The sequence below is a fragment of the Pelodiscus sinensis genome, chromosome 2 (genome assembly GCF_052426305.1).
Source record: "Pelodiscus sinensis isolate ZL-2025 chromosome 2, ASM5242630v1, whole genome shotgun sequence".
NCBI classification, from domain to species: domain Eukaryota; kingdom Metazoa; phylum Chordata; order Testudines; family Trionychidae; genus Pelodiscus; species Pelodiscus sinensis.
This window is the reverse complement of record NC_143053.1, coordinates 79718972-79835566: the sequence shown is the minus strand read 5'-3', so window position 1 is coordinate 79835566 and position 116595 is coordinate 79718972. Positions and strand designations below refer to the sequence as shown.

At 42.2% G+C, this 116595-nt stretch overlaps 2 protein-coding genes across 7 annotated transcripts; both read right to left on the bottom strand.

Moving 5' to 3' along the window:
• Positions 1-20809: 20809 nt before the first annotated feature.
• On the bottom strand, positions 20810-100736 carry SLC35D4 (solute carrier family 35 member D4). Of its 6 annotated transcripts, XM_014570526.4 has the most exons (16): positions 100539-100736; positions 95843-95889; positions 91881-91958; positions 85729-85810; positions 82366-82443; positions 80672-80697; positions 79052-79103; positions 77221-77269; positions 72925-72970; positions 70936-70971; positions 68253-68288; positions 61994-62028; positions 60143-60212; positions 54522-54615; positions 27520-27584; positions 20810-21509 (listed from the first exon to the last, which is right to left on the bottom strand). In XM_014570526.4, the coding sequence occupies exons 1-16, from the start codon at positions 100608-100610 to the stop codon at positions 21449-21451; spliced, it is 927 nt and encodes a 308-aa protein (XP_014426012.2). In that variant the 5' UTR covers positions 100611-100736; the 3' UTR covers positions 20810-21448. The 6 variants fall into 6 exon arrangements, with proteins under 6 accessions (XP_014426012.2, XP_006117260.1, XP_075776992.2 ...); XM_006117198.5 differs by lacking the exon at positions 68253-68288; XM_075920877.2 differs by lacking the exon at positions 82366-82443.
• A 5869-nt stretch (positions 100737-106605) lies between these two features.
• On the bottom strand, positions 106606-113424 carry LOC102444200 (uncharacterized). The gene is made up of 4 exons (XM_075920867.2): positions 113361-113424; positions 113152-113180; positions 112326-112444; positions 106606-107926 (listed from the first exon to the last, which is right to left on the bottom strand). The coding sequence occupies exons 3-4, from the start codon at positions 112425-112427 to the stop codon at positions 106682-106684; spliced, it is 1347 nt and encodes a 448-aa protein (XP_075776982.2). The 5' UTR covers positions 112428-112444; positions 113152-113180; positions 113361-113424; the 3' UTR covers positions 106606-106681.
• Positions 113425-116595: the final 3171 nt, after the last annotated feature.

Sequence of the window (116595 nt, the reverse complement as noted above, 5' to 3'; positions counted from 1 at the left end):
TTGGATTTACAGTCTCCTGAGATATAGAGACTTTTCATCTCTTTTCCTTTCATTGCACTGACTACAAAAGTTTCAACCACCACTTTTGTTTTTCCTTCCATCTCTTGATAGTCAAGACACTTTGCAGAATGGATCTTTGAAAATAAAGGTTCTTCTCTATCGATTAACCATTAGTTTGTTCTTAAAATGGTCATCTGTGCTTATTCAAGTGGTTTTTGGAAATAAATTTTATTTCCAGCTTCACAAGAAGATGCTAATGCTATTGATGGAGGTTTTAAATTGACCATTATGTAGCTGTCATGCCTCCTAAATCTGTAAATCTATTAGAGATTACGGACATACTGGGGGGTTTTGAAGCATGAATAGGAAGAGATCCCAACACTATGGTTATACTTGTTTACTTTAAGGCCAGAAGGACACATCATGAGCATTTAGTCTGATGTCCTATGCATCATAGGCAACAGAACCTCAACCACTCCTGTTATCAACCTATAACTTCTGGCTGAGTTATTGAAGTCCTTGAGTCATGATTTAAAGACTTCAACTTACAGAGAATCCACCATTTACTCTAATTCAAACCAGCAAGTGACTCATGCTTATGTTGCAGAGGAAGATGAAAAAACCACAGGGCCTCTGCCAGTCAAAGTGAAAATTCCTTTTAGACCCCAAATAATGTGTTTAGTTTGACCTTCAGCATATTAACAAGACCCACCAGTCAGACATCTGGGAAAGAATTCTTAGTTGTAACTCAGAGCCCTCCCTGTCTGATGTCCCATTTCTGGCCACTGAGGATATTTGCTACTGTCAGCTGCAGACTAATTTATTTTGAAAACAGACCAAAAGAGGAGCAGAAATACTGCCCCAATATATAATCGGGGTTACATCTAAAATTAGTCTGCAGTAGCTTAAGAGCTTCTCCATTGATTTCAGTGGAGTTACATTAGAATATAATTGGTGTGAGAAGATAATCAGTTCCATGGTTTACAGTGTGAAAGAAATTCCTCCTGTTTTGTAGTCCTTGTTCACACTTACACCACACCCCAAACTTGATCTGAAAATTATACAACTTACTGTAACCCTCAAGTGGTAGGCTTTCATCTTTTCTTGTTACTAAATCTGTCTCCAGTTTTGTGGGGAGATGCCCACAGCACTTGCTTATGCTAGGATTTTTCTTCTAAAAACTCTCCTTTGTTATCATTGGTGCAGCTCCACAAGTGGGAGTCCTACTATAAGCAAACCCCTGGGGCTGCCAGCATTTTAACCAGTGTTATGTGGATCTGCACTGATCCAGGTTTTAAATAGTGATGCCTTGGCTACACTGCGGCTCCAGTCATTGCTACCAGCCATGGGGCAGCATGAATGTTAGCAATAGTCAGAAAGTTAGACTCCATCTCAATCACTCTTATGGGAGAGCCCTATAGAATTTAGCAGAGGATAAAATAAACATTCTGTGGAAATTTACCAGAACTCACAAATTGTTCTAACTAGCTACAGAACTTGATAGGGAATGCTTAAGTTCCTCTCCCCTTCCCCCTTTAACAATTCTATTAAGTTCTATAGCATTTTCTGTTCTCTTCTGAGACTCTGTGACGGGGCGTCCCCGCCCCGTCCCTTCTCCGCTGCCGGCAAAGCGCTGGGCAGCTGCCGCGGTAGGTAGGCTCACCCGTGCGCAGCCTGCTCCCATGCCGCTCGGCTGTTGCCCCAGGCTGACGTCAGGAGGGGCGACATCAGGGATGCCCGGGGCGGGCGGAGGGAGCGAGGAAAGGCCCCACCTCCAAGGAAGGAGGCGGGGTGTGTGACGTCCCGGACCGGGAACGTCATGCGGGGACGCCGGCGTTAGGCGAGGCCGGGGCAAGCCGCTGGCATGGCCCCCACCGGGGATAGGACGAACGGGGCGGCAGCGGCCATTTCAAAAGGCCCGCCAGCCCAGCCAGGAGAAAAAGTCCAAGCCCGGGAGAAAGTGGCCAGCCGCGGTCAGGAACTGTCGCTGCTCTGCCAGCAATCCTGTCCACAAAGGGGAAGGTGAGCTCCGTGGTAGGGGGACTTTCGGGGGAAGGGAAGTAGCCCAGGGCGGAACACGGTGTGGTTGGCGGGTTGGTGCGTTTCGGCGGCACGCCCACTGACCGGACCGGATCCTTCACAGATCCAAGTCCTTAAGGCCCTGGGCTGAAGCCCATGAGCAAGGGCGGGTCCGGGCCCCCCTACCTCCTCCACAGTATCCCTTGTCGCCGTAACGAGGGTGTCGCGGTGGCGCTATAAGCGGGGAATAGAAGGTCGAGGCTGATTCAAGGGAGGGGTGATGGTGATGAGCACCTGAGACAGACTGTAGGCGGTCCAGCGATGGGCTGAGTGAAGACAGTCGGTTGGGGAACTGAGGCACGGTGGGGGAGGCGGTCACGGGGGCGCCTCATGGCAGACTGTTTAAAAAACAAATCTAGAAAAGCTACCTTTTCTATTAAATTCTATCAGGTTTTTTCCATGAGATCAGGACTCTAGTTTACAAAGAAATGTGTGCTCAAGTTATTCCATGATAGATAAAAAAAATGTTTGGAAGAAGACAGGCGTTCAAATCTATGGCTCTCTAAAAGAAAGCTCCCCTCTCCCTTTTCCATAAGCAGAGGTGGCAGGTACTTGCAAAACTTTTCAAAGGCTTCATTCCGTCACTGGTGAAATTATTGTGAAGGTGCAACACAGTTCCCTCTCTTAAAAGAGCATTCATTACTCTGTCTTGTCTAACTGAAATGGTAGTGAAAGATGTTTGTGTCAGTATTAACATCTCTTTGAGAGAGAGTTAATTGCTTTTTACAGCACTTTATCAAGGAGGTAACTTGAACAATGGAGTAGAGAGTAGGGATGTTAAAAGTCATGTAATGTAACTGGGTGGCCATTGAAAATCTCAGTGGTTACACCATTACCCACGTATAAATCTTACACTCAGCCTCACAGGGAAGTGTCTTCACTGTGGCTAACTGACACCATTACCCGATATGCATCTGCTTATCAGTTAAATGGTTAATTGTTTACACTGTTACATCACTAGTTGAAAATAGGCTTATAAAATTTGCAAACGACACCAAACGGGGAAAGGTTGCAAGCACTTTGGAGGACAGGATTGGAATTCAAAATTATCTTGAAAAATTAGACAATTGGTCTGAAATCAGATGAAATTTAATTTGACAAGCACAAAGTAATATTCCAGGGGTCAGTAACCTTTGGTTTGCAGCCCATCAAGATAATCCGCTGGTGGGTCACAAGATAGTTTGTTTATGTTAAGCATCCCCAGGCATTGGCCTCTGCAGCTGCCATTGGCCATGGTTCACCATTCCCAGCCTACATGAGATGCAGAAAATGGCACAAGCCACGGTGATGTGCAGCTTCCACTGACTGTGAATGGCAAACCATGGCCACTGGGAACTTCAAGGGTCTGTGTCTGCAGCTGCTCAGTGTAAACAAACTGTCTCATGACCAGCCAGTGGATTATCCTGGCAAGCCACATGCCAAACATTGCTGACCCCTCTATTATGCTCTGGAAATACAAAATGAGGAATAATTGCAAAACAGAGTCACAGAATCATAGAACTATAGGGCTGGAAAAGACCTTAGAAGTTCATCAAGTCCAGCCCCCTGCCCTAGGAAGGACCAATCCCAACTAAATCAAACCAGCCAGAGCTTTGTCAAGCTGAGACTTAAAAATCTCTAGGGATGGAGACTCTACTACTTCCCTAGGTAACCCATTCCAGTGCTTCACCACCCTCCTAGTGAAATAGTTTTTCCTAATATCCAACCTGGACCTCTCCCGCCACAACTTGAGACCATTGCTCCTTGTTCTGCCATCTGTCACTACTGAGAACAGCCTTTCTCCATCCTCTTTGGAATCTCCCTTCAGGAAGTTGAAGGCTGTTATCAAATCCACCCTTACTCTTCGCTTCTGCAGACTAAACAGACCCAACTCCCTCAGTTTCTCTTTGTAGGTCATATGCTCCAGCCCCCTAATCATTTTGGTTGCTCTCCACTGGACCCTCTCCAGTGCATTCACATCCTTTTTGTAGTGGGGGGCCCAGAACTGGACACAATACTCCAGATGTGGCCTCATCAGAGCCGAATAAAGGGGAATAATCACATCTCTGGATCTGCTGGAAATGCTTCTCTTAATGCAACCTAATATGCCATTAGCCTTCTTGGCTAGAGGTAGTTACTAAACTCTGAATCAGGAGGCAAGAGTCAAGCAGAATCAGCAAGCCAGGTGAGGTCTGGAATCACAGCAAGCCAGAAATCTGTGTGGGTGCCCAGACAACTTCCTGGGGCACACTAAAGGGTTAAATAGTGAGCATGGCCAATCAGAAGGCTATAAGGTGCTGTTACCCTGGAGCTTTTTGGTGGTACATCTCATGTTGCCTAATCTCCATGGTGCTCCCTTAGATGTATTTCTGTTGGCCTCCTGGTGGTGATGTGACACAGACAGCAGGGCTACATCTAGACTGGCCACAAATTCCGGAAAAGGGATGCAAATCAGGTAAGTCAGCATAGGGAAATCCGCGGGGGATTTAAATATCCCCCGCAGATTTAAATAAACATGTCCGCCGCTTTTTTCCGGCTTCGGGAAAAGCCGGAAAAAAAGCGTCTAGACTGGCGCGATCCTCCAGAAGAAAGCCCTTTTCCGGAGGATCTCTTATTCCTACTTTCAAGCAGCTTGCTTTGTCTCTCTTTCGTTACCATACGTTTTCATTCTCGATTCTAAGGTTAAAAGTAGCATTATGTTGCCACCTTGCAACAAGAGTATTCAATGTTTTTATCTAGCTTCTTTATGTGCCTGCTGTGAACATAACAATAGGAACTTTAAAAACGTGACTTCAGTAAAGGTTGAAAGAACAGGGCACATGGAGTCCTGAAAAGCAAATAAGTAAAAGGTTGTTACAAAGAGGAGAGTGATCAGTTTGTCTCCAGGCCCAACAAGGTAGCATATGGGCCTACCTGCAGCAAGGGAGATTTAGGTTAGATATTAGGAAAAACTTTTGAATTATAAAGATCGCTAAGCATTTGATCAAGGATGTACAATCCCTACCAGTGGAGGTTTTTACAAAATAGGTTGGACAGCTCCTGTCAGGAATGGCCTAGATAAACTAAATCCCCTCAACATGGGAATGGTCTATTTGAACTCTTGAGGTACCTTTCAGGCCTACATTTCTATGATTCTATAAATGTCGCCATTGCACAGATTACACTCATTGTATAAATTGGTAAACAGAGTCACAGAGAGGCTAAATGACTTGCACACCATCTCCAAGCACTTCAACAGAATCAAGGTCTCCAATTTTGCCCACTCTTGTGATTTTATCCTGAGGCTTAAGCTATTTGACGTCATGTAATAGCTTGTCTACAGGAGATTGGGTTTTATGTGAGCAAATCACAGCTTTTATTTGTTAAAAAGCTAGCGTTTAGCCCTGCTGGATATAGAGAAAAAGCTTGAAAGGGCAACCAAAGTGCCACCCTAAAGGCACAGCAACCAGGGGAGGGAAATTAAATGGGGCATGGGGTAGAAGAATTTAGGTTTTTTTAATCTCCTGATTTTTGGGGACTCAAGATTTATGAAAGTTTGACACTGGTAATACTGAGACACCTGGTCCAGTTTCCTTGCCACTGAACCACATACGCTCCCTCCAAGGGACTTTTGGATCAGGAAGGTTCTTTATCAGATAAGGAAGGGGAAAAAAACAACAAATAGAGTTAGCCTGTGATCAGCTGCATGGAGGCACTTTAAAGCTGGTAGCTGCAATCTGTGAACTAGCTATAAAACATGCCCTTTCAGAACAGAGCCCATTCAGCTCTCCACTTGTCAATTGTAATATTCCACTTGAAATGTAATTGAACTGTACCAAATCCTGTTGTATAAGGCTCCTTGCTCTCCCTTTGAAAGTAGAGAATTATTCTCTCTTGGTTACAGCTTGTCAAGTCTTGAGGCTACAGCCATCTGTGTTAATCTCTGAGCAGTCCATTCTTATTCATCATCAATAAGAAGTCCAAGGAGCAGCCATGCTGAAGAAGCCCTGTACTGACAAGCATAATAAAGAAACAAAAGCTGACTGGTTGAGATTTTTCGCTCCCATGTCTCTCCTACATCCTAACTCTTGGGATACAACTAATCAGAGTCTTTAAATGAAGAGGTCACAATAGGCTCACACTGAAAGATTTTTTTTTTTTAAGTTCAACCCCATTCTCTAATGGATCTGGGTAGGAATGACTTGCAGATCGGGCTGTCTGCCAGTCTGAAGCAAGAAGAATGTTGATGCTGTTTTTCCCATGCTTTAGTTTTTAGCTCTCACACTTGAAGCCACCCTTACATTTTCTGTTAATTGCACTGGCACACATGTACTTCTTGTAAAGTGGCTATAGATCAGACTGATCAACCAGTGGCAAAGCAGACCGAGGCAACACTTGCATATTCAAATGTATTTTTCCTTCTCTTGCCTGCTCTCTAGTGACAGAGATAGGCTTTAGATTCTAGAACAGGAAGCAAGTGACTGCCTTAAAACATCCACCGAGTTCCTTTTGTTGAGAGCCGATCACATGAAGTGCTGAGTGCCTTATGCATGTTGCTATCTTCAACAGACATTGAAACCTCCTTGTAAGGCTGTATCCTTACTGTAAAGAAGGGTAAATTCTTTGGATATACTTCTCAGAAGTTCTTCTGCTTACTGCTCTGAGCTGAATGAATTTGATAATTTCCTGTGACTTTAGGACAGCTGCATGAAACATCCTACATTTAAGAGGCAGAGGTGTGCACTTATGTCTTCAGGGAGTACTGGAACAAAGATAGACCTCCGTATGAGAAATGCTCCATGTCTTGTTTCAACTTGAGTCCAAAGTGACTGACCACTTGATAACAAATAAGTCACATGACAGAAACGCAACAGAATTCCTGCAGGTTTTCACCAGCTCCAAACCTGAAGTAACCTGTTATTCAAACATGCTTCAGCACGTCTCTTTTAAAATGAAAACACTAGTAGTGTATGTGTTTTATAAGATCTAGGACACTTACAAACAGACATTCATAGTACAGATTGCCCCTCCCAAAAGCGACACTTTCTGATCTGGCAGCATCCAGATGTGCCTGGACCAGAGAGCCATGGGAGCCTAGTGGTAGGAGGGTTGGCAGTGGGGGGACCAGGGCAGGAGCCCGTGGCAGCCCACAGCAGCAAGGGAGTGGAGCCAGTGCCCTCAGCAGCCTGCAGCAGCACCGAGCAAGAGCCCCTGGCACCTTGGCTGGGGCCAGAACCCGTGACCCAGCAGCCTCAGGGCCTCTGGCAGCCCAGCTGGGGCAGGAGGCGGAGGTGGAGGCAGAAGGTCCAGCAGCTCGACCAGAGCTGGGAGGTGGGGGGGGGGGGGGCACAACAGGTGGAGAGCCAGTAGCAGGGGGCCTCTCTTCATCTAGCAAATTCCCTCATTCAGGACCAGTTAGGTCCCAAGGATGCCGTACCAGGGAGGTCCAACCTGTACAGTTTTGGTTTTTTGCACAATGCAGTCAGAGCTTAGCGCAAAAGATTATCCTCAAGCTTTACAATGGGCAACTGTAAACCATTAAGACATTCCAAATTAGCAGCTCTGTACTGCTTTAACTACAATATTCTTCATAGAAAGCTTTAAGCCCATGGCTAATCTGCCTGGTATTAGTGATGTTATTCCTTTTCCATCTATATTTGATAGAAACTAGGAAAACAGTACTCCTCTCTCTTTCGGGTATGTTGTAACGTTTAAATCTTCCCCCTTTTTTCCTCTTCTTCCTTATACTGTAAATAGAAATAGCCAAACAAATGGTATTACTATCCACTATGGGTTTCCTAGGCGCTATATCAAGGCACAGTCTTGGGAACAGTTGTCTTCTTTTGCTGAGTTGGTGCAAAGGTTACTACATGCAATTCCAAACCAAACATGCTAGTCAACCCTTCTCTGAACAAACATTCATTAGCTAAAGAGAACAAAGCACTACATTTAAATATACAGCTCTGACATGAAGCTTTACATTTTATTAACACACTTACAGAATGGAAGTTTCTGTTTGCTGTAACGCTACCTTTGGAGTCCTGTACTGAGGCCAACTTGGAACAGGCAACAAGCTAATCCTCCCCAAGCAAACTTTTGAAAACACTTGCATCAGCCACCCAACACCTCAGTTACCTTATCTGTATAATGGGAATAAGTTTGCCTTTCTCCTAGGGGATGGTGTTTGGCTCCACTGAGTAAGAGTTATGAAGTACATCGAACTATCAGAAGCAGTCAGTAGAACGTAGAAAGAGAATTCCGGATATTCTTGGCTCCCAGCATTATGCACATTCTCTAGCAATGAGGCATGTTGATGGATAAGGTTACTACTCTTTTACCAACCTTTGCATTTCCCTGAAGTGTTTGGAAATAGGTAGAGCCCTATCAAATTCCTGGTCCATTTTGGTCATTTTCGTGCTCACAGTATTTAATAATTTCATTATTTCAGCTATTAAAATCTGAACTTTCATGGAGTTGAAATAGTAGGGATCTAATCCAAAAAGAAGTTGGAGGAGGCAAGATTATTATGGGATTACCACCGGCAGCACTGGCTTCAGGGATGAGCAGGTGAAAAGCAGCAGCTGTTGTCCAGATGTAGGATTACCAGGTGTCCAGTTTTGAACCAGACAGTCCGGTATTTGAGCTTTCTGTCCAGGAAACAAATTGAGAAAATACCAGATATATAAATGTCCAATATATAATTAAATAAGTTTTATCATCATCATGATCATGAGTATCAGAACGCAGTTGCATACTGCGTGGCTGGTAGACACACTCACGCAGGAGGGGGTGGGTGGGGCCAGCTCAGGATGGAATCCCCAGGGCTGGACTCGCCCATGTGCCCCACCGGGACCATGCACGGGACGGGCAGTGCCCCGGGATCTGCATGCACCTGGGCTAGCCCCGCTTCCCGCCAACCGGTTCCTCTTCCGCCCCCTGCTTCCTCCCGGCCAGCCCCACTCTCCCTAACTCCCTGCCAGCCAACCCCACTCCCCGCGACCGCCTCCCAGCCAATCCTGCTCCCTGCCGGCTGGTTCCACCTCCCTCCCCCCGATGTCCCCCAGCCAGCCCCGCTCCCCCTGACTCCCTCCCGACCAGCCCTGCTCCCCACCAACTGGTTCCCCCACTCTATCCCACCAACCCTGCTCCCCCACCACCTCTCCTGGCCAGCCCTGCTCCCCGTCAGCCAGTTCCTCCCGCCTTGATCTCCCCTGACCAGCCCCACTCCCTCCACTGGCCAGTTCCCCCCAATCTCCTCCGGCCAGTCCTGCTCCCTCCGACCCTCTCCCGACCAGCCCTGCTCCCCACGAGCCAGTTCCCACCAATTTCCCTCACCAGCCTCGCTCCCCACAACCTCCTCCCAGCCAGACCTGTTCCCCGCCAGCTGGTTCTCCTCCCCATGTCCCCCGGCTAGCCCCGCTCCTCCGACTCCCTCCCAACCAGCCCCATTCCCTCTGCAGCCAGTCCCTCCCCCCCAATCTGAGATCAAATGTGTCTGGTATTTTTGTTGAAACCATCTGGCAACCCTATCCAGATGTTGCCGGACCAGTGTCCCGGTTTAGAGAGCTTCAACCTGTACTTGAAGGTTGACCCAAACTTACTTCCAGTCCTTATATTCCTAAATACATGTGTTCTGCAGTGTCCTGGAGAGATCAGATGTTAAATGTTCTTTGCCCCTATAAAGGATCATTATTCAACAGTTTGCTGCTTTAACTGGAATTATCAAATAGTTCATTTTAAATACAGCACAGAATTGGTTTAGATTAAAAATAAAACAAGTTTATTAATAAAAGGAGACAGTGAATTCAAGTTAGCAGGTACCAAATAGTTAAAAGAGAAATAAAGATACATTTTAGCTACTAGAAATCATTTAACAAGCTAGACTTAGTTCGAGAGAAAATCCTTACATGTAGAGCCCTTCAAATCCATAGATATCCGCTTTCTATCCATAGGTATTCACATTTGCAGATGCAGGTACAGATTTCCACAGGTCATTTTTGCAGATATGGATGCAGATACAGATACAAATTTTGCAACCACTTACAGCTTCCCAGTAACATGGCTGACCAAATTCTCAAAGGGTATGTCTACACTACCCCGCTAGTTCAAACTAGCGGGGTAATGTAGGCATACCGCACTTGCAAATGAAGCCCGGGATTTGAATTTCCCGGGCTTCATTTGCATAAGCGGGGCCCCGCCATTTTTAAAACCCCGCTCGTTTGAACCCTCGTGGAATGAGGAGTAATGGTAGTTCGAACTAGGAAGCCTAGTTCGAACTACCTAGTTCGTGCCCCGTGTAGCCGCGCGGCACAGGGTTCGAACGAGCGGGGTTTTAAAAATGGCGGGGCCCCGCTTATGCAAATGAAGCCCGGGAAATTCAAATCCCGGGCTTCATTTGGAAGTGCGGTATGCCTACATTACCCTCCTAGTTCGAACTAGGAGGGTAGTGTAGACATACCCAAAGTCAAAAGGTGGTTCCTTTGTCTTGTGAGCTATGTATCTGAGACACACACACACAGGGAGATTCCTTTTCTTTTTATAGTCCACGTTTGAAGTGGATTCTTCTGACGATTACCCTTCAAAGCAAAGTTTATTCAAAAACTAATAAAGGTGACTTGGAACCTGGTGGTGAAGGAGCTCTCCTTTGCGTTTGCTGAGATGTTAATTGTCTCTTGCCATCTCCTCTCCATGCTATCTGAGGACCCTGTTTACTATTTACATGTAAAGTGAAGTAAATATTGTTTGTTCAGGATACTTCTGCCTGGGCAGGGCTGCATCGCTTTGAATGAACATTATGCTGGGGGATTTTATACCTTTAAATATAATGCAGCTACATACATTTCACCATAACATTATTGACTAGCAAGTTATTAGTTTTCAAATGATACCTCACAAGGCATCTTTTGTACAAAGACCATTACAGTAGTTTGTAGGGTGTAAATACTGGAGTTATTTTGGTCACCATGTGTTGCCATTTTAGCCACACATAACAGATATAACATGATCAAATTTAACTGCATATTATATAAATTTAGCAACAAAGCATGAGCAAAATATATTGAATGTGATTGTCAAATCAAAATTCAATATCAGTTAGCTAAGTGTATCAGTTCCATGGTGATTTAAACTTTTTGCCTCTAGCCATCTTAGCACTAAAATAAATTCATTCATTAAAGGGCATGACACATTGTTCTCCTCTAAATAATGGGGGAAAGTATATTTTTCTCCTTTTCACTCCCTCAAAAGCAACTAAGCAAAGATGGCTTAGATGTCTCACCTGCTCCCACCCTCCAAAAATCCACTTTCTTGCAGAAACCAGACCTGCACATTTTCAGCCCCAGAAGTGAAGTTATAAATTACTAAAGCCAGGAAACTGGCACAAAAGCAGTTACACAACTTTCACTCTAGTGGACTGTGACCAGTGCCTGGTATAATCCATCTTGAAAGGGACTGAAAGAGTCAAGTACTTGTGGTAAATGCTAATCAAACAGACCATGATCATGTATCACAGTTTTAGAAGCAAAATATCTTTCTTTTTGCACGACAAAAATCTTCCAATCTCAATTTTTCTTTTCACCATCACTCCTCGCTCCTGCCCCCTTTCCCCCCCACACACACCACTCTCTAAACAAAATCAGCTTGTCCATGTGCTGCCTGTCTGAAATGGGATTAAAATTTCACATTGATCTGTTGCCTGGCTTACAGCAACAGATGATCTGCTTGAAAGCTGCTCATTCAGCTTCTGCCATGGGCTAAACACGATTTGCTGTAACATTTTCTTCCACCTCCCCCTCCTCTTTGGTTTACAGACAAAACACAAAGTAGAAAGGATTGTTCTTCCACCAGCACTCAGCACAGCTCTTAGTCACTAGGCACTGTTCTGCAATACCACTCAAACAACCTTTATGACACTTCAGGGTTTCACCCAGTCCAGGAAAAGGTTGGATCAATTCACTGATTGCCCTGTAACCCTGGGTGCTTCTGTGCTGTGCAGCTTTGGCTGAGCCCAGACACCAGCACTGTTCTTGCAGCACATTGACCTCCTCCTGGCTGCCACGAGCCTGGTTATTCCTTATAAGGTGACAATAAAGGCCCGTCAAGTCCCATGTCTCCCTTGCAGTGACCTCTCACTGATAAATATGCTGCTTCCAAAGAGACACAGCACACACATTGCCAAAAAACTGGACAGTCTTTACGACAAAGGATTAATGGACACAAATCAGATATTCAAAATGATAACACAGAGAAACCTTTTGGGGAACATTTTAACCTGCCCAGGCACTCACTAATGGATCTAAAAGTGACTATACTATTACATAGCAATTTCAATAAACAGCTGGAAAAGAGGCTAAAGAAATTGCCTTTATCTGCAAATTTGACACCTTTAATAAAGGTCTGAACAAAGATCTGACCTGGATGGGTTGCTACACTCAACACCCTAATGACATCAAAAGTTAAGTATCGGGCACTTGCAGCCCACTCTTAGCCTCATTTAGTGTGAACACTCTAATTGACAAGTTTTTTCCCCCTTCTCTTTCCCTCCCCATCTTCCCTTTTTCTGCTATTTATTTATAACTCTGGAACCCTTGCTCCATTCATCTGAAGAAGTGGGTTGTGCCCACAAAAGCTCATGAGACCATCTACATTTTTTGTTAGTCTCTGGTGCTGCAGGTCCATTAATTGTTTTTTAATTCTTTTCACGCACCAGCCTGTTAGTTTACCTGAAGATTCCACTCTTCCGTGTAATACATAGCACTGAGATAGTTTTGTAATAAAATGAACCAATATTTAAATGATAAGCAGGAATAGGAGAGACAGATGTGGGTGCTTTCTATGACTAAAACTTAGGTTCAGCATTATAATCTTTATCTGAGCACTAGAGTCAGTTCCAGCTACTCTTGATTTTTAGGCCAAGAAGGTCCACTTTTCATGAGCTCATAGGACACTGCTCTTTGCTCCTTAGGTAAGAGATGCAAAAATGGCTCTCTCTTTCTGCTTATATTTCCCAAAATCTATTGTCTCTGGTTGAAGAGCCACGAAGGCTTCATAGGGGAGCAGGCTCCATCCCCTGTCATGAGCATTAAGTGGTCTAGCTTCCCAGCCGGGCTCATTTGGCTTGATGGCTTTGTTTATCTCAGACGTAGATGTCCATTACATTGTCCTCTAAAGTATTACCTGCCTCAGTTTACATTGGTGACACAGGAAAACAGGCAAGACAACATTCTTTGTATAACACAGGCCGATTTTACTGCTTGCTAAACACTCTTTAAAAATATATTCTCAGTGGACACTTACAATTTTATACATCTCCCATCCATACATCATGCAATAATATTCATGATCAGCATGTTACCAGTTTGCATATGGCTAGGTCTAGACTATGGGGCTTTATCGGAAAAAGCTACGCAAATTGTGCTCTGGAATTTGCGTAGCTTTTTCCAATAGCTTTTCTGCCATTTGGCCTAGTCTAGATGGGGCCAGATGGCAGAAAAGCCTCCTCTTTTGGCAGAGCCCTTATGCCTCGTGAAACAAAGTATACAGGGGCTTCCTGAAAGAGCACGTTTGCTCTTCTGCGAAAAAAAGTGGAAGAGCAAAAACATTCCTTGGACACAGCGGGGTATCCTGCAAAAACCCCGTAGTCTAGACGTAGCCTCTGATACATTACTTGATCCCAGTTAGGCCTGATGTGAATTATGATACTTTATGATGACTTATGGCAGTCGGCACTGAGGGACTCCCTGGGTCATAAACCTTGGAAAGTTTACTTCACATGTGTTACATACACTAACTTATTGTCAAAGTCCCCCTTTGTTTGTTTGTTTGTTTGTTTGTTTGTTTGTTGCAAATTAAGGGATTATTGATGTTTGGGGGGAAGAGGGAAAGTAGCTATATTCATCTATCGTGTTGTATCCTAGGTGAAGGTCTACAATATGACTCTCTACCTTTGAGTAAATATGTTCATAGGCTCCTTGTTTTTGCAAAATACTTTATTATCATTTTTGTTCAGGTTATTTGCCATGCAGAAGATTTCCAAGTTTGCTATAAACTCATCCTTGTGGAGATTAACACACCTCACTTCTTCCCCATCTCCAGTATCAAAGTGCAAAGATCACAGGGCCATGGGAAGCGATGACAGATTAAAAGAAAACAGAAGTGTTTCAACAGTAGAGATTATATTAATGTTGCAAGCACATCAGGATCCATAAAGCCTCCAGCTGCAAATTTTCATGGTAACAAAAACAAACTGATATAGAAAATCATTTACAATGAATGCCCCCATAGGCTATATCATAGTAATGTTATAACGAGCTTGCCCAAGCTCACAGGCAGAAAGTCTATAGCTGAGCAGGAAATTGAACATGGGTGTCCTGATCCAGGCTAGCACGCTTAATATGGGACCATCCTTCCTCTATGAAGCCTGCAACACAAGGCAATGACAGTACCACAACTTGCCTTCCTGAAGTGGTGATTCCTTGCCCAGCACAGCTGCCCCCACTGGTGGATAATGGAAAACAAATTGTACCACTGGCGCTGCAGGAGTGAATTAAGTTTTCAACCAGCCTTATTCTTTTAGCAACCACCTTTGAAGTTCACCTAAGATGTGAAACTTTGCAAGTTGCCTTGTGCAATTACAGTGTTATGAAAAAGTTACTAATGATCTCCTCTTCCTTTGGAGAGCCCTCTTGTACCCCTCAGATGCCCCCTGCACACTCTTCCATGCCAAGAACAAAACAGGATGCTTGTTAGACCCCAACAACACTAACTAGCTGATTATGAGAAACCAGAGGTTCTCCCACTGTTTTACTGACAAAGCCATCATGATGTATTTGGATTAAATTCAATGCCACAGTGCTTTTACAGTGAGCAAGTTCCCGGTGGCTTAGGTTGAGGTGGTTATTGTATGATGTCATTACAGGACAGAATTAGGGTTGTTTGGGTGCTTTTCTGACCTTATGTTTGGATTTCTTTTAGGTGTAACCCCAACTCTGAATTTCCAGGGATTAACTTGTGTGGTTGTGGAATAATTACAATATGCCTGTAGTAGTTTTTACCCATAAATTACTGACATTTACCGTCAGCCTTAAACTCCGTCTTACGCATAGCTTTTTGTCTAAGAATTTATATTAAAGAGATTAAATCTACGGGATGGCAGAAATTAAGACTCACTGTCAGTTTTACTATTGCTGAAGGGGTTTAATCCCCTCTACTCACATTAGAGGTTGAAAAATTAGAACTTTTTTTTTCCATGGAAAAAAAAATCACTCCTCTTCTGCTCCAAAGTTTGTGTGTCATAATTAAGAAATTTTTACTAGTTCTAGAGCTGGCTGGAAACAAAATGATTTTTTTTCTGGGGGTGGGGTGGGGAGAGACAAAGAGCTCATTCCACCCAACCATTCCATTGAAATTTCAAAATTTGGAAAGCTTCTACAGCTCTGATGCTTTCCCTGTAGCTTCTAGTGATGCTGACCAACTCTTGAGCTTGTATTAGCAGCTGAAAGGAACATTGTCACATGGCTTAGGCCTGAAACAGTGCAGGGGAGGACTCTGGAGTAATTTTTACTCAAAAGCTAATCACAGCGAACAAGAAGCTGGTTCCACAGATGAGCTCAGTTCTCCTCCCGAAAGCTCTTTGTAATGCTACATCTTAGATGTACAAGTGTGTGCATGCACGCACCAGAGACTGTCACCCCACAATTGTCTGCCTGGATCGTGCTTCCCTTTCCAGTGCTCTTAGTTCTACATCAGTGGTTCTCAACTCTCTTCAGTCCACGGACCATCAGGCCAATCACAAAATTTTCATGGATCACCTCCTTTTTGAGACATGGTAAAAAAGAGCAGACAACGAACATTTTGGTTTGAAATTTATTTCTCACTAACAGATTTTTGGTGCCTGCCCACGCCGTGTGACTTGGACAATGTTCCTGTGGACCACCGAAAAAGTAACCAGGGGACCACCAGTTGAGAACCACAGTTCTAGATGATACTCAGGCTCACTCTCCCTGACTGGGGCTGTCTTTTCCCTTCCCCAGCAGTACCTGCCTTCTTCCATAGAAGCCAGCAGTGGGTATTTCCTTTCTATCCCTTCTCAGAGAAAGATATCCTGCTTGTTCTGCAACCAGCAGACACAAAGCTCAAGTGTTCTTCCTTCTTGCTCCCTCCAGTGCTGTCTGCTTTTCAGCAGGTGCTCTGAATGTCCCTTAGCTGTGGTTAGACATTCCCCAGAAAAATGTGGCAGGGAGAACTGAAGCCACTGTGATAGCTACACGCACACAGCACTGCTGGGAACTGTTTCCAGTTCATTCTCTTCTTGCACCAGCTGGAAGATGGGAAGGAAAACACACTTTTGTCCCCCTCATCCTTAGTGTCAGGCCGGGGGGACATCTGCTGCAATTAGACCTGTTGTGGGTCTACTTTGAAGTTTTCCCATAAAATGCCATCTTAGGGTTTCATGTCTATTGAATCTAATTGGTCCCAGACTGAAATTTACCACTTTTAGGAAGTAAAAAGTTACTTGGTTTTGCTGCACATTTAACTCTGGGGTCTCTCCTCAGCAGCAGCCTGGAGAGTGCTGGCCAAATTAGCTCATTGGTCAGTGACACATGTGCAACACCCCTTTCCGCCAGCTGGCACAGGTGTAAGTGATTGGAACTTAGCAAACAATTCTATTGCTGCAGGAGAAGGGACTGAGTCCAGCTCTCCCTCTTGACCCTGCAGAGCAATTTTAATTAGTCACTAAAGTGAGCCAATGTGATTCTGAATACACAAAGGTTGACATTCAGCCCTGTGCAGCTCTGGAGTTCCACTTGAGCCTATTTTAATGACATATAAGGCCTTGTGCTGGCCATCGGCACAGAGGCCAGTTTCATCCAAAAGCAGCCGATCTGTGGAGTGTCCTGTTTACAGCTCCTTGGCACAGCAGAGCCAAACATTACTATGAAGTACCAGTTGGGGAGGGGGTGGGGGTGTTGGTTGCCATTCCCATGTGATATTGGAAATACAAACACAGCAGCATGGTGCTAGCAAAGGGAAAGGAAAGCGATTAAACCCAAGTGAAAATAACCAACCCAGCTTGTTAAATGTAAAGAACAAAAAATAAGAACCAAATGGGTTTCATACTGATGAAGACTCCAGTTCAATGGCCCTAAAGGCTGAAGCCTACCACACTGCCTGTGCGACCTGGGTCTCTGGCAAAGCAAGCTTCCTCCATCTGCCCAGCCCACAGGACTTCAAGGCAACCTCAGAGGACTAGGTTAGTCTCCATGCGGTCTCAACCCTTGGCTTCTGCCAACAAGGGTAGAGTTACATTGGGTGTTTCTTGGCAGATTCTTGTCAATTGAGAAGGCGACTGAGGTGAATAGCTCCTTTCAGACAAGGCACTTTTTATAGTGTGTAAAAACTAGAGTGATTAGGGGAAACACAGGAAAGGTCCAGACTATAGCTGGCCCTTGACATCTGGACAAGAGGAGATGTGCCTAAGAAGCCATGACTCATAGGAGGGTCCAGCCACAACTGCAATCCCTGTGCTCTCCCTGCCAACCAGCTGCAGCACCAGCCTTTGCACAAGGAGCAAGGAAGAGGCTTGGCACTGGCACCATTGTCCCCTTTCCCCTGGCTGGCAGAGCTGACCAGTCTTACAGCAGAGAACCAAACAGATGGGGCAGAATCTGCATTCTCCAGGAGCTCAGTGCCTCACGAAGCTGCTTCTGGGGGCTGGACAGTCTGCACTACCTCAAGATTCATTGATTCCCAAGGCCAGAAGGACCCATAGGATCCAGTCAGACCTCTTGAAAAGCACAGGCCAGTTTGCAATCCATTTCATGTTGATTTTGTATCGCTCCAGTTTCCTAACCAAAATGTCACACAGTAGCAAGTCAATATACCTTACATATAAGAACATAGGAACATAAGAACGGCCGTACTGGGTCAGACCAAAGGTCCTTCTAGCCCAGTATCCTGTCTGCCGACAGTGGCCGACAGTGGCCAGCATCAGGTGCCCCAGAGAGGGTGGACCGAAGACAATGATCAAGCAATTTGTCTCCTGCCATCTCTCTCCAGCCTCTGACAAACAGAGGCTAAGGACACCATTTTATCCCCTGGCTAATAGCCTTTTATGGTCCTAACCTCCATGAAATTATCTAGCTTCTCTTTAAACTCTGTTATAGTCCTAGCCTTCACAGCCTCCTCTGGCAAGGAGTTCCACAGGTTGACTACACGCTGTGTGAAGAAGAACTTTCTTTTATTCGTTTTTAACCTGCTACCCATTAATTTCATTTGGTGACCTCTAGTTCTTTTATTTAGGGAACTAATAAATAACTTTTCTTTATCGGCCCTCTCCAGACCACTCATGATTTTATAGACCTCTATCATATCCCCCCTCAGTCTCCTTTTTTCTAAACTGAAAAGTCCCAGTCGCTTTAACCTCTCCTCATATGGGACCCGTTCCAAACCCCTAATCATTTTAGTTGCCCTTTTCTGAACCCTTCCCAAGGCCAAAATATCTTTTTTGAGGTGAGGAGACCACATCTGTACACAGTTCTCAATCCAAGAAAGGACCTTTCCTCTTATCCCATGGCCATGTAATTTATACAAGAGCCTTTGGTGAGGGACCTCGTCAAAGGCTTTCTGAAAATCCAAGTATACTATATCTACTGAATCCCCCTTATCCGCATGCTTGTTAACCCCTTCAAAGAACTCTAATAGATTAGTAAGACAGGCTTTCCCTTTACAGAAACCATGTTGACTTTTGTCCAACAAATTATGTTCTTCTACATGCTTCACAATTTTATTCTTTACTATTGTTTCGACTAATTTGCCCGGTACTGAAGTTAGACTTACCAGTCTGTAATTGCCAGGATCGCCTCTAGAGCCCTTTTTAAATATTGGTGTAACGTTGGCTACCTTCCAGTCATTAGGTACGGAAGCCGATTTAAAGGATAGGTTACAAATTACAGATAATAGCTCAGCAATTTCCCATTTGAGTTCTTTTAGAACTCTTGGATGAATGCCATCCGGTCCCGGAGATTTGTTAACATTAAGTTTTTCTATTTGTTCCAAAACCTCCTCTAATGACACTTCAATCCGGGACAGTTCCTCAGATTCACCACCTTCTAAAAGTTTATTACAGGAACACCGTTACCTCTCTCAGCCACAGATAACTTCCTCCAAAAAACCCAAGTTTGTTTGGTAAGATTTATTTTCTGGAGGCCCCTGTTGCATGGCATAAATATGATGCACTTAATTCTTTATCAGTTTCTTCTCTTGGAGCTGTTCCACCTTGTATAAATAATTAAATCTGGGTCTCCTGCATCCCAGGAGCATGGCCAGGGGGACTAGCAGGAGGCCTGGCGCTGACAGCAGGGGTCAGACCCGCTCCTACACTCACCAGCAGCAGGAAGCAGAACAACCCATTCCCAGCCCATTCCATTCCCTCTGCTCTGCTGGTAAGTGTGGGGGCTGGCCCCACTCCTGCTGCTGGTGTCAGGCTCTCTGCTAGTCCCTGGGCCACATCATGTGGGGGAGGGAGTGGAGCAGGGGTGGGAAGAGGTGGGGCGGGGCCTGGAGTTGAGTGGAGAGTGTCCTGGGCACGACACTCCCCAAGGGATGGCACTTCCTGTATCCCAATGAATATTTATTCATTACAAAATAGAATGGCTTCAACAGGGGAACATACTACCTCAGAATGCCCCAGTACTCTGGTGGTTGGACACACAGGTGGGAGATCCAAGTTCAAGGCCCTGCTCCCAATCAGACAGAACAAGGATTCAAAGGCAGGCTTCTCACAATGCACATGAGTGTCCTCATTAGGGGGTATTTTGAGATGTATATCCTACCCCTCAATCCTGGAAAATTACCTCTCTGGTCACTTTTGGCTGCCTTTTGTGTGAGGTCCCATCTGGTAGGCGTACTCTAACACTCCTACCAGATTGGGCCTAGCAAACAAAATAGGCAGGGGAATGTGTAGTTTGGGAATCTCACTGACACTTAGGCCAACTCTCCACTGGCAGAGAAAATCAATGTAAGATACACAGTTCCAACTGTGATTTGCGTAGCTCAAGTCAACATACCTTGCATTGATTTTCTGAGGTGGCCCCACAGTGGAATGTTGACAGGAGAAACTGTCCCATCAACTTTCCTTACTCTTTGGAACAGCTAAGGGTACCATAGTCAATGCAGGTGCTCTCAGTAAACTTTTGACTGCTAAATCAAACCCCGAAAGATTGATTGTCAGAGCATCAATCCTCTGGTAAGTGGAGACAAGACCTTAGGTGTGAGCTAGAACTGCTAAGATACACTTTATACTCTCATGACTTGGGCTATTTTGCACATTCCCTCCAGCAGAAACTTAAGCACCTGGGAGACTTTGGCAGCAAAAATTAGGCACCTAGGAAATTTAGATGGCAATTAAGCAAGAGTTTGGAGGATCTCAGGGGTGCCTAAATGTTGGACTTAAGCTACTGAAATTACACATTAGATGCCTAAGTCCCTTTTGTGGATCTAATCTTTAGAGATGTTTAAAAATCTCATCCTACATTTACCATCTAGAGATGTGAAAATTTAAAGTAACAGGAATGAAATTATTTCAAGGCTTTTTGGAATTAATTTCTTCCCACTCCTCATGACATTATAAACCTTGAATCAATCTCTGCTTCCTCTCAAGATAACATAGACAATCTACTGCTAGCAAACAGTACCAAAACAAAGCCCTCCCTGAAAAAATGTACAATGATCAAGAGAAACCTTTGATAAGGAGAAAAAAATACACACAAATAGAGTCAGTACAATATATAGTAAGATTTATTTGTTGATTTCCCAGTCAGCAAGGAATTATCTCTAGATGCCCCATGATCTCACACACGGTGCCAATCCAAACAACGTGACCAGAGACTAACATATGGAAACTTGCCTTTTACAGGACAACTTAAAACAAAATCCATGCCCACTGATATCTGATTCATGGCAGTGCCTGGATTTTCACATTGTTTCTTGTAACCTACTCTCTGTTTCTAACAAAAGCTCTGGGGCATCTAATGAAGAACATTACTTTTCCTGTTTCTGCAGACAAGTTCAGTTCCTTGCGTGAGAAGGTGCTGCTGAAAAAGGTTCTCACACTAAGCCGTCTACAGACACAATACAGTTTTTTCCTTCACAGCGTCTGTCAGAAATAGCTCGTCCTGTACTTTTGAGGCAAACACTCGTAATCATCAGACCAACTATGCTTCTCCTTCACCAGTGCTATTAATAGCATGTTGTTCCCTTGGAAGAAAAAAGTAGACTGAAGGGACCTGGTGTTTGATCACATTTTTTTCCCATTCTTGCTGCTGTAGCTTCTTTTTTTTTCATTTTGAGCTTTTTGGGTGTCAGCTGTTTATTCTAATTGTGGGTGAGGGTTTGGAATCCTCACTGTTTTGAGTTATGTATCCATCCTTTCTGTATAAACAAGCAAGGCTTCTCCAAGTCCACCAAGCAGAAGGCTGCAAACAAAGCAAGGTGTACCTTTAGCAATGATCAAGTAGACACACTTCACAACAGCAAATGGCAGAGCATGAAAGGAAAGGAAGGAGTTTGTTTGTCTACATGCATGCACATTTGTTTCATGAGGGTGACATTACAGAACTCTCGCATTTTTCATGACAATACATTTTTTCACTGAGCCCTGGTCTATACAAGGGAGTTATTTCAAAATTATTTTTGAAATAATAAGTGGTGTGTCCACACTACTAAACCCGTTATTTTGAAATAATGGGTTGGTTATTTTGATATCAGTACTCCTGCTTTCCTCAGGGAATAATGCTTATTTTGAAATAGTTATTTTAAAATAGCAGTACTGTGGACCCTCCTCTGCTCCTATTTTGAAATAGAAGTCATCCAAAGTAACTACTCCCCAGTGCTTCCTGGGGCTCTAAGTCAAGGTAGCACATCCACAATAACAGAGCCTGCCTCGGACTAATTTTGAGGCTCCTCCATAGTGGGGACATGCTATTTCAATTTTGTTATTTCAGGAGTTATTATTTCAAATTTAGTTATTTCAAAATAATTTCCTAGTGTAGACATGCCCTGAAAGTACTAACAAATGGTTGAAACCAGAAAGGGCTCATTTCTTAGAATCTCATTGAGATATTTCCACTACCCCCTCCAACATTTTAGAGATGGGTACATATGTGTAACTACATAAATACAAATAGCTGCTCTATTTATTGATGTTAAAATAATTACACATGTATGTATACACTGGAGGGAGGGAGGGAGGGAGGGAGGGAGGGAGGGAGGGAGGGAGAGAAGGAGAAGGAAGGCCTTGAACTCCAACTAGTTATTGATATAAACTGCAGACTTCCTGTAGCAATTTTAATTTGTATTCTAACTTGAAAATGGACGAACTGCTTGACAGGAATGGGATGAGAGATAAACTCTCCTGCTTTGGGAAATGAACCAACATCTAACTTAGGATGCTAGAGGAAAAACTTCCATTCTGGGCAGATGATACTGGACCAGCTGCTCCCTAGAAATGTCTGCATAGTTATTGTGCGCTTACAGAAGAGCTGTACACTGTTCTAATTGGAGCGGCATGTGCACCAAGACATATTATTTACTCCTGCCTTGCCTGGCACAAGGACAACTCTATCATTCCCCCTTCTTATTCTCATCTAGGGAGCAGCAAATGTTGGAAGTAGGGTACCAAAGCTAGCCGAGTTCAGTGGCATTGTCATTGTTTATATAAATGTAAGTCATCAGCCTGTCCATCTTGTGTAAAAGCCAGTAATCTCCAAATCTTCCCTGAAATCACAGCCAAGAGGAATATGGCGGAATGCTGGCTCATCTCCACTTCCATTACAATAGTGAAAAGCTAAATGTAACTACTTTGCATTTTAGCCTCAGGGCTTAGTTAACTTATGAAACAGCAAAGCTCCTTATTATACTTCATAAATAAAACAAACTTTTGTACAGGTTAGTGGCAAGAAGGCACTAATTTATGTTATTCAAAAAGCATGTCAAGCTGATAAGGTTGTCTGGACACAAGGGCTATGTCTACACTATAGCCTCTTGCGCAAAAACATATGCAAACGAGGCGAAGTGTGGAATATTGCCGCTCATTTGCATAATTATTGAGGCTCTGTTTTTGCACAAGAGGCTTTTGCGCAAGAGCCATTCTTCCACATTTTTTTCAGGAAGACCAGCTTTTGCACTCTTAAGAGGGGGTTTTGCGCAAAAGCCTCTTGCACAAAAACAGAGCCTCGTTAATTATGCAAATGAGGAGCGGTGATATTCCATGCTTCGCCTCATTTGCATATGTTTTGCACAAGAGGCTATAGTGTAAACATAGCCTAATAGCATTATTTTGACTTAAATCTTAGCATCACTGAATTGTTTATAAACACCATATTTCCCATTGTTCCTGAAATATGCAAACTTTATATAACAATTATAGAGTATTATTATTATTACAATGATACTATAATGCAATATAAAGCCCTGGAAGGCTATCTGCTATGAAAATGGCAACTTTCATATTCAGAAACAGTCCACTTTTGACTATGGAACTATTATTAAGCAACACTGAACTATTACAAAGTGCAGGCTTTCTAAAGACTTTTAAAGCCAAAGAGCCTGGTAACTTGCAATCACTACAAATTCATAGTACTTTTCCTCATGAAACCATTAACCCAAGTCTCTCGCCTAAATTTCAGCTCCAGTTATTAACATTTATTGGCATTAATTCCTTTTCAAATTGCAATTGGAAAATATGGTCTTTATCCACATATGAAAGTCCTTCAGAGTTTAATTGGCATTTAGTCAACAGGGTTCCATAAAAATCAGAAAGTGTTCTCTCTCTCAGCATATTTTGTAAGGAGTTTTAAATAGGAGATTGTAATACACAATCAGATTTTTTCCATAGAAAGACAGGATTATATTATCACAAGACCCTTAACTTTGGATTTTTTCTGATTTTTGGAGTGTTCAAAACTTTTTTCAAAACTGTTGGGTCAGGCTTTACATTCTGCAACTAGATTCATTATCCACAGGTCCTTTTATATGCTGGATTTTATCCATATTTCCCCTTCCTCCCTCCTACTTCATCGTAATCCTCTGTCCAAAGTTAAACAAAATTTTCTCTGTAATTATTATCAATACATGGCTTTATGGATTATCCACGAGTTGAATAGTAAAACCAGGTTAGATCTGAAATCTGCTCCTTTGCCTAAGTGTACCAGTGTAGCATACAACCACTAGATTACTAGCTTTCATTTTAACTCCAAAACAGATCACTCTCAAGTAATGTAGCCTCAACCCTGGACTTATCTTGATTTAAAATACAGTGAATCTTCTGGATTGTATTAAAGGATGAGAGTTAAAAGTAGCACAGTGTCACGTAGAAAACAAGGGCTTGTCTACTTAGAAAATAAGGGCACATTCTGTCACAGGCACACACAAAAAGCAAGCAAGCAAGCCTTTTGGCAATAAAACAGTGAGGGTACATCTAGACTACACGTTTCTTTTGAAAGAGATTGTCTAGTCAGCTACAACTTTTTTCGAAAAAGTGATCTGCTTTGTTGAAAAAGAGCACCCAGTCAATCTGGATACTCTCTTTCGAAAAAGCCCTGTTTGTGGTCAAGAATGCAATTTTTCAGAAGAGCTCTTTCAAAAAAAGGAGTTCTTCCTCGTAAAATGAGGTTTACCACTGTCGAAAAAACCACCGCGTTCTTTCGATTTAATTTCGAAAGAACGCGGCGGCAGTCTAGACGCAGGTGAAGTTTTTTTGAAAAAAGGCCACTTTTTTTTAAAAAAATCCTGTAGTCTAGACATAGTCTGAGAGCATTTAGACTGAAATGTGACTTTTGTTCGGAAAAAACCCAGTTTTGGCAACAGAAACTTCCATCCTTGTGACAGACTTTTGTCTTTTCCCATCCCTTTATTGCTAACATAGAGCCAGTGCAGACTCTGCTGTTTGTTTTGTCTAGAGAACTGGCTTCCACCAGTTCCCACAATGCCTGGCCCTCATTGTGCTCAATGTTTTGTGATCTCTGCTGCCTTGCAGGTATGCGCCCTCTCCCCTTTCAAAGCTCAGGGAAGTATCGGACTGCTGAATTAGCTACTCTGTTTGGGGAACAAAGAAAGAACAAATAATTGGAATGCTCCTATTCTGCCCTGCACTAGGAACACAGCAGCAGATAGACTGCCACTATAAGGGGAATGCTGGAGAAATTGCTGTGCTGCTTTGACATTACTCAGCACAGAGAACTCATAGAATTATGAGGGAATCCCAAGAAGTACAGGAATCAGCTCTGCCTTCCCACAACACTGCACCGTGGGACGCTTGCTTTATCTGTCGACAGGGTGCTAGCAATATGGCCATGAAATAAGGACAATAGGAGGCAGAAAAACTGCCTTGACTGGCTTTCACTTTTGGTAACTTTTGCATGTCAACAGCACTTTAGTCATCAAACCTTCCCAGTGTAGACATAGCCTAACACACAAAATGATAGCAGCCACTCTTAATGTTGGACCTACACCAAACTGCTCAGTGCTTGTGTGATCTTATGCTTGCTTTGCAGCTACTGTAAACTAACAGACCTTATTCCAGGAGCTCTGCTGAAATCCCTGATGCTGCTGGTGCACGCACAATAATGAAAGACAAAAATAATTTAAAAAAATCACCTTTGAGTTCTCAACAATCTGAATATAACTCTTGGCTAGGGTCCCAAGCAAACTTTCTTTTAAAATAATAAATGTATCTGTTATTTGTGAACACATAAACTTACATATAAATGTACATAGGGTATACAGTGTACATATTAGGCATGCAATTATTCTATATCTATATGTACACACATTTGCATATAGATCAATGTATAAAATATATGCTAGTGTTTGCATGTATATCTATCATATATATGCTATATATATGCCCACAAGTAGTTTTTATTTATTTTGAGGCATACTTGCTAATTTCCTAGACTGGGTGTGCTGCTGTTTTCTGTTTTTGGCAACACTTCAGCAGGATATATTGAGTTACATGCACATGGCCACAGAAGTGACCTTCTGGAATTGGAGAAAAATACAAAAGATTTATTTTGGCATTTCTTATTTTAAAAAAAGGAGTCCAGTTTGAATTCAAAGTATGCTTTTTGCAACTTGTTTTAACCTATGAGCTGTAGCTGAAAAAAACAACATGAGAAATTGTTTGGGGGAAAGAAGGTAGAATATGAAATGTCAGTTTTGTATAAATAGATTTTATACACATTTCACTTTAGTTTTTCAAGGTCTGTTAGTGAAAAGCTTCAGGTACAGAAAGTTTCAGAAGCAATGGATGCATGTGGGTGGAGGAAGTATTTTAATACTTTAACTTCCCAATGTAGAGGTCACATTTCATAATGATGTTTTGCTGCCGCGTATTTAGGCATGAATATCTAAAGATAACTAAGAAAGAACCAAATACAGGAAGGAAATGAATGGTTTGTTGACTTGGAAATTCTTTAAAACAATGCAGGAAAGTTAAGTACAAGGCAACCAAGATTATTTGTGGAAGGAGGATGCAGTTGCAATGGACACATACGGCATGTCTACACAGCAAGGCTAAAGCCGAAATCAGCTATGCAACTTGAGCTATGTCAATTGCATAGCTTAAGACAAAATAGCTTATTTCAGCTTTTGGCGCTGTTGACGCAGCAGGAAATCCAAGAAAGAGCACTCTTCCTCCGACTTCCCTTACTCCTCATAAAATAAGGGTTACAGGAGTTGGAGTATCAGAGGGGTAGCTGTGTTAGTCTGGATCTGCAAAAGCGACAAGGAGTCCTGTAGCACCTTATAGACTAACAGATTTATTGGAGCATAAGCTTTCGTGGGCAAAGACCCACTTCATCAGATGCTTGTAGTGGAAAATTCCAGAGGCAGGTATAAATATGCAGGCAAGAATCAGGCTAGAGATAACAAGGTAAATTCAATCAGGGAGGATGAGGCCCACTCCTCCTTTCCTATCCTCCAGACTCTTCCTTTGACTTCCCTTACTCCTCATGAAGGCAGAGTTACCGGCATCTACCAGAGCGCACTTCTCACTTCGAATTAGCTGTCTTAATGAGACCACTAATTTGAACCCTGGAAGATTGACGGCAGCAGCTTCGCTCTCTGTACTGTAGACGTACCCTAACTCACTAAGTGACACTGGATGAGTCATTTAAGTGCCTTTGCCTCACTTTATCATGCTTGTAAAATGTGTTGGGTCGACTATATCTCACTGAGGTCTCATGACGTGTAACATCTGTAAAGAGTTCTGAGAGCCTCAAAAGAAATTCTGTTCTTTTCAGATATATTATTATATGGTGCCTATCACCAAGGTGTCTGAACACCTGGCTCACTCACTGCAAAATATTTTTGCTATTTGTCAGACTAACATTTCTTTAAAAGCATTTCTGGGCAAAATAACGAGTCTTGTGTGGAAATTCACTAGGAACTTCAAAATAACCATATACACTTCAGAAAATTACTTACCAACAAATCATTGGTATATTAGCTGTCATGCCAAAGATGAATGGTGATAAACCAGCTGTGGTAACCTGTAAAATTAACAAGAAGAAAGGATTTGCCTGATGTCATCAATGAAAGTTGAGCACATTATACAGGTGCACTTACACCAAATAGGCAATTACCCCCAGGTTAGTAATCCAGCCATTGGGGCAAAGAAATAGCTCATCAGGAAAACATCACTTCCATCAAACCCCTGGACAGTAGAAGGAAGGGGCAAAAACTATTAAAAGAACCTGGAAATGAACTAGCACTTACGAAAGCAGGGGCCACACGGGAAGCCAGGAGCAGCAAGCACACTGAATGCAGCAGAAACCACCAGGGAACTGTGTGCAGAGCAGGCTGCTGCTGCAGCCAGGGAATCACATGTGGAATGGGGCATTGCAGCTGGGTTCAGGATGGGAGTAAAGGTGGGCAAGGCTCGAGGACAATAGGAGATAATGTCGAATGCACTCATGTACACGGGGGGAAAAGGCCGGTGTACTCTTGGTCTGCAAACACCGGAGCATTATGCTACGGCTTTGTCTACACTTAAAAGTTTAAAACACAGCTACAGTGGCACTTTAAATAACAGAAAATGGAAGGAGTTCTGAGCATAGTGACAGATGTGATCAGGGAGAAGGAATTGATTTTCAGTGAAAGATTAGGATAAATAACATCTATGGAAAAGGATGACAAGGTGACAGTCTACAAATGCAAACATTGAGACATGAAAGGGATTGTTTTGGGGTAGTACAGCAGGGTATGACTAAGAGTAATAGGATGAAGCAAAATATTTAGCCAAACGATTACCAGGAAAGACTTCCTGACAGTAAGATTTATTAGCCTGTCTGTCTCTCAAGGGAATGTTGGAAACCCCAGCACTAGGCTTATTTAAAACTTGACAAAACACTAACGTGCAATAGGAACCACACAACCATTTCAGAGAAGTCTCTGCTTCACAGTAAGTTACAGCTCATATCAGTTACATAATTTTACCCTTGCCCTTTAAAAAAGGGGAGGGGACAGAGCTCAGATCCCTGCCTCTGTCTAAGCTGTGCTCAGCACAAGACCAACACCAAACAGAAAGGAGATTCCGAGCCATCTCTCCACTCCCAGTCCTGAGGCCAATCAAGTAACCCAAAGTACGTCAGCTAGAACTGTTTCATGGGAACTGCTATGCTGCTTGGGAACTGTCAAAGCACAGTGCACCTCAGCCAGGTCCTCTGCTGCCCTAGCCCACCAAGGAATGCTCCTTACACCTGCAAGAGGTGGGGAAAGGAGAAGAGATAGCTATGCTGGCTTTATGCCTCCTAAGAACTGATGTAAATAAGGGGAAACTCAAGAAATTCCCGTTTGTACCACTGGGGCAGTGCAGAGGGGCCAAAGCCAGGGACTAGCATCTAACCAACCATGTGTAGCATCGGGACTTTGGGTTTACTGCCTGGAATTATTGTCATTAATGTGGCCATATGCATCTCTAACATAATCTACCCGGCCATCTGTCTTAGGTGTTTCTAAAGTGCCTACCACTATTGTATATATTTTAATATGAAAAGATGTAAAGCATGAAACTAAGACTAATTAAGCCACCTCTTTATGAGAACATTTTACTAAAAACGCCTATGTAACGCATGTCAAAACTCACTACTTAGCTGCATTATTTTTTCCTTATATGCACGTGCCAATGAAAATGCAAAAAACAAAAACCAAACCAAACCAAACCAGGAAAAGGTCCTAAAAGTCCAAAATGCTGCAGTGTTAGTGAGATTAGTGGAGGGTGGGCCAGTTCTTGACTAAGTCACTGCTTGAGGCTATCTGCAGTCACAGCAAGGTAGAATGTGACAGTTTCCATGCCATTCACATTTGGAAGGTTATCTTTTGCAACTAGCAGGGTTAGAAACTTACTGGAAAAAAAAAGGAAAGTCCAGATATTAGAGAATCTGAGTAAATCACGCAGGTCATATAAATCCACTTGGCCTGGTTGCTGTATTTGGATGTTGCAAAATCTAAGAACCTGCACTTTACTGAATGGCTTGATTTTCACCATCCATATATTAATGTACCTCTACTAATTTTAGTGAAATTACTCCTGATTTACTTGAGTGGAAGAGAGAGTAGAGTCAAGAGGATTGAGCTTGCATTACACTAATGCTGAGGCACTAGACTGAGATGAGATTGAGAAGTATAATGCTCATTACCAAGCATGTAAATAGAAATCAATATAGGATGGATAGAAAACAATTACAGAACTACTTATCTTGTTAAATTGTTTGCTCCAAGATAAGGTTATGTCCATGTTGCAGAGCTGTGTTTACAGGTAACTTGACAGGAGATCAAAAAAGGGAAACAGGTATAGGACTGTAACAGGGCCTCCCTTGGTTCTGCTCCTGCTGCACCTACAACCAGCCAGAGAACTTTCCAGTGGCACAAATCACCTGTGCTCTTTACTTACACCATTGCTGCCCATCTTGGCTAATAGCTATAGATGGACCGATCCTCCATGAATTTATCTAGTTCTTTTTTGAACATTGTTATAGTTTTGGACTTCATAATATCCTCTGGCAAAGAGTTCCACAGGTTGACTGTGCATGGTGTGAAGAAATGCTTCCTTTTGTTTGTTTTAAACCTGCATCCATTTGTCAAGCAGGCCTAGGTTTACTCAGCCATCTCCAATTCCCAACTTCTTGAATTGGAAAAAAAAAGGAAACATTAAAAAATGAAAAACAAATTTCCAGGAAAGTCAAACAAATACGTTATTCAAGGTAAAATTGAGAATACATGGCTCCAGTCCAGAACTTAGTTTTTCATTTATTAAACTTGAAATTTGTTGTCTTGTTTTTAATTTACATATACATTTATTTATACTTATAAAATGACAGAAAAAGATACTATCCAGATGTTCTAGGTGCTCTTGACAGAACTTTAAAAATGCATCCTTAGTGTAGCAATCTAGGGTCATTCTTCATAATCTGCCTTCCCCTAAAATAATTATGGCACATCATGTAATAATTAAGAAAAAACTATTTCTAGCCATCAAAGCATTTGTCACTTGATGCTGTTGCATGTTTTAAGGCCATTAGTTTGCATCCTCCTACAGTCTCTTGCATTCTCAGATAAAATAGGGTCAATTTCACTTTGTACAGACAGTCCCCGGGTTATATGGATCCGACTTACATCGGATCCCTACTTACAAACGGGGTGAGGCAACCCCGCACTAGCTGCTTCCCCCCAGCAGACCAGGGAGATGCGAAGCTAGCGCCCTCCCTACCCCAGCAGACCAGGGAGACGCGGAGCGGCTTTTCTCAGCAGACACCTCAGCTTGAGAATAAAGGACTGAGGGAAGTGAGGTGTGGGAGAATAAAACTGAGCTCTGGAGAAATGTTTGGCTAGAGTTTCCCCTACAATATGTACCAGTTCCGACTTACATACAAATTCAACTTAAGAACAAACCTACAGTCCCTATCTTGTAAGTAACCCGGGGACTGCCTGTATTTGCAAATGTGCTTTTGGGAATTCATGACCCTTATTCATTTGCATCCTCATGTAACTCATCATTGGCCCCTGAGACCAATTAAAGTTCAGCCTGGACTGGTTTTAAAGAGAGCCCCCAACCAGTCATCGTCATCCAGAAAGATGGTATTCATGACATGGCAACTGAAGAGAGAAGATGTAATAACAGGAACAAATGTGTAGGGAGATCTTTAGAGATCTTGGTGGCATAGAGAACTCATGATAGCACCTAGGAAGTGCACTGCCCTTGCCAAAATTTTTATTGCTAAATGGGGTGCTCCCTCATGTCCCCTCCCTGTTCCTTTGTATGACCCTCCCTGCATCCCTTCCCCTCACAAGCACCAGGCTTGGGTATAAAGAAACATCCCTACCATTCATAAAAGGTTTTGCTTTTAATTAGATGTTCCTATGATGTCCATCCTATGGTCCCTAGTCACTTCATAAATGTTAATGAAGTAGGCCTCAAAACCCTTCCTGCCTCAGTGAATTAGGGAAGTATTAATATCCCATTTTACAACTAGAAAAACTGAAATACACATCTGTGTTACTGAGATTCTTTGGATCTTTATTTATTCCTTGGTTTGCTTCTGGGGCAGTGGAGCTAGGTACTGCCCTTTATGGTAGACTATAAGATGGCAAGCTAGCCCTAAATGATTTGCCCAAGGTTTCTCAGGCAATTTGTGGCACAGCCAGAAATTAAGTCAAAATCTCCTGACTCCTACGAATATATAAAAGCTAATGTACGGAGACTCCTCTTTCATCAGAGGTTCTCATCAGAGTATCAATTTTGTAAAAAAAAACAATGAATTTTGATGACACTTGTCAGCCTTCAATGTTTTTTACTGATATTCTCCCGAAAGCATATGAGAGGGAAGGCAAGTTATGTTGCTTGTCCCTTGTCATTTATTCAAAGACTTTCCTATAGGTTGTTTTGTGTTTTGAATGTTTCATGGTGGGTCAGAAGTTAATTGCAGTGAAAATAAAACAGGTTTATTTTATTTACTCTAAGATTGATGTCATAGCAGTGCAACGAAAGGGTTTGATTTCCAGCTCCTATGTAGATCATAGTTGCTGTCATTCTTGCCTTTGAGCCACTTTGCATGGATTTAGCTGTGCTTTCAGCAATCTGTTTGAATACACCATCTTTCTGTTAATTATTCATTATGTAGAGAGAATGAAAGAGCATACAGAAGTAATGCAGAAAGGGCATGAGAAGGGGAATAACATTTCCCTTTGGGGTTGAAGACACCTGAAAGGGAGGAGGCAAATGTGGAACAAAGGTGCTCAGAGCAAGTTTGTAGAGGCAGGTGAAGCTCATGCTGTATCTGACTCAGAACAAAGTATTCCATAACATTACCTGCTACTCCCTCCTCTGCCTGCCCCATCACAGGGTTGTCAGGCACCTCTTGGGGAGTATCTTGAAAGCAGCCCTGTTGCTCCCACCCAGGCAGCTCCTATGCAAACTGCACAGAGACATGGGCCAGAGACATACTCCTTCCTCCCTTCCCTTCTGCTGAGCAGCTGCATAAGGGGCTCAGGAGAATCTAGCCATATGCTGTCAGCACATATCTTGGTCTTCCTGGCTCAATGCTATGGGGCCTGTTTTGCCCCCTCCCCTCTCCAGCCAGTCAAAATACCTGAGAGTGAAACACTCTTACTGAAAATGCGTTAGTTGTTGTCTAAAGACCAGGCTATATTTGGTGTGGGGGCATCTGTGTGACTGAAAGCAAAGAACTCTGGGCTATTCCCAGTTCTCTAATATAGTGTTGAGCAACCTTTATGATACCAAGGACCAGTTTGCTGCCTTCCTGAACTGCGTCAGGGAGATCTCAGGGACCGGCGCTGGCCCATGGGAAGGTCATTAAGAAACATTGCTCCAATACATTTCACTTCAGATAACTTGCTTTCCTTGGTTGATCTGCTGATCTTTAAGAAGAGAGTCACAACTCTCGGAAGCAAAGGTTTCCAGTGCTTTCATATTACAGCATCGTTTGCACTGCTTCTGAAAGAGGTGGCTCTCTGACTGCACTCTCCCTTGTCAGAAGATTTAGGACAGGTTGAATCTTTCTGGTCCGGCAACATCCATGGTCTGGCAGAACCCTGGACCAGAGAGCCCCAGCAGCTGTCAGCTAGGAGTCCAGCAAGGGGCCGGCAGCAGAGCTCAGCTGGCAGTCGCTGGGGGTTGCCAGCCCAGCATTCTGGCCAGCCCCAGGGGCTGGGAGCGCAGCCTTGCCAGCCCTGCAGCCTGTGGGCTGGGAACACAGTCCACTAGGGGACAGGACGAGGGGAGCCAGGAGGGAGGCCAGTGGTCTCACCTCCCCTGGTTCAGCACCTCCCCTGGTTCAGCAAACTCCCTTGTCCAGACTCCATCAGGTCCCAAGGGGTGCTGGACCAAGAGATGTCCAAATTGTAGTGTCTTGATTCAAGAGGTTACTTCACTATCTGAAACAACTGGATTAAGAGTCATATTTTGTCCATGTATTTATCCTGGCAGACTCTTACAGTCCAGTAAAATCCTTTCCAGGGGCCCTTCCTGCCACCTTGCCATATTTGTTTAATTAATCTGTCTCAAAATCCAGGGGAAAGGAGACTTTAGAGGATAGTATGGCGGAGGCAAAGTGCTGCCCTCGCTTCCTTTCATCTTGTATCTGGAGAATGCCATTACCATTTTGCAATGCCAACTTTAGGGAACCAATGTGGGGTGTTTAGCTTCCAAAAGTTTTCCAAATTTGGCAAGAAATGCCCTGTCTTTGTGATTGTCAGTTTGTTTGGGAGTTTAATAGGGGGAATGCTAGGTTTCCCAGTACTTTATCCCCAAATTCTCCTTCTAACTCCAGTGGGAGCTATCTGTCCTAGAGTACTCCTTTGTCTTGGTGTTCCTGGAGAACACTTGTTATATATCTATGCAGGATTGGGGAGGACATACAGTGACATTTTCTGGGTTGAAATTTCCCTGTCCAAGAATTTGGTGTAATCAGGGCTGGTGGGTATAATAGATGAGGGCAAGGCAAATTCCTTCCCAAACTGCCAGCCTGGCACCGTCCATACTCCATTCACCTACTATAGGAGTACTGGGGCAGCCTTGCTGCCCCTGAGCATCTGCCCTCTCCATCCCTGGGGCCTGGGAAACTGAGGCTGCGTGTCACCCCATCTCCCCATGGTGCTCCAGGGAGAACCTTGGCTCCTGTGGGGAGCAGGGCTTGGACAGAACAGAAGGGGAAGGGCTGAGGTGGGGCTGGAGGCTTGCCTTCCCCAGCCCTACCTTCACCCACCACCCATGGGAGAAATCTTCTTTAGATAATGCCCACTCAGCACAAGTGTCCCTAGGTTATATTTTGATTGGTGATTATGAGGGCAGGGGAGTTTTTCTTCCTCTTTCCTTTGTCTCTAAGGAAGGTTATTTGTGTCATCTCCCTGGCCTGTTTGGAAGTGGTCTGGCCATATCTGACAGGCCTCTATTTTCCTTCTGTACTACCCTTTCTTGTGGAGAAGGATAAATGATGTATCTTATGTGGGACAGGTTCAGGAAGAAATTTGTGTGGGCCTTGGCCTGTGTGTGGGGGTATGTGGAACTCTCCCAGCATCCTTGCAGCCTATATATACACACCTCCCTCCACACCACACCCCCTGTTTTCTACACAGCGTGGGAGAGCAAGACTGGGGCTTTCTCCCAACTGCTGCACTTAGCTGAGTGGCAGCTTTGTTCTACTCCCCTACTCCACTCAGCTAACCAGCAGTTCTAGGCAGCCTATCAGTGGCTTTTCTCAGCCTTCCATCACCAGTCTGCTGAATGATGGCTATTAGATCAAAGGGTGCTTCCCTTAATGAAACTCTGAGAGGCTACCAAAGCCTTTCCCAGTCTTGTTTGTTTCAGAAGAGATTTTCAGTGTATCTGTTAGGCCACAGGGTTTGGACTAGGGAGATCCATCTTCTTGTGCTTGAGTGTTGCTCTCTGCCACTGAATTCTCTCTATAGCCTATGTCATCTCATTAGTTGCTGCTGTAACTGACTGATCATCGTGGTACTATTTATACCATTGTGATGTGTAACCAACACCTAGACAGCATTACCATTCTGCTGATTTATTATCTGCCAGTCTTTACTTCCCATCTTGGATATTATTTCTTCAATGTCCATCTCTTTGTTTGGTATGTTTCTTTTGTTATCATTACTATCTCTTTGCTCCGTGATTTGTTGAAATAACCTTGCAATATAAAACTAAGGCCCCAGTCCTACACTGATTCCAGAATCAGTGCTTTAGATAGTTAAGCCAACATTCCCAACATACTCAAATTCAATCAGCACCTTATATCTTAAGAATTATATTTTATTGACTGTGTTTGCTTCTTATTCTGGAAGAGCATTTGAATGCCAGAGAACTGCTCAACTATTTACAGAGTTCACAATTATGTTACATAAACTAGTTATTTCTGTCTTTATATTTGTTATGTTTTAAAATTGTATTATGATTTTTTATGCAGCCACTTTTGGAATAGAACACAGCACTTGTTTCATAGCACACAGTAACACTATAAAAAGTCAAAACAGAAAGTGAAGAGTATCTTTCGAATGTATATTGATTATTTGGAATTTGGGCAGGGTACCTCTTTTTTTTAACGAAAAGCACCCTTATATTTTTAAAGATCATATATGATTAAGGCCACTCTTTTCATGTGAGAGTCTACAATTTGTTCATGTATATAGTGTGTAATCTGTATGAACACATGTAATATGATCATAAGTAACCCATTAATTTGCAGGGTCAGATGACTAAAAAATTGCAAGTACATCATGACTCACTTTAATTACTTCCCCAAAAACAAAAGACATCTTGGGACTTCAACAAAAAACATTTTTTCTCTCAAAATGTGAGAGTCGGTTGAACTTGTGGTAGCTATTTCTTTTTGGACATCAAATATCCATCTCTCCCTACCTTCTCTCTTGTATACAAGCAAGAGAAGTCCTGTAATAATACAGAGAGAACCAAAACAAGAAGCATGCAGTATCTGCTACTGACAATTGCCAAAACACACATTCCCTCTTCCTGTGAATAATGTGATTGGTGGCACTATACCAGCTAGTTTCAGACTATAAAATGCAGAGCAGTTATAATACTCAACTCAGTTTTATCAGTTTTTATTTGTGTTGAAAGATTTCTCTGAAATGTGACTATTGCAAACCAGACAGTGATGTTTTTCCCCAGTTCAAAGAAGAAAAGAGAGACCTCCTATGCATATAAGTTTTCCATTAGGTCTGCTTTGTTGTATAAAACTGCTTTCAACCAAGATTCAAACAAGTGTATGAGCATATCCTTTACTAACAAAGCCTGTTTAGCAGAGCCCTTGGAGCACTGGAGAATCAAGGCAACAGCTGAAGTCCTGTCAAATAAGGATAAAGGGGAGCATTGATGGAGTGGAAATAATAAATTTCATTAGGCCCTCCTAACTTTGTCTTTCTTTGATTATATAAGGTTATTTTTCCATTATCACTGCTGTTGGCACATGTACAATAAACCACTGGATAGATATTCTTGAATTTTGGGACTGTAAAAAAAATCAAATAACATTGTCTTTTATCTGTTTGAAAATTACTGCCTTTTGATTTGTGGAGTGGCCAGTGGTTCTAATGCGTTGCTGCTGTGTGTTACGCAGTAAAATACACGCGATCCAAAGCTAAGCCCAGTATCACCTAGTGTGTTTGCATTCTGAGTGGCTCTGCACCTCAGCCTTCAGACTTTTACAAGGTTACAAAACAGGAAAGGATCAGCACAGGAGATGGTGGTAGCCTAGTAACATAAGAAGTAAACTAAATTTTAAGACATGCTCATCCCAAAAGAAGGTGGTCACTAGCACTATAGCTATGCAAACAACTTTACAGGTAGAGCAAAAAAAAAATTAGGGCCCAGATTCATATTTTCAATAAGTCACACCGTCAAAAAACACTCTAATTAAAGACTGATGTGTTGCTATTCCCTCCCTCCCCCCCCCCAGCTCAGTGAAGGATACCATATAAGATTTTTTTTCCTCCACTATCATTTCAGCACCCCAAATGTCTTCTTTTCCCCTCAATTTCTTCCCATTAACCAGATGCCTCAAACTGTTGGTGTCTCACTCTTTGTCCTATTATGAATTAAGTATTATTATTGTGGTTATTACATTTATATATAGTGCAATAGGTGTGCATGAAATGACAGCTACAAAAATAGTAATATGTTTTACATGTAAGAATAACAGGAATTGCTGTAATGGAACAGATCAATGGTTTTCTACTCAAGTATCCTGTCTCAAATGCTAGTCATTATAAGATGTTTCAGAAGAAGAATACAATCCTCGCGTCATGCATCGAGCTGTGCTATAGCTGTACCCACAACGGGAGGGAGATTTCTTCCTCACCCTAATTTGTATTCATCTTTTGCTCTGAAGCATGTGGTTTTCTAGCCCATGTGCATTTGTCCTAGAAAGAATGTCATACAGGATCTTTTTCTGCATCTATGGAAGTCAGCAAGAGTGCTGCCGCAGATTTTACTGAAACAGAACTGGTCTTGTAAAAGGTAGAATCCTCTCTTTTTAACCCTACTACTGTAAATTGATTGCTTCCACATTGTTGATTTTATGTCCTGAATTTCACAGGTTAAATGTGCAGTATATTGCATCAAATAACATTGTCTTTTATCTGTTTGAAAATTACTGCCTTTCGATTTGTGGAGTGGCCAGTGGTTCTAATGCGTTGCTGCTGTGTGTTACGCAGTAAAATACACGCGATCCAAAGCTAAGCCCAGTATCACCTACTGTGTTTGCATTCTGAGTGGCTCTGCACCTCAGCCTTCAGACTTTTACAAGGTTACAAAACAGGAAAGGATCAGCACAGGAGATGGTGGTAGCCTAGTAACATAAGAAGTAAACTAAATTTTAAGACATGCTCATCCCAAAAGAAGGTGGTCACTAGCACTATAGCTATGCAAACAACTTTACAGGTAGAGCAAAAAAAATCAACTGATGGCTGGCTTTTTGTCAGTTCCGTTTCAGCTTTATTGTCCTGTAGCAGTGGGACTGGTCCTTTAAGGGGCATTGGGTTAACTCCAGCTGTGCCTAAGTTATATGGCCCCTCCCAGGCAGAGGCTGAGGGAGGGGGCATGTGGCCTCACAGGTCTCCCAGATTTTCCACTCAGCTTGTACTGAGAATGCTCACATGGACTGAAGCTGGCTGCCCTCACTCCGTTCCTCTTCCCCTTTCCCTCACTATCAGCAAGCATAGGTCTCTGCTCATAGGTGATGGTTTGGCCTTGGGATGGTGATTGGGTCAGGTGACCAAGCATCACTTTATTTTAAGCCTAGGGTGGGGCTTCCTATAAGAGAGTGAGACCAAGGATAACAGGGGGAGGCCATAGAATGGAGCTAATAAAACACCTCTGCTGCGAGAAGCCTGGTCTGATCTCTTGCTACAAGGACATAGAAACAGAGGTCTGCTAGGGTCACGTTGGGTAGGGATCTCCTTGAATCTGCCAGAGGTAAAGGCCTGGCTAAAGCTACCTGCAGTACTGTACAGTACCATCAGATAGCAAATGTGAAAAACTGAGACACTTTGGGATATCTGGTCACCCTACTGCAGTAAGATGCAGGAACAAAACTCTTCAGAGAAACATAGGAGCCCTGCCAGAACATAATGGGTTGGTGAGCCTGGAGAAGGACTAGGAGATCCTGATTTTGAGTTAAATGTTTTTTTTATGTTAAACTAGCCTCTGAAGTGGGCTGGGGGGGGGGAGGAGAGGGTTAGCAGTCCAACATCAGTTGTGCTGGTTTGCCCTCCTGAAGAAGGGGGCAGGAGGGACCTGAGACAGTGTCAGGGTCTGACATTAGAGGAGATATGACCTTGATACATGCCTCCACATTTCGGCAAAGGCTAATACCAGTTTCATAAGTGAAGTGTGTTTTTTCTATGTCCTTCGCCCTCTTGCCTCCCCGTGACACTGGGCAATTAGACCTAAGAAACCCAGCCGCACATAACAACATAAACTTAACTGGGGATAGATGGGAGCCTTGCAGACTCCTGGATTTTACTTTGCCAGTTTTAGTCATAGCTGTACATTTTTCTTCTTTACCCATCCCCCCTGCTCCCCACTCACACATACTTTTCCTTTCAATGAATAGGGAGCCAACAGTTGTGTTTCTTCCAGGAACAGTTGTAAAGACTTAGGCTATGTCTACAGTACAGAGTTTTTCAGAAAAACGGACGTTTAAAATAAAAACCCTTCACTTATGTCCACACTTCACTTACGTCAACAACAAAAAAATCGAAAGAACAGAGGGGTTTTTCTGACATTGGTCCCTCCCCCCATCTCTCAGCAGGGAAGGTAGGCAGAGACCCCAGCTCAAGAATAAACAACAGGCAGGGAATAAAGTATGGATTCTGGAATAGCTGCTGCTCTTTACTGGAAAGGAAAAAGGAAAAACAGTACCTAAGATGGTATCCAGCACAGGTTGGCTGGTGATTTGCTCTGCCTTGAGCAGTACGTGCATTATACTTTATTCCTCTAGGCTAAGGCTAACCTAATGACTTCCGATGCTGTGTTCCAAATGACTCATAAACCCTACTGTTCTGAAAACACTCCATGGGTGTCACTAGTGCCTGAGGTGCATTAGTTCCCCGAAGGGTGTGCAAATCTATCAGTAGAAGAATCTGCCTCAGCTGGACTTAACAGACAGAGCCTGAGGCTGCAATGGGAAACAGGAGTACTGGAGTCCAGCTGCTCAGTCGAGGAGGCAATGAGGCTGCATGGCCCTCCCTTGAGGAAGCAATGGTCTTGGTGGTCTGTCATGCCATAGGCACTGACTCTGTGGGTGCTTCAGGGTTGGAGCACCCATGGGAAAAAAAATAGTGGGTGCCAAGCACCCACTGGCAGACTTCTCCTTCCCTGCCCCCGCTCCTCCTGCCTGGGACAGGTCCTGCCAAGCAGCTTGTCCCTGGCCCTTTCAGTGCCGACGGTATGCTGCCAAACAGCTGATGGCAGCACGCAGGAGGCACTGGGAAAGGGAAGGAGAGGGGAAAGAGCAGGAGACAGGTCTGGGCAACACATAGCCCAGATGTCAGGAGTGGAAGGGGCGGGACCAGCCCCTTCCAGCTGCTGGGACTCCACTCTGCAGCCTTGCCGGGCAGCTGTCTGAGCAAGGGTATGTCTACCCTACCCCCCTAGTTCGAACTAGGGGGGTAATGTAGTCATACGGAGTTGCAAATGAAGCCCGGGATTTGAATTTCCCGGGCTTCATTTGCATAAAGCCGGCCGGCGCCATTTTTAAATGCCGGCTAGTTCGGACACCGTGCCGCACGGCTACACCCGGCACGGACTAGCTAGTTCGGATTAGGCTTCCTAATCCAAACTAGCTGTACACCTCGTTCCACGAGGTCCGAACTAGTCGGCATTTAAAAATGGCGCCGGCCGGCTTTATGCAAATGAAGCCCGGGAAATTCAAATCCCGGGCTTCATTTGCAACTCTGTATGACTACATTACCCTCCCCCCCGAGTTCGAACTAGGGGGGTAGTGTAGACATACCCCAAGCCTGGCTGGGGAGGTGTCAGGTGAGTTTGATTCCCTGCCTGGACTCGGGTGCTGGGTTTCTCAACAGCCAAGCCCAGATCCGGAGCAGAAGCCACCTCCACCCCAGCCAGACTCTCCCAGGCATCTGGGGCTGCAGAACAACGAGCCAGGGCCGGCATGAAAAGCGGCTTTCTTCTGCTGGCTTCTTGGGTCCCTGCTGAGGAGGACAAGGGGATAGATGCAGTGGGTGGACAAAGAGCCCCCTGCAGGTACCAGGGGGCAGGGAGAGCATGGTTGCCCCAGGGTTGGGTGTGGAGGTGGGGAAACACATGACCCACCCTTTATATTGTGCTCCCTGACTTAGGGAGAGGCACCAGTTGAATATAGGACACCCTCGCAGGAGGGGGCAGAGCAGGGGCACAAGAGGTGGAGTGGGGCCGGAACACCAGGAAAAGGAGCAGGGTGGGGGCACGGCTTAGGACAGAGCAAGGGGTCAAGCATCCCCTGGGAAATCTGGCAATTGGCGCCTAACTGCCACACAACAGGAGTTTCTCCAAGAGAGGGTTTAAAAGCTGGGGCAGAGGAAAGATCCTGTGGGTCCAAGACAGATGTTAAGGAGGAGTGTGTTCTATGCACTAGGGCCTGTTGTGGCGCACATTCTAGCACCTGCAAATACATAAACACGCTCATATTAAAAAGGAAAGTTAAGAAGAAGAAAAAATACTCAGCTAATTCATTGGGTCGTACATATCTGTCCCATGTACACACGCATTCTTATTACTGCCTTCCTTCACCAGCCCTGCTTCCAAGTGAACACTTGCCAGGCCTGGAGCAAACCAATAGTTCGTTTAATGAGATATCCTCTCTCCCATAGAAAAAAATGCAAGATGCTTCAGAAGAATGCATCAGCCTCTCATAATACACCGCGTTGTGTTGCAATTAGAAACATTTTTGGACAGGGCATGTCTTCCAGTCTGCTTGTACCATACCTTCTACATGGAGACGGCTGAGCTTGATTGGAATATCAAGGTGCTACCTTGATATTGCTGGGAAGACAAAGCAGGATGCTTGCAGCAGATCTTTAACAAAGCAGGATGCTTGCAGCAGATCTTGAATAATTCATTCTAGTATCATTCATGCATAAGACTTGCACTTTTGCACTGCAGGTGGGATCCCTAGAAGATGGGACCATTAGAATACAAATATTCCTCCGTCTGAAGTTAAAGAATGGATCACAAACACAGCTATGGGTTTAGTGGAGGGTTATTAGCATAGCCATGGCCAGGGCAAAGCCATAACATGATAAAATTCCCTGGTAGGGTTGCCAGATGCCTGGTTTTCAACACTAGGGCTGTTTCTAGACTGGCCAGTTTTTCCGGAAAATCAGCCACTTTTCCGGAAAAACTTGCCAGCTGTCTACACTGGCCACTTGAATTTCTGCAAAAGCACTGATGATCTCATGTAAGATTGCCAGTGTTCTTGCGGAAATACTATGCTGCTCCCATTCGGGCAAAAGTCCTCTTGCGCAAAACTTTTGCACAAAAGGGCCAGTGTAGACAGCGCAGATTTGTTTTCCACAAAAAAGCCCTGATTGCAAAAATGGCGATCGGGGCTTTTTTGCGGAAAAGCGCGTCTAGATTGGCACGGATGCTTTTCCGCAAAAAGTGCTTTTGCGGAAAAGCATCTGTGCCAATCTAGACGCTCTGTTCCGAAAATGCTTTTAACAGAAAATGTTTCCGTTAAAAGCATTTCTGGAAAATCATGCCAGTCTAGACGTAGCCTAGAAGTCCATGTTATTGCAGGGTGGATCATCAACCCACACCAGCCCCTGTTCAGTTGGGGCTACATTCTACCTGCATCTCATGGGCAGACAGGCAGGTAAGTTCCATGTCAGACTGAAGCTCAGGAGCAGAGGGAGCCCAGGTGGGAGGTTGGGGTGGAGGGGAATAGAAAGTATCTAGCTATAGGGAAGGGGGAAAGCAGCAAGCAATTGGGGGGAGAGAGGGTATGGGAGAGGAGAAGAGGAACAAGCAGGGATGGGGCCTGGAAGAAAGAAGTGGAGTATGGGCAGGACCTTGGGGGAAAGGCAAAGAAGGGCAGAGCCTGGAGGGTAGAGGTGGGATAAGGATGCAACCTGGAGGAAAGATGCTGGCAGGGGCAGGGCAGGAGGGTTCAGTTGTCAGCAATTAGAAAGTTGTTATCCTTGGTTCCTGGTAACTATTAGTACTGCAACCTCACCAGACTGTTTAAACACTTTCATTGAAGCTGTGGAGCTTACTGCTGTTGAAACTACCATCTGATGTACGACAGTACTCCACTAAACACAGCACCATCTGGGAGAAGGCTGCATGACAGACTTCCAGCTACTCTGGAATTTCCAGAGTAAGCAGGCTATGGCAGTCAGCACTGAGAGGAGATCCTTTCTAGAAATGGTTTAAAATACAGGGCCCCTGTAGAGGCAAATTCTCTGCTGGTACAACTCCACTGAAGTTGAAGATGTAATGCTACTACCATAGTCAATAGAGTTATTCTAGACAAGCATGTAGCCTACACTTCGTTCAGTTCTGGATCTACCCAGCCCACACCTCATGTTAATTTGTCTGCGAAAGATAAATTAATTAAATTCTTCTTCTTGTGGAGAAGAAGAAATCCCAAGTACAAAATTTCACGAAAATATCCATTTTCATAAAATTCCGTGAATTCCATCTTTGGCTGAGCTCGAGTGTGAAAATTCCTTTTGAGAGTCCTTCATCTCTGTACATAATCCTAATCACCTGTCTAGTTAAATTTTAATTTTCCCCGAAAGGGAACACATATCTAATAGGTCAGGAACTTTGCAATTTATTGTTATGACACATACTTAGGTCAATGTCAACAGATATCTCTACACACACAAACCTTTGAGTGGGCATGAACAGTATTCAAAATACTCTTGGCTTTAAACCTCCCCCCACCATTTGCCATACCCTAACATTTTAAGTGGGGACTCAAAGATCTTGGCTTGTTTAGCCCAAACAAATAAAGGCTGAGGGAAGATAGTATTAAGAACATAAGAATGGCCATACTGGGTCAGACCAACAGTCCATCTAGCCCAGTATCTTGTCTGCTGACAATGGCCAATGCCAGATTCCCCAGAAGGAGGGAACACAACAGGTAATCCTCACTTGATCCCTCCCCTGTCACCCATTTACAGACAAACAGAGGCTAAGGACACCATTTCTACCCATCCTGGCTAATAGCTATTGATGGACCTAACCTCCATGAACCTATCTAGCTCTTTTTTTAACCCTGTAAAAGTCCTAGCCTTCACTACATCCTCTGGCAAGGAGCTCCAGAGGCTGACTGTGTTCTGAGTGAAGAAAAACTTCCTTTTGTTTGTTTTAAACCTGCTGCCTATTAATTTCATTATATTGTGGGAATAAGTAAATAACTTTTCCTTATTCACTTTTTCCACACCAGTCATGATTTTATAGACCTCTATAAATTCCCCTCCCCCTCCCCTCCGGCTTTAGTCTTCTCTTTTTTAAGCTGAAAAGTCCAAATACATAGCTGGAATGAGCTACCTTAAGCCAAGCTTGGCGCAGCCACAGAGGGAGGCCGACAGGAGCAAACACTCCTGCCAGCTTCCCTGACTCTTCATGACTGCCAGGAGTACCAATGCCAACCGGAGCCACCCTCAGTGTTCAGTTTAGCAGGTGTTAATTTAGACACGCTAAGTCGAACATCAGAAGATTGATCTCCAGTGTGGCAAGTGGAGACGTAGCCTGAGCTTGATAAGTTTATGGAGGGGATGATATGATGAGATTGCCTACAGAGGCCAATAGCTGATCTGTGACTGATCTCTGACAGCCAGTGATAGACAGCAGATGGGGAGGGCTCTGAGTTACTACAGAGAATTATTTCGCAGGTGTCTGGCTCGTAGGCCTTGCTCACATGACCAGGGTATACCTGATCACCTCATTTAGAGTCAGGAAATAACTTTCCTGCAGAACAGACTAGCATAGACCCTGGAGGTTTTTCATTTTCTTCTGACGCATGGGACATGGCTCACTAGCAGGTTTAAATTAGTGTAAATGGTGGATTCTCTAGAAGTTGGTCCCCCCTTTAAATCAGTGGTAGGGAATCTTTTTGGGGTTGAGGACCACTGATCCACAGAAAAATCAGTTGGGGGCCACACACAAGTGAGAAGCAAACCCCCCCCCACCCACTGTGGCCCCCAACTGAGAAGGAGAAAGACACTCCCCACCTTCCCCTCACACACCAGAGCCTATGGGGGAGCAGCCTAATAGATTTGTGTGCTCCAGTCCAGTGGTAGGGTGGGGGGGGGGGAGGAAGGCGGGAGAGGGTGGACTGAAGCACCAGGACGGACTCTCCAATGCTGGAGGGGGGGGGGCTGAACTTCGACGGCCAAATCCAGGTAAGACAGGGCCACATCTGCCCCAGGGCCTAAGGTTCCTCACCACCTGCTTTAAATCCTAATTGTGGACTTCAGTAATTCAGCATGAGGTTATAGGTCTATTATAGGATTGGGTGGTCAAGGTTCAGTGGACTGCAATATGCATGAGGTCAGACTAGATAAACACAATGATCCATTCTGACCTTGAAGTCCATGAGTCTATGAGTTATATGGGTATGAGCACAGGGTTTTTATGAAGTGAACAGATTCAGAGATCATGGAAAATATATATGCCAATCAATGCTGAACTTACAAAATATTCTTGGTAGTTAATTCTCTGAGAGTCACATATGAATGCAAAATAAATTTGAAACATTTACACCTAGAGTTTAATGAAAACTTCCATTTATATTTTTTTAAATCAAGTTCAAAGACTCTTAAAATAATTGTTTAAAAAGTCTTCATGGGTCCAATCTGTAGTGTCTTCGCCTTACATTTAATAATGCGCTTAAGTGTTTTGCTGGACCAGGGCCGGAGTGTTCAGCATCCCATCCCCTTTTCCCCTTAGTGGTGCTTTACACACTAGTTGATATCATGAATTTGATTGGCTTATCATTCAGAAATATTTCCCAGCCCCTACCAAACTACCGGTGTTAGCTGTGAAAAGACTGAGCATTAGGGGTCCACTGTTTTGTTTCTGATTTCACAGTATGTCTAAACACCTTCCCTGGTTGACGTCAGTGTTTCACAATTGTTGAATTATCATATTTCTGCAACAGAGAACACTCTGTAAGGGAGATTAATGGCACAAGAAAGTTAAGGGTACAAATCTGATTTTTTTTTAAATCCATTAACCAAAATAGCAAATTTCCATCAACCTCACTACCCTCCCCTGTGAAACACACATATGGGGATACTTAAAAGTGTGTTAAAAGTCCATTTCCTATTATATGTCCCATCGCATGACTCCTTTGGGAAAATATGATTCATAAACAAACAATTCCCAGACCAGATAACTAATTTCTCTGCTGAACTCTTTCCATACAATCCAACAATGCTCTGTACTGTAACTTTCTGGTGGTGTTTGTGCTGCTTTACCGCTGAGGTAATGGAAAGAAATTAACATGCTATCATCATTATTATTGTTATTGTTATGCTAAAGACTTCCCACTTTTCCTTGAATTCTTGAAAGTTTTAATTTTCCATGAAAAAAAAAAGAGCAAAATGCTGTATAACGGTTGGGTGCGTACAGAAAGTCAAAAAATATTCTGTCAGGAATCATCAGTAATTTAGTAAAGTATTTTTTAAATATTTCAAAAAATGTTAATACAAAATCAATTCATTCTGAATAGTGTCTCTAAGACATACTGCCCCAGGTATTGTCCTTGGATTCTTCATGCACGTGAGGAGACGGCAAGTGTAGGCAAAGCATCTTCTTCCATCCCCCACCCCATTTCCTCAGCAATGACTGGGAACAAATCCAGTCCTTGCAACCAAGGAAGTGTAAAGATTGTTCCTTTCTAGCTCCATCAAGGGAGCAATTCATAGTAAAGGGAATGGGTAGGAGACAGGGACTTACCCCATTCCATTTCATGTCAGCCCACAGGGCCAGCCAGACACAGGAAAATGAGCAGGATGCATGTATCCCCTGTGCATTGTGGATTTCAAAGAGAGTTTGTACTCCTGGAACTCAAGCCATTCATCCATGCTGATTCTCTGGAGGCATGTGGCTTCACACTGATCCAAAGGGGGACAAAGTGCTATAATATGATTCTTAAATAATAGAGGAAAAAATTTAAAAGTGCAGGCAAGGGTGGCGGGGGTTTCAGAGGAAATTTGGAAAATAATTGGATAGCTGATGAGCCAGAAAGACACAGGAGACTTGTTCCAGATGAAAAGAGCTGCATCGAGAGCTCTCCTACCAACACTGGTGATGTGTGTCTGAGGAATCAGGGACCTGGTGGGGGTTGGAAGAGGAAGGGGGAGGGGAAGGGGGAGAGGAAGGAAAGAAACCTGATCCCAAGAGATATAGATGCTGAATGCCCACTGAAGTCAATGAGAGATATGGTCTCTCTCAGACTAAGGCCTGTTGTCTGTGAGGTAGTCTGGAGAAATTCCATCCTAAAATGAAAGGGGAGCCAACAGAAGAGGGATGCTATGTGGTATGTTTTGCTCATTAAATTCTTTTCAGATGTATGCTGTAACTCAGATACCTTTGAAATCTTCACCAGTAGCATCATATTATTTATTACTTAATCCTCCATCCATCTGGTATATATATTAGCATTGGAAATGATTTCCAAGCCAGTACTTGTTCTTTTTTTCCTTCTCCTTGCCACTTACACTTATGATTCCTCATTCAGCTTAGCTGTGTATGTATAAATAACTCAGGGGACTAAATAAAAATGGGGGTGGGTGGGTATCTACTATGCATAGGAACTGATGAGTCCAGAGTCTCTTTAAACTGCATCATTCTCTGCTTCCCCTGAATATATGAAAGCAGACATGGTGGGTATGTATGTATGTATGTATGTATGTATGTATGTATGTATGTATATATATATATATATATATATATATATATATATATGGGAAAGGCGGTAGTGGAAGATACCTAATGGTGTCATATTTCAAACTAGCATCTATACTCACTGGAGGTTAGCATGGCATTTAATAAAGCTATATAAGTGTACAGTGATGGATATGGTTATGGCTAAATGAACACAAATCATTAAAAAGAGAGTCTCTTGTGCCTAGGATTTATGTTTATTCATACTGAGGAAGTAACTACAAAACTTTTTTTATATGACAATGCTGCATCGAGTAGCAATGTGTAACTGTTCTCCCCTACACGCTTTGGCAGTTAGCTATGTATCAACACCACACCTAAAACCTGTACAACTCTTTGTGTATTTTAAATGGATGTTTACTTGTGTAATTAATTTCCTCTATACTTCCTTTCCAAATATGAAGAGCTTTAAAATACATACTAAAATCTTCTGTTCTTGAGAGATTTCAAAGCCCCAAACATTTCAGTTATTCTTATGACAGACTCCCTATTATGACTGTGTTTTAAATGTCCAAGGGCCATATTTTATTTAGCTTAATGGACATGTTATACTCTAAGAGGTTGTTATGGAGACTGTTCTGAAGTATTCCTAGAAATTTCAGTGTATAATTAGTGTTGGATGTTACAACACAACTATCATGTTATCGCCATGGAAACATCCAAAAAACCTATACTTTTATGGTTGCAGGCAGCAACTGATCTGCATCAACAGGCCTTTAAGATACTATTAAGGGCTTACTGATTGCCTTGTTAAATTCAATTTAGATACCACAGGGTAAAATTCTCTCTTCTAGTGCACATGTCTAGTTCCCATTGATTTCAACAGAAGTTGCCCATGTGCCATCATGGATGGAACATATTCCATACAAGTTAGATTGATGACAATATTCTTATGGTTAGTAAGACTGAGATATATATGTTAGAGATGGGAGAAGATAACTTTCAAAAATCTCCCTATATTCCCTGTAATCCCTTCTTCCACTCTGCTTTTCTCTGCCCCCACCTCCATCCCTCAAGCCTTGGTAAGTGAAAGTTAGACATGGCTCACATCTATGCCACTCAAAGCACCTGGCAGAAGAGGCTAATGAAGAGACAAGTGATGCAAGATTCTCCCTCTCCCCAGGTGGGATTCTTCCAGATCAGGGAATGAAGTTGGGAGCTAAATTCTTATCCTTTGCACAGAAACCAGGACTAAAGATAATATACAGTATGGATAAAACTCCAGTCAATGTTTATTCCGTTCCCGTATAAGCAATTTTATAAGTTCCAAACCAAAAAAGGAAGGTGACTGTCAGCCAAGAGCTACTCTCATATTAGTTTGAGTATACCTGTATACGGAGAAGAAAATAAACTTTAATCTATAACACTGACTGGTCAAATGCTGACCCAAAGTTATTTTGTAGACAAACTTTTACACAAGTGATCACACAGGGACAGTCTGTGAACCCTTTGGCCCATGGTGAGAAATTAGTTACACCATTGATTCCACTGACTTCCTTAGGAATGACCCATGTGCATCCTTTACATGAGAAGTCCTTACAAAAGTATCAACAGGAATAAGGGGTTCACAACCTGACCCATAATATTTTATAGTGTTATGAACAATAACTAATAGCATAGCAAGAGGAAAATTAAGAGGCACATAAGTGAGAGAGAGAGAGAGAGAGAGAGAGAGAGAGAGAGAGAGACACGTTCGGGGAGGTTCAAAGACTGTGAAATGTTTATAAGACAGAGCAGTTCAGAGTTCTTTGTCTTGCTTTCCTTGATAATTTAGCTGCTGTTCCAGACGGCTGGAACTCCAGCAGAGAATGCCTTTGGTCATTAGATTGTGTGAAGAAATGGAGAAGCAGTCAGCAGAGCTAGCTTTTGGGCTTCATGAAGTTTATGGCCACGGGTTCCCAGTGTGGGAGAATCTTAGCTTTCTTTTTTTTAAAAACCAAACAAGTATGGTTCTAGCCCTTCCTGATGATAGACAGTCTTCACATGTAAACAGATATAATCCATTTTCTAGAGCTCAAAAGAATATGAATCTGTGCTACACTTCCTCAGCGGGCATCTATGAGGACATAATGACATACATGTACAAAGAAAAATTATTCATTTTAGGGCGCATCCTAAAGAACCAACTCACTAACTCTCCAAACACTTTATGTTGACTTTGTGCATTGTGTTGTGCTCACTGTGCATTGTGTTGTGCTCACACCAGACTGGAGTCAGTTATATTTGAGGTGAGGCGAGCAAGATAATGTTCCAGAAGTCTCCACAAAAGTACTAAAGCCATTTCTGGCACCCAGTAATAGCCACAAGAAAAAGACAAGGTGCATGAGGTATCCTGAGGCAAATGTATCCAGCGATAATGAATAAGGAGATAGTGCAACTACCGGGTGACAAGGGTATAGATTGTGCTTCTTTTATGTGTAAAATGGCTAATGGTAGCAACCTGCCTATGCGACAGCCTGTAGTGTTGGGATCTGGGGAGACCAGAGAGAAGGCAGTTACAATCTTTAAATCAAATTAAAATATCTAACTCTTTATAGTCAGAATACAAGAAGCCAGCCAAAGAGCCAATGCAGTTTAACTTCAATTAGATTGCATTCATTTTTTTATCCTTGGGAGGAAGGAGAAAGAAAAGGAACAACCAAAATCTATTCCCCATTCTACCCCTTGTAATATATTAATTCAGCAGGGACCTGCTGGATACAGGCCAAACATACAACAGTACACCCAAATATTAATGGGATAGCTGTACAAAATCTGACATATGCTTACATTCCCATAAACTTCAGCACATTGATCAAATACAGCACTGAGAAGCCATGACACTATTTCTCCTAACACAGCGATTTAAACTACAGCTGTCTTCTAATTCCTAGAGACCCCAACATCTTTAATCTCTCTGTACAGAGTAGAAGCCCTAGTCTAAATAAACCTCACTGACAACACTATTAGAGCTCATTAGAGTGTTCACCAGATGTTTCAATTTGTGTATACAAGTGACTCTGATGCGTCATTCGAGTATATGACCTATGATACTAACATATCTTGCGAATTAAAACATGCAGTCTCAACATTTCTTCTAATTCTTGGTCTTGCAATAGTATACCAATTCAAGGCAGAGAACAAGGATTACATCTTATACATCTTAAAGGTAGTTTTTGTTTTATGGACACCTCTCAGTGTTTCTCACATGTCTATACAGATAGGACTAACATACACACAGTATTTGTTTTCACACTCAATATGTTGAATGCATTTATCAGTATGAACATGCACCAGAGTGTATACACAGTCTGATCCTGGGGTGCTCAGATCAATGCTTCAGCACCAGAACTGCCAACAATTATTACAGTGTAGTTGTAGCCATATTGGTCCCAGGATAGAGAGAGAGAGAGAAAGAGAGGTAATATATTTTATTAGATTGACTTTTGGGCCAGCCCTGAAGAGCTTTGTGTAGCTCAAATCTTGTCTCTCTCACCAACAGAAGTTGAGTCACTACAATATATATTACCTCAACAACCTTCTCTCTCTCTAACAGTTGTTTCAGACAAGAGACAGAAAACCCTCCTGTGTCTACACAGAGCCAGATATCAGAATAAGGCTCTATTCCGACAAATCCCTTAACTCTCATGGAATGAGGGTTACAGGGATGCCGGAATAGTGCACCCGCTATTTCAGGAAATAGAGACTTTTAAAATAGAGGCTTTTAAAGACACAGCATTGCTATTTTGGGATACTTCCGGCATCCCAAAATAGCTATGCCGTCTAGACATACCCTAAGTTGCTGCAGTCAAAGTATATTAAAAAAAAACAAGTTACGCCTCTAGTCCATTTTTAACCGAATGAAAATCAATGGAAAAGGAGACCAGCTATGTAGATCCATAAAGAATGTTTGTGTATCTGTAAAGCAGGACTCTACAGGTATTACTGATGGTAGGTTGGTGCATCAGTGCTTTATAAGAAATGAAGTATGTCCACTATCATAACATCAGTTCACCAGTCTCATAGGGTATGTCTACGCTAGCCCCCTAGTTCGAACTAGGGAGGCTAAGGTAGGCATTCGAAGTTGCAAATCAAGCCCGGAATTTAAATATCCCACGCTTGATTTGCATCTTCCCGGACGGTTGCCTTTTTTTTTTTTTTAATTTACAAGTCCAGACTAACTTCCCATGTCTACACGCAGCAGGGACCCGGTATTTCGAATTAAGGCCCCTAAATCGAACTACCTGTTAAACCTCCTTGCAGGAAGAATAACAGGTAGTTCGATTTAGGGCTTTAATTCAAAATACCGGGTCCCTGCCGCGTGTAGACGCGGGCAGTTAGTCCGGACTTGTAAATTTAAAAAAAAAAAAAAAAAAAAAAAAGGCAACCGGCCGGGAAGATGCGAAGCAAGCGCGGGATATTTAAATCCCAGGCTTGATTTGCAACTTCTAATGCCTACCATAGCCTCCCTAGTTCGAACTAGGGGGCTAGTGTAGACATACCCAAAGGTACAAGCATTGCGATGGCAAATTGATTCTTGATTCTCTGAACTTCCCTCAAGGCCAGCGCTGCTATCTGAGGACAACAGCACTCCCTTTTCTGAGCTAATTCTCAAGATAAACACATTCTGGCCTCAACTGCTGCTTCTTTCCAACTGCCGGTGAAAACTCCAGTCAGTCTGAGAGTTTAAGAGGATGATTTGGGGCACAACTCAGTCCAAGAAAAATGCTTAGGTGGAAATGTACTGTTGCTGCTGAAATCCAAGAGTGGGGGCAGGGCAACTTACATCCCTGACCACCTCTTTCTCATTTTATGTGTCTAGTTAAAAAATCATTTCTAACTCTTTATTATTTCCTATATACACTGACTCCTTCCCCTTTTCTCTGTCGTTTTTAAAAGAGACTACTAAAAGTGTAGCTAAAATACATTTTACTGAGGTTAACCTGAATCTGCTGCTATGGTATCTAGTCCTACCAGCCTTTTTAAGGTTGGGAGACCTTCAAAGGACACCTAGCCGCCACAGCTTCTGGTGTGGGTGATTCAATAGGTCTCTTTTTTCCAAATGAGTTGATAGTTCAATCAACGTCCTGCATAGTGTTGAATGGCAATATGATGCAATAACAGCCATCCTTCAGAGGAAACATAAAACCAGAGTCCTGAGCACTTGGGGTCATAATATATCCCATGACAATTTTATAAGACTTGGCATGTTATTTCCACAGTTCTGGCCAAATTCCAGTTCAAGAAATGATATTCTGTCCATCTGAACCCTTACTCCCTCTATTAGTAGAAATTAGTCCTTTCTACTTCCACTCCCAAAGCTGTTGGGTAATATTCAGGTATTTTGGAAATCAGCTGCAGAGTTGCACCCTGAATGTGGCTGCAGTTCAGCAATAGATGCAGTGATTTGTATGTATTCCTTACATATTAAGAAGGGTAATATGTGGCAAAATACAATGCTTATAATGTACTTTGAGACTCTTGGATGAAAGGCACTACAGAAATGCAAAGTACCAGATGTATCATTATTAACTGGAGCTAGAGATACCTCATGTCCCTGGTACTTGTGTTCCCTTTATACTCAAGACAAGATATAAAAATGACTATTGAGCAATTGTGTGGAAATTGCAAGAAAGCTTACAAAAAGGGAGGAAAATTAATTTTCTCTGTTAAATCATTTTACTTTGGATAAAAGGACTTCAGTGCAAACAAACCTAGCCTTTATGGGCTGATTACAAGAAAACAGATGTTAAATGACCATGAAAGTTTAGGGGTATATCTTTAGCTAGTGTAAGCTGGTGAAACTCCATTAACATCAATGCATAACTACATTTTGTGATAGTTCCCTCTAAAGCTGACTCTGACCAAAACCCCCAAATGTAAATATCTCTGAAGCTTTGATCCAGATACAAACTTTGCCATTCTGACCCATTTCAGCTGGGAAAGGCCCAAGTCTGCTTTGTAGTATCTCCCATTACTTCTCATCCTCCTGCCTTTTGCTACTTCATGAACGCTGCACATAGAACCTCTTCTCCTTATACACAATATCTGCTGTTAGGATTAGTACCTCTCCAGAGTAAATCAACTGACTTGTTACCAAAGAACAACAAGAAGATTAAGGTACTAAAAGCTTCTTAGCCAGATTCTTTCAGGAGCTCCTAAGAGAAACTCAAACCCACAAAAAATGCCAAGGGACTGGCAGAGTTTTACTGAGACAGACTTCAGAAATACTTTAGTATAAAGCAAGTGACACTTCTTTCCCACAGCCAATAGAACAAAGATGAGGAGTCATTTTACTACAACTTGTAAATAAATGTGTTTCACAACACTATTAAAAAGCAGCTTCATTCATTTTAGCATGAAAAACGAGAGAACAAACTGTCCAGGGGAGTTATGGCTTCAGGGTATCACACATGGCAATAATTAAACTGGGTAAAATGAAATTAGGAAATGGGAATCAAACCAGCGCGTCTGAATTTTTAAACTGTGGATAGTTTAAGAGTATCACCCATTTCAAATTCTGCCCTTACAGAAGCCAAAGGGAGTGGAGACATTGGCTTCTATGGGCCTAGGTTTTGGCTCTGTACTCTGAAAACCAATGCTTCTAGGAAGGAAGAGGCAACAAGAGAAACAATTACTGGCAGACACCACCATTACTCTCAACAGCAGGAACTGAAAAGAAATGCCATCCACGCCATCCCTGAAAGTATTTAACTGCTTGGAGCCAGTAGGTCAGAGTCTCAACTGGTATGGCCCATTATTTTGGGGTACCCACTGGCAACTGATATGGGCTGTCTCAACTCTGCTATGTGTATGGCATTACATAGCAGACTAATGTAGTTTAATGTATTTACATCTGCTATGTGTATGGCATTAAATACTTCACATTATGTCTAATTAGAACAGAGGGAGAAAGAACAGGGGTATGGAGGCTCAACTAACTCACAGTTTATCCACTGGAGATAGAGATCATCCAAGTTCAGCTGAGGATCTCTCTTACCTTTGCAAGGAAACTCCAGGCTGCATATTGCCATGATGATGTGATGCTTTTTAGCTTCACTGTGTGGAGCATCAGAAAGAATCCCAACAGTCCACTGTAAGGAGATGAAAAAGCTTAAATGAATAAAGAGAATTCTCTCAGCTTCTATTAACTAGAATCTTACAGGTTTATTGGTATTCTTATTACAAAACCAAACACCGCCCCCCAAAAAAAAGCAGTGTTGTTCAAGAACTGGAATTGATTATTTAGTAGATTATGAACTTATTTTATGTCTAAGACACCCTGGTTTTTTCCAGTTAAATATGTACAATAAATAAGAACAACTGATGACCTCATGCTTGGTCTTTAACAAGTGTCAAAATATACTAGCAAAACCAGTGCACTCTAGGAAAGTACAGGTAACTAAAACATGAAGTTTCATTCAAATCATTTAAGATTTCAATGGAAGCCATATGTAAATATGTGGCCCATATTCTCACTCATTTCAACTTCTTTTATCTCTTGAGCTGAAGCAATCACTGGAAAATTTCAGTTTCTGATATTGCCATGTTGCTTAACCTTCCTAAAGACACACATTTGACTTTTAATTTTTATCTTCAATGTGGGGTGGGTGGTAAAGAATAAACGAATAAACCTGTAGTGTAGGGGTAATAAGATGTCTTGATGTTCTCAGCTAAAAGATTAAGTGAGTTCACAAAGCCATTTAGGGTTAACAAGGGATGGAGAAAAGAAGGGATTCAACTAACTGCTTCAGAAATGCTTACAAGCCAAATAGCAGCCTGGCTATTGCAATGGAAAAGGGGGCATACAGAGTTATAGGACATCATCACTAACAGCACAGGCGAGTGAGAGGAGTTGTTCACCCCTACCTGGGGTGAATAAGGCTGAGAAGGGGCCAACTAACCAGAAAGGTCACAGCTGAAGGGAATTAGGTGGCCTAAGTAATCTCCTGAATGATGCTGGAGACAGGACAGGAAAGGCTGAGACAGGACAGGCAAGGCTTGTATAAAGCCAGGAAGCTGGCAATAGAAAACGGCTGCATCAAGGAGCATGAAACATACTTTGGACATCAGGTAGCGAGGAAGGAAACATAGAAGAGAAGCTGTAAGAAAAGGACAGCAATGTTTGACTGTGAAGACCTTGATTAAAGAGTCCCTGGGCTGACATCCAGAAAAGAGGGCAAGCCTGGATACTCATACCAGCCATGTGGGAAGCAACACTATCTAGACAGTAAAGGAGAAGTCTGTCAGAGACAGTTTATGGACAAACTTTAATACTTCAGATGGATGGGGGCAGGGGAGAACACAGTGATCTGGATGGAGGGAGGGCCAAGCCACAAAGGGTGCACACCCTCAGTCACAGAGGGTGTGCAGTTACAGTATTTACATCACACAGAGGAAGGAGTTAACACAACCTTATTCCACTGAAACATAACCACAAAACACTGAAGCGATAGCTGGAGTTAGTGATATCAAGAAGTGTGACCTGCAATTAGCATAGTTGATATGGTGTTAAAACAAATAGGAAGGGAAAAGGACAGTGCTAAGTACCTACGGTAATACTCCATGCCAGCGGGTCTCAATGTGTGGAGGTAACCTTATAGGAAGTGCAGAGGATCACTCAGGGGGATGCATGGTAGGGCTACTCCACCCGCAGTCCAGCTCCACCTCCAGGCCCAGCTCTGACTGCAGCTGCAGAGGGCATGAGGGGCCACATTTCCCCCACATTTCTCAGGGCACATTAGGCAGGGATATCCAGCAGTGAGAAGGCGGCCTTCTCCCTGTGTTCCTACAGCCCGGGAAGGGAGGAAGCAGCAAGATGCTGGCTGCTTGCTAGGCTCCTCCATGGTCAAATGGGACTGTTTTGCCTACTTGCTGCTGGAGTGCTGGTGCTGCTGCCCGCTTTGCAGACCATAGCCCTGAGGTGAGTGGGGGTGGGCCAGAGGCAAGCAGTGGGATCCCAGCAATAAGGAAAGTGATGTAGACCCACAGGGTGATGTAGACCCTGGCCGCTTCATTCCTCCCCAAGTTGCCCGGACACCGGAAAGCTGTGTCTACACTTGCAAGTTTTGGCAACAAAAGTGTTGTCAACAGGCAGAAGTCTCCAAAACTGGAAACATGTCAAACTGCTTTTTCTGGTATCTGCTGTTGACAACTCATGGCCACATCTGCAGCTCCCTTGGGGTATGTCTACACTGCATTCCTACATCAAGAGAGGAATGCAAATGCAGACAAACAAAATTGCAAATGAAGCACGGATTTGAATTTCACGTGCTTCATTTGCACAAGTGCGGCCCGCCACATTTCCAAAATACCATATTTTGAGAAAAAAAACTCAGTCCACACTGGGTTATTTCGAAAAGAAACCCTTCCCTCAAAATAACCCTTAAACCTAATTTTTTAAGGAGTAAAGGTTGTTTTGAAGGAAGGGTTTCTTTTTTAAATAACCCCTTTTTTCCTTGAAATACGGTATTTCGGAAAAGTAGCTGGATGCGATTTTGCAAACGAAGCACGGGAAATTCAAATCCGCGCTTTATTTGCAATTTTGTTTGTCTGCATTTACATTCCTCTCTTGATGGAGGAATGCAATGTAAACATACCCTTGTTGACAAAGAGCAAAGCATTATGGGAATGTATCCCATAGTGCCTTGCATCACCTTCACCCTCTAAGGACTTTGGGAATGTGCAACATAGCACTAGGCACGCTGGGAATGTGAAAAACGTCCCATTAGCCATCTCTTTTCTTCCCAGATGTCCCTGGGGTTTCTGGCTTTCACACCAATTCAAGCAATTGTGGCGAGAAAATATGGATCCCAGCCTTCTGGCTCTTATCATGAGCACTGTGCAGAAGACAAGGCAAATGCTGCCTCCTCACTGCTAGACCCCTGCTCCAGCAGCATCCTGAGAAATCAGGGGGGCTGAGGAGGACATCTGACCCCCCCCCCACACACATACAGAGTAACCACAGCGAGGTGGTTACCTCTACTGCCCCCTGCACTGGTCCCAGCCCAACTCTGCCCTTGTTCCCTCTCTGCCCCCAACCCCAGTTCAAGTTCGGCCCCCAGATCTGCCTTCGGCTCAAGTTCTGCTGCTGAGGAAGCCAGGGCTGTGCAGTACGGGGCACAGACAGGTTCTGTTTCTGGAAAGGGCAGAGCGTGCATGGCTGGAAATGTCTGAGCCCTGCTCCTCTATGCTGAAAGCTTGTAACTGTATGTCAGAAACACTCCTGTGCACCAACAAATGGAGGCAGTGAGAACACGGGAACATTTCTTCTTAAGACTCTCATTAAAACCAAGTCCTGAGATAGATAAAATGCCCAGTAGGGTTTTGCTGATGTTGTTCTTTTTAGGCCAAGGTTGAGTGTGTCTTACTGTGCTATTTAATACCCTCCATGCTTTCTAAGACATCAGTTTTAACAACTAGTTCTCATTGCTCTTTGTTCACTTACGTAAGTTCTTTTACCTACAGTGCAGTCCAAACTCATCTGCTTTCAGATGAATACAGCCTGGGTATTTGTAAAGACTATGCAGCTTACTTGTATTATGCATCTTTTAGAGTCCTGGGCAAGTCCTTCCTCACCCCTCCTCAAACACACACACTTTTTTAAAGGCTGGTGTAGCTCCTTGAGGAGCAGTGAAATAGTTAACAATGGTGACATCTGAAGTTTCATCATTGGCATCTTACTGAGCAGCCCTTGAAATAAATGGGGCAGTTTACAGCTGAGCACTATTGCTTCAGGCACTCTGCACACTCAGGTTGACATTGCTGCATTGGTTACCCTTGCTTCACATTTATGGAGGCTTTCTTCAGAACCATAACAGCTACAGACTAACGTAAAAAAAGGAAAGTGAGATGCTGGAGAGCAACTGGAGATCTGCCCTTACGCCCCCCAGCTACTCCTTTCTGCCTCCACTGTAGTACACGCCTCACCTTTTGGGAAACACGGATGTAAAGTACTACTTAACACACATGAGGGTGGTAGAATAGGCAGTGAACAACTTAGAAGCCTGGTGACAAAAACTGAGGCCCCAGTATGGGTGGTATATATCATAGGCCTGGGAAAGCTCTGCCTTCCCAGATGCATGATGTATCCAGGCTCCACCTCCAGGCCTCTGCGGCAGACAGGTTGGGAGCTGCACAACCAATGCCCCCCCATCATCCTGGTGCTGGGGCCATTCTGCCTGCCCAGCACTGGGGCTGGTGGCTTGGTGGGGGTGGACGGGAATGTGCCAGCTTGGAGTCAGATTGGGCAGGGTGGCCCAGGGAGGTTGGGGCAATGCCACCTGGTTCTCTGGTGCTGTAGGATCAGGGGAGCCTGGGGCCATGCTGCCTGGCTGGCTCACTCTCCATGGCCAGGGAAGAGAGCTGAGGCTGTGAGGGGAAGGTGCTAAAGTTAGTAGCCTGGGGCAGGAGCTAGAGGCCATGGGGTGTGAGGGGCAGCAGCCACAGTGAGTCTGGGTTCAAGTAGGTGGGGGGGGGCTGGTGGTGGAGTTCACCCACCCACTGCCCATGACTAAGCCTTATTGAGCGCGAGAGTCTCTTGTCTAGTTGCATTCTCTGGAGTCTGAAGCTGGCTCTTGTCTAGTTAAGGAGTGATCACATAGCTATTGTGCAATAACTCCTCGACATGGACACTATTCTGGAATAAAAGTGACTTGATTACAAAATAATTTCTTCACTCACAAGAGAAGTAATTATTCTGCAATACAGTCACTTTTATTCCAGAACAGAGGATCCACACTGGAGCATTTAGTCTAGAAGAGAGAATTCTGCCCTGATGAAAATAAATTGTAGCTTCTGGACCATGATCATTTTTTACATTACGTCAACCCTTTTAATAAGCTCAAGTAAAGAAAATTAGAAAAGTCCCAAGAATTACCACAACTTTTGAACCATTTAGCATAGAAGTTGAAATTCAGCTTAAAAAACAATAGTCTAGTGCATAAAGAGAAGAAATTTAAAAGAAGAGTCCAAATTTCAGTAGGGTAAAGAGATATAGAACAAATAACATAATTATCACAGAATAACATTAATAGGCTGTGAACTGTTGCTACTCAGAATGACTCTTGTTGCAGCCTTCCTGTTTTATAGGACTAACCTATCCTGCCAAGTAACAAGATGTACAGATGAATAAATCCATACATACCAATATAGCACTTAAGTCTAATACCTTGTAATCACTGAAAACAGCCAGTTTTACAAAGCCTAATCCAATTTGGGAAGTGTTTGAGAGATACTAAAATAAAAGTCCTGCCATGAGTGCAGGGCACTGGACTATAGGACATCTGTAGGTGGTTTCCAGTCCTGCAATTCTATGCTTTCTATCAAAGCTTTGCTGAGGTAAGTAAAACTATTTTATTGGCAGCTGGGAACCCTCACGACCACACTGCACATACCCATACCCTCTCTCCCTCAGATGAAACAACCCCTGACAAATTTGAATCTCAGGCCCTTGGTTGCATTCCACAGGAAGTCACTACTCTGCAGCTTTACTGGCTTTTGCCAAAACAGACTGTTGTATCCAACCAAGGTTTTACTAGTGTTTAACTGAGAGTCAAGGTCGGAAGCTGACAGAACCAGTTCTTCTAACACTATTCACACCCCTGAGTATGGAGAAGTTACCTGGCACAGCAGCTACTGTGAAATCGGTAGAAGTAGAGAAATGGAAAGTCCAAGGCACTGAAGAGGTCACCTGAGGAAGAAACTAACATGCTCAGTGGAAAATTGGCAAAAATACCCATAGCTACAAACAACTGGGGAACAGCAATTAAACAGCCATTACAGTGTTCATTTAACATTCCTTTACAGCTGCCTGACTCTTTAAATTACCAAGATTTCCACATTTCAAATGTTTTTAATGATTCATTCCTGACTCTCTCAGTTCTAGCGGGTTCCTGCCTTTTGTTCAAAAAGGGGAAAGGGGTTGTAAAATATGTAAAAGTATTCTTGGCTAATATGTTTGTAATGGCACATGAATGATTGTGTTGACACTGCAGTTTGCAATGACCAGACATGCACCATATTTTCTAGTTTTACTGGAGTGCCCCCAGGGGTAAATTTGTTTCCACTGAAGTCAGTTAATTCTTCTAGTTCCATGCTGTGCAACAGGAAACATTTACATGTATTGGCTGCTTCCCTCTCTGGAATTTGAACTCTGTCACAAACAGCAAGTCAGGAGGTTTAAAAATGTCCTTCCAAATATGAGCATAGTGGGCTGATGAATATTTGTATTTCCAGGAAGCCTGGCCCAGAGAGCTTTCAGGAGTGCCTAGTGTCTGGAGTTCTCTCACTTCCAAGCTCTGTAAGTTCTCAAAGTGTTTCCCTGTGAGTTTTTAAAATGTGTGCCTGTTTCACTGGGCATTTCTCATTCGTAATTCCTGATGGGAGGACACAGTGGCTTTATAAAGCTCCCACTAGCTGAAGATTGGTACCTGTTCATTTCCTACATGCTTTTTTCTTTGTCTTTCTAGCTGGTTGACTCTTCCATATAAAGAAATATGGGCAGGTTTCACCATCACTGCTTTGACTAGGGCATAGATTGGACAAAAGCTGGGAATGGGCAACAGGGGTGGGATCACTTGATGATGACCTGTTCTGTTCATTCCCTCTGGGGCACCTGCTATTGGCCAGAATCAGAAGGCAGAATACCGGGCTAGATGGATCTTTGGTCTGACCCAGAATGGCTGTTTCTACATTGCCTGTTCTAACATACCTCACCTCACCTGAATAATTACTTATCATTGACTTTTTCTGCACAGTGATTAACTAAATCCCAGTGTTGTCTTCAAGTCGTCATTGTGAAGTCCAAGTAGAGTCTCAAGTCACTACAGTTCAAGTCTCAAGTCGAGTCTCGGGTCCCTAAAGTCACTATCGAGTCAAGTCCCAAGTCGAATCTTAAGTCTTAATTTAAAAAATGTCAAGTCGCTTTTGTACAAGCCATCAATATCGGCATTTTCAGACAATTTTTTCACCAAGTCTATTTAACAAAATTAGCAAGTATCAAGTCGAGTCTCAAGTCACAAACAATGAACCCGAGTCGAGTCTCAAGTCGAGTCACTTAGGCAACTTAAGTCGGACTCGAGTTCAAGTCATGGGACTTGACTCAACAACTCTGCTAAATCCTACCATTGGCTATGATGGATGGGAGAAGTGAATAGTGAACAAAGAGATCCTCTTACTCCGTGTGCAAACAGCAGAGTGAAACCTCTGTTTGGCATTGAGAAAAGCATAAGGAAGGAAACCTGGCGTCCACGCTGACTGGTAGCTCTTGTTCTCAAGGGAAGACCTGAGACAAGTTTGCTATGCTTATTTTGTCATGGTCTTTGCACAAGCAACTCCATGTGGCTTTCTTGTTGGTTTTGCACCAGGGTAACTCCATGTTGCAGAGTCTGTTTATAGACTGCATGCACTGAAAAAATAAAATCTAACCAGGGCCCTAAAAATAAATGTTAACACATTATCTAATCACTTTACCTGCTGGATGGGAAGCAGAGGCCAAAAGCACCACACTAAACAAAAACAAAAAACAAAAAATATTTTACTATAAAATTAATACAAAAGTTATGAGTAAAGGAGGGTACAAACAAACTGCCCACATGTGGACAATGCATCTAACTGTTCTTTAATGAGTGAAGTTCTTTCCTATGCAATGGGATAACACAGAACTGTGTATCAAAAATGGAGCTTAAGTGGGACTGTAGTGCATAAGCCTTGAGCTGGTTCTCTATAGGAGAGTGAATGTTGACTGTGTGTGTACAAACATGTGATTTGTAGGCATGATTGTGGTAACTGTATGTGCAAATTAAAGCATCCAGTTCCACATGAATGTTTCTGCAAGCACTGTGAATCCATATTTGTAAGTATCACTTCAAAATGCAATTTAAAAGAAGGAATCAAGTAGTCACGTTACAAGTAGAATATCTACAAAGCATGCTAGCAAAATTCCTGGCCTTAGCAGAATTAAGAGCATTTTGTTTTCTTTTCTAAAGCTATTCACTTCTGAGTTCCAAACACACAACACTGGAAAGGGAATTTTAAAGAATATTTATCAATGCATATTTTCACACAAACAAATTAAAAACTAATAAGGGCTGGTTCTAATTCTGGTTTGTGGCCTTTGAACTAAGATTTGTGAGACCTTAGACAGACTTCTAAGACCAAAAAGCACCCTGTTGTTCAGTTGCCACCCTGTCTCTGAGGGTAAAAAAAACCCCTGCAGAATTACTGGTCCTTCACCATGTGCAAAGATTCTGGGTTTTATGGCTTCAACAATGCTGTGCTTCCAAAGCAAAGTTCTAGCAGCTTCCAAACTGGAACAAGACACATGTTGGTGATGATAATGGAGGGAAAGCAACAAAGATGGAGGGCAGCAGATCAGCCAGAAGCCCTGATTTTCACCTGACTATTAGTAGGCATTGCCGTTATGAAGGTAAAAAAGATATGCTGAAGGCATCACAGATTCCCCCAATTAACTGCCACTGTCTCCTACAGTCCCAGGGGAAATTGAGGATCATTGCCAGCTACCAACCCAAACCAGAACAGCTACGGAGGCCTGCACAATAGGAAGGAGTTGAGGCTGCCAAAGATAGTGCCTGAAGCAGGGTCTCAGTATATTCCAATGAGCTTTTCTGCCTAGTGTAAGGCATATGCTGATACTAAGGTCCCAAAGGGCATGGAATGAGGGTCCTTGCTCTGAAACCAGTTGTCCAGCACACAAGGCAAAGGGGGGAAATTACATGTTGTGACAGACCTGGGGCATCTGGCTACAATAGTCTGGTGGAGGGCAGACATACCGGGAGCTGGGTAAATAGTTTTCTATTTCCTAAATAAACTGCCAGAGACTGCTGCACATAATCAAGCAGGTAGGCACCTGAGGCTAATTAAGAGCTTACCTGAAATAGCAGGCTAATCAGGCAACTGCAGCCAATTAAGGCCTTCTGGGCTACTTTTAAAGTTTTCTCCTGACGTAAAGAAGAGGGAAGGACAGAGAGGAGAAAGTGTGTGGCTGGAGAGCTGAGGACTGCAAAGAGGAAAGAGTGTTTGTGCTGAAACAGGAAAGATTTGCTCAGGTACCAGGGAGAATGTACTAGGGGAGTGTTTGGGGAAATGGCCCAGGGAAAAAGCTGCTGTATTGGGCCTAGAGGAAAAACCCTGTCAGTTACCGCTACAGTCCCTGGGCTAGAACCTGGAGTAGTGGGTGGGCCCGGATTCCCCCCAACCCTCTCCACACCACTAAAAAGTCTGCTCCTGGAAAGGGAGGCCAAGATTACAGAGGGGATTCACCTTTGACTTTGCCAATGATATGGATGGCTCAGTAAGATGTGTCCCTGGCCTCTAGAAAAGGCAAGAGGCAATGTGAAGGGTCATAGTGAGCCTCAATAGACACAATAACCACCTAGAAGCAAAGGACCATGGGGCACGGTTGGAGCTTTGACACAGTGTAAAGGAGATGGTCAAGTATCTTAGGCTTATCATTTTCTTCAAAATACTTCAAAATATATCCTAGTGGAAAATATAGAGTATAAATATCTGTATTTTTAAACAACCCTCTGTTGTGCCACAAAGATTGTAAAGAGTAAAATTACTAGATTATTGGACATATAGTATGTAATTATCTGCTGCTGCTACCTCCAAACTAGATACCCAGAAGGTTTTTCAGTTCCCCAAATTTACTGACATTTTTTTTGCTGGTAAACACAGCAAAAGAAGTGAAGACGTGTTACTTATTACTCAATGAGAAACACAATAAGGGCAATGGAAACACAAATGAAGCTGTGTCAACTGTGGTGAGAGCTATGGCTGGGCTACCGTCCCTGATTTTGCTTTGTAAATATTTTACTGATTAGCCTCCAGTGGAGAGTAGGAAATGTATGTGTTTGCCTCGACAAGAAACTTCATCTGCAAGCGAGGGGAACTGATACCCCTTGCAACATCCCAGGCTCAGATCCAAAGAAAACAAACATCTTATGTATCGAGAGGGAAAGCCTAAGCCAGTGAGTTCAAACTGCAGTAAGCTGCACTGCACCTATGATCTCGAGAGGATACTGGTGGGCATTTTGGGGGCCTGCCTGAGGCACTCTGAGGCTTCCTAAGAAGACAACTTAGCACACCAGACAAGGGAGAAAAAGGAGTAGAGGCACTAGAATGCCATGATTTTTCCAAGCCCATAATATTTTATTTTGGGCAGCACCTCATATGCTTTTATGTCAGATTGTGTGGCAGTTTTGTCAACAAGAAAAGCAATTGATTCCTGCAAGGCTGCCTTTCACCACAGCAAAAAAATCCAGTGCAGCTTTTGGTGCTCATAAACGAGAAAGCCTAGCGGCTCTTTCTAAAATCATGGGTGGGCACTCTACAGACTTTACACATATTTCTTTCAACACACTTTAATCAAAACCTGAAAACACTCCTCTCATTCTGTGCCGTAGGTTTCTCTTGGCCAGAGACTTGTCGGTTGTCTGGCACTTTACCTTCACAGACAAGCATCTATTAGATTGAAAGCAACAAACTCAGCCTTTGCTCAGCCTGCGGAACTGCCATCATTTCAGGTTTGTAAGTACAGGCTAGACAAACACTTGTCAAGTCGGGATGTATTTAATCCTTCCTCGTCATGGGGGGATGGCTCAGCTGGCCTCTCGAGGCCCCTCCAATCCATGTTTCTAGGATTCTGTGTAAGGAACAGCCACCTCTCCACAGGCAAATATTTGGAATGGAATTATGACTCATTGTTTCTGGGAGAACCAATTAGTGCCATCCCTTTGCCAGGTGCACATTACTTCACTACACGCTCTGCCAGCTCTGCTAGTCCGAACATGGGGTGGGGAGGAGGATGGAACCAAAACTGCACCCCCATCCTGGACCATCTGCTGTGGGGGACAGAATTCAGCATTCATTCCCACCTTTATGTGTCACCCACACTCCAGCCAAGGGACAGGGAGCACTAGCATCAGCATGTGTAAGAGCAGGACTACGGCTCTGCATGGTTGGTACTCTGAGTCTGGGACACAACCTGCCCTTCATTTAGGCTTCTTCCCATGCAGGTACTGGAGATAGCCCATCAGAAATGAAACCTGTTTCACTACCACGCTACATGTCCTAGCGCCTCATTGCTATCACAGATTTGAAAAAGTAGATGCAAGAGTCTTTTCAATCTGAGTCTAAAATTATTTGCAACTTGCCTTGTGAAGAATCGCAACAGAGGCAGACTGTGGCATTTTGCAGATTAATTCCCTCTGATTTACCTTCCATGTGCTGATTAAAGTAACAAACCCACTTTCAGTCATGACCAAATAGGCCAGATAAGAACCGGGGATGATACCATTATTGGAATTAGCTCTAAATCATTTTTGCTAGTGAACAGAATACTCAGCATTCCATCCAAGTGTATATAATACTTCCACCATTTTATCAAAATAGATTTCTTAAATATTTAAACTATGAGTCAATACACCACTCATTTTGTGGGCTATGGTGGAGGTGGGGGGAGGGCAATGACCAAAGCCCAAACGCACATTAAATGGGAAAGGAGGAACAGGAAGAACCAGAGCAGTAAATACACATTTATTTGCTGGTTGAACCCGGCTATATCTCCCAGACCTCTCTAAGTGCTGATAATTTGAAAGCAACATGATGAGGTTGCTCTTGGAGAGGCAGCTGTGTCCTACTGCTCTATTCTAGAGCAGCAAAATGCCCCCTAAAGAGGCCAGGAGAAGAGATCTGAAGAAAATAATCCACGTAGGAGGGCAGCCCTGAAAATGGTCAACTAGAGCACCCAATTTGATATTAGAACCAAACTTCTAGCCAGTAGGCTAGAAGCCAGAGCAGGGCAAGCAGCCCAGTGGCAGGGAGCCCCACCAGCCAGATCGAGGATGGCAGTCTAGAGTGGTGTCTCACCAGAAAACTAGGGGCAGTGGAGCCTGGTAGACAGGCCTGGAACAGTTCACTGGCTGAAAGCTGGCATCCAGAAGAGGAGCCGGAGGTCTGACCTCCCTGGTCCAGCAAATTCCTCGATCGGAACCATGTAAGTTCCGAGGGTGCCAGACCAGGGAGATCCAACCTGTAGTCCAATAGCACTTTTTAGCAAATTTCATACTGGAGTAGACAAGGCCAGAGGCAAGCACCACACATTCACAGAACATGGCATCTCAGAGTGCCATATTCAGGAGTTTAGACCGGGGCCTTGTATACATTAGAATACAAGGTGTATTCTTAGCTAACACATGCCAAATAACACATTCTAGAAGTCTGGCATAGACAAGGCAGTGTGTACTTGAACATGCTAATTTTGTCTAATACACACCTGTTATTAAATTAATCTAATAACCGGTGCATTATTATGAATATGAACATAGGGCAATTGCCATATTAGATATAAAGTTTATTAAACAACTAGAATTAAAAGTTCATTATCACAAAAAAGCCTTCAAAGGCAAATCTAAAACTGGGCAAAGAGGTAGCTTATAGCTGAGCCTGATATGGTTATTGCATACAAAGGCACATAAGAGAAAACAGGAATATGAAAATCTCCTATGCAGCAATAAACATCTAATTCAAAGGTTAAACTCACCCTCAGATCAAGCAAAATCACTTTACAGTAACAGAATTAATTACGACTTTCAAAACCTCTAAACTATGCAAAGACTGTAAACAGTGTTTCATAACACAGAATCACTAATCACAGAAGCTACTCCAGTCAGGCAGGTGAAAACTCAGATGTAACTGAAAAATTGGTGAAGGCCTGAGGTCTCTCAATGATTTAAATAAATTTTTGCTAGCTTCTTTTGTTGTCTCTGTTATAACTGCAAGATGTATAATAAATGGAAATGGCTTGGTAGAAAAATGTCAAAATTTGAGGCCCCTTTGTCTCCTGAGGCCCGGGCCAAATGGCTCTCCTGGCCTTCCCTTTGATAGGGCCTGAGCACAACTTCAGTGGAATTTCATCCATTTACACAGTGGAGAATCTAGCCCTACATTTGCAACTGAAGCTGCAAAAGTCAGATTTGAATCCAAGATCTGAATCTAGGGTTTGGGATCATCTGTATTTTTCAACTATATGACAATGAAGATTCATAGATTATCCATATGCTAATTAAAAGTAAAAGGATCTTATTGTTTGCTTCACTTTTCCATCTCATCATTAGACAAATAGACCCTTTTAGGCTGTTTTCAGCAGAAACAAGAATTAATAGATTATTTTTGTGCATAAACACTATATCTGCAGTCATGTGAATGGACCAGTGTTCAAAATAAATACAACAAACACGTCTGTCTCCTTTGTCAAAATTCTGCTTTCTACTTGGGAAATCTAGGAAGACAGATTGATTGCCTTAGGACATGAAACTACATCATGCAAATAGATAGTCAGACACTGTCAATACATGCCCCGCTGCTAGATTTTCTTGGGCACGTACAAAGCCTGTATTAATGGCCTACTCCAGCTTACCTTATTCATGCAAACTGGAGAGTTTTTTCTGACAAAGGTGATTAGGACTGGACCCTTTATGCTTTCAGCTTTGTTTGTAGAGTTACAAGGTAAAGGTAGTCAAGTAACTGCCTTAAATCCATCTCACTGATTGTCTGTATAAGGCACATGTTCATAAACCCCAGAACACATTTCCATCTCCAGTCATTCTTTCATCTAGCTCTTTATTTTATTTCCCTTTCAATGTCATCTTTCTCTAACACCATCTAATACTGTGCATGCAGAGGCTAAAAGGTAATCAGAGACACTCACAAGCAGGTGAAGGCTGCCACAGTATTAATTCCCATCCTTCAATAACAAAGCAAACATAAAAATTAGGGATGTGAAAGATTAACTGATTAGCCTTAACCCCATTAAGGTGTGATGCCTACCAGTTCTGGTTAACCAGTGGGGGCTGAAACAGCTCCCCTCTCACCACGAGCAGGGGGCTGCTCCAGCATAGGGCCTACTGCAGATGGGGGCTGTCCCTGGCAGGCCTGGCATGTTGCAGGCAGGCCCAGGGGGACAATGGTGCCTGCAATGGTGGGTCACTCCAGGCCAGCCACAACTGGGAGGCAGGCACCACTCCAGCTCATCTGGGCTGAAGCAGTCCCTCCTTAATTGGTTTACTGGTTAAACAGGAAGTAAACTTCATGTTTAACCAGTTAACCAATTACATAGGATTTTACACCCATAGTAAAACTATGAAAGTACTGTGTGCCTGCCTAGAGATATCCCTTCGTGTTTGGCAAGGCTGGCAAAAGGTGACTGGGGTCAGCATGGGTATGCAGAGGCAAGTAGGGAGGTTTGATTACAGGGCCCCTACATGTGTTACTTCAGATAAGGACTTGCAAAATCCAAAGACAGTCATGCTCACTGACTCCTCTTGGCTGCGATTTGATACGCTAAGTTAATGCCAACAACTAAATGTCTGAATTATCTGTTTCATAAACTGTCATGTGACAAGAGAGAAGAGCCTCTCAAGGACTGATAACTGGTTAAAAGATAGGAAACCCAGGGGAGCAATAATGGTTATTTTACAGACTAGAGAGAGGTAACTAGTTGTGTCCCCCGGGATCCATACTGGGACCAGTCTTATTCAACATATTCATAAATTATCTGAAGAAAGGGGTAAACAGTGAGGTGGCAAAATTTGCAGATGATACTAAGCGGCTCAAGAGAGTTAAGTTCAAAGCAGATTGTGAAGAGCTGCAAAAGGATCTCACAAAACTAGGTGGCTGGGCAACAAAATGGCAGATGAATTTTAATGCTGATAAATGCAAAGTCACAAACACTGAAAAACATAATCCCAGCTCTGCATATAAAATGATGGGGACTAAATTAGCTGTTACCACTCAAGAAAGAGATCTTGGAGTTATTGTGGACTGATCTCTGAAAACATCCACTTAGTGCGTAGCAGCAGTCAAAAAAGCAAAAAGAATGTTAGGAATCATTAAGATGGGGACAAAGAATGAGACAGATAATATCTTATTGACTCTATACAAAAGCATGGTACCCCCACATCTTGAATACTGCATACAGATGTGGTCACCTCATCTCCAAAAAAAGATATCTTAGCATTGGTAAAGGTTCAGAAAAAGGCAACAAAAATTAGGGGTATTGAACAGTTGCCATATGAGGAGAGATTAATAAGACAGACTTTTTAGCCTGAAAAAGAGATGTCTAAGAGAATATGATAGAAGTCTATAAAATCATGACTGGTGTGGAAAAAGTGAATAAATCCTCCCTATAACAAAAGAACTAGGGGTCACCAAATGAAATTAATAGGTATCAGGTTTAAAACAAACCAAAGGGAGTACTTCTTCATAAAATGCACGGTCAACCTATAGAACTCCTTGGCAGAGGATATGATGAAGTCCAAGACTAAACAGGGTCAAAAATAGGGTTGCCAGGTATCCGGTTTTGAACCGGACAGTCCAGTATTTGAGCTTTCTGTTTGGGATAATATAAATGTCCGGTATTTTCTAAATAAGATGTAATGTAGATTGTGATGTAATGTCAAGTGTGTCCAGTATTTTTGTTGAAACCATCTGGCAACCCTAGTCAAAAAAGAGCTAGACCTGTCCTTCATGAATTTATCTATCAATGGCTTTTAGCCAGAATGGGTAGGAATGGTGTTTCTAGCCTCTGTCTGTCAGAAGCTGGAAATGGGTGACAGGTGATGGATCACTTGATGATTACTTATTCTGTTCATTCTCTCTGAGGGTGCATCTACACAGCACCCAAAACTCGAAATCAGATACTCAATCTGTGCTACACAAATTGTGAAGCTTATTTCAACTCTATTTCAAAATAACGCGCTATTTCGAGCCATCCTTTAACCCTTGTGCAGCGAGGTTTACAGGGATGGTTAAATAGCATGCCCATTATTTCGAAAAATAGTTTAAAATAACGGGTGCATTTCTAAAACACAAGGTAGCTATTTCGGGATACCTCGGTATCCCAAAATATCGCTGCTGTGTAAATGTACCCTGAGAAACCTGGTTTTGGCCACTGTCGGAAGACAGGATACTGCACTAGCTGGACCTTTGGTCTGACCTAGTACAGCCATTCTTACACAAATTGCCATTTTTAATCATAATAGTTATTGCCAATGCTTTTTGTGTGGGATGTGTCTATATGTAATACTCCCCTTTGTTCATAATTGGTGTTGCTTGGTTTGTTTTCATCAAGTCATTGGTGTCAATCTTACCTTTGGAGAACAGTGATCACTCATAGTTAACACAGTTACCTTTTCAGGTGTAACTTGGCATGTATACCCATTATCTCACGTCAAAATATTCTACTGTTGGACCCAGCCCCTTGTATAAAGGTACATTAGACTTATTTAGTTAGCAGGAGCATTAGCTGTGTTCCTGAAACAAGACACTGTTGAAAATGGAACCATTTGCAACATAAGAACAGTCACTGAGTATCAAAAGCAAATTAGTTTTACCTGAATACATAGTTTATATATTGTTGGTCTAAATCGCTAGAGAAAAAGAGAAAAAAAGAACTGTCAGTAAAGCAGTCTAATGGCAGCACTTTCTAGCTAACAGTAATTTAAAATATCAACATATTAATTTAAAACATTTAACAGTATTTAAGTATATTGCTCAGTTGTCCTTACTAAGGAAAATCTCCCATTAACTTCTATAAATTAGCTATAAAATATGTCCACATTGCAATTTAAGCCCTGGGTTTGAACTCAGGGTCAAATTTAACCAGCCTTCCCACCTACAAACAACTCACACTAACTCAGGGCTCAGACTCAGGGTTCCAGGACTCCAGGGGAGTGGAAGGTTCAAGCCTGAGTCAAACTGGGACCCAGGGTTCAAACTCTATCTCTGCAGTGTAGTCACAGCCCCACTGGATTCATTCTCTAGAATCCCATGGGCTGGCTTTCTTTGTCATCTCTAGAAAGACAGGTTAGTGGACAGTCAAATTTTCCCACATTGCACCATGACCAAAGGGCTGCAGCAGCCACCTTTTGGGAGAGTGCCAGCATGTCTTGAATACAGGGGGGTTCTTGCACTCAGGCCTGCTTTATATAGTGTAGATGCTGGAGCTTCAGGCTGGGACCCAACATTCAACAATTCCTGATCTGGGATTACAAGTGAGAGTAGACACTCAAGCACTAGAATAACAAACCCAAGATCTGCTAACTCAAGTTTGGTTAACCCTGAGCTTATACTGCAGTGTAGACATACCCTTCATCTTTAAACATATATGGCAAACATTCTGGTAAATAAGTTTCAGTCCAAACATATTATAACACAGTGTGCATGTCCATAACTGCAGTCAGAGGCAATTATGTCCATGTATATTTTTGCAGATTAGTGACAGGACAAATATTCAGGCTGACGTAATTTCAAAGGTATTCACATGACTACCAACTTGCAAACGCAACAATGCATTTGTACTGCTAAGACTGGGGATACAATTTTCAGAAGTGTTTAAATGATTAAGGCACCTAAATCTCATTGGAAGTCCATGGATTTCAGGGACTAAGTCACTAAGGGTACGTTTAGACAGCGGGCTATTTCAGGATACCAGAGGTATCCTAAAATAGCTAACGCACATCTTTTAAACACGCCCATTATTTCAAAATAACAGGCATGCTATTCTGGCATCCCTGTAACCCTCATTCCATGAGGGTTAAGGGATGTCTCAAAATAGCATGTTATTTCAAAATCAGGCACTGTGTAGACACGCCAAATTTCGAAATAAACTATTCTGAAATAATTGAAATAAGCAGGGCTCGACAAATCTGCTTATCTACTCGCCTGTGGCAAGTAGATTTCAGCCGATCGCTCCGTTCACCGGCGGTGCGCACATGCATAGTGCAGGTCTGGTGCATGCACGGTGCGGTGCTGCCGAGTGGGTTTTTGCTGCGATCGTCGAGCCTTGGAAATAAGATATGCAATTTGCATAGTGCAAATTGCTTATCTTATTTCGAGTTTAGGGTGCCGTGTAAATGCTTTTGAAAAATTGATGCTGCATCTCTTATATTGGGGAGAGAGAGAGAGAGAGAGAGAGAGAGAGAGAAACATAAGTACAAACTCTGCAGCACTCAAGCTAATAGAAGCCAATGGTTTTCAAATAGCTGTGCCAAAAAAAACCCCAATAATTGATTTTTCTGAATTGAGCCATGATTCATTAATAATGTATTGTTTAAAGTGAATTCAAGCATGAATTAGCAGTGTTCATCTTAGTGCTATATACAATACACTTAGGTGTATCATAAGGATCACAATCAACACTTTATTTTATCAAAAAAGTTACTATTGGTCAGTTGCTAGCCATAAAAGAAAGTTCATCTTGATAAAGAAGAGGAGAGAAGCCTACAGTTTACCTGCCCACTAGATAAATGTCTACTCTTCTGTGATGGCCATGCCTTTCCATTATTCATTCATTCGTTCATTAATTAATTAATTAAAGTTACCTTAAGGAATTCGTTTTCCACAACTTGTGAATTACTTTGTAGACACCTGTAATTGAAATGACATGTAACTGGTCTAGTATGTGCTGGTTAATATGCTTTATTCATTTGACAGTGGTACACACATATTTATTTGTACTTTTTACAAGCATGGCACAAAGGATGCACACAATTGCTAACAAATATAACCTAAAATAACTGTTCTGAACCTTTTTCATACCATCAACTATAGGGATTATTACATTTTAAAAGTTAAATCAGGACACCATTCAAGAGACAATATAGACATAAACTTGTGGTAATGCAATGGCTGCTTGCACCTGCCTCAGTTTGTATTGGCCCTGCTTATTTCTTTTCCAGTACAGGTAGAGGACTTAACATTTGTTGATACTGAATCTCTATTATCTGCAGTGTCCCCAGCTCTAATCTCTCAAGGTTGTTTTACATCTTTGATCTGTCCATTGTTTGCTACCAATCTCTCTTTGCTGTCTGTAAAGTGATTCATCCACAGGAGGCAGGAGAAAATTAAGCTTCAGGCATTAGTCTCAGGTCCTTTCATCTGGGCTTGTTTTATTGTTTCCAAATACTCACAAAACAAAAAAGCAATTCTCCTGAAACATTGTGTAATGAATCCCATAGGCTTTCCCTGCTTTATTCAACCAAGACAATAGATGAAAAGTTAACTTCCTTCTCCTTTTTATACCCCATCCCAAGTGGCAGGCAGGGACCAGTTAACACTTTACAGACTACAGCAAAATGTTGATTACAATTGCATTCACACACACAAATGTATTTAGTTCATGTTTCAAGCAGTGGAATGCACTCAAGCTCTTCAGCTAAGCAACATCAATTGTCCAGCTCTCTCAGTTGGTTGGAGCTCCTTGCTTCAGTCATACTGTTCATCCATTGTGTCAGATCTCTGTGTACAGCCTTTCCTCTTGGTGGACTTCCAATGTTTATGAACCACAGTTTGAGACCCACTGAGGCTGTGTCTACACAAACATTTCATTCACAGCAAGCTGAGGTGTAAATCTATCCTGACCTAGTCTGCCCTGCACAACCTTGGGTCTGTGGGACCCAAACTAATGGACTCAATGTTTCTAGGCCTGCAATTGAACATCCTCACTTCCTTGTAAATCTGGGTGTAAAATTGCTGGATCCTGGTCTTGCTGCCATGCTAATGAATCCTTACTGCACTACTCCGACCTTTCACTTTAGGTTTGTGGATTAATCTGGATCTAACGCATCACAAAATGACAAGGCTTGGACCGGACTCACAATGGGACTTAAGCTCTGACCCACCCACTCCCCAACAAGATTCTTAGGGACACTGACCCAGGTCAAACTGGTGTGCGCTGACGGAAGGGGAGTTTGGACTCAAACCTGAATCACATTCCAGGCTTCACAGGCAGTGTAGATGTACCTTAAGTGTTTGTGTGAGCTCTACTGCCATGTACTGAGGGCATGTCTACGCTGTAGTTAAAAAAAAAAAAAAACCCTGGCACAGCTACTGCTGGGTCAGGCTTCTAGGGCTTGGGCTGCAGAGCTACAAAACAGCAATTAGACTTGTATTCTTGGCTGGCATCTAGGCTCTGAGATCCCACAAGAGGTTCTATGCTGCAAATTTTAGTCCTATGGGCCAAGCTCCAGGATCCTGATTCAGTGCCACAAGTTTTTTATTGCAGCATAGACAAAACCTAATAATTCCTCAGTGTGCTTCAATCTACTCCTGTTTCAAAGCGAGTTAGAGCAAAAAGCACTAGAAAAGTGTATGTGTGTCAACAAGGACACTTAGGAAAGCAGCCACAGTCAATCTTCCCAGGTTCGAAATAGCAGGTCTAGTGAAGACACACTAATTTGAACTGAGAGGGGCACTCCGGTTGATGCTGGGAGTCCTGCTTCTACAAAGAGTAGGGGAAGTCGAAGGGAAAGTGTGCTCCCTTCGATTTCCCACTGTGTGGATGGCGCCAAAATTTGAGTTAAGATAATTGCATAGCTTAAGTCGAAGTAACATAGCTGAAGTTGCTTGCGCATCTTAATTTGAACTTATCCCCTAGTGTAGACCAGGCCTTAGTGTGCAACAAGGCACTGTGGAACAGGCTGTCACAGGGTGCAGCCCTCATCGCCGGACTGGCACTTCCTATTGGTCATGCTGGGAGTTAGCTTGAAGCCAACCCATCTGTGGTCTGCACATCCACACGCTGTCTTTGCTCCTGCCTACAGCTCCTCTCGCAGCATCCTCTTCTCAACTGCTCTGTTTCTCTGGGACACTTCCTCATGGCCCCAGCACCCTCTTCACCCTCATCGCAAGGCATTCAGCTGCTCAATCACAGGAGCAAGCCACTGTCTGTTATTAGTTACAGTTCTCTCAGCCCTCCAGAGACACAGAGCTTACTCTCTGGGCTCCCAGCAGCAAATTACCTTGCGCTGCTCTGGGGATCTTTTTATATGGGCCTGCTGAGCCATTCTTGGCTGTTCCTCACCAGCCCCATTCCTATTGGCTGCTGCCCTTGTGATCTCCCCAGGGCTCTATTCACTCCTTCTGTGCTATTGTGGGGGGTGGATGCCTCACACACAGATTAACACCATAGCTTGTCCCATACTAAATGTTCACATAGACAAACCCAGAGCTAGTAGAAGGAATAATATTATTTATCATGATAAAGCATAAAATATATGCTAAGCAAATCTTGAACAATGTTTAGCTTGTTAGTTTAACATTGTACTGTTGTTTTATCCCAATACAAATAAGCAAGTATTTATAACATGACAATTACTCAGGAAAGTTACAAGTACAGTATTATTTTTTATTTCTGTTCTAGTAGCACCTAGAGTGAAGTCTTTAGGCACTCTACAAACATACAGCAAGAGACAATCCCTGCCCCAAAGAACGTATAACTAGAGCATTGTGCAGATATAGAATTTGTATCTGCATCTGTATCAACAAAAATGAGCTGGGAATATCCATACCCATATTTGCGGATGTGGTTAACCATGGATAAAAAGCAGATATCTGAAAATTCGCAGGGTTCTAGATGCAAAATTTGTATCTGCATCGACATCTGTATCCACAAAAAATAAGCTGCTGATATCCAAAGTCAGATCGGCAGATGCACATACCCATGAATATAAAGTGGATATCTGAGGATTTGCAGGGCTCTACATAAAACCTTAACAGACCAGATGAAAAAGAAGTACTGTTATCCCCATTTTACAGATGGCTAAATGATACACAGAGAAATCAAGGCCAAGATCTTCAGAGGTATTTAGGCACCAAACAGGAGGGGTCTGTGAATTGCCCAAGATTATACAGAAAGTCTATGCAGAGCCAAGAATTAGCTCAGGTTTTCTGCAACCTGGTCCAATGCTTTAGCCACTAGCCAGATTCAACTACTCTTTTAAAATCACCACTTCAGAGACTATTTAATATTGTGTTTTTCAATTTTGTTCTTTTAAAATGCATATCTATTTTATTGAGATGTGTCAATTTAAAAGTAGCATTTATTTTTACTTTTATTTGGGCAAAATGGCCTATGACTAAGGCCTTGTATTAATAAATGTGTATCTGATTATTTAATTGCTATTTTTCCAATCTGCAGACTCTCCAGGCTTGACTGTTTCAGTACAATATTTAGCTTATACAGTAACTTAAAGAGTGTGTCACTGACATCAGATGTACTATGCCAAAGCCAAAAATTCCAGAATTTATCCAAACTACAGAAAAAACATAGAAATATATCCAAATGCCCTTAGAAAGGAAAAATCACAGTTTAAATTAAAAAATGAAAGATGATTGTATACTCACACACAAATACAACTCAACATTTCACCACCCTTCCTCTGGGTGGTGAACATGTGTTGCACAAATGTTCAATATTTTAGAATACTTTCTGCCAATAAACTTTTTAAATAAAATCATATCAGTGTGTGTAAGTAAAGCCCAGACCACAAGCTATTTGTAAATGTCTTCTACGGAAGAGCCATTAGTGAGCAAAATCATCAAAACACTGCAAAACTACCACTGCTTATTAAATTATGTGAATTTTCTGATCCAGCATGACCACTGACTGCCCCATGGAATTTCCTCTATTCTTGTTTTCCATTTTAAAAGCTATGGTGGGGAAATATTCCTATTTTCTGTTATATGATGCAGTATGAGAAGAAACCCTCTTATCTTTCATCAAAGTATTTCTTCTATCTCCTATCATGAATTTAAAATTTCCCTATAGTCATAAGAAGGCCATAATTTCCCTGCTTGATGAGTTTGCTTTTTCCTCAGACAAGTTTTTCAAAACTTACCAACACAGATGAAGTGAATGAGAGCCCAGAGATAGCCATCTGGATCAAACTATAACAGAGAACATCTAAATAAATAAATGCACATGCATGTAAATGCATCCACAAATACTTCCTTTATGTTTGATTTCACAAACCAAACACAATGGGAACTGCCCTATAAACAACACCACATTAAGCAAGTTTAAAGATTTCCCAGAGACTCTTTTGAGCCGAAAGGCTCATCCTATGTACCTTGACTTTATAGTCCATGGACAGCTCCTCAGCTGGTAAAAATCAGTATAGCTCAATTGGCTTCAGTGGACAAGCTACATTGATTTTACATACTCTGAGGCCAGGTCCACACTACAGGGGAAGGTTGGCTTAAGTTAAAAAGCGAAGCTGGAGTTGACTTTCTGTAAGCCAAGCTTCAGCACCATCCTCTCAGCAGACAGTTGATGGAAGAAACACTCCCTTTGACTTCTCTTACTCCTCATGAGGAGTAGGAGTTCCGACATCGATGCGGGTGCCCTCACACTTCGATTTAGTGGGTCTTTACTATTTCCTCTAAATCAAACCCAGGAAGATTAACTGCCACAGCATCACTCTTCCCTCAAGTTAAGACTTGGCCTGAGACTTCAACCCCCTACTCTCCATTCTCTGCTGTCAAAACCTGGCATTGCAGCTACTATTCTTCAAGCAAAGCAGAGACATGATGTCCTCAGAAACCTGTCACAACCAATTCCCCTAAATTAGCGTAGCAGACAGGGGCCTGCTGCAAAATGCTGTAAAATGTTCCTCCCCACAGCAGTCAGTAATGCCCTCTCTCCAAGGTACGTCTACATAGCCAAAAAGACCTGTAGAAGCGTCTCTCACAATCCAGGTCAACTGACTCATGCGTACTGGGCTTGGGCTGCTGAGCTAAAAATAGCAGCAGAGATGTTTGAACACAGGCTGGAGGCTGCCTTCTGAGACCCTTTCTCCTTTTTTAGGGGTTCAGAGCCCCAACACCAGCCTAGGCCAAAACATCTACACTGCTAGTTTTTAGTTCAGCAACCCAAGCTGTGCAACCTTGAGTGAATTGACTCAGGCTCTGAGACTCACTGCTGCACGGTTTGGGGAGTTTATTTTGCTATATAGATGCACGCTGAGATTTGCAGCCTCTGCAGACTTGTGCCAAGAGAGACCATATTCCTGGATCGTACAAAGATTGCAGCACAGAGCAGTAGGCCTGCCCCAGATGTATACCTCTGTTACAGTATCAAAATAAGCACTCTTGCAGTACACACACTTCATACATACAGAAAAACTCACTGTGAAAAAAAAAGACAGTTTCTACTCAGATTGTGAGGTGCAAGACCCCCATCTTTGTTGTTTTTTGTTTGTTCAATGTGCCTAAATAATGGGGCCCTGATCTACAGCTATCTATGATATATAGATGGCCTCTTTGTATCTCATAATCTTTATTTTTTCCTTGTAATACCCTGAAAGGAAGGGAAGTCCTATTATCCCCATTTTAAAGACAGGAAACGGACGTACAGAGAAGCAAAGTGACTTGCCCAAGAAGTTTGGGGGAAAAGCAGGAAATTTTAACCTGAGTATCCTGAGTCCCAAGACTAGCACCTTAACCACTAGAACATCCTTCCACAGGACTGGGTCTCTTCTGAGTTACCACAATACAAATTAATAAATGAAATATTATGTAGTTAGGCCAAGGAGACAATTTTATAATCCTTCACAAAACTAACTGAATTGCCTTAATGCACTAGCAAAAACCATGCATGTATGTTCTCCCTTTTTGTACACAGGGCTCCTGAATACCAAGGTCAAAGAAGGGTGACAAAATAGGACCCACCTCTGTGTCAAACAAAGGAAGGCACCCTGCTGCGATCAGGAGGAACAGCACACTGTGTGGAAGAAAACAAAGACCTATAGTTCGTAACCCACTGCTGTCCCATCCAATGAGGTTAGGAACTTTTTCCATCCACAGGTTCTCCTTTGTATTTAACAGAAAAAACTGAATCAGAGGAAGAGAATATCTGTGCAAAATATACATGAGTTAATGCTGTGGACAAGCTTCATATTTGAGAGTATTAATCATATTATGCCAGATTCTCCCTTACCATCCAAGCCTTTTATGCCACTTTGGCAGCACAAAGAGGATCAGATAATGGAGATAAATGGCCAGCAAAGAGGTCCACTTGTTGAGGAGAGTTCCCTGCTGTCCCCAGCAGAGGTGGCACCTGCACCAGCCATTCCTCCCCCAGCTCCTAGCTTAGGGGGCACACTGGGGCCATAGTGGACTGAGGGTGCAATGGAAAGAAGCTCTACTCTACCAATCCTTCACTGGTGTAAGATCCCACAGACTGCTCTTACACACACTAAGCCTGAGTCAACTGCAGAACCAGGTAGCTATAATCTGCTCTTTGACAGCTCCAGGCAGAACTCAGATACAGAGCGGAACTGAGCCTCATCCCTCCCTATGTCTCCCTTCCTTCATCTGTTGTCGTCAATGCTTAAGTCCATCTAATTCAGAATGTAAGCTTCTTCAGCCAAATTTCACATCTCTCTATTTCTGCAATGCACCATGAAAAGTTAGGAATTCTGCATCAATAGTAACCCTAATTAACATTTATTTTTTCAGTTAGTTTTTCAGAGGGGCAGAGGGCAAGTTTGTTTTCTATGGGGGAAAAAAGCAAAACCAAGCACGAAAAACTCAGGAATGCTTGATGGAGATAATTCAGTGATCAAAACCTGTGCATGACAAAATCATGGGGGGGGAAACACCTCAACTAAAAAAAAAAAATCTCTAACGCATCAATGAACATGTTGCTTGTAAGCAGCATAAATGCTACACCAATATTCTATGATCAGGGCCAAGGGAACAACTGTACTCTTGAGCTCCAAAATCAAGTGGCTAGGTCATACTCTAAGGGGTTGTGCGGGAGGGAAGGAACACTTGGCCTGCTGAGTGAGTGGTTTTCTATTTGCCATTCTCTCTTCTCCTTTTTGGAGGTTAAATATATAGCGGCAACAAAATAAGAGCCAGATTTTTACAACAAGCATGAGTACGGTGGCCAAACTGGGCCCTACAAGTCTCGGAAGGGCCATTCTTGAGCTACTTGGCATCACGTTAAAGCTTTATTCTTTTGCTGTTTATGGTTAGCCTTTGGAAGCTTAAACTAGAAATGTTTTCTTTCCAAAAACATGTTTTGCCTCCATCATGTAAGTTTGTTAGTCATAATCATAGGCCTTCCAGCAACACCATTTATTTTATTTAAAAAATATATATTTACAATTGTTTTTAGATAATTAAAACAAATTTAATTAATGAACATTGCATCATGGTCCTACTGCCCACAGTAATGTGTCTTAAGCTATACAATGGTTTAGTGTTCCATTACCTGAAGTAAATATAGAAACCAGAGCCAAAACCAGTGCAATTCACCCCATTTGACTAGCTTAAAAAACTTACCTGCAGATTTTTAGGAGAGAGGTGTGCTGTATAAAAAGAAAGAAAACATGCTCAAAAGATGTAAAGTGACTGATCACTGAAAGGTAGCCGAGTTAGTCTGCACAGGATAAACTTCAAAAACAAAAACTGGTCTGGTAGCTCTTTCTAGACTAACAAAACATATAGATGGTATCATGAGCTTTCGTGGGCACAGCCCACTTCTTCATTCTTTTGCATTAAGATGGGAGGTAGATTTCAAACATTTTCACTGATAACTCTAAATATTTGCTATAAGTAGCAAAAATTAAAAACTAAAAATTTAATAAAATAAGTTCTATATATGATGGGAAAGAGTCATCCCAACAGACACATACATTGGTTCCAAGAGGTTGATAAACAACAATAAACCAGCCATTGTGTCTGACTGGAACACTTACTTCGCAACAGAATTTGGTTTTTACCAATTGTTATCCTATCTCAGAACTGAATATTCAGGGGAACTGGTCTTAACTTGATACCAGACATGAATTTCATACCTGGCCTTTATCTTTATCTTGAAGTGAGCCAAAATCCTAAATGTCAATATGTCCCAAACTTTGGGGGAGCTGGATGAAATTACGGACATATCTGTATTTATATCGGATGAAATTATGATCTTTGAACTTCAGGTTTACAGTGGCATCCGGTGCTGGCTGGCTGGCTTTTATTCTACACACCACAAACATAACTAATGAAAGATTCCTTTCAAAGTAGGCCATACTAGAGTAGGGTTCTTGTGGTGTGAAGTGTTTGCCAGGACCACTCTACAAAGGAAATCACACTGATATCTACTAACCAGGCTCTCCATTGCATCTTAAGCAACAGATCCCGCTCCTGTTAAAAGAAATGGCAATACTCCTGAATTAGACAGGAATTACTCTCTCTAAGGGTACACCTACACTGCATTTTAAAAAAATATGGCACCATGTCTACAGACTCAGGCTTGCAGCATGGCCCTAAAGACAAGTGTGTAGACATTATGGTTCAGGCTGGGATTTAGTCTCCGACATTCACCCCCACCCTCTTCCTGGGTTTCAGTGTCCCAACCCCAGCCTAAATCCAATGTCAACACTGCTTTTAGTTCTGTAGTGCAAGCCCCATGAGCCTGAGTCTGTAGACACCAAGCCTTGCTACCATGTGTTTTAAAATGCAGTGTAGGTGTATCCTTATATTTGCAGCCACAGGTTTTGAAAAGCAATGCAACATATCCGATAGCACCTAGAAACATGTGTGACCCCCACCCCAACTTTCACATTGAGATGTGATCAATTCCAGCTGTGTGTAGTTCACATGAGACTCATACCATTTATCAAATCACTAGACATGCTGCACTTGTGTGATTTAAGGGGCCCAGTTCTCCTGCCACTGAGGTCAAAGGATCAAGTTCTAATATCTGCCATAAAGGAGAGGGGAATTCATTTTTAAAATGAATTAGTCATCAGAACCAAACCAGTCTTTAAAACAAATACAGATCAAACTGTCAATGTTCATTCAACATATTTCCCTAGCCAAGAACTAGGTCAACAACTTGATATTTGCTGACAGTGAATGCAGTCTCTGGGACTCAGCAGCGCAGACAGGAAAGCATGCAGGACTAATTTAGGTATTAAAAGAAACACAGCATCTTGTTACAGAGCAGTTAAGGTACTGGAGCTGGCCTTTCATATATCAATTACCTCTTTCTGCACAAACTTTTGGAATCCACAGGTTATAACTTCTGCTGCATTGTGCACAGTAAGGAACACAGGAATTGGCTGCCACCAAAGGAGAAAAACAACATTCAGAATAAGCACCCTATCTCTCTACAGTAAGCTGTTCTTATTCATTTTCCTATATCTGTCTACTAACACAGAAATTTGGAGTTACTTAGGTCACAGCATTCTGAATGCCATTTTTACAGGTTTGCCATCAGTTTCTCCTATGAAGAATTGCCACAAACTAGGGAAGAAGTATAGAACAGGGTACCTAAGCAGTACTGTACTTATGCTTTTGAGACAAAAGGACCCAGGGAGTCTCTTGCTGCTATTCCAATGAAAATATTAAAGAAACAGACAATAATGATAATGATTAATGTGACTCCAGGGGAGGTCCATTGGGTATGTCTACACAGCAGCGTTATTTCAGATTAAAATAACCAAAAGAGTGTCTACACTGCAAGCAATTATTTTGAAATAATGTCAAGCTGGAGGATGTTTTATTCCAGCTCCTATAACCCTCATTTCATGAGGAGTAAGGGATGTTGAAGGAAGAGTGTTCTTCCTTGGACTTCCTGCTTTGTAGACAGCGCCAAAAGCCAAGTTAAGCTATTTCGACTTCAGCTATGCAATTGATGTAGCTCACATTGCATAGCTTAATTCGAGTTTTGCCCTGCTGTGTAGACAAACCCCTGGATTACAGGGGCTCAGCAGTTTTTGAAAATCATATCTTAGGTATCTCAGACTGGCAGTGAAAAACCTAAGGCAACCCAAACTCAGAAAATGTTGACTTTAATTCTTTATACTCATGTGAGGAAAGTAAATATTAGTATCCACAGATGGGGAAAACAGAGTTGGTGAGATAAATTCACATTTGCAATGTACTTGAGATTCCCCAAGGATGATAGTGTATGTATGCACTAAACACATCTTAGAATTTACTCTGCAAAGAAGCCACAAACTGATTTTTCAATATTTTGTTCTTTTTTCCCACATAGCGAGACAAATCGTGCCTATAAAAAAACCCTAGCTCTAATGACAATTCAGATGGAGCAATGAACACATGCACATTTACATAATGATCACTTTAACCACCTTTACATTAGCAAGAAAACAGAAAAAACAAACAAGCAAGCAAACAAAAGTCATGTACAGTAGAAAGTAAGTTGTCAGCTGCTTTTTCTCTGGTACCGAAAACCTAACAAGTCCTAATCCCAAAGCTGGGCTTGTACTTCTGCTTCCAAGTGAGAAAGTTAAAATGAAACCATCTAATATAAGCATCTTAAGCTAGACACAATATTAGGAAACACAGAAGTAATGATATCCAAGGAAAGCTGACACCAGGATTTACATTCTTCCTTTTGTGGCGCTAATTTACTAGTGGGATTTTTTTTTGTACTATTGGCTCCTTCTAAAGTCAAAAGAAATACGTTTTCGCGCCAAAATTGCTCCAATTTGCCCAGCTCAGTTAATCTGCTCCATATGTTTGTCTTGATGTGAATTTTTTTAAATTTATGAGTGGCTTTAGTTCTCATGAACGGAAGGTACACTAGCTGGGACCAGCCAGTGCAGTTGGATTCTGTGCAGATTTCCTCACATAGTTCTCTCAGTGCATCTCAGTCCAGACACAAGCAATCTTCTTCCAGTTCCAGACCTTTCCTGAGCAGAGAGATGGGCAATGTTTTTGTGATGTTCACAAAAAAAAAAAAAAAAAAAAAACCCAAAGAGGGCCCAATCCAGTAAACAACTGTGTGTAAGTTATTCACTCAAAGTATTGGCAGGATTGGGTCCCTGACTCAGCCCATGAAATTAATGTAATTTCTACTGGAGCTAAGAGCCAAACACATTGCTGATGAGAGCATGCCCCACTCCAGTGATTTGTTAAATCTATTTTCCTTATGTCTATATTATGTACCTATGTTGGACATTGAAGCATGCATTCAGGAGTGAAATTCATTCAAATATATGAACCTACACACCAGTTAGGGTCCATGAACCTAATGGGACTATTCACCTGAGCAACTCTCTCATATGCCTAAGTGTTTTCAGGATTGGACCTAAAGTCCCTATTTGGACACATCACAAAACCAACTACAACTGGCAGCTTCCGTCCAAGAGAGGTTAGGACAGTGGCCAATATAATCTATGCATGGTTAAGAACCTCACTGTGTGGATCTCTGTGCCTTCCTGCACAGAAGTGGGTTCAACTCTTCCTCTACCCCCAAAAAACATTCTTGTCTTTCTTGAATGTTTAGGTATCCAAGCAGTAGGGAAGGGCCGGAAACTGGTAAGCCAAAGGTGTAGTGGGTCAGCCAGGGTTTAAATATGGGTGAGTATGATCTGGCCATAGAGTTTGAAGAGTGTTATCTAAGTCTCTACTGGAATGTATTGACAAAACTCATGGGGAAGTTTGCACAGACTAGACAATTACAGGCAGTCCCCGGGTTACGTACAAGATAAGGATTGTAGGTTTGTTCTTAAGTTGAATTTGTATGTAAGTTGGAACTGGTACATATTGTAGGGGAAACTCTAGCCAAACATTTCTCCAGAGCTCAGTTTTATTCTCCCACACCTCACTTCCCTCAGTCCTTTATTCTCAAGCTGAGGTGTCTGCTGAGAAAAGCGTCTCCGCGTCTCCCTGCTCTGCTGGGGAGGGGAGGGGGGGGTGCTAGCTTCGCGTCTCCCTGGTCTGCTGGGGGGAAGCAGCTAGTGCGGGGTTGCCTCACCCCGTTTGTAAGTAGGGATCCGATGTAAGTCGGATCCATGTAACCCGGGGACTGCCTGTATTAAAAAAACAAAACAGTTTTTTATAGTAAGGTCATGGGATAGTCAAGAACCAAATATGTTAAAGGCAATTTATATTGATAAATGATATTAAATATTACTTAAAGCATACTTGACCTCTCATAGCTCTTCACTGGGTTATTATGGTTTAAATGATTTTATGAATCTATTCAGTGTCTTAATCTCTTCCCATATAGAAATTGTGCCATTTTTTTCCAAACCCTGTGTTGTATCAAAAATATCCTGTAAAAGGGACACAAGCCTTTTCTAATGAGCTTTTTCCACTGAGCTCATTGTACCTTCCCTTTGCAGTAGATGTAAACAAAAAATGAGAACTAATGAAGTCCTCTACCAACTTCGCTGTTTGCATAAGGTAGTTTGGTGAGGGTCTATTCCTGGGAGATGCTGGGTCTTCTCAACTGTTACTAAAATTGGTGGGAGTCCAGGATGCAAGGTACCTCTTGGTGGCATGCCACACTTTGCAGGATCAAGCCCCTAATTTCTAGCAGTCATGAAGCACAGAGAATCTATACTATTAATTGCCATTGGTTTGTGTCTTACCAATCTAGATAATGCCCTGGAACCTGCATAGATAATGCCCACAAAAAATACTGAAGCCGGGAGCCATGTCAGTACTTCAGACCTGTAAAAAGAATTAAAAATACCATTATTTACCACATTCCTTTTACAAATGACCATCAGCAGCAGTTCTTTAGGATGGACAATGTAAAAGGGATTTCTGCTGTATATATTTAATTCAGTGTTTTGCCCTGACATACTCCCCCCAACTTAATTAGGAAATATCCAGAACAGAAAGGAACAAGTTAACTAATTTAACCACAACATTTCTCTTTTACTGAATCAACAGTTATGCTCCCTTATATATCTCCACAGAATACTCGTGTGACTTCCATTCATAGCAGCTGTTCAGATTGATTTTAACAGGCGGACATTTTTTCTTCTACAAATCTCATAGGGTAGGGTCGGAAAAGCACCTGTCAAGAGGTTATCTTTGCTGGGAATAGTACAGGTAGGACCTCCCTGGTCCGGCACACTCGGGACCTAAACGGTCCTGAACCAGAGTTTGCCGAACCAGGGGAAGCCAACGCTCCCTTCCTGGCTGTTGGTTCTACTCCCCTGCTGGCCCCACTGCCCCCAGCCCTGCCCTCCCATCTGGGGATGGGGCTGTGCTCCCCACTGCACGGGAGATGCCAGGCGGCCCCGCTGTCTCCAGCCTGGCTCCACGCTGTGCTGTGCCAGCCCTGGCTGGGGCTGACTCCCAGGCCCCGCCGCCTTACTCGGCCAGGGCTATGCACTCGGGTGCTGTCCCTGCTGCTTGCTGACACAGCAGGGTTGCACTCCCTGCCACCAACTCCAGCAAGAGACTTTGCTTTCCACCATGCCAGCCTGCTGCCATCAGTGCTGTGCTCTCCACCACCAGTCCAGCCCTTGAACCTGACCAGCGGGGGCTTTCTGATCCAGCAATATCAGACTATGGATGTTGCCGGATCAGAGAGTCTTGGATTTTAGAGATTTAACCTGTACCAAAATTAGAGATGTTAAATTTCAATTAATCAGCGAATTGACTACTCTATTAATTGATAAGGAGGGAAGGGGGCACTCGCTACCCCTGCTGTGCCTCTGCCTTTGAAATGTAGCAAGAGATACCCATGGCTTTTGCTACATTTTAAAGGCAGAGGTGCAGCTTCTAGGTCTCGGGGTGAGCCGGGACAGCTGATTCCTGTGATCCCCCGCTGCACCTCTGCCTCCTCTGCCCACCCCCCGGTGGAGAAAGTGCTGGGGGGAACTGGCTTTTAAGCTGGCTCCCTTCCTTGTGGTCTTTGATAGAGGCAGCAAGCAGGGGAAGCTACTAGTCAAGTAGTGACTTGACTACCCAATAAATATATGCTTATCGGGTAGTCAATTACTCGATTAGTCAATTACATCCCTATACCAAAGGGAGTAAGGAAGGAAAGGGTTGTTCCATTGACTTTCATTGGCTTTGGAACAGGCCTAAAAGATCATGAAGTAACTCCAGAATATTTATGTTTAAAAGTGTGAAATCTTAGTTCTTCAGAAATTGAATACTGTACTACTAAAATCCTGGTTTATATCATGTTCATGAAATACAGTCACATGCTGCAAAAAGCAAAACAAAAAAAACTCTATTGAAGAATGTGAAATTAAAATAAGCTGAAAGAGGATACATGTACAAAGATTTATGCAAATTCAATGGAAGAAAAACACACACATCATGTTTCATTTCCTTTTGCACATTTCTTTTCATATACGCTTTAGAGGACACTTGACTAAAAAACCAGAAGAGCTAAAAGTCACTGACACAGAAATCCCCAGTCTTCCTTGTTTATTGGCTAGTCATTATCATCTTTATAGGAATAATGCGCCTTTTAAGGCTATTGACTGCAACTGGAATTTTGCTTCTAAACCTACTGGAGTGTTCTACCAATGAGTTCACATCAGAGGCCTACCCATAGCAAACTAAGCCATTGAATTGGCAGAACTCTGAAAAAATAAAACCAACTTGAGAACTGGATTCCCATTAGGAACATAAAAAAGAAAAACTGACCATGTTGTGAAGTTTCAGGAATTCCAGAAATGTGTATATCTCCAATGCAATCATTCAAAATGCAGTGGAAAACGACTTCCGAAATAGTTCCCAGGATGTAACAGCAGAGTTCTATTCTGCCAAGAGGAAATATCAGGACTGGAAAAGAGTGCCTAGATATCAGATGAAGTGTTTCATCAGAAATAAGCACCCCTATTTGCAGGCCAGTCAAATAATCAGGTTCAATGTAGCTAGGTGAGCAGAAGAACCTGGGTCTAAGCCAATCCTGATTAAGAGATCAGCTCCACCTGGGAGGATTCCCCATATAAAAAGTTCAGAAACTTACAATAGAGGGGGAACCTCAAGAAGCTGTGGCAAAGCCTGCAGAAAGTGGAGACCTGGGAGAGACCCTTATCAAGCAAGGAAGTGACTGCAAAGCTTGTCAGATAGGGAGGCCCCAGAGGGAGAAGAGAAACCTGGAGTTGTGTGGACTTATGAATCAACTTTATTGGGGGTTACCATTTGAATCATAATTTACAGTTATTTTTTTATTAATAAGCCCAATCCCTAAGGATAGGTATGTTTGACCAAGAAAAAGCCTCAAGTGAAGTTTCTTTGAATAATTCAAGAGGAAACTGAAGAAGGCTGCCTGTAGTGTAACCCTAAGCCAAGATACAGTGATGGGAGGCAGCTGGCTGGGTTAACTGAGGTCTGGGATTGGGGGATGCACACAAAGTCTCCTCCCGCCCTGCAAGGGGTGCACGGCGCTTAGAGTGAGCCACCAACTGTTCAGAACTTACAGGCCTTGCAGGGCAGTTGTGGGGGCGGGGTGAGAGACTAGGCTCACTATGCTGCCCCCAAGCCATAATTGGCCTGGGGGCAGGGTCAACATGCAAAGTCCCCCCTCACCACTATGGGCACACGGCACCTAGAGGGAACTGCCAGTTGTTCAGAACAGCTGGTGGTTCTCTCTAGGCATCTGGCACAGGGGAGCAAAGACTTCATGCGCTCTCCCCACCCCCAGGCCAATCAGGGTCTGTGGGCAGGGGAACATAGAAGTGTCCTCGTCCCATCCCTTCCATCCAAAGCCCCGTCCGTTCCGGGGTGGCCCAGGAGCATTTCAAAAATTTGTGAAGTGTCCCCCCCCCTTTTAAAATTATTACTAACATGACGGATAGCATTAGTGACATCCATCCAGGGAAGTAAACTGTTGTAACATTAAGGAAGGAAAGAAAAAAACAGCTGCCTGGCTGTTAGGATGTGATCCAGCCCACTGAAGTCAGTAGAAAGGCTCATTAACTTCAGTGGGCTTTAAATCAGACCTGTAGGGTTCTAAAATTCCCTTAGAGTGAATGCAATATGAATTATAGTCTCTTACTCCCTGCCTAGCTATGTAAAGATGGGCACTCAAAAATTAAACCTACCCACAACTAGAGACCTCTTCTGAAAATCTGGATCTTTGACTGACTCAAACTGAGGAAACTAGCTGAGGGAAAAGCAAAATATGAGACTTTGTACTAATACTAGCATATAATTACTGTGCTTAGCATAATGAGCCTAAAGCATCCGCTATGCCTAGTTATTTAATTTAGTCAATAACTAATAGTTAGAAAATGCTTGCTCCATAACTGTTTGTCTCTCAGCGGTTGTTAATCTCATTTTGTTTCCTATATCAGACTGACATCTAGTGGATGTTAGGTGTTATTTCCAAAACACACACAGAAAGAGCTGGTCAAAATTTTCCATCAACTTTTTTCTTTGACAGAAAATGGCCTTTCAACAAAATCCAAAGTTTTTATCTAAAAATTGTCTTCAATTTTTTTCAAGTTTTTACCGAAAGAAACAAACAAACAAAAATAACTGGTTTTGTTTTGGATATAGCTTTATATTTTTTTAAACAACAACCTATACAAACTCACAAAGAATTTTGTTTTTTTTCCAATCAAAAATGTTCACAAAAATTCATTTCTGAACAAGTTATACTTAAAAAAACCCAAGACTTATCTTATAAAAATGTAAGAACAGCCATACTGGATCAAACAAAAGATCCATCTAGCCCAGTATCTATTAAGGATGTTAAAGACTAGTCAACTATCTGATAAGTGTTTGTTTATCGGATAGTAATGTCAACTAGTAGACTAGTCAATCCTCCCCTCCCCCCCTTGCTGCCTTTGTGAAATAGAGGCAGCAAAAGGGGGGGGGGAAGGTGTACTTCAAAGTGGTAGTTCTTTGTAGTGGGGGCTCTTGTACATTTCAAAGGAGGAATGCAGAAGTGCCTATCGACTAGTCAATTAACCACATTTTAACATCCTTAGTATCTATCTTCCAACAGTGGCCAAAGTCAAATACCCCAGCGGGAATGAACAGAACAGGGAATGATCAAGTGATCCATCCTGTGTAGCCCATTCCCATTTTTTGGCAGAAACTAGAACACATGTTCTCCAAACCTGAAGGTCATGATCCCCCAGGGGGGTCACAAAGTGGTTGCAGAGGGGTTCCAAACTATCAGCTTTATGGAGCTGACAGCCCTAGGCCCTGATGAAATTAAATTAACCCTCCCCATTTTCAATTTATACATTCATTACATTGAAAAAAAAAAAACTTACTGTGTGAAAAAGGTTACCAGTATAAAAAGTTTGAAAAACACTGGGCTAAGGACACCATCCCTGTCCATCCTGGCTAATAACCATTGATGGACGTAGCCTCCATGAACTTATCCAGCAATTTTTGAACTCTGCTATGGTCTGGTCCTTCTCGGCATCCTCTGGCAAGGAATGCCACAGGTTGACTGTGCATGGTGTGAAAGAATACTTCCTTTTGTATTAAGCCTGGTGCCCATTGATTTCATTTGGTGAACCCTAGTTCTTGTGTTATGAGAAGGTGTAAATAACACTTCCTTATCTACTTTCTCCACTCCAGTCATGATTTTATAGACCTCAATCATATCCCCCTTAGTCATCTTTTTCCAAGCTGAAAAGTCCCAATATTATTAATCTCTCTTTATATGGCAACCATTCTATACTCCTAATCATTTCTTGCCCTTTTCTGAACCTTTTCCATGCCTGCATCCCTGTTGTATTTCCAAGATGTATTAAGGGTAAAGAAAAATAATGCATACAGAATAGAAGTTTATTAAGTAACAATAGTCAACAACTACTACCAACAGAACAAGGCTGTTCCCTGAAGAGTTTGATTGTGACAATGAGAGTTTTGGTCCAAAATATTACTCTATCCAAATTGCCTATAAAAACATATTGGGACAAATTCTGCTCCCATCTACATCCCTGCAACCTCTCGGAAGTTAGGGTACAGGTTGGACCTCTCTGGTCCAGCACCCTCTGGACCTGAGTGGTTCCGAACAAGGGAGTTTGCTGGACCAGGGGTGCTCATGCTTCCGGAGCACCTTTCCTGGCTGCCACCCAGGGAGAATCCAGGGGCCTAACCTTCCCTGGCCCTCCTGCCTGGCTCTGCTGCCCATAGCTGACTCACAGGGCTCTGCTCCCAGTCACCTGACTCCATGCAGGGTGACAGCTGCTCCCAGGCTTCCTGCCCCCAGGCCACTGGCCCTGCGAACCGCCACCTGCTTGACCAGCTCCATTCCCAGCTGCTCTCAACCTCTGTATTTGGGGGTCTCTAGTTTAGCAATATCCTTGGTCCTGCCGGACCACAGATGTTGCTGGACCAGAGAGTCCTAGACCAGAGTGGTTCAACATATAGTTACTTGCACATTAGTGAAAGCAGAATATGGCTCATTACTGGCAAAATAAAGGATGCCCTATTCAAATGGTTTGGATCTCAACATAAAAGTATGCTATCAACTAATAGCACCATGGAAACTTCACTCCTGTATCAAATAAATATAAATGTCTCTTTTTAATTACAACCAGAAACATGTTAAGTCAAGTAATCTTTATGCCACTAACTTTTACTGCTCACTCTTCATGGAAAACTGAACCTCCACCTTACTCATGCCTCTGCTATGCGGAGTGAGTCTGTTTGAACACAGTACACTTATAGTCTGAACTGTGCTCATTTTCCATCTGCTCCTACGTGGCAGCTCAATACTTTCCTCTGCAGCGAACCCAACAGTGTCACAGTCCAACAACAAAAAGTAAATATTAATCGTGTACTGCAGAGTTCACCGTACCTTGAACTGTAACTGATCTCCACCCAGCCCAGCTTCCAGGAGATGTGGAGCAAAAATCCACCAACTAATGTCTGCCACCTGAAACAACACAGAACAGTCACTTGTGTGTATGTGTTTTTAAATCACAAAGCATATTTCCCATACCAAAGTTAGGTTTCCCCCTTATGTAGCTTGGCATCTTTTCTTGCTGTGTCCTCTAGCCCTGGAATGTCATCCCTGAGCCTGTACAGCAGTGGTGGGCAACGTGCAGCCCATCGGGGTTCTACATGTGGCCCAAAAGACATTTTGTTTACCTTTGCCTGTGTGCAGGGTTGCCAGATTCTGCTCACTTCTGTCCATGTATTTTTTCCCAGGAGGTATTATGAAAGTAATACACCCGCAAAACAAAGATATGTGACATGAGGTGCGTGTTGATTGCACACAACATTGGTTGCAGAGGAAGCACACGGCTGTCACAGGCAAAGTGCTGCTACAATTTATTTGGCACACCTGGCAAATTCTAGGCATGCAAGTGCAGTTATCAAAACTACCAGGAGATGGTCTTGGTTTTAACAATCTTGCAGCCAACTGAGATGAAGTAGGGCCATTCATGCGGCCCACTCACTAGCCTCAGTTGTCCCATCAGTGCTGTACAGTATGCTGTCCTGTTCCTTACTTTTAAAATGTTTCTTTTCATTAGCCTTCAATCTCTCCACCCCATCCATCACCAATGCCACAAATCTAATTCTCTTCAAATATACTTTACAAAGAAGGAACTGACCACTTTAAAAGTTAGAACCCCTGCTCTCTTACATTATACTCATATATACTCTCCCCATGCCCTTGGTTTATGGCCCCTTGCTCTGAGTTGTAGATGGCAAGCAGAGATCTATCAATTTATTTGTCTGACATGCACTATGCATGCTAATGGTACCTAGATGCTAACTTTCTGCTCCAGTATATTATAGAAGGGAGAATGGGAAAGAAAATGGTTAAATAAACTACGTTTTAGGGCTGAACTTCCTCTTTGCCTTCTAGTGTTATTTCATGGGGGGGGGAAGGGGAACTGTGCATATTTTTAAGTTTAATCCAGTAAATGTTATTGGAACTAGGACTTCAACAACTGACTTCAATTAGATCATTCATGCTAGTAAGCACCAGGATACAATGTGTAATGCCACTGACTTCAGATATCAACTCAAACATGACTCCTCACAATAGGTCACAGTAGGTCTGGCTTGTAAAGTTCCTATCGTACAAACTGTATATTCTTCTATATAATGCCAACATACTATCTGCCACTATTTTGGCATTTCACAACAACTAATAACACTCTGCCCTATCAGAATAGCCTTCTCTAGCCTTCCAGAGAAAGCTTGTAAAATCATGGAAAGACCATGAGGGAATTTGTTTTAAGTTATAAAAAGGAAATCTGTATATTCAGTGCTAGTTTTAAGTTGCACATTTCCTTTTCCTTGGGTTTAGTAGAGGAGCGCAGAGTTTGAATAAACATACACTGAATATAAAGCAAATAGTAGTGTACTGTGCTGTAATGCAAAACCATTGTAACTTGTGTAACTGTTAGGCACAGAGGGTTTGTTTGCCTGTTAGTCCTTTCATTGTGAAGCATTCGATTTAAGCAGTGTGCTGCAAAAAAAGAAAAAAGAAAGAAAGACACCATCACATGCAATATGCTACCACCTGATGGTGGTAGAAAGCAGACAGATCAGTGCTCACAGATCAGCAGCTGCAACAGTTCATTTTACTTTATTTAGATGAGGGACATACAATAATGGAAAAGCTGGGTAAATTGGATGTTCCTCAGGGGCTTGATCCTGCTCCCATTCAAGTCAATGGCAAAACTCACAATAACAATGGTGCAGCATCAAGTCCCAGAGAGGAAACTCACCTCTGGCATTGCAGATAATCCTACAAGGTGCAGAGCACCCACCACTCCTGCTGAAGTCAATGAGAGTAGAAGGGCCTCAGCACCTTGCAGGAGAGAATCCTATATCAGAGAGAGAACACAAGCAAAGACAAGAGACCCATGGCACAATAAGATGGTGAGGATAAGGTGTTTTGCTCCTTGGCTCTCTGACTGGCAAATCTAAAGAGATAGTAAGCAAACAATTCTCAGACAACAGTCACCTTTAAAAGTCTGTTATTTACCAACCATTACTACAGTGAGGTAGTCCACTATTTCCATATATTTGGAAATAACTGCAGCAACCTAGGGCATGTCTACACTATGAAATTATTTGGAAATAACTTATTTCAAAATAATAACTCCCAAAATAACTATTTTGAAATAGCGAACCCACACTACAGGGAAGCCTCAATATTAGTCCGAGGCAGGCTCCCTTAATGTGGACACGCTACCTCGACTTAGAGCCCCAGGAAGCACTGGAGAGTCATTACTTTGAACAACTCTGGGGAGTAGTTATTTCAAAATAGCAGTAGTGCAGCATCCACACTACTGCTATTTCAAAATAAGTATTATTCCTTGTGGAAAGCAGGAGTTATTATTTCAAAATAACCAGCCCCTTATTTCAAAATAACAGCATGGTAGTGTGGATGCTCTGCTTGTTATTCTGAAATAAGGGGAGTGATTTTGAAGACCAGAGCTTAGATAGCCCAGTGTGGTAGCTGCTAGTGAATACTGACTTTTAATGAGGAATTACCATATTTGTCTTCTACATACTCCCCTCACATCTGCTTACTCCCAGAAAACAAGTGTGTGTGTGTGTGGGGAGGGGGGTGAGTAGGTGTGGTGTTTTTTTCTTGTGTCTTGGATGATAGAGTAATATAAGATATTTTGTATACACATAGACAGTAGAATAAGTTTCCCTTAAAAAAGTTCATAACTCTTGTTGGATTACTAGAACCAACAGGACTCAGAGAAAATGGAGATTCGCATGGGTACATTGCAGTCAAAGTGCCACAAAGCAGACAAGGTGGGAGGGAGAAGATAGAAAAAGTTTGATAGTGATCCAGGACTTGAAAATATTCACCTTCTATAAACATTATTGGCAGGTCACATATGCCAAGAGGACAGAAATGATGGGTGAAATTCTGACCTCCATTAACATCAACGGACCAGGATTTTACTCAATGTCTTTTGATGACAGCAGTAATACAGTAAAACTCCAATAGTCCGGCATCCAATAGTCCGGCACTCCTGATAGTCCGGCATCAAAATGGCAAGAGCCTAGTGAGTGAACTTCAGCAAAAAATGAGTCACAAGGTAACAGCGGCAGCAGCTGAACTGAGCAAAAAGGGTAAAAAAGGCTTAAAAAACTAAAACATTACAGTATACTGTATACAGTATGTACAGTAAAAAGGGTTTAGAACACTTTATATACAGTATATAATGTATACAGTATATATATAACCATCTTATAGTACCTCCTGATAGTCCGGCATATCTGATAATCCGGCACCACCTAAGTCCCATAGGTTCCGGATTATCAGAAGTCTAGTGTAGTAAAATCAGATAACTTGACCAAAACAAAAAGCTTGTCAGAGTAACTTGCATAAAGTTGTGAGCTGAGATACAGAATTGCAATTAAAAAATGGGCAGAGCTTGGAAATTAAAATGTCCCCTGTATTTGTATTAGCCTAGATACTGATTTGTGTTTGTCAGCATAATGGAAGAAATTAAATAGATCACATATGCGCATCAAAATGAATACTTCTTAAAAGAAGCGTGGACATATTACAATTACTGCTTTCCTAGCTTAAAATATCAGGCAACCATGAAAACTAGAATTGATGGAGAGACTGTTGATCTTGTAAACAGATAGTTTACAAAAATGACATTAATACAAAGCTAGACTAGTTAACTAAAATTTTACTGTATGTTCTTTAGACAAGGAAAGCTTGTAATGACAGGAGATGCTAAAGTTAGCTTCAGAATGGGACAGCTAGACATTAACTGATGAGAATCATATTTCAAGCAAACGTGTTTTTCAAATGGTACTTACCCTTGAAAAAGGGTAGGGTAGGTGAATTTCAGGACAGACAGGACATACTGGAAAACAAATACCAAGTTAATGAACATGATATTATAACATTAACAGACATTCATGAAAGCAATGGAGAACAAGAAACTCCTACAGAAAGAAGCACAAGCAAGGAATTCTAAAAATCAGTGCAATCAACACACATCCCCAGTGCAGGACTTTACATGGCATTCAAGTAAATAAACGATGGGGGCTACACATTGAACAATATAGATAAATATAAATATTGGACTGCAGTCACATTCACTGAGCACCTTCCACACTACACAAGATCAGGATCCAGAAGGGAAAAAAAATGACAATGCAATTAAAGCTACTATATTGCAGGCCTATCCTTGCACAGAGGCAAGGTTGAACTGGCATGTTAGTGTAGCCATTTCCTGACATCGAGTGTTGTGCTTTCTAGTCTCAGTGTGGTTAGTATAGTTTTTTTGGATGGAATATTAAGTACTAGTGTTTGGGAACTGCTTTGGAAAATGGATCGTCATACTGAAGAAGCAGAAGTTGTTTCTTTAGAATGGGATGTGGACCTTAGGGTGATTTCCCACATATGTGCCTCTGCAAATAAGGATCTAAAATCTGCCTTCACAGATGACTATGCAGCATCTAAGGACTTGAAAACATCCCCAGTAAAGAAGAGTAGTTAAACTGTCTGAAAAAGGAGGAAAAATACCATCCCCAAAAAAGGCATAACACAGGAAGTGGTCCGTGTGGAAGAGAGGAGCAGGCAAGTGGGCCAAATTAAGAAGTAAGGCATTGGCCACTACAGAGACATTTATTCCATTAGACTCATACTTTGCTTAGTCCTCAGGCAAAGACTCTGCCATAGGGCTCAGCAGTGAACAGTATGGAGGGTTAGAGACTGATCATAGACTGTTCAGGGTCTAAATGGTTGTTAATGTTCCCTTGAAAGCCAAGGTTATTTTGTGGTGAGAATGGTGAGAATCCTTGGAGAAGATTTAAATCACACTCTTGATAAAGCTCTAGTGGTGGTGAGCCTTAGCATTTGAATCTAGAACGTGGCTGAACCCTAATGATTATGTGGGGGTTGCCAGACTTGCAGTGGAATCATATGAGATAGTTTTTGGCCCTATGCTATCACTGCAGCCATGCTCTTTTACAAATTGCCACTTAGAGCCTCCCTGACATTAACGGGTTTATAAGCATTTGTGTGGGGGCCCAGTTCCTCTATTACAGTATCTCTTCCAGTTCAGTCAGTCCAAGCTGGGTTTCCTAGCTACAGCATTATTGGATATAATGTAATGCACACTCATTACTGATATTTTAATAATACCGAGCCCAAAGATATGTGTCTTTGGTTAAAACTACAGGCTCCAAACCTATGCAAAAGCTACCATCCCACCTCATATATGAGACTCATGATTCTTGTAATTAAAATTACAAGCAGAATTGTAGAATTTGAGAAATAAAATCATAGTTGATCATCCACTCCATTATACTTTTCATACACATATCCACCTGAACAGTATGTATTCTAATACTGGATATCGAGTGTTCCAGATGTGTCTTTATGTAGCTTGCCTCGTAGTGAAACTAAGTAAATTCTCCCTCCACACTAACTTTTTAGTTGTGATGTGAATAAATACACCTGCTACACTTTTCTAAGAAAATATGTGAATAATTGCAATTGCAACAATTAGGTTGTACAGATGTAACTGAAAGTAGAGTTTAGCCCTGTGGATTAAATGTAACTAACAAACCTTCTGAGCCAGAAAATAATGCAGGTTTCAGTCTTAACAACAGTTGCTTAGTAATGCCTGTAGCAAAAATCTATTGACATAATCTTGAAAGGATCTGAGCAAAACTCAACACTCATTGCCCTTAATGGGCATGGAGGGTATGAGTCTTTTGTAAGATTTGGCTCAAATGTTTTGTTGAAGAATATCTGTAAAACATTTATTTACTAAGTTGATACATGTTTTCTCTCCTTCTCTGACAAATGAAAATGCCTTATTCTGATTATCTTCAATTTTCCTGCATTAAAGCCATAAACAAATGTTAGGTGTATGAGGGAATTCAATTTATCTTATATAAAATATATTTATCCAATCAGTGTCTCCAGTCCAGCACCAGTTAGATACAATACAGCTGCTGTTTTGGCCCCTTTCAGTTCCTACCAGCTACTTCAACCCTCCTTGACATTCTTAATAGAAAGTGTGGGAGACAAACTCAGAAGCCTGGCTGGGGAGGGGGCCAAGGGCTTTACATTGTGTATTCATGAAAAGCTACATTTCTCCATCTATCCCAAGGAATTTCACATGTCCTTTGTTTGTACGACCAAGGTCTCTCTTCTTGCAAGGTACCTGTACCAATGCCACAGAGGCACCGTCTGACAGAGAAGATAAAAATAGACTACCATGCTCTCCTCTTTGCCCCCCCCCCAAAAAAAATTATGACAAAGTGGGAACTCTGGGATTGATTCTCACTTGTGTCAATTTTGCCTCTAGAATTCTACTATGGAATTACTGCTAGTTTTCACCATTCTCATTGACAGCAGAATCAGACTTACTGATGCCATCAACCCTGAGCTAACAGCATTTAAAATAAATCTGTGAAACTCAGAACATGAAATTAAAACTACATAATACACAAGTACTTAGGGAACAAATAAAAGTTATAGAATAAATTTAGGCTATAAAGATTCTCATCCACAATGTGTAATCTGGTATATTTTCCTTCTATTTCTTCACTGATGTCACTGGAAATTCCATAAGACAGCACAGTGCAAAGTAGATTTTTGTCTTTAATTTACAGTTTAATGAGGCTACAATGGATACTAAGATTTTCTCAGCTACCACAATCACCTTTACAACCTCAGCAGTTTTGTCTTGGATAATGTACCTTGGTGTCTGCAGTATTCCCCAGTGAATGTTGCAAGTACTAAAGCTACCAATCTATTTTAACAGCAACGGATGTTTTCTGGTATACTTAATCCTGCGCTGGAAAGAATAAGGACTGGATGATGTAACAGGTCTTTACCACCTCTGCTTTCTATGTTTGTCAGACAGTTAATAATTACACTATAAGACTATTAAATTAACATTGTCAAAGCAACATACCTACTGGCTCTGTAGCTATCAGTTTTTGTTTGGATTACAAAGAGGCTCTCCCTTTGCTCTTGTAAGTAAGCAGGATATTGCAATTAACATACCTTGAAAATGTTGCTTATTTGCACATCTCTAAAAGCTGAACCAGCTCCATGAAGCTCTAATGTGCAAGCAATCATGGATAATCATATACCCACAACAGCAAATAGAGACCCACTAGAGCTTTAGTTGAGAACCTGGGATTTGATTTAGGTGACATCTTGAGTTGCCAATCCTCCAGGATTGGCCTGGAGTTTTTCTAGAATTGGTGTCAATCTCCTGGTGACTATTGAAAGCAATCCTGGAGATTTTAATAGGCTATTTTAGGAAAACGTGATTACATCATGTTGGGGGAAAAAAATCTCTGGAATAGCTTCAGTCAGAGTTGACAACCCTAATTGCAGGCCTAATTTTGGAGTAACCAGCAAACTTTTCCTAATCAGTATAATTCTTAATTTTGATTGTGCTTTTTTTTTTTACTTCTATCAGCTTTTGTCTGCCACTATAGATTAACAGTTACTATATTTACAAGCCTTCCGTTGTATTGAAAGGATACTCTGAGATGTGAGACGCCCAACATTTGTCCTATTCTTTCTTTTCTTTTTAATTCCAATAAAATTTTAAGAGGATTTTAAATAATTCTTCTTATTAGGGGAGAAAAGTGGTAGCAACACAGCACTCATGAGCAACACTATAACAATAATAATACTTAACAATTGTATGAAGAAACCAGATCTTCTGTGCAACTAGTCCTGCTTTACACTTGAATAGGTGGAAAGATAATGACACCTCATGTTTCAATTTCAAGCTTCTAAAAGAATTTTTAAAAGTGAGAAGAAATATACAATGGCAGTGACACTACTATGAAAATCCTGTACAGTAATAATAATGTGTAATTAATACTTGTTTAATTCTTCCCAGCCCCTTTCCCACAGCTAGCCACACTTCACTCATTTGTCTAGGGCTTTGTTCTCAGCCTTACAGAAACATTGTAATCTACATATTTACAAATAGCCCCTAAAAATTCTCATCACTTTCAATTGTTCCAGATTTTCCTTGGACCTAACTTTCCCCCTCTCTGCTGCCTGGGGAAAGGGCAGGAGTTGGATATATGGAGTGAAGGAATTGTATTTTATGACTGATGGGCTGTTCTTTTAAAGGGAGATACAGAAATGCATCCTTTTAACATGGGATGTGGCGTTTCTGCTGGGTCCTGTCTTACTCATACAGAGGGGCTGGAAGTCTCAACAATACAAGTATCCCTTCCCAATTCCTTTGTCTGTGCACAGCAGTTATTTGCAAGGAGGAAAGGGGCTTTGTATACCCTACTATCACCAGCTGGAGTCTCAATTCTCAGGATAAACTGAAAGTGAAATAGCAGCTCCTCCTCTTTCAGCGGGCAAGGAAAGATGCTGAGAGGAGAGAGAGAAATGCAGTTAGCCTTCCTGCTGTCAGATCTGGGAGAAAATCCAGCGAGGTGAATTATAAAAGTACTCAGGCAATCAGTCACTACAAACCAACTTGCAGCTCCCTCCCTGATTGATCCTCACCTTGTTGGTGAAATAAGAAGCCAAATAGAAGAGACAGAAGGAGAGACCAGCTACGGGTCTCTTTAAATACATCTGTCAACGCATGTTCCCCCGTCCGGGTTAGGAAGGCGAGGCACTGCTTCTTCCCGCTATGATCAGCTGGAGACAGTGCTCAGGAAACTGCCACCTGGAGTAGCTGCCATGACAGGGACACGTTGCTCGATGATTGCTCCAATGAGCACAAGAACAACCTCCTAAGGAACTGCCTTCTTAAAGGGGCGATGCTCCCTCTTGCCCTAGGAAACATGTAAAAGATGAGGACACACATTTCTCACTCTCCCCGTCATCAGCCGCACTGCTCACACACATACATACTCTCGTGTGGGTCTCACACGCCAGCTGGTCGTGGAAAAGAAATGCCTGCGGATTTGAATAGCAAATGCCAACCTTTCTATAGGTTGTTTTGGGGGAACTTTCCTGCAGAAGGGCTCTGGGAAATACAGCCCTGCTCTATAATCCTGCAGCCCTTCCAGAAGATCAGAAGTTTCAGAGGGGTAGCCAAGTTAGTCTGTAACAGGAAAACCTTAAAAAATAACAAATAGTCTGGTAACACTTTAAAGACTAACAAAATATGTAGACGGTATCATGAGCTTTTGTGGGCATAGCCCACTTTTCAGATGATTATGTTCTCTTTTAAACTGCACAGCTTGCCTACATAATAAAATCAGGCAGCAGGGTTTAAATTTAATTAGTTTAATTAAAGTTTATGTAGCAAGTTTATGTAGCAAGACTGAAAACCCTGCTGAACATCCTTTGACATCTTTAAATCATTCTAGCTGCTGCTGGTGGCCCAGCGGTTGTCTTCTGCCCTCCCAAACGTCTGAGTGGCTTCAAACAGCTTTTTAAAGCAAAACAGATCAATAAGCCTGCCATAGGTTGTTTCTTCCTTTTCATCCCCCAAAATTTGGAATTGTACAAAATAATCGGGGAGTTCTATATGTTATGGCCTAAATGAGCCTGAAATGGCAGCATGATCCTACTGTGAAATGAAGATGCCCAAATTCAAAACAGGCTACACAGTATTCATTTCTAGCCCTGATAGAATCCATGATATCAGGACTTTAAAAAATGATGTTTTTTTAACATATAGAAAAGCTGTTAGGTAGCTTTGGAAATTTTAACAGCCCTCTCTGAGCCTGGTAGAGTTAGTTGGACTCACGAGCTTTGATCCACTAAGGGAGTTAGGCACTGTAAAGCTCAGCATCACAAGACCTAACTTTTAGACTCCTAGAAATCACAGTGATAACACTGTCATTCACAACAGTTGCTTTATGGATCTACGCTCCTTAGATAATGAATGAGGAAAGAGAAATGCTATATAATATGATCCTCAAAACCCAGGATGCTAGGTGGGGAGCTGTCTAAGCTAACCAATGGGAGATGCCAATGACATAGGTATATCCTAAGCCCTGTCCCTCTCACAGATATAGGTACCTAAATCCCAGCTGCGGCAAGGTGCCTACTTCTGCTTGGTGATCAACAAATGGGAACCTGTTTCCTGAAGTTAGATAGCTTAGGTATCTGTCATTGGGCTTGAGCTGCAATCCTGAGCAGTGAAGGTTTGTGTCATCACTTGCCCTGCAACACTGTGTGCCATACAGTGCTTTGCTGCTGTAGCTTTCTGCCTGGAATACTTACAGCCAGCTCATAAGCATGCAGGTCACACTCTAATTGGGGTGTGTCCACACAGCAAAGTTACTTTGGAATAATGGTTGTTATTCTGAAATAACTATGTGAGTGTCTACACAGCAATTCTGTTATTTTGAAATAATTTCAAAATAATGGATGGCTTATTCCGACTTCTGTAAACCTCATTCTATGAAGAATAAGGTCTATTCCAAAACAGCTATTTTGAAACAAGGAGTGTGTAGATGCTCCACTTCTGCTATTTCAAAATAGCCCCTTACCAGGGCCATTTTAAGTTATTCCTCCTGGGGCTCTAAATCGAGATAGCACATCGACATTAGGGAAACCTGTCTCCTACTAATTTTGAGGCTTCTCTGCAGTATAAACATGCTATTTCGAAATAAGCTATTTTGGAATAACTATTCTGAAATAAGTATTCCAAAATAACTGTGCAGTGTAGACGTAGCCTAAGTGTCTGTCTGTATACTAGATAGCCCTCGTTCAACACCTCTGACCCCAGATGCCTATTTACAGCCCCATAGCTCCACTCTGACTTTCTAGTTACAATCTGCAAAGTGACCCCACACATTCCCAGTCCTCAGATTTCCCAAAGCCATGTGCTCCAGCCCACTCCTGGATGGTTCAGTGAAATAATAAGGATTGTTTGTTCCTTTAAAGACATGCAAGTACATCATACCTTATTAATTAACTGGGGGTTATATACACACCTTTCTCTTTAACCACTGCCCTGAATTGAATTATAGTAAAAAATAAAGCAAATATATTTACAATAGAATGTGGGTTAAGTGATGCCAAGTAAAAGAAATAAAAGTAGAGATAAGCAAAAAAAAAGTGAAAAAATGCATCTAAAAGTCTAAAATATTTTCTAGAAAGGTAAAGGTTTTGTTCAAGTTGATTTCTCCCAGGGTATGTCTACACTACAGCGTTATTTCAAAATATCTAATTTCAAAATAGTTATTTCAAAATAGCTAGGGCAGAGATCATGGACATTGGGGACATCCCCCCTAAACCTGAATAAGGTCCATGATCTCTACCCTGGATCAGGAAGGCGCCTGTGTTCTCCGGACCCTGGCAGACTCCTGGGAGCTGGCAGACTTCTCCTGGGGAGCAGTGGAGGGCTGGCTGCCAGTGGCTTGCTGTCTCATGTTTTGGGGCCACTGGTTCAGGGGCAGTGACTATTGGCTCTGGGCTGGCAGGCTTGGAGCTGGCACAGGCACTGTGGCCAGAGTCTACCCCGTTAAGGGCTCTGGGGAGGTGGGAGGGAGGGAGAGGAGTATTCTTGGTTGAGGCCAGTGTGGCCAGCAGGTAAGGCTGGAGGCCCCCTATTTCGAAATAAGTGTCTACACAGCACTTATTTTGAAATAGCAATTTCAAAATTGGTGTTATTCCTCGTGGAATGAGGTTTACCAATTTCAAAATAAGCCCTCCGCTATTTCAATTTAATTTTGAAATAACGGAATGGCTGTGTAGACGCTAGGACAGTTATTTCGAAATAACTTTGCTGTGTAGACATACCCCTACTAATCTTCCCTCTTCCCAGCCATGACTGACTTTCCTTCAGTCAAAACCTTCCACAGAAATACAAGGCAATAGTTTGCCTTGTCTGTCTACATGAAAGATCTTTGCCTCAGCAGGATTCTCTACTATATTCAAATCCCAGGGACTTCAACCTCCCTTTCCCTTGGTAGAAACACCCATCTTTCTCTAGTTGGAAGATCTCTGTCCATTTGTGTCTGTTTAACGATGAATGCCAAAGATGGCTTCTGTCCCTTTGCTTATCTCTTCTAAAGTTCGATGACTTTGCCTCAAGAGGTAGGATGATCTCATGCTGTTCTCTGCAAATGGGGCTTCCGTTTGCTTTGGTTACATCTTGATTCATCTTTATCAGGCCTGCTGATTGGGGAAGGAGCAATGGGGGCAGGTACTCTGGAGTCCAGTGATTTAAAAAGGGCCTTGGGGCTCCTGGCCGCTGCTGCTGCTGCACAGTTCTGAGGGAATTTAGGCCTATATCAGTACCTCTTACTACACAACGTGCATATATCATGCAAGAACATTAATGAGCAGTGAATTATTGTTTTTAAAAAGATATTGCCTAAAGTATATTTTGCACAACAATTATTACAGCAGTGTGTTGGGTGTGAATACAGGGGTTTTGAGCATCATAGCCTCAAAGCAGTTTCTGGTGTGAATTAATTAGGTGCCCACCTCTCTCCATACAAAAAGGCTTAAGAAGGAGGAACAGAAAGCCACCTTATAACACTTAGCCAATGGGCAGCAGGTATAAGATACTTGAAGAGGCTAAGCCTACCCAAATGGGCCAAGAAATGGGCATGTCTCTCTTTGGAATCAAACCGGCCTACTGCCTTTGAAGTACTGACACCCAAATCCCTGAGGCCCTGTCCATGCTCCGCCCCAAGGCTGGGTCTACACTATGGCTATGTCTACACTCGCGGCTTCTTGTGCAAGTAATATGCAAATGAGGCTAAGCGTGGAATATTGCCGAGACTCATTTGCATACCTAATGAGCCACCATTTTTTTCAGAAGAGGCTCTTGCACAAGAAGGAGCATCTACACTACCCCTTCTTGTGCAGGAAAAACCCTCTTGCGCAATGCCGTTACACCTATTACTTTTCAGGAAGAACGGCATTGCGCAAGAGGGTTTTACTTGCACAAGAAGGGGCAGTGTAGACGCTCCTTCTTGAGCAAGACTCCCTTCTGAAAAAAATGGTGGCTCATTAGGTATGCAAATGAGGCTCAGCGATATTCCATGCTTAGCCTCATTTGCATATTACTCGCGCAGAAGCCGCAAGTGTAGACATAGCCTATAGGTTTTTCTGGAAAAAGCTACACAAATTGTGTAGCTTTTTCCATTTGCTTTTGCGTAAGAGGCTTTTCTATTATTTGGCCCAGTCTAGATAGGACCAAATGGCAGAAAAGCCTCCTCTTTCCGCGGAGCTCTCATCCCTGGTAGAACAAGGTATACAGGGCTCCCCGAAAAAAGGCGTTTGCTCTTCCACAAAAAAAAAGCAGAATAGCAAACACGTTCTTTGAACATGGTGGAGTTTTTCCAGGATATCTCCTTTTCTAGGGAGCCTCCAGCACTCACTCCCCAACAGGGCTGTCCTCACATGATGCCCTGTGCAGCTTGAGCACCTGCACACCCCCTATGTGGGGGTGACCATGCCACAGGGAGTCTGTGCTTAAGGGCTGTGGGACCACAGGGGCAGGAGCTGTGGGGAGGAGATCCAGGGCTACAGGGGGTAAGAGCAGGGCAGGGAGGCTGACAGAGGAGCAAGTGAGAGATACAGACCCAGGTGGCAACAGCACTACTCGAGCTGTGGAGACGGAGCAAGGGGCAGCAATACATCCAGCTGGAGATGAATGACAGTTTCCCCTTCTGCCAGAAAGGGAAATAGCTGATCAGTGGTGGCTGACCGCCGATTCTTGCCACAGATGCGGCCCTACATAGCTGTGTATTCTGTGTTATGCCTAGGAAGGGCTCTGCTCCCCAAATGCAAGAATCACATACTGGATATGCTCTGACCCCTATGGTTAAAACACTTGCCTAGTTTGTACCAGGTCTAATTTTAACTCTTCTCTCTTGTCAGGGGGTGAGAGAAGATTCAAACAGGTGTCTCTCCACCTCTGAGAGGGCCTACTCTATCCACAGAGCTAGGATACTCTGATATGGGGTAATCTCAATCTCTCCTAATAAAGCAGTTCCACTGTGGCTAAATAATGAAAGCATGATTGAAAAGGGTGCAGACCCAAGTCTCTCCTGTTCCAAGTGAGTGCCCTACCTCAGATCAGAGTCATTTTCTCTCATGCACTCACTTTCTATCCCAATGTCTATTTAAGTATTTTTCCACAGTGGAACACTCATAGGGTCAGGCAAAGAGCATGAACACAACTCCAAATAACTTCATAGCCCAGTGTTTATGCCACTGAGATAGGAGATCCAGGGTTAAGCGCTCCTGAACCCACTACTCTTTAGTTAGCTTCAACATGAGAGACTGAAGGAGACCTTCTATAATTTGATTATTAGAGCCCTTGCTCCCCATATGGCAAAGGAGGGAATTGAACCTGGATTTTCCCCATGCCAGCTGAGTGCTCTAACCCCTGTGCTAAAAGCTAAACACCAACTGCTTTGATTTGTATAGCTTCATAGAAACTCAAAGTAAGACTCATGTATTTTGTCTGGGGTTTAAACACCTGTGCCCCTCTGTGGAGGTAAATGATACCCTGCTAACTAAGGCATCCATCTTCTTAGTTGGAGTGATCAAAGGCACTGTGTCATAAATTAGGTACATAGCGTCTTAGAATACTTGTACTGTTTTAGGATGGTCCTTTAGAGTTCAGAAATAATCACACTTCTTGCAATATGTATGTTAGACTTTTATTGAAAGTAGCAGAAGTACAGCTCTTGATAAAAATTATCCTTCTACAGTATAATCCTTTAATTTTTATTGCTACAGTCTAGTCCTTTAAAAGAGTAATGCATAAATCGTTCAGTTGTGCAAACTGGATTCCCAGTCAAAATTACTTTTGTGATATTAGGGTTCATCTTAAATGCATCGTCCTCTATTTGACTGATATTGTTCTTGGCGAGATCTAGTAGTTCCAAATTAACCATATTGTTAGTGAATGCTTTTGGTAAAAATTTTAATCCATTACAGCATACAGTTAACTCAATCAGATTTTGAAGGCCTAAAAAAATAGGTAGAGTCTGGAGACAAATTTTGTCCAAATGCAGAAACTCTAGCCTAGTGTTATTTATGAATAGATTTTTGGGAACATTTCCAATACAATTTGCAGATAAATTAAGAACTTCCAGCTTCTCCAGACCTGAAAGGAAGTCAGAAGGTAGCTCTGATAGTAAATTACTAGACAGATCAAGTTTCCTCAAGGTAAACCTGCTAGCAAACAAGAGAGGTGGAATATTTTGGATTCTGTTTTTAGAAATGGAAAAATGTTCTAGGTTGTGGAGGGTTGTGAATATAGCATGTGGTATCTCGGTAAAATTATTATAATCTAGCAGCAAGTCATTAAGACTCTTTAGGTTATCAAACAAACCCTCAGGCAAATGGCTTATTTCATTGTGGGATAGAACAAGGATTTTAAGGTTAGGGATGGGATCAAAAACTCCCTGTGGTATGGTGGAGAGATGGTTACCAGCCAGCATTAAGGTATCAAGCTGGGAAAGCCCCACAAACATTGGTGTAAGCATCTTCAGTCTGTTATTAGAGAGATCCAAATAGGTGAGTTTTCCTAGGGAACTGAAAACTGTACTGTCCAGAAGACTCAAACCGTTTTCAGCTAAGTTTAACCAAACCAGTTTCTTTGTGTTCCTGAACAAGTTTGATGGTAGATCCATTAAATTATTCCCAGAGAGATCCAGGGAGAGGATGCTCTTGCTGATATCGTCGAAAGAGTCATTCTGAAGTGACAGCTTGTTGTTGGCTATACCAAGGAATGTGAGATTGAAAAGGTGCTGAAGCACTCCTGGAGAAATGAGGGTTAAATGGTTGTCACTCAAGATCAATGTTTCTGTTTTTGGAGTGATGCCATGTGGAACTTCATGTAAACTGGCTCCGCGGCAATCCGTTAGAAAGGGGGTACATAAACACTTTTGGGGGCAGTCAGGCATTGAAAGGACATATCCAAAGAGCAGCAGAAATTGCACAGAGACCATCATTACAGCCTGTAGGGGAACACAGGGGAGAAAAGGGAATAAACAAACCAACAAATGTGAATTCCTTCATTTTGGTGTTGTTTTATTTTTAATAAATAAGGCTATATACATGGCAATTTTTCATATATCTCTCACCAGTCATTTTCCATAACTAAAACCACCTTGTTGCAAAACAACATTTAGGGTATGTCTGCTCGAAATAAGCTACGCAAATTGAGCTATGTTGATTGTGTTGCTTATTTTGAAATTGAAATTGGGAGTATCTACATAGCACTTATTTTGAAATAGAGCACTCTTCCTCCAACTTCCCTTATTCCTCATATAATGAGGATTACAGGAGTTGGAGTAAGAAGTCCTCCAGTGTGACAGTATTTCGACATTATTTCAAAATAACTGCCTGCTGCAAATAGACACAGACTAAGTTATTTTGAAATAACGCTAGTTATTTCAAAATAATGTTGCTGTGTAGATGTACCCTTAGGCTACGTCTACACTGGCCCCTTTTCCGGAAGGGGCATGTAAATTTCACTAGTCGTCGTAGGGAAATCCGCGGGGGATTTAAATATCCCCCGCGGCATTTAAATAAAAATGTCCGCCGCTTTTTTCCGGCTTTTAAAAAAGCCGGAAAAGAACGTCTAGACTGGCCCCGATCCTCCGGAAAAAGTGCCCTTTTCCGGAGGCTCTTATTCTTACTTTGAAGTAGGAATAAGAGCCTCCGGAAAAGGGCACTTTTTCCGGAGGATCGGGGCCAATCTAGACGCTCTTTTCCGGCTTTTTTAAAAGCCAGAAAAAAGCGGCGGACATTTTTATTTAAATGCCGCGGGGGATATTTAAATCCCCCGCGGATTTCCCTACGACGACTAGTGAAATTTACATGCCCCTTCCGGAAAAGGGGCCAGTGTAGACGTAGCCTTAGTGTTTCATTTGTTCTTGATCAGGGATGTTTCAGACATTGTTGGCAAACCTGCCACCACAGGAAACTTAAAGTTGATGGGGATCGCCCCACACCCAGAACAGGCTGAAATGCCAAAGTCTACGCTGAAACTGTAAACTGGCAAAGCTGCACTGACATCAATGTAGATGTACCATTTTACATTTGTGGAGCATTTCACTTGTGATGTTACTGTTCATATTCTCCAATGTTGAATGCTGTGAAACCCACACATATGTGCTAAAGAAGGGTGATTTTTTTTGTGCTTTTTGGTGATAGCTTGAGCCTCCTAAAAATATATGTACTTGCTTCTGATCTCACTTAGATCAATATAAATCAAAATTAATTTCACTGTTGTGAGTGAAATGGGAGATATCCTGTGGTTACCCTAATGTAAACTTGGTACAAGAGAAACCAGAATTAGGCACAGGATATCTCCCATTTGATTATAATCTTGGTGCATTTTGTCCGTTTCCTTCTCCTATTCCCTAGCTGCAATATTTCATTCACTCTTTACCTATCTCCTCATAACCAACATACCACAGTTTCAGTCATAGGACTGGGTTCAGTGTCATAAGAGTTTAGGAGACAGGGAAGAGACAATTAAATGGCATCAAGGGGACGTTGAACTGACTACTTATAGGCATAGAAATGTAGCCGTGTTAGTCTGGTGTAGCTGAAACATAAAACAGGACCATGTAGCACTTTAAAGACTAACAAGATGGTTTATTAGGTGATGAGCTTTCGTGGGCCAGATCAAATAGTGGAAGAAAATTGTCACAACCATATATACCAAAGGATACAATTAAAAAAATGAACACATATGAAAAGGACAAATCAGATTTCAGAACAGAAGGAGGATGGGGGGGGAGAGGTAAATGTCTGTGAGCTAATGATATTAGAAATGATAATTGGGGAAGCTATGTAGACTCTCTTCTCAAACCCTACGCAACCAACACCCCCAGTTATCTCTGAGATACTACCGACTTCCTAAGGAAACTACAAAACATCGATAACCTCCCCAATAACACCATCCTTGCCACCATGGATGTAGAAGCTCTATACACCAACATCCCACATGAAGACAGATTACAAGCAATTAGAAACACTATCCTAGAGGACACCACTGCCAATCTGATAGCAGACCTATATAACTTTGTTCTCACCCACAATTATTTCCAGTTTGAGAACAACTTATACCTCCAGATCAGCGGCACAGCCATGGGTACACGCATGGCCCCGCAGTATGCTAATATCTTTATGGCTGACCTAGAACAACGTTTACTCAACTCCCGTCCTCTTTTACCCCTTCTCTACTTATGCTACATCGATTACATCTTTATGATCTGGACGCATGGCCAAGAAACACTGGAGACATTCCACAGAGATTTTAACAACCTCTACCCCACCATCAATCTCAGCCTGGACCATTCTACATGAGAGAGCCATTTCCTGGACACCACAGTACAAATCAGCAATGGAAAATTAGACACCACTCTCTACAGAAAACCCACTGACTCATACAGTTACCTACATGCTTCCAGCTCCCATCCAGAGCACACCATACGATCCATCATCTATAGCCAAGCCCTTCAATACAACCGCATCTGCTCTAATCCCACTGACAGAGACCAGAAACTTCAGGATCTCTACCAAGCATTTATAAACCTCAACTACCCACCTGGAGAAATAAAAAAGCAAATGGAAAGAGCCAGATGAATACCTAGAAACCAACTACTTCAAGACAGACCCAAGAAAACCAACAATAGAACACCACTTGTCATCACCTACAGCCCCCAACTTAAACCTGTCCAACACATTATCAATAAACTACAGCCTATACTGGAACAGAATACTAAACTCCGAGAGGCTCTGGGAGACAGACCCATCGTCTCCTATAGACAACCACCTAACCTTAAGATGATTCTTACCAACAACCACAGGACATACCACACTAATACCAACCCTGGTACCTTCCCTTGCAACAAATCCTGTTGCCAGCTTTGTCCACATATTCACTCTGCTGATACTGTCATTGGACCTAACCAAGTGAGTTATAAGATCAAGAACACATATTCCTGCGCATCCAGAAATATAATTTATACTATCATGTGCCGAAAGTGTCCGTCTGCTATGTACATTGGACAAACGTCTCAGACACTTCGCCAAAGGATCAATGCCCACAAAACAGATATTAGACAGGATCACAAAGAAAAACAGTTTCTTGCCATTTCAACCAGAAAGGACATTGTCTCAACAACTTAATTACCTGCATCCTGCTTCAAAGGCCTTTTAAGACTACACTTGAAAGAGAATCCTCTGAACTGTCATTCATGCTTAAATTCTACTCTTTACACTTAAGTTTGAATAAAGACTCTAATTATCTTACCCATTACAAAGATAGCTTCCCCAATTATCACCTCTAATATCATTAGCTCACAGACATTTACCTCCTCCCCATGCCCCTTCTGTTCTGAAATTTGATTTGTCCTTTTCATATGTGTTCATTTTTTTAATTATTTCCTTTGGTATATATGGTTGTGACAATTTTCTTCCACTATTTGATCTGAGGAAGTGGGTCTGGCCGACGAAATCTCATCACCTAATAAACCATCTTGTTAGTCTTTAAAGTGCTACATAGTCCTGTTTTTTGTTTCAGCTACACCAGACTAACATGGCTACATTTCTATCACTATTCCAGAATAAGAGTTACTTTTTCCTGTTTCTCATAAATTGGGAAAAGACACTCATACTGAAATAAGAGTTTCAGAGGGGTAGCCAAGTTAGTCTATAACTGGAAAAACTTAAAAAAACAATGAATTGTCTAGCAGCATCTTAAAGACTAATAAAACATGTAGATCAGGGCTACTCAACATGCAGCCCGCAGCCCGTTTGTTTGCAGCCCACAGTGCAGTTTGGGTTTATACGGAGCTCAACACACGGCCAGTGGATGGGATCCTTTGAACATGGCCTCCACTGGGACATGTTCCACAGCGGTGAGTCAATATAATGGTATTTTGTTGATATGTGTTTTAGTAGTTAAATTCCTAGACTGTCATTGCTCATTAAAAGTGCTGTCATATGGGTGAAAATCAGGTAAAGATTGCATTTTATTAATATAAGCAGAACTAACTTAAATGGGGCCTGTGTGTTGTGTAGTCTTGCCTTAATCTTTGTATTCATGCCCATCAGTGTGAAAGAAGCTATTTGCATAAATATTTGCATGTATATACAACCACACTTAAGTTGTGGCCCCAAGGCTTCCAAAGTTGAGTAGCCCTGATGTAGATGGTATCATGAGCTTTTGTGGGTACAACCCACTTCTGGGTACAACCCAGTCATCTGAAGAAGTGGATTGTACCCATGAAAGCTCATGATACCAGCTACATGTTTTGTTAGTCTTTAAGGTGCTGCTAGGCTATTCGTTGTTTTTTTAAGTTTTGGAATAAAAGTGTCTACATGGGGACTTATACTCACATAACTAGACTGCTTAAAATCCACATATCCATATCCCCTTACATTCTTATGATATTCTTTGACTTCCATATTTTTCTTTTCCTGTGTTTGCATAACTTTCATTGACACGCATGGCAATTCTGTATATGTGGAGAGAACACAGAACCGAAACCCATCATGCAACTCATAGACAGAATTTTACCTTATTCCCAAATTCTGACAAGATAACAAATAGCATTGACTACAATATTGAATGAAAGTTACCAATCCTAAATTTAACCACTAAATTTTAACTTAGACATGTGCTGTATTTTCTCTGAAAATAACTAAAAGGTCACTTACAAAGTGTGGAAGGAAAAGTTTGCTTAAAAGGTTGAATATGATATTTTTAAATACTGTTTTTTCGGGGGAACGGGTTGGAGGGGGGACATTAGAAATTCACTTATTTGTCTACTCTTTTTTTTTTCTGGAAGACTTTCTGGATAACTGCAGAATTAGTGAGATTGATCTCACAAGAAAAAAATGAAATCTTAGCAACTGGGAGGTGATATTTAATCGGACTGTTCTGTAAATTCTCTATTTCAAGAAAAGTTTTTCTTAATATGTATTTAACTCAAATAATTGGCAAACAGCTGAGGAAATATTCAAACACACTCACATCTACAACTGAGGGTTGCAAAAGTTCCCTCTCCAGTTCTATGAGTCTCTATTTTCCAGTAAAAATAGTAATGTCAAGAGATTATGTGTCTGTTAAAAATTACAATTTTTTCTTTTAAAAAAGCAAAGCAAAACCAAAAACCTTTCAGAGCATCTTACATTATAAAGCAGTAGTAAAAGTGCACAATACCATTTTTGAAATTTTCATTTGCATATCACCTTGAAGAAAACAAGAACAAAATCACCCATTTATGTTGACAACAGACAAGCTGAAAAAAAGAACTAAACTGATTATATCTGTGTCTAATTTTAGACAAATCAATGAAAGCATTACACAAATTCACAACCAAGTTAAAATCAGTTTATAGCAGAATATTTCTAAACAAATGCCCAACATACTCAACTGAAATGTCCCTGTGTGTTCCTTTAGCCGTCTGGGAAATGTAATCAAAGCTCAGTTGCAAAGCTGTACTGTAGTCTTCATTGCTTAACTTTCTTTCACTGGCTTAACTTGTTTATTGAGTAAGCCGTCCAGGAAAGGACGGGTGGAAGGATGATGAAATACAAGAACACTGTAAACACCTAGATTTTTACAGCACGCCTCCTCCTATTACAGTGAATGGTGCTTTGTAAAAACTTTAGTTGAGTAAAAAATCAATAAAAGATCTGTCCCACCTTGCCATGATTAGTGGTCACTCTTTTGTTACAAATATGTTTAGATGGCATAGGACAAACACAATAGTGCAATCACAGGAATAGTAAATATAACCTAGATATGGACACCTGTATGCCACAGTGACAGATACATGAGAGATGCCTAGCTAGATTACACCTCAGATCCATTGTATGACATATGGGAATATTGATTTAAAGATGTCAAAATACAGTTTTAAGAAGGTCAAATCTGTTTACCAAAGACAAAGCACCCTTTTTATTATGCAATCTGTTCAACATGAATGACTTTTAATGCATCAACAAAAATTAAGATAATGTTGCACCGATACCTATGAAACAGCATACTGAGCAAATAATTAAAATATATAAATATATATAAAAGTGCTGTAAGGAGGACGGAGAAAAATTATTCCTCTTAACCTCTTGTTAGGAGATAGGACAAGAAGTGATGGGTTTAAATTGCAGCAAGGGATGTTTAGATTGGACATTAGGAAAAACATCCTTTCAGGCTGGTTAAGTACTGGAATACATTGCATAGGGAGGTTGTGGACTCCTCATCATTGGAGATATTTCAGAGCAAGTTAGATAAACATCTGTCAGGGAAGATCTAGATCAGGGATAGTCAACACTGGAAAACCCAAGGACCACAATGATACTCACAGCACATGCCGAGGGCTGCAACTTAAGTGTGGTTGTATATACATGCAAATATAAATGCAAATATATGCAAATAGATTCTTTCCCACTGTCGGGCATAAATACAAAAATTAAGTCAAGTCTACATAACACACAGGCCCTATTTAAGTCAGTTGTGCTGATATTAATAAAATGCGATCTTTACCCGATTTCCACCCATATGTCAGTACTTTTAATGAGCAATGACAGCCCAGGAATTTAACTACTAAAATGCATATCAACAGAAGACCATTCTATTGACTACTTTTTTGTTTTAGCTCCCAGCCGCAGGCCACAAACAAATGGGCCACAGGCAGCATGTGGCCCAAGGGCCGCATGTTGAGTAGTCCTGATCTAGATAGTGCTTGGTCCTGCCATGAGTCTAGGGGACTGGGTTTGATGATTTCTCAAGGTTCCTTCCAGTTCTAATATTCTGTGAATCTATGATATATTTGATTGCTGATATAATGATGTATTTTATCTAATGTAATGTGAATTCTGTATTTTTTTCTGCTTTCTGCAATATTTTGTGAAGTTTCAATCTTCAAAACCCTTATGCATAAGAGTAATTGTATTACTCTTTGAGAAAGTGAACTATAAACAGACTAACAACTTGGGGAACAATGTATTACAGCTGGTCCCCGATTTACGAACGGTCAATTTGCGACCATTCGCATTTACGACCAAACCTCCCATTAAGCAGTCATGAAGGCGGTCCCCAAGTTATGAACGCGATCCATGCGTACGAACAGCATGGTTGCAATGTAAATTAATAAGGTTTGACTTATGAACATTTCGAGTTACGGCCAAGTGTCTGGTCCGTAACTCATTCATAACTCAGCGACTGGCTGTATTTATGTCATAGCTAATTAATTAGGCAATCTTATTTAACCCTTTCATTGCTGCAAGAATTGTATACACTTATGGCACATTAGTGATTTTTCCAGCACAATAGAATACAGGCGGTCCCCGAGTTGCCAACGGTCAACTTATGACCTGTTCGTGGTTATGACTGAAGCTGTCGTAAATGGCGACCCCCGAGTTATAAACATGATCCGCACTTACAAACAGCGCGGTCGCGTGTAACTCTATGCGGTCCAACTTACGAACAAACTGAGTTACGACCAATTGCTTGGTCCATAACTGGTTCGTAAGTCGGGAAGAGGCTGTATTGCATTAATTCTCTATTCCTTTGACCCGTTGCTCAGTAGAAAACTGTAGCTGAAACATTTACTTATCAGTAACTCTCCAAACATGATCATGGCATAGGAAGAGGAAAGAGGTACAAGAGTAGCAAAAGGGCAACTAGCGTTTCACTCTAGCACTGTTTACTTTGGTGAGTGTGTGTATTATTACTTCATACTAGTGCACGTGATATAGGTGATGACTGACATAAGCATATTCAATGGAAATTAACTACGTGAGAATTTGAGAACCTTGAACAGATGCAAGCTCTTTTGGAGTAAATTTCATATAGTATAGTGCCAATATAAATAACAGCAACCAGAAAAGCTACTGTAGCATTACTCTTACAGCCATTCTTACATCATGTGATCAGTGAGACATAGGGACCTCTCAACTATGCCTGCAACTGGAAAGGAAATTGTGTAGGAGCCACTCTTGTGGCTCTATGCTGCCAGAGGAAAACTGTCAAAGGCTGGGGAAAACTGTCAAAGGCTGAGTAAGCTGGCTTTAGAGCAGTTTTGTGTTTTCACAGTGGCATAAAGTTGTCACCGTGTACCTAAGAATCAATTCCTTTTGACTGATAACTACTCCCCGAAGAAAAGTAGTTTTCATTAAATATTTTCCTTCTGTGTCTATATAACCACACACCTACTGTGTATGGTGTACTGTCACATCTAGTGGCACTGAGACCACTTAGAAGACATGTCTACACTATGGAGAAGATCGACCCTCCAGAGGTCGATCTTTGAGCATTCGATTTAGCAGGTCTAGTGTAGACCTCCAAATCAAACACTAAGGACAATTCCCAGCAGCATCTGGTACTCCTCATTCTGCAAGGAGTAAGGGAAGCTGACAGGAGCATATGTAGATGCTGCTGCGGCTTGGTTTAAGGTAAGCTGATGATGTACTTTAAGTTGACCTGCCTGGTATAGGGTAGATCTAGGCAGAGAGAGTAATGAGCTTCCTCTAGACATTAGCTAAGCAGCAGCTGCCGTTTAGCTCATGCTGATACAGGCTCATGCATTAAACTCCAGAGATCCCAGTTCAATTCCACCTATGGACATTACATCTACCAAATTATAATTTTGAATTTATGGTT

Excerpts from the sequence above, each read along its gene's own strand:
- SLC35D4 (XM_014570526.4), bottom strand. The coding sequence starts at position 100,610 with ATGTATTTAAAGAGACCCGTAGCTGGTCTCTCCTTCTGTCTCTTCTAT. Across the intron at positions 62,029-68,252 it reads GTGGCAGCCTTCACCTGCTT|TGTGGTGCTTTTGGCCTCTG; the intron begins GTGAGTGTCTCT and ends GTTTTTGTTTAG. Across the intron at positions 60,213-61,993 it reads CTCTGCTTCCCATCCAGCAG|GTGACCTCTTCAGTGCCTTG; the intron begins GTAAAGTGATTA and ends TTTCTTCCTCAG.
- LOC102444200 (XM_075920867.2), bottom strand. The coding sequence starts at position 112,427 with ATGAAAGTTATGCAAACACAGGAAAAGAAAAATATGGAAGTCAAAGAA. Across the intron at positions 107,927-112,325 it reads ATTTTAAGCAGTCTAGTTAT|GCTGTAATGATGGTCTCTGT; the intron begins GTGAGTATAAGT and ends GTTCCCCTACAG.